We start from the raw sequence: 144,179 nt of genomic DNA on the forward strand, positions 1-144,179 counted from the left end.
CGCGGGGGCTTCTCGTCCAGGTAGTAGATGAGCGTCCGCTCCACCTGCAGGGGCTCGCCGCGCACGCGCAAGTCCAGGCCGCCGCGGCCGTGGAACAGCGACTCGCCCTTGACGTCCCTCTCGAAGTAGTAGGCGGCGTCGGCGATGTCCACGTCGCCGGGGGTCTTCTGCGACGCGTTCTGCCGCAGCTCGATCTGGATGGTGGGCTGCTCGTAGTGCACGGCCGCCAGGAACTTGGGGTGCAGCCGGTAGCGCTCCCGGAAGAGCCGCCGCAGCTCGGCGTCCAGGTCCGAGTGGTTGAAGGCGCGGGCGGCCGGGCGGTGGCGCAGGTCGATGAGGATGTGGTGGGTGCGCACCAGCTCGTCGCACTGTAAGCTCAGGTCGCCCTTGTCGGTGCGGCGCACGCCCACCGAGTTCACGCACCAGCACACCGACGTCCGGTTGCACTGGCGCGCCTTGAAGCGGCCCTCGTGGTCGCAGTCGGGGTCGTAGAGGCCGTCGTTGTCCACGAGCGCGTGCTCGCTGGGCCGCACCAGCGCGCGGCCGCTCTTGGGGGCGCTCACGCGCGCCTTGAGCAGCAGGCACTTGGAGGTCAGCGTGGAGCAGTCCACCGCGACGCCCGAGCCGAGCGCGCGGCACTGGCAGCGGCCGCCGGGGCCGTCGGGGCTGCACACGGTCATCTTGTTGGTGGGGCACGTGCAGTTGTTGTACTGCGCGGCCGTGTGGCTGCTCACCGCGGCCAGCACCAGCAGCAGCAGCGGCGGCGCGAGGCCCGGGCCCCGGGCCATGGTGGCGCGAAGGTGGCGCTGAGCGGACGCGGCGGGCGGACGCGGCGCGGGGCTCTGCGGGGCTCTGCGGGGCTCGGCGGGGCTCTGCGGCGCTCGGGCTCCGGCGTCTGGAGCAGTCTGCGGGCGTCTGGAGCAGTCTGCGGGCGTCTGCCGCCCGGCCGCTCCCTCCCGCTCTTATACTCCGCTCGACCTGCCCGGCTGGTTCGGCCGCCGACTTACCCGCTGGTATTTGGGTGACACATCCCGCCCCCCCTGTCGTCCCACGGAAGGCCCAGCCAGCCCTGCGCCGCCCGCGATAGGATCAGGGCAGGAGAAGCTGCTCCCGCCTCCTCCGGACCGAAAGCCCGGGAGAGGAAAACCGATACTCACCTGCGGGCTGCGGGGGACCCGCCCCCAGCCCGCCCGGCCCCACCCGGGGAGGGACCCGCCCTCGGCGCGGCCTTTCGCTCAGGACCTGGGGCTTCCCACAGCCCCGGGCGCAAGGAATCTAAAGAGTTTCGTTGAAAAGTTCGGCCCCTCGACAGTCGCGCTCTCCCCTACTCGGGACCCCTTCCTTTTCGTTCTCCCTTTTCCACCCCTCTCCCTCCCTCTTTCCCCGTTCTCATAATAGGACACATTGATACTGTTTACAGTGCACAAACAGTATCTCATCCTCACGCCAGTCCTGACAGGTACTGGCTGTCAGACCCATTTTACAGGTGATGCTGATGAGGCTTAGAGACCTGAAGTCACCCAGCCATCAATCGCCTCAGACTCCTGCGAGTGGTCTTTGGAACCGTGGCTGGCTGTTGTGAGACCTTAAATAAATGTTTGTGGAAACCAAGTGGTGCAGAATCCTAGGGGGAGTTAGGGTGCAGTTCTGTGACTCAACACATCACGGCTAAAATCCAGGTGTCCTGGCGTCCAATGTATTAAAAGTTCGGCTAAACACTGATTTTCTCTGCACTCACACACACATAATATTTATGTGTGCACTAGGTATAGAGAGACAAAAAAGAAAACGTTCTTAAAGAGCCAGCAAGATTATAAGGAGTTTTTTGTGCAATTTGGTTCTAAAAGAGCAAATCACTGCTTTTTGTTTTCTGTATCCCACACAAGTAGCTGAGCCACTGCAAATAATGAAAGAACGGAGGCTGTGAGAAATTGCTTGTCTGCCCCTGTGTGGCTGCTTTCATGGGACAGAGGGGCTGCAATCTCTTTGAATCATTGAGAAAGTCCAGAGTTTCAAAGCTGTGGTAAAATTAACAATAATTAGCAAGCTATAATTATTCCCAGGTCCTCCCGTCAAAAGCACATTTTATATATTCAGCATTTAATGCACCGCCAGGGGTGCAAGGGTGTAGTTAGCAGATGAAAGCCAGCCAGGCCTCTGTCCCATTAATTTTCAAGCAATTCCCGAGGCAGGTAGATGGAAATATATTATTCTGCCTTTACAGATAGAGGAAGTGGAGACATCTGAGGGACGATTTCTTACTCACAAATTCCAGGAGTCATGAGAATACTTCTCCGTGCTCCAGCCTCACTGTCTCTGGTCAGGTCTTCCTTGGACAAACAGCCTCGTCAGGATCCGGTTTCTTTGCCCTTCTTCAACACCAGTCCACCCGCCTTCAAGTAGGCTTTCTAGATCACAAACCTGTGCCCTTCTCCTCTCCGCTAAGAACCTTCCAAACCTGGAGTGAGGGGGTGCTCTTGGCTCTCAGAATAAAATTTATACTTCTTAAATTAGTATTTAAGATCATTCCTATGTGACCTTATAGGCAAGCTACTTATCTGTGTCTTAGTTTCCTCATCTGTAAAATGGGAATAATAAAAGTACCTATCTTACAAGATGGGTGTGAGAATTAATGTAGATAAACGGCTTTGAAGAGTATCCCTTCTAACGGTATCTGCATACAGTAAGCAACAGAAAGGTATTAACTGCTGTCATCATTGTCATCACCATCATCATCACCATCTTGCTCCTGCCAACTTTTCCAGCCTTCCTCATGTTTTCAAATCTTCGCAAAGTCATCTACCTGGAATCCTTTCTGTATCTAGTGCATAGCTGTGTTTTTCTACTTAGTTCTTGGGTCATCTCCAGGAAGCCTTCCCTGATAAGGTCTTCCCATATGCACTCAGGGATATGTCTCTTCTCTATGCTTTTGTTTTCCCATACATACTAAGATGTCAACATTAACGTTTCTGGGCTTTTGTCCTCCCATCTGTAAAATGGGTATAATAGAGTCTATTTCATGGGTTATTTTAAGAATCAAATAGAAATAGATGGGATCGTAGATGCTAAAGCTTTGGAAACTCTGAGAAGCTGTATAAATGTTAGATTGCATTTTTATACTTAAAACATCTCTCCTGTCTTCTTACTTTCCAGCTATTGACTGGTAGCCACAATCCTCCGTAATTGGCAGAGTCACCTGCTTGTCATTCCACTGGGTTCCAGGCAGGCAAGAGGAAAGCTGACAAAAGAGGGTTCTCAGGACTGAGGAATGTGTGTGATGGTGCCATAGACTGCTTAGCTAGGACAGACCCAGACGGTTGTGCATTAGTGGGGCTAGTGCTCTGAAGTCTCCAAATGTCTGTCTCTTCCAATTACATTAGGTGCTGGGGGGATGGGAATAGAAGTAGCCCAACCTCAGTACTCTACACGGAAGACGGAGTTAGCCAAAGATGACCTCTCCTTCCTCCCACCCTCACTTCCTGAAATTCTGTGGTTCTGCCAGGCTTTTCCCAGTAGTCACACAAACACCACAATGAGTTCATTAAGTAAACACAGTCTCAGTTCTGATTCTCTCTTTTCCCTTCATCCGTTTCCTGCCTAGTTCTACAAAATATCTATCACATATCAGCCTTATCTTTTTATGTTTTTTTAAATTTTAATTTAAAAATATTTAATACAAATATTCCATCAACTCGGGCTTGCAAAGTGTTCGCAAGGGACGGGAACCACATCTGAGCAATGTAGCCCCAGCACCAGCATATATTAGGCACCAAGTAATGTTTGTTGGATTAACTGACATTGAGCTGTGTCCAGAATGCTATAGCATCAATATACTGTCCCAGGAGTCATCATGTTTCAGCACGCCTTTCCTGGTCTAAATCTACCCTAGCCATGAATCTCTATCTCTACCATAAGCCACCTTCCAGACACCTCAATTCAAGAAACTCTGGGTAATGATGGACTTAGTGTGACTTTTGCTTTTATGCATGATTCTAAACTTTTATCAGCCTTGTGCCTGTAAGGAGAAGGGGTGTGATCTGATGAGCCCAACAGCAGCCTGGAATTCTGTAGGCAAGCATGTAGCGTAGTTTAAAGAAAATGGATTTGGGGTCTAGTGAGAGTTAGGCTCAAATTCTGACTTCACACCACTCACTTCTGTGTAGTTTCCAGCAAGTTATTTCCCCACTCTGACCCTCAGTTTCCTAATTATAAAACAAGGGTAATAATGCCTACATTGCCCAATGTCTATGAATAGAATGATTTCCCACCTTATTATTAAGAACACATGTGTCCCCCATTGAACTTTTATGCTTCAGCTATTTTTGTACTCTGTTTTATAAACTCTTGGTGATTATCTGATTCTCTTTGGTGTAAGACCAATATCAACATGTGAGTTTTATGTAATATTAAAGGGTATGATATATAAAAACAAAACACAAAAATAAAACTGTGTTTGATTACTTAAAAAAAAAAATAACACTTACTACCCAGAATTATTTTAATGATTCAAGATAAAGAATTTAAAATAGCCAACACAGTGTTTGGCAAGTAGTAAGTAAAATAATCTTAGCTATTATTATCAGCCATCTTAGGAATGTGAGCATGGTTTGAGATCATTAAAGGGTTCTGCACAAGGCCTGTAATTATGGGGACTACTGAAAATCAAGTCCAAGGAGCTGGGTGCTAGGTTGGAGAGCTGCCTGAGAGCTCCCACCATCCCCTGACCTTCCGGATGCAGGAATATATAGAATAGCTAGATGCAGATAGTGCTTTAGTATATTTGCTTCCATTATCTGCTGGAATCCTACAGCACCCCTGGGGGCTAGGCAGGGAAGATATTATTATCCCTATTTTACAGATGTGGAAACAAAGGTCTTGAAAGAGGGAGAGAAGGACTTGCCCATGGTCACATGCTTATAAGTGGTGAGGCCAGACGTAGAATCTAGGTCTCCTGACCACAAATGTATACAGAAATTAACAAAGATGAAACTAACAAAGGGATGAAAGAGGTTACAGTCTCATCTCGTGTTTCTTGGATATTCTTTTTCTTTCTTTTACTTGTATAAATATTTTTAGAAAGTTCTGGTTTCATGAAAAATGATCAAATGGCTAATTGTGTCAGGCACAACTGTGAGCCTACACCTGAAAACCTTAGGACTTATGTCATTACCTGCCAATGCCTCCTACTTTGGAGTAGCAGTCGTCCCTGTCATCTCTGCTCTGCTACAAAGAAACAGCCTGCGTTTGAATTGTGCACTGCCAGATATTAGCCACAGACCTTGGGCAGGTTCTTCCCTTTGGTTTCCTTTTGTCCAAAATAAGGATCATACCTTGTAGAGAGGTTGTGAGGATCCAGTGGCATAGTGTCTGTGAGGCTGCCCAATGCCCAGCTGGGAGGGGTCTTCACTCTTTTTGCTGGCCTGACCACCATCAGCATTGTCCTCCAAAAGGAGCACTTTTTGAGATAGTGGGCAGTCAGGGTTTCCCGTCCTCCTCAGAGGGAGCCTGGAGTCCTAGGGAGAGCAGGTGGCTTTTCAGCCACATATGGCAAATGCAGAGGGAAAAGCCAGCCATGGTGATAGCGAGGGTTAGAGGAAGGGGGCCCCAAGAAACGGAACATAGCAAGACTAGGAAGTCAGCCCAGGGGCTGGGGAACACGTGTGGGAAGAATGGAATAGGAAAGGGACACACAACTGTGTCTTCAGTGTTTCATTTCTTTAAAAATGTGACTCAAGTATAGCAAAATATAAGGACTCAAACGAGCCAGGGGATGGGTACTGTCTGTATTTTCTGCTTTACTTAAAATGTTCATAATAAAAAAGATATTGAAGTCGGGTCAATCCCTAAAAGTAAGTTTTGAGGAAGTTTTTGGGGGTAAAGTTTCTGTTTTTGCTGCTTCTTGTCTTTTTCTCTATTTCCATATTTTCTGTGATTAATAGAAACTGCCATTTATTGATCACCACATTATAAATTCCCTATAATTCCCCCAGCAACTCTACAGAATAATTATTCTTGTCTCCATCCTCCTGATAGAGGTTAAGTTCACACAGAAACCAGGCCAGGAGGGATTTGAACCCAGGTCTGGTGATAGGAACATTTCTCCATAACATAGAGTGGTCTCGGACGTTAGGGTGGTAAAGTAGGTGTGGTCTGGGTCCTGGCTGACTAGGGAGTGTTGGATCTTTTCACTTTTATGACAAGACATTTCTCTGTTCTTGTTCATTGGGGTGGGGCCTCACTCGGGTTTTTAGGAGAGGTTGGCTGTGACATCCATGGTTCTGCTGGGTTTTTGTACTTCAACCAGATTTGAAAAGTGATGCCAATTTCACCTTGAAAGTGTGTGTCATGGTTTCATTTCGGTATCTCTGTCCATGATGTCCTCGTCACGAATTGCAAACCAGGAATGCCTCCCTTCTCATTCCCATCTACTCCTCTTTCTCAGGTTAGCTGGCTTCCTTTCCAAGGGTTTACACCTGGGGGGAAGCCTTTAAAACCCCCCAAAACTTAGTGCTTATTTCGCAGTTAATCTCACTGGGCCCAGCAGTTTCCGGAGAGATTTGGCAACAAATGAAGAGGGATTGGGAAACCTTGCCCCTGCGTTCCTGAGGCAGCCTCGTTGCTGGAACCCCACACTGGTGAGTCACGGAGCTTCCTTTCCCAGAGCTGGCCCGGTGGTGTGTGATGCCCCGCTAAGGGGGAGTGGAGGTGCTGGCTGCTTCTAACCACTTCCAGCTGTTCTGGAAGAAAGGGCAGGTGTCAGGGGTCTCAAATGTGCTGCTGCCACCCCAGATTAGCCTGCCTTTCTGGGCAGCCCTGATCCAAGTGATGCACCTTAGAAGGGATCTTGGAGGGTGTGTAATCTAGTCTCCCACCCAGAGAGGGGATTCTCAGAATCCTAAACAGATACTTCCACGTCACTTGTGGTGATAAAACATCAAGACAGTCCATTCCAGTCCCAAGCAGCTTTACTAGAAAGTACATCATAATATTTAAGGAAATTCAGTGCCTCTGTAATTTTTACAAACTGATCTAAATTTCTACTCTTTGGAGCAAGAAAGAGTAAGTGATTTTTCCCTTTCACTGGTTGGTTCCTCAGGAATCTGAAACCAGCTCCTCTGTCCCCCCTCCTGCTCTCTCCTGCCTCTTCCATGCCTTTGTCTGGGTGAAGCATCGCGATCCCATCCTCCTCCAGTCCCAGCCTCACCCTAGGTTGTGGCCGGGTGTTGTCTCCACCAGTGGCCCAGTCCAGCAAGTAAAGTCACGTGATTAGGCAGCCTCGGGAGATTCCAGCAGAAAGTTCTGGGGAAGCCGTGGAGCAGGCTTCACTCCTGTTGTCTTGCGTCTCTACTCCCCTGCCTAGGAACAAAGGAGCAACCCAAACTACCGCTTACCTGTCTATTAGTGTTCTCTGTACCACCACAACTAGCTAATTTTTAAAAATATTTTGTAGAGATGGGGTCTCACTATGTTGCCCAGGCTGGTCTCGAACTCCTGGCCTCAAGCGATCCTCCCACCTTGGCCTCCCAAAGTCCAGGGGTTATAGGCGTGAGCCACTGCACCTGACAATGCAATTTATTGAGAGCCTATTATAGGCTGGTGGATCAACACGTGTTACCTGTATCCTTACAACATCCGAAGGGAGTAGGTTTTGTTATTCTCACTTTACAAATAAGGAAACTCAGGCAGAAGGGTGCTTGTCCAAAGATATACAGATAGTAGTAAGTGGCATAGCTGGAACTCACTTTCATTTTTGTCCCATTCTGAGGCTCTTTCTGTGATACCATGTGAATTTCCTGAACCCAAATGTTTAAAACTCCAGCGCCCTGGTGCAGAAGTTCACTAGCGTACAAGTTCAAACCACATTCTGACCTCTCTTTTTTCTGCTGAATCAGAACATCAAAAATAGCCTCTCAAATGAATCCAAGTAATGATAAGGCTATGATTTTATCCTGCCACTTACAGGTTCACTGTCTGACACCGTGGTTGAGCCTAACCCTTTTGGGAAAACACACAAGGGATTATGGGCACTGTGCAGATGAATCAACACAGCCTAGTGTGGGTGAGCTTCTCGTCCAAAGCAAGAGAGCAGGACAGAACCTTCCGGTCTCCGCGGCAGGAGATGCTTTCCCCAGCTCTGTGCTGCCCTTCCCACAGGCACAAATACCTGCGGCGTCTCCCCTGCCGGGTTTTGCCCTTCCACTCCTCCCTGCTCCTCCTGCCTCAGTTTGCTGTCCCTCTTGGGACACCCCGGTCGCATTGGTGGGTGCTGAGTGTGCCAAGGGCCGGCCTCTACTCCTACTCCCAGCGGTTATGAGTCACAAGACTCACACCGGGCAGGGATGGAAGTAGAGGCTGAGAGCAGTGGGCGAGAGCAGTTCAGAAGCCTGGGAAGAATGAGGCAAGGGAAGAAGAGGGGACTTCATTGTTCTCTAACTCTGGGATGTGTGGGCCAGAGAACGGGGGCCCTGTTGTTCCACTGGCCATAGCAGGATGCAAGAAAGTCCCTGTTTTTCCTCTGGCCTCAGTGGGATGCAAGACACTGGACTCATTTCTTTGAATTCATGTGAGAAATCCTGGGTCTGTTAGCTGAACTTCAGCTACACTCTGCCAAACCATGACTGATGGAAAATGAAATCCGCCCTCCAAAGCTGCTCCAAGATCATGGGAGGCTGACAAGTTCAAGACACTAGAAACCAGCAGAAGTAAATTGCTCATCAGCCCCAACCTCCTTTCCCTGGCCGCACTACTAAATGTTCATACATCCGTTCAGCCACCTACTCATCCAGCCAGGCAGCCAGCCAGGCTTCCTCCAGCGACTGCCTGCCAGGTGCCAGGCCTGTCCTGGGCCGAGCGAGCACAAAGGCACATCACACCCAACCCCTGACTCTGAGGACCTCCTCATAGTGCACACAGCAGCCACCACCTGCTGGGGGCTTCCCACATGTTTGTTGAATGAATAACATAGAAGCGTGTGAATAATTATAATAAAGAGCTATAAACCACACTTCCTGTCCTCCCCACTAATGCAGATGGTTTACCGAGAGTCGCAGAATACATCGGTAGAAAAACCTAACTGGCTCTTAAGCTTGTCTGGGTTTTCTTATTTCTTTTCAGTGATGAGTGGGTAGAGTTATGGAGATGGGGGGAACACAACCCAATAGATACCACTGGGCATTTATTAGTAAAAAAGACAACTGAAAGAAATAGCAGGTGGATAGAAAAGACAAAGAGGTAACATGCGAAGGGAAAAAACACAAATAAATAACATTGAAGAAAGTCAGAGCTGGAGATGACCTTCCAAGAAAGCTAGTCCAGTAGATCTAATCTGTTTTGAGTCACAGAATCCATTTCTAAGGAAAGTGAAAGATTCTCTCCTCAAATAAATGCAACTGGGCGCAAACACACTGTATTATTTACAGTTTCTCGTGGGAGTATCACAGACTCCCTAAAGTTTATTCATTTCAAGGACCCTTCCACCTTCAACTTGGAATTGCTGGTGGAGTTTATCACCTTCACCTCATTTAACAGGGACAGTGAAATGACTTGTTCAAGGTCCCATAGCGAGTTAATGAAAACATCAAGCAGTTTGGTCTTAAGGAACCCTTGAAACCAGCTACCTGAGTTCCAATCCCACCTTCCCCAGTTTTTAGCTATTAATATTTGACCTCCCCATGCCTCTATTTGCTCATCTGTCAGATGGGGATAATAATAATAACCCACTCCATACGGTTATTGTGAGGATTAGGAGTTAATCCATGTTAAAAATTTAGAGCAGGCATTAGTAAATTATTTTGTTAAAGGCTAGATACATAGTTTATGCTTTGTGGATTAAGAAGCACAATTGAAGATGATTATGGAGGTACCTATATAATTATTTAACAATGTAAAAAAACATTCTTAGCTCATGGACCATAAAAAAACAGGATTTGGCCAATGGTCTGTACTTTACTAACCCTTAGTTTAGAGTAGTATCTGGCACACAGTAAGCACTCAGTAAATGCTAGCTTCTGTTATCCAAACCAGGGCTCTTTCGACTACCGTGAACTGCTTATGCTCCAGGTAGCACAAATAACAACAGGAAACAAGGTGTTGGCTAGCCAACCTAGCCACTGCTAAAACATGAGTCAAGGTTCCCAAGATGTATACAGCCGCCCTGCCCCTCCCTGTGTCAGGACTTCCTGTCCACGTCCAGCTTGCTGAGGCCAAGCAGCCAAAGCTCTAATTATTTTCAGGGAGGCCTCAAGTTAGGTGCCAAGTCAAGGCAGGTGAGAGGAGCTGGGATGGTTTCTGGGCAGAGGTAGAGAGTCAGGAGAGAGGGGCCCACCTCCAGCTACCAGTGTTCCAGGCTCTGGAGTGCTGTGCCATCTTCCAGCTGTGGGGTGCTGGGAACATCCTACCTCTTGCACCTGTAGGAGGGATGTTCTTCCAGGTCAGCCACCTTCTGCCCACACCTACCCTACTCTAGAGCAGCCCCACCTAGGGCAGCTCCAGACACAAACTCAGCCACAGTTTGTGAGTTAGAAGGGACCACCTCATCTATTCCCAATGGGCACATTCACTGATAGGAAAACTAAGGTCTGGGGTGGGGGAAGTGACTTGCCTGAGATCACAAAGCAAGCATAGCCACCCTGGGATTAGAAACCTGGGCTCGTACCTTCCAAGCCAGTGCTGTTTCCCTGCCTGTGTTCGTGCACGTTTCTGTCTTTGGTACATGATGAAAATACCTGAGAAGTTGTCCCGTTTAGTTTCTTATGCTCATCAGGGTGCAGCTGGATTTGATCCTGATATGGCCTTTTGCAGATTGTATTTAAGTGTTTATCAACATTTTCTGAGCTCCTTCTGTGTGCCAGGCTCCGTGCTGGGAAAAATAAATGAAAAAAGAGCCAACATCTACTTTCAATGAGCTCAAATTACAGCTCGGTGTGGTTATTGTTTCTTATTGGTTGGTTTGTGCATTTGTTCATTCATTCGACATTATTGAGCACACACCCGTGTCAGGCTCTGCACTAGATGCTGGGAATACAGCATTAGTAAAGTCTCTCCTTTACGGAAGTCATGATCATGTGGAGGAGATACACAGTAAGCAAACACACAGACACAGTACTGTGCAGGTAGGTGTCTGACAACAGGTTCTGCAGACAAAAAAAAGAGAGAGAGAGAATACCCTAATTTGTAGCCTTGGATGATTTTCTTGGTGTAAATACTCTTCCTGTGGCCAATGTCAAGTTATCAACACAGCGTCCCAGAGTGCTGACTTGGGAGAGGTGTGCACAATTGGCTCTCCCAGCCCAGCACCTCGTAGACACTGCGCCTGATGACAGGTTCTTTGAGGGCAAAGAAGCAGGTTAAGGGGAGGGAGGGAGTGTGGGTGTGGTATTTCAGATTGGCTGGTCAGGCAGGCACTTCTGGGGAGGCGAGATTTGCACAGAAACATGAATGAAGTGAGGAGGCCAGGCATTCAGTGAATATTTAGGGAATGCACATCCCAGGCAGAGGGGACAGCATGTGCAAAGGCCCTGAGTCAGAACCGCACTTGGCCCACACGAGGAATGGCGAGAAGGCCAGTCTGCAGTGAGCATGGAATTTATGGGAGCACATGGAAGGGGACTTGAATCCAACACTCAGGTGAGGCAGTAGCGAGGGCAAGAGTTGCAACAGGCTGCAAGAGAAGATGATGTTTGAAGGGAACTTTAGAATATGGGGGCTGTCATCTGACTGCAGCTGCATGGGCCCCAAGGAAGAGCCACCCAGCTGAACCCAGTCAACACAGAACCATGAGCAGTAATCTTGTTGAAAGCCATTAAGATTTGGGATGGTTTATTAAACAACAATGGATAACCAGGACACATGATATTATCCCCATTTTAGATGTGGAACTGAGGCTCAGACGATCAGGAGAACTTGACTGAAGTCACATGGCTGATAAGTGGTAGAGCCAGAGCTAAAATCCAGGTGTGCTGACTTTTAGAACTGCTGTTTGGACTCTCTTGTGCTCTATCATTACCATCCCCTCCCATGCCCTGGGCCCAGGAAGGTCAGGGAAGGATGGAGCCAGCCATCTGAGTCTTTTTGCCAACCTAAAGGGGAGGTCCTTTCATGGCATTGGTAGGAGCCCAGTTCTCTGGGGTGGAGGTATGAGAAATGTGTCCCCAAAATTCTAATGCCCAGGAGGAGGCCCCTCCTAGTATGTCCCCATGTTCTCCCTCTCTCCATTCAAGCCCTGCTCTCCACCATCTGTCCCCTTGGGAATGAAGAAACTCACATGTACTCAGCATCATCTGGCTAGGCACTTCACCTGGTCTTAGCCCATACAATCCACACCACAAGCATCTCAAGTAGGTACTGCCATAACTGAAGGAAGAGGGAAGGAAAGGCCTTGCCCAGTCTCACACAGCCAGCAAGTTTCAGAGCCTGTATTCCAACCCAGGTTTGTCTATTCTACCATCTGTATTCCTTACACTGGAAACAGGGCTGATGTTACACACGACGGCATGGGCTTATCCAGGGGTCTGGGGAAGACGACCCTCATGGATATGGCCCCACAGATTCTGATACATGAACGGTGCTCAGTACATGCTAGGTCCCCTTCCCCTCCCCCCCATCCCTGCTGTATCCCAGAGAAGCTCACCACCTGCCAAAGGGCAAGGGAAGTCCTTGAAAAAATACAACTCAATGTTTTTTGAACTCTCTGTGGTCTAGTCTTATGGATTATCCAATTTAAGCCTCACAAATATCCTGTGAATTAGGGCTGTGATTAGGTCCACTTTACAGATGATGGAGTCAAGGCTCAGACAGAGAAGTGACTTGCCCAGTAAGGGATGGGCTCAGGATCCAAACCCCGGTGCTTTTGTCTCTGAAATTCATGCTTTCAAACAGCAAAGGCTGCCTCGGTGCCTGAACTTGGAGCTCACCTGCCAGGTGCATGCCTGGCAGCCGGCCTGATAGAGCAAGACTGGGCAGGCCGATTAATGAGGGCACTGACTTGGGGACAGAATGAGGTCACATTCCAGGGGGCTGAGGCAAGACCTTCCATGCATCACTTCAGAAGATTTGCTCTCTTGGAAAAATACTAGCAGGCTTGGATACTCATGCCAAATAAGAAAACTGGATACCCCAAAAGGATATGAGGACTGAGCAAAGTGTTCAACCTTCCAGGACCATAGGCCTAAAGGGGACCAATTGCTCAGCCATGAGCTGTCTCTCTCCAAGGAGTTGTTCATGTCTGCCCCCTTCCCATGTCTGCCCCCAAACTCTGGAGGATTCATTGGCCTTCCCTTCTGGCTTCCAGCCCTCTTTGTATATAGCTTAATTTCATATCACAGTGTTATGAATGAATTCATTGACTTTACAGATATTTTTTGAGCATCTACTTGACATCAGGCACTGTGCTAGGTGTAGTGGATATGGTATGTGTGTTGCCCCCTGGGACCTTACAGTCTAGTGAGGAAGTTATACATTAAACTAGAAATGAACATTATGGTAGGTAAAGTACAGGGTGCTACTATTTTTTTTTTTTTTTTTGAGACAGAGTCTCACTTTGTTGCTCAGGCTAGAGTGAGTGCCGTGGCGTCAGCCTAGCTCACAGCAACCTCAAACTCCTGGGCTCAAGCAATCCTGCTGCCTCAGCCTCCCAAGTAGCTGGGACTACAGGCATGCACCACCATGCCCAGCTAATATTTTCTATATATATTAGTTGGCCAATTAATTTCTTTCTATTTATAGTAGAGACAGGGGTCTCGCTCTTGCTCAGGCTCGTTTCGAACTCCTGACCTGACCTCCCAGAGTGCTAGGATTACAGGCATGAGCTACCGCACCCGGCCTGGGTGCTACTATTAATATGAGAACTGATGTTCTTCTTTTCTTCTTCCCTTCCTCCTACAAATACTTGCTAAGCACCTACTATATGCTAGGACCAGTGTGCTAGGGATAAAGCAGCGAATGATAGAGATGAGACCCCTGCCCTCTTGGAGCTTATAATTCAGTGAAGATTGGGGGATTGGACCCAGGGTAGGAACAACTTGTGAAGGAACTTGTGAGCCATACTGAAGAGTTTGAATTTCATCTGGTTAGTTAAAGAGAACCTCATATAGACTGAGGCAAGGGAATAGTCCGAGCAGATTTGTTTCAGAAAAATCACACTGGAAAACAATACGGGAGATGAGGGCAGCAGGCGAGACTGGAGGCAGGAAGATCGGATTGGAGGCTGCTGGGGTAGCGAGAGGGAAATGTGATGGTGCCCTAGACCGAGTGGGGCAATGAGCAGGGAAGGGAGCCCCACAGCTCACGCCTACAGCCTGCAGTGACAGTGCCACCCTGGACAGGATGGCGAGGCAGCATCTCTTCAAACTGAAATTTTAAAAGATATGCACCCATCTATTTAGTGGGCATGGAGAAAACAAATGATCTATTATTAAAAATTGCAGGCCGGGCGCGGTGGCTCACGCCTGTAATCCTAGCTCTCTGGGAGGCCGAGGCGGGCGGATCGCTCGAGGTCGGGAGTTCGAAACCAGCCTGAGCAAGAGTGAGACCCCGTCTCTACTATAAATAGAAAGAAACTAATTGGCCAACTAATATATATACAAAAAATTAGCCGGGCATGGTGGCTCATGCCTGTAGTCCCAGCTACTTGGGAGGCTGAGGCAGGAGGATTGCTTGAGCCCAGGAGTTTGAGGTTGCTGTGAGCTAGGCTGACGCCACGGCACTCACTCTAGCCTAGGCAACAAAGCAAGACTCTGTCTCAAAAAAAAAAAAAAAAAAAAAAAATTGCATGTCCATTGTTTTATGGTAATTATGTGTACTGAAGATAGCATTTCAAATCATTTGGGTTTGTCTTTTATTTCACAATTTCTCTGTCCTACACTTATATGTAGGGTGTGAACTGAGCCACCACGTGATGAGTTCAGTTACCCTGCTGGAAAGACCACATGGAGAGGGAGAGGGGTCCAGCTGAGCCCAGTCTCTAGCGGTCCCCACCAGGGTGCTGCCATGTGAGTGAGGACATCTTAGCATCCTCAGACCAGCCCTGCTGCCGGCTGAGTAACCCCCATCAAGGCCATAGGAAGCTGAAGTATTTCCACAGTGAACCCTGCCTGGATTCATGACCCTTACATTGTGACATATATTAATAGCAAAATGTTTGTATCCTCAAGCCACTTTTGTTGTTTGTTGTATAGCGATAGATAAGCAGGACAGCCTTATCTGTTGACACACAGGGGACATGGCAGTTGCTAAGGCCCTACACCATCTGGAAGTCTTGCCAGCTGTCCCCTACAGAGGCCACAGCACCGAGTGTCCAGCATCCATTCCACCCTGGCCAATGGGTCTAAGCCAACCATGGCAACACCACTCTCCCTGCCAGTGATTGCGCCAGGTTCTTGGGGAAGGCTCCAGGGGACCCTTGCCAATGCCCATTCATGGGTATCTGGCTTCTTTCTCTCCTTCGCTGGACGTGAAAGAAGACACACGTCCTGTCTGCCTTTGGCAGCCACCATCTGAACACAAGGACAACCAGACTTGGGAAGAGGCTGATGCTATTGAGGGCAGAGGGAGAGATGGAAAGAACCTAGGGCCACAGTGGCATCATCAAATCCCTGAATCAACCAGCCCTGCAGCCCACCCTACTGTTGGACAGCTGCTATGTGAACTGATTCATTTATTTCTAACCTAAGCTAGTCTGTGTAGGATTTGTTTGCTGCTCAAGGCAACATACTCAATGGTATAGTTCCTTTCTTAGAGATACGGACGTTTTGTTGTTAAATTCAATTTTTTCATTTCTAGCTTTTCCCGAAATCAACCTATGCTCACTTGCTGTAGTTAAAGCCCTGGAATGGGGAATGAGAGAAAAATAATTTTGATCCAGCTGTCGTTTAAACCATAAATTTGACTTGCTACATAAAATCCATGAAAGCAATGCCTCTAAACAGTAAAAGAGCGCTACCAATGAATATTAATAACGATAATTATAAGAAGGATAATGAATATCGTTGAGGAGTTACAATACACCAAGCATTGTCTTAAATACCATATGGATTACCTCATTTAATTCCCACAACAATTCCATGTGGTTAGAGATATTTTAATCTCATTTTGCAGAGTAGAAGCAGAGACAGGGAAAAATTAAGTTAATTTTTCTAGGTCACACAGCAGCAAGTGGTGGAATTGGAATTTCAGTTGAGAAGGTCTGACTCCAGAGCTCTACCTCTTAACAACTGTTCCAAGCCAAGAAAGTAGTAACAAAGAAAGTAGTAGCACGAACATAAAGAAATAAATGGTTTTATCAATTTGTAAGTAAGAAAGAAGGACTCATGGGTGAGGTGGATTTGGGAGTGAATGGATCACTCGTGGGGCACAAGTGGACCCTCAACATTTTACACACCCATGAACACTATTTATTGATGTTTTATAAATAGCTATATTACATATTTACATGTATATATAAATACACACATAGATATTATGGATTTCTTATTAATACTTCTTTTCTAGATGACCTTCCAAACTTTAGTTTTGCTGACCATGGTAGTGTATTATTTGGGTGGGGAGCAGGGAGTGTAACCCTAGATGACAAGTGTCAAAGCCAAGCGCCAAGCCCCTAGTGGATGGTTTTCCCTCCACCAGCCTCAGTTTCTCCCTCTGGCTTTGTTTCCTCTTGGCTGTCTCTGAACTCCCCGTGATAACACTTTCAATTGTAAAGTCACTTCACTGGGGCATGACATAAAGGGGCTGGAAATCCCAAAAGTTCTACATCTGTTTGAGGCAAGACCTTGGTCCCTGCAATGTCCCTGGTATTTCTGTTTAGAGGAAAGAACTGATTTTGTCTCTGATTTTGCCAGAGCCTGAGTATTACTGCACCATACATGCATCTGTCCTTTGTTCAGAGAAGTAAAGCTTTTCAGTATTATTGCTAAAGACTTCCACGCAGACCCAGTCCTCACAAACAAACAATTTGTCAGGTCAAATCCTTGGAGAAATGAGTCTGTATTCAAAACAGACTCCTCCAAGGGTTGCTCGGGAAAGGCTCCTTCTCTGAGATTCAGGATCGGCAGTGGCAACCTCTGAACAAAGGCGGTCCCTGCGTCTCTGAGTCTGGCGAGCATCTCCCTGATCTTATGAAGTGGCCAGGCATGCTCCAGCCTCCTCAGAGGCAAGTGCCCCAGGAAACAATGCTCCTTTTTTGAAACAGACACCCATGAGTGGGAAAGGCTGTTCCCTTGGAGAATATGATTCCGTTCAAGGCTGATGAAGAAAATTTGTTTTTTTAGAATGTGATGAATTTTTCTAGATGATACTGAGGTCTACCAGCAACTTAAGAGACCTAGCACATTTATACTTAGTGTACCCACTCCCTGCAAAACAACTCAAAGAGATCACAACCTCCTCCCAAGTCAGAGGAACTCTCTCCTTCAATGGATGTCTGTATTGCCCTATTTTAGGCTGTTCCCACAGTATTTGCCCTCATCCTCTCCTTTGTTCATTCATTTATTTCATCATTCAACTCATTCATCCATTTTACGTGAAGAAACTATAATGTGCCCGGCACTGGGCAAGCTATTGAGGATACGCGGGTGAACTAGATAGACCCAGCTCCTGCCATCACGGAGCTTAACAGAGAAGGCAGACACATTCTTGGAGGGTGTTGGTATAATAAGTAATAGAAAGTCACGGAGTAACATGGGCATTCTCAGGAAGGGCTACAGATGAGGACATCTAAATAGACTAGAGTTAGAGTCTTGCATCCTTAAGCAAGTGAGTTCTAACCCAAGACCCAAGGCTGAGCAGTACTGAGCTATGGGCAGAGGGAAAACAGAATGTCCCAGGCTGGCTGGTCCGATGGTAGTGGGTTATCAGAACTTATTCACATTAGTGTCACTAAAGTTGGTATTCAACCCCCCACTGCTAAATTTGACTGGCTTTAAAAAAAAAAAAAAAAAAAAAAGAATGTCCCAGGCTATGGCAAGTGTGGTCCATTGGCACTCAACATCTACTCCAACCTCCTTCTAGCGTGTTAGTCTAGAAAGCTAAAACCACGTTTCGTTTGCAGTATGGGCCCTCGATGTGATTAGCTCCATCAGTCAGATGCACTCCTGCAGGATTTGGAAGGTGGAAGCGATGAGGCGGCCTCACCTCCCTGCTTCTGTGGCTTCTGCTGGCCAGTAAGCACCCTGTGCAGGGAGGTCTGGCTTTCCTGAGGCACCTCTTGATGTTGGTGTCTTCCTGGTCATTCTAGCTTCTACACTGTGGCTATCTGCTGATTTGCGTGGTTTCCTGGCCCTGGCAGACAGCAGCTTCCCAATTTGACTGCAGCTCCTTTGAAGGCAGAAGAGGCAGAAGCCCCTGCAGTGGCCAGAGCTGCCTGCGGCTCTTTGTGGTTGTCTTAGAGTCTCATTTTCCAGGCTTGCCATTGCTTCTAAAGCCATGTCATACTCTGTAATAAATAAAACCCTTTCTGCTTAATCTAACTAGAGTATGTCCTGATTCCTGCCACTGAGCCTGAAACCACTTACAGACCATAGGAACCACATATGTGAATGCTCACTAGGAAGAAAGCTGGTCGCATTGCAAAGATGCCCAGTGTGTCTGGGGTAGAGCCATTCAAGGGAAGAAGGACTGCGGGGAACGAGAACGTGCTGGATCATGGAGTGCCTTGGGAATCAGGCTGAAGATCTCTACCGAAAAGGCAACTAAAGGGTTTCAAGCCATCTAGCCTCAGGATTGCATTTGTAGTTTTCAAACACATTGCCTACCAAGTGGAGAACAGATGGAAGGCCACAAGTGGACACCAGAAAACCAGTTGGAATCTAACGTGTTAGAACTGGATTCAGAATATGCCTCATACATCAATACTCGATTCTGTGCTGAAATACTAATTAAATTAAGAGATGCTTAAATTAATTTGTGTATGAATGAAATCTTTCTTACTCCCTCTTCTTTTTTTATTCCAAATACAGTGTGACCACTATTATGACTATCAGTATATAATATTTCTTGGTGACCTTATTGTGTCCTTCAAGCCAAGGTTGCAGTCCCTGTGAGGAGCCCCTCCCCATAGTTTGTTCATTCTCTCTCTCTCCCCACCCCCACCTCCCAGATATCCTCTATTACAGTAACTGCTCCCTCCCCTGCCCCTTCCTCCCTACAGTGCTAATGTCTCTTGAGCTGTAATTAGCTCTGGGGTTCTGTGCTATCCTTTTTTCCTTCAGTGGTTTCCCTATATCCCACCTAAATCTTTGCAAATAGTCCTTTTATTAGGCCCTTCTGAAAGTACCTACTTTGAGTGTGCCATCTGTTCCTGCTGGGACCCTGATGAACACACTGGGTCATCTGTCTTGTGGAATTTTCCACATTTTGGGCTTAGGTGGTTGTCTCTTTTGAGATACCATTGAACACATTCCTCCGCCCCTCATACTTCCTGTCAATTGGTAGTTAGACCTGGAGGCCTGATTAGATCATATCCAAAGTTTTTTGGGGGTGAGAGACAACAATATTTCATAGATGGCTTCTTTATACTTCCTATAGTATCTTATTAGAAGCCACATAAAATCTGGTTGTCCAATTTTCAGTGATGTTAAGGTCGATCTGTGGGTTCAGGTGTTTCAGCCTTATTGATCCATTATAAAGTTCCCTGTCAATTTTTCACCTAATGATTTTTTTTTTGCTGTCACTGATAGTTGTTGGCTAGATCCATTATTTCATTAAGGAGTTACTAAATGGTGATTTTCTAATTCTACCCTTCCTTCTGCACTTATTAGCTGGGATTCTTTGATAAAGAAGAACTTTCCCTCATCAACCAAGAAGCTTCTTTCAAGACCTTGTCTTTGGCTTGCTGTGCTTTCATTATCATGTGACTAGATATGAGCACTTCAGAATGCCTTTCTTCTATTGCTCCCTCACGTGTATGCTATTGTCATCATGTATTTTCATTCTGCATACCATTATTGTTTTCATTTCAGTGTTTCATTCCAAAGATCATTTAGACATCAGCGAAAAACATTACCCATAAATTAATCTTTTTCTTTGCTCTTCATTCTTTCCTGCCTCTCTGGGATCAGATTACCCTTTAGAACTTCCAGCCCTACATTTCCTGGCTACAGCAAGGACAAAGCCTATTTTCCCACGAAAGGGCCCAAAGACTCCCTCTACTCTCCTCATTCCTTTTCCTGCCTCTTTAGGGTCTTTATCCAAGTCATCCTGCAGGCGATTTCCCTCGCTCTCCCTTCTGTAACAGCCAGAGTGGGGGGAATCAAGGCTGGTATTTCCAGGCCATAGTAGGGTTCATTAAGTACTTCTATCTGTTTGCTTTGTTTGGACATTCTTCCCATCGGATTGTCTCTATACCTCAGTTTCAGACACAAGTCTCCGTGCCTTTGAGACGTGCATCATTTAGGACTTGTACATGCCTTGTATCAGTTAGGATCATAAACTGCAAATAAGTAAAAACTCAACCAAGTTTTATAGACAGAAGTAGCCTGCACACACACACACACACACACACACACACACACACACACACATATACAAGTCTAGAGTTGCTAGTTTCGTGGCTTAGGAATGTCAGGACCAAGGACTCCACAATTTTCCTGGCACCTTCCTCATGGCTGTAAGATGGCTAGTATTGCTCCAGCCACTTCATCTGCATTCCGGACAAGAAGGGTAAGGAAGAAAAATAGAGGAAGTGTCCCTACCTGTATCTAGCATATCAAACTGTGACAGAAATCCCCATTAATCGTTTGCTTATATCTCATTGGCCACAACTGTCAGATGGCTACCTTGGTCTGACTGAGGGGCTAGAATATGTCCTAGTTGTACACGTTGCTACTCTAAACAAAACTGCAGTTTTGGTAGGGGAACGTTGACTTTGGGTGGGCAACAGCAGAGTTTGCCCTCACCCTGCTGTTCCCTTGGCCTGAGATGCCCTCCTGCCCTCTCTGCCTACTGAAATCTCATTTGAATGTCACCTCTTCAAGGAAGTCTTTCCAGATTATCTCAGTAGGAATTTTCTTTTAATTCTCCAGTTTAATAAGCAATATCATGGTTGCCTAGTAACCGCCAGGTACTACTAAGGTGCTATGGATAGAGATAAATAAGATAGAGTTGCTGTCCTGACAGAACTCAGTTTACTTTAGGATTCTAAGAAACAGACTCAGATGATTGCTTAATGGTTACAGAGTTTCTGTTTGGGGTGATGAAAAAGTTTTGGAGACAGATTGTGGGGATGGTTGCACAACAGTGTGAGTGTACAGCTGACCCTTGAACAACATGGGTTTGAATTGTGTGGGTCCATTTACATGGGGACTCTTTACAACCAAACACAGATCGAAAACACAGTATTTGGGCCGGGCGCAGTGGCTCACGCCTGTAATCCTAGCACTCTGGGAGGCCGAGGCGGGCGGATTGCTCGAGGTCGGGAGTTTGAAACCAGCCTGAGCGAGACCCCGTCTCTACTAAAAATAGAAAGAAATTAATTGACCAACTAAAAATATATATACAAAAAATTAGCCGGGCATGGTGGTGCATGCCTGTAGTCCCAGCTACTCGGGAGGCTGAGGCAGGAGGATTGCTTAAGCCCAGGAGTTTGAGGTTGCTGTGAGCTAGGCTGACGCCATGGCACTCACTCTAGCCTGGGCAACAAAGTGAGACTCTGTCTCAAAAAAAAAAAAAGAAAAGAAAAGAAAACACAGTATTTGTGGGACGTGAAACCTGCGTATAAGGAGAGCCAACTTTGCATAGATGCAGGTTCTGCAGGGCTGGATGCAGGACTTGAGTATGTGCACAGTTTGGTATACACAGCGGGGGTTGGGGGGACCTGGAACCAGTCCCTCCACTGAATTGTACACTTCAAAGTGGTTCAACTGGCAAATTCTGTGTTATATATGTTTTATCATATACAGGCAAACCATACTCAGAAACCCAAACCACCCACACGGAGGCAAATACAAAGACAGAAGGAGGGCAGGGTGTTGGTGTGCACAGAAGGGCCATCCAGATGTCCCAGGCATTGGATCCTGGCTCTGCCACTGCTAGTTGAGTGTACTGGGAAGCAGATGCTGAGAGGCAGTTAGGACCAAGAGGAGTAGATTTGAGGAGCAAGGGCAGAGGATGTTGGACCGCAGAGCAGATAAAATAGACGAAGTCTCTGTCAGACTAAAGGGGAGCTCTGGAAGAAAGTGCCCACTCAAGGAATCCTACTTTGGATGGCTATGCCTAGTCCTTGCTCAGTCCTGGGCTGGAGTGAGCTGGGAAAGCTGAGGGAGGCCAGAAAGAAGAAGAACTGGAAGCTGTCAGCTCACTACCTCCTCACGGCTGGGCAAGGCATCCTTTCTTGCAGGCTCATAAATATGCCTCGCCTCTGTCTGCCACAGCCGCTGTTATCTCTGTGATCTTGTGGCATTTGAGCTTTCTGGGCATCAGTTTTTTCATTTGCAAAATAAGTATTATAATAATAATAGCAACTTCCTCTGGTTATTGAGACAATGAATGAACAGTGCTTAGAATACTGTCTGGTTAACAGTAGGTGCTCATTAAGTGTTGGCTACTAATATCAATATTGATGTACTCACATAGAATGTACAAATAAACACAAAAATGAATTATAAATGATACAGTACAATCAATATAAACAGAACCTCTGATATCTTCTGGACCTCAAGTGATTGTCTTTGGCATTCCATTTTTGGACATGTGGTTAGGGCAAGAAATGACAGTGACTGCAGCTAAGGTGGTGACTGTGATCTAGGAAGATGTGAACAGATGCAAAATGCATTTTGAAAATGTAGGACTTGCAATGGAGCAGTCATGGGGTGGGCGACTCCTAGGTTTCCAGCTTGATCAGTTGTGTGAAGGGTGCTGTCAATGACTTGAGAAAGACCAGGTGAGAAGGGGCAGAAGGGGGCCAGTCAAGGCTTTCATCTGAGCCCACAAAGCCTGGGATGTCCATGGGGCAGGCTGCGGAGAAGCCAAGGAGGCAGCTGGCTGTGAGAACTCAGAGATGCGGTTGGGTGGAAAACACAAGTTTGGGGGGTACTGTTAAATAAGGATGGTGTTTAAATCCATGAGAAAGGACAAGATCACTGGAGAGAGAAAAGAACCAGTCTCCTTCTTCCCCCTCGCCTTCCAAATCCAAGCAAGCCTTGGCTCTACCTCCCTGTCTTTGGACCAAAACCTTAATGTGATCGTGTCAATTCAATGCCTACCTCCTTAAAATCCTTCAATGGCTCAGGATAAATCACAACTTTCCCGGTGAGCGCTTTTTCTTGGCTAGGCCTTTCGTGTTCAGCCTCCAGCTTGCGTTTCTACTGATTCCTATACGATCTCTAGTGCGCACTTCCTAGGGAAGTCTTATCAAAGTGTCTGCAAGTCCTCAGTGCTCCCTGCTCTCTCATCCCTTCCCACCTCAGTGTCTTCGAGGAAACCTCAGGACTCCTTCATGGCCTGTAAGGCCCTGTCTGGACTTCCCCTGATTCTACTCCAACCTCATTGCCTACTTTCTTCCCCTCCTGCCCTGCTCAACCCGTGGACCTCCTGGATGTCCTTTTCTTTTAAGATTTTAAGAGCAGTTTTTGGTTCACAGCAAACCTGAGAGGAAGGTACAGAGCTTGCCACCACATGCACACAACCTTCTCCATTATCAACATTCCCCACCAGAGCGGTACATTTCTTACAATTGATAAACCTGCATTGACACATCATTCCCACCCCACATCTATAGTTTACATTAGGGTTCATTCTTGTTGTCCATTTTATAGCCTTGCACAAATGCATAGTGACATGTATCATGTATCCACCATTATAGTACCATACGGAATTTTTTTTTTTTTTTTTGAGACAGAGTCTCGCTTTGTTGTCCAGGCTAGAGTGAGTGCCGTGGCGTCAGCCTAGCTCACAGCAACCTCAAACTCCTGGGCTCAAGCGATCCTCCTGCCTCAGCCTCCTGAGTAGCTGGGACTACAGGCATGAGCCACCATGCCCAGCTAATTTTTTGTATATATATTAGTTGGCCAATTAATTTCTTTCTATTTATAGTAGAGACGGGGTCTCGCTCTTGCTCAGGCTGGTTTCGAACTCCTAACCTCGAGCAATCCGCCCGCCTCGGCCTCCCAGAGAGCTAGGATTACAGGCATGAGCCACCACGCCCGGCTAATACGGAATATTTTTTTATGCCCTAAGAATCCTCTGAGCTCCAACGTCCTGGCTGTTTCTTGAACTTGCCAAGGAATTTCCAGACTCAAGGCTTTTGCACTTGCTGCCTCCTCTGCCTTGCACGCTGTTCCTTTCAATGGTCACACGTCTCAGGCTCTCATTTCAAATGGATTGCCACTTAAATCTCACCACGTCAGAGTCCTCCCCTCTCCAGTCTGTGCAAAATAGCCTCTGTCCCCTTTCTCACCTTCTTCCCCTACTGCCTCTCTCTAGCTCCTTACTCAACTTTATATTTTCTTTATTGTGCTTATCCCTATCTGATATTATAGTACATATTTATTCTGTTGTTTGCTTACTATCTCTCTCCTCCTACTAGAATATAAATGCACAAAGGCAGAGATCTCTGTTTTGTTTACTGCTGTATCCCCACTGCTTAGATCAGTTTCTGTACTTATTAGGTGCCCAATAAATATTAGTTAAATGAATGGATGCATGAATGAACATAGGAATGCATGCCGTCATTGCTGACTGTCCCTTTCCACCTGGTTGACTCCTACTTATTCTAAAGACTCAGGTCAGGCACCAACTCCTCCAGCAAGTTCTCCCCGACTTTCCACCCAGGCTGGGCTGAGGACCCTTTGCTCTTCCTCTGGGCTCTCTCAGTCACCCGTGCTCGCCGCTACTGCCACACTTTTTACCTTGCACTAGGATTCCACCCCAATCTCTAAGCTGCTTTTCTTTTTCTTCTTTGAGACAGAGATTTGCTCTGTCACCCAGGCTAGAGTGCAGTGGCATCATCATAACTCACTGCAACCTCAAACTCCTGGCCTCAAGTGATCCTCCTGCCTCAGCCTCCTGAGTAGCTGGGATTATAGGCATGCACCACCACATGTGGCTAATTTTTTTTCTATTTTTGGTAGAGACAGGGTCTCACTCTTGCTCAAGCTGGTCTTGAACTTCTGAGCTCAAGCTATCCTCCCATCTTGGTCTCCCAGAGTGCTAGGATTACAGGCATGAGCCACCGCTCCTAACCCCTAAGCTTCTTGAGGGCAGAAAAATATTCTTTATCTCTCTCTCCAGCACCTGTCAGAAAGTAAGGGCTCAGTAAATACTTGTGAGATGAGTGAAAGAATGAATAAATGAAAGAATTATAGCAGAATTTAAAATTTGCAAACTCTGATGTGTAAAATGACACAATTTTTCTTGGGCAATAACTGACCCAATTTGCTGTTGTATCCCCATCCTTACTGATACAGGAAAATAATCCTTAAACTTGCCAATTAATAGCAACTCAGTTCATTTTGGATTCCTGTGGTCACTTTCTACCTAATTCAGTCATGCTGGGGTTGATCATTGATTTAAACTCAAGCCCTTTATCTGTACTGTTTCTCATGCAAAGGACTCCCTCCTTTGCTTCCCAAGATGATGTCTGGGTGCAGGTGTGAGTTTCTGCACCTCCACAGTCATGGAGGTGGCAGGGAAGAGACTACAGAAGGGGGAGGGACCCCCTGGTCCAAGAGTTCCCTTAGTTCTCAGTGAGCTCCAGGGGGCTGGCAGGTTTAGCTTCTCCCAGGGCACTCTGTGTGGATGTCTACTGAGGAGCTCATAACTCCCGTGGTCTTCTGTGTGTCATCCATCCTCCCATGGCCCCGATGCCAAAGGAGTCATCCCTCTCTGCTTTACCTTCCAGGTCCCTGCTCTCTCTGGCTTCAAGCTCCTCTCCTCAGCCCTGTAGCTTCCAGGAATGTTGTTTCTCTACCCAAAGCTAGTGCGCAGCCTCGGTGCCATGACCCCTAAGCATCCCCTTATTTTGTCCATGCTGGGTTGGACATGGTGCCATGCTGAACCTGGGACTCGGAGTTTTTCAGAGCTAGACTCTGAGAAGCCAGGACAGACTATTCTGCACCGTGATCCCCAAACCTTGCTCACAGCGCAGCTCCTGCTTCAGGGAGGTCAGCCCTTGGGTTGGGCTTCCTTCTTCCTCTGCCTCCACTGCCCTAAACCCTAGTGCTGGAACAGTGTTCATACTCATCCCTATATGGACATTTGTCCCTTAGTTTCTTGCCTTTCTTCTTGTGTACTCTCTAGACTTGTATGTTCCAGGTGGTTTCCTCTCTTATACTTGGGCAATAAGTAGCATGTGGTGCAAGAACGCTGAAGACTCGAAAGAAACTACTCTGGAGATAGTCTATTTGGCTGACAGATGGGGGGATAGGTGGGTGGATGGGTATGAGATGACTTGTCCCATACCATCAGGTTCTTATGTAAAGTTTTCAGGACTCCAAGCTAGATCTTCTAGCCAATCTTTCCATTATGTCTTTTAGATTGAAAATCCAGTTCCCCAACTTTCCAACTTTCCCAAATGCCATTCACCTTGGAAAGCTTTCTCAGAGGGTAATTATATGCCTTGAGAACTCTGAGCTGTTCAAATATGAGGACACATTTTTCAAGGAGCGCAGAGCAGTAATTTGCCTCGTGGGTTTCCCAATGCCCAGTGCTCTGTAGAGCCAGATAATTAAAGTTCATATTGCAATTATGAAAAATGACAAGGCAGTCATTTGATCAGATTTTGAATGTGGAATTCTAGTTTATTCCCTATATTTTTGCCCAAAATGTCTGGGAGAAGAATTTAGTCTCATGGTCTTTAAAGTAGAATTTATGGCTGGGCATGGTGGCTCACGCCTATGATCCCAAGACTTTGGGAGGCTGAGGCAGGAGAATCACTTGAGGCCAGCAGTCCAAGACTAGCCTGGGCAACATAGCAAGACCCCAAGAGCCCGTAACTACTAAAAAAAAAAAAAGCCGAGTGTGGTGGTGCATGCCTGTACTCCCAGCTACCTGGTAGGCTAAGACAGAAGGATCACTTGAACCCAGGAGTTCAAGGTGACAGTGAGCTATGATTGTACCACTGCAATCCAGCCTGGGCAATAGAGTGAAACCTTGTCACTTAAAAAAAAAGGGTGGCATTTGTTTTTATACTTAAGTCAATTCCCTCTCCCCTGAAATCCTGATGGCTGAAGCTAAACACCCAGGCAATACTTGGATGTCTACTCAGCATTTCAGACTTAACATGTCCAAAATGAACCCCAGATTTCCACCCCATCCCTATTCCTTCCCTCATCTTCTCTATTTAGCAATACATCCTTCCAAATCTTGGAATTGACTCTCCTCTTTTTCTCATACCTCACATTCACCCCATCAGCAAGTCCCATGACTTGTATCTCTGTAATATCTTCAGAACATGAGCTTCTCATCACCTCCAAAGCTACCACCTTTCCCCGCACCACCATCATCCTTGCCTGGACTATTTCAAAAGCCTCTAACAGGTTCCTCTGCTCCCACCCTTGCTTGCTGAATTAGTTAGTGTGTGTTTAGTTTAGTTACTCTAACAGAGACCCAAATAAACAGTGGCTTACACAGACAGGAATTTATTTCTCACTCATGTAGCAACCTGGGTGGAAGCAGTCCAGGCCCTGTGTGTCGGGCTCCCTGTCCCACTCCCTGGGGTGTTTCCCTTGCTCACACGACCTATTGCTCACCACTGAGAAGACATTTTGACCAACAGGAAGGAAGATAGGAGAAGAAGAGGGTGCATTCCTTTCCTTTAACTGCCTGGCCCATCATTTCCATTTCTCCGCCACTGGTCAGAATTTAGGCCATCAGCCACGCCCAGCTACCTGGAGGCTAGGAAAGGTGGGCTGCTTCGGGTAGGCAGGAGTCCAGCTAAAAATCATGGCTTTGCTGCTAAAGAAAAAGAGTTGAATGGACACTGGGGTCTCTGTCATACACATACCCCTATGGTCTGTTTTCCCTACAGCAAAGCGAATATCATATAGCAGAGATCAGGAAATGCCACTCAGCAAATGACACAATGGCACTTGATAAATATGTGTTTAGTGCCCCATTTAACAAATTCCAAGTCACAAGAGTGAGGCCTGGAATCATAGTCTGTACTCGCTGGAAGAGACCTCAGAGAATATTTAGCACATGGTTTTCAAAGCCATTTCAGGCCAAAAAAAAAAAAAAATCCGTGTATATATATTTAGAGAAAGTCTCATGAGGAAGCCTACTGGGTAAAATGGATAGAAATTCGGCTGCTCTGTTTGAAATCAGGGGCAACACAGGGATCCATTTGCTTTCCCTTTCCTACCTTAACCCAAACCTGGAGCAGATTCGGAGTGATGTTCCTAGAGCTTTTGGGACCACAGTTTGAAAACAACTGATTCCAGCAGGACATCTTCATTTTCCCCATGGGGAAAGTGAGGCCCAAGGAACAACGGGAATTGCTGCTTCCGGAGCTCAGTGCCTTAGGCGCTTGGGCTCACTTTCCCAAAGAGGGGATCCCAACCAGCGGCAGAAAGCCTGTCCCACAGCTGGCCACGGTCCCAGAGGCACCAGACCATGTGCCCACCAGAGGGGATCCCAGCAGATTGATTCTTGCAATAAGTTCATGCTCACTTTGAAAACAATATGCACTATACCCATGTTTCAGCCCCTCCAAACTGGAGGTGAGGTTTCCTTTTGGTGGGAAGGCGAAGGGAGGGGAGAATTGGGAGGAGCAATCCACTTGACCTAAACCAGCTGTGAAAACGTGGGCAAGTCTCTCGTTCACTTTGCTAATGATAATGATATCCGCCTTGAGGTTTGCTGTAAAGATGCAAAGGAGACTGGTCCGCAGAAACAATAGAGAGATGTTTAAGGATTGTTTCTGCCATGTGAGCAGCACTCTTGAGGGGCTCGCCAGCCAGGGGTGGAGACCTACAAGAAGAGCGCCAGGAATCCCAGGGTCCCGGCCAAGAACAGAGATGCAGTACATAAGTGCGACAGTCCCAGTGCTAAGGCGGTGAGGACAGGGACACACCTTCCCGCGGTGGGAAGAAACACCCCTGGGCTTTCCAAGGGTCTCCTGGAGAACATAGACACCAGGTAGGACAGGCCTCTAGCCCTGGGGATCTGGCTAAAACGCAGATTCTGGCCCAGAGGCCTGGGGCGGGGCCTGAGATTCCTCATTTTTTTTCAAACAACCTTCCTGGAGCTACTGAGGCTGCTGCTGCCCGGAACACTTCCGGTAAGGAGACTGCAGAGAAAGAGACCCCCTGGAGCGGGGCAGACCCGGCTGAATTCCAGCCTCTCCTCCTCCACCGGCCAGCCCTGGACCTCAGGCCGCCTCAGGCCCTTCCCCTTACTGTGGGCATCATCCTGTGAGCTCCGCACCCACGCTGCCCCCATCCAGGATCCGCCCGTCCCCGCGCGGGCCAGGAGCGGCCAGGGCTGGCGTGGAAGGGCCACCTGCGGAGAGCGTGGGCGGGATGAGTCTCCTGCTTTTTGTTCCTCCGGCCCCACTCAGTGCCGCCCACTGCCTGCCTGGTTTGTTCGTTTCTCCGTCTCCACTTCGCCTCTCTGAAAAACACCGGCAAGACTCGCCTTTCAGGTTTGAGGAGCGGATTAGGGCAGCGCTCAGGTGTTCTCGGAAGCCATTGGGCCCCGCCCCCAGCCGCCCCGCCCCCAGCCTGGGGCCTGCCCTCTGCTGCCCGTCACAGGACCCCGGGTCACCCCTCAGACCCCCCGCACCCCTTGCAGGCTCACACTCGGGCGAGGCTCGGGAGAGCAGCCTCGCTGGCCTAAACAGACACCGGCTAGGGACCAGACGAGACGTCTGTGTTGCGTCCTGCCTGAGACCTGAGCGGTCCCCTCACCGAATCCTTTATTAGCCCGGGGGGCAGACGCTTTGCTGTGGGCGAGCACACCGGCCTGTCTCTGGGCAGTCGCCCTCTGCCAGGCACCTGTTACTGCTTACCCTTGGCAGGTGAGAACCGAGAGATCCCGCCTCGGAGTCCCACAGCTGACCGGCGACAGGACCCGCACCAGATCTGGGAGATGCTATCTCTGTTCTAGAAATGCCGGTACAAGTATGTCCTGCGGTCTGGGGCGGTTTGCTCCTTTGCTTACCGGTTTTACCTGAATCAGGACTGGTAAGACGGAGGATAAGGCAGGCAAAGGGGAAATGGTTAAAAAGCAAGACTTTAAAGGACTGATCTTGGGTTGAATCGGGCCTGAGCTGCGTGACGTCGGCCAAGTCACCCCATCTCCAAAATGGAATAAAAACCACGACCTCCCTTATAGGGTTGTGGCGAGGACTAAACGTGTTCATGTACCTATTCCCGTGCCTGGCACACAAAAAGCACTTAAGTACATTTCAACTATAATTATCATTTCTCCCCGCCCCCATCCCTAGTTTGGGATCAACCATAATTATTAACAATACAACTAAGTCTAGGCTCTACCACGTCCTCGGATTGTGACATCCAGCCTCCAGAGAAGGAGGGCCTTGCACCTGCCACAACATTGAAGTTGGAAACGAATAGGATTTTCTGTTTTGGTGCATGTTTGAAAATGTCCATTAAAATATTTTAGAAAGTAAAAGCATGCCTTTTGGGAAAAAAAAGTCTTTTAAATAAATAAAATTGAGTTTTTAAAAACAATTAGACTGTACTATTAACTAAAAGTTGTTGAACATTAAGTACTCTGGCCAAGATGCCATTACGGGAGCCCCTCCCCAGCGGGAGAAGGATATCAAAATAGCACAGTTTGGAAGCAACTCTTAGAAAAAATAAAGTCATTTCATGTTTATCCCCAATTATTTGAGACTCCCCATAAGCCAGTTACAGATTGAGTTTCTATCCAATGAAAAATAAAGAAGCAAAGAAAAAACATGATAAATATAAATATAAAATAAGATGTCAAAAAGGAGTCCAAAAACCTCAGTATCCACAAGAAATGCAACTGATTTAAATCCCCTCTTAAAAGAAGTAACCCTTGGCGCAGTGACCATTCCCACTTTCTTAAAATGCTTTCTTTTTTTTTTTTTTTTTTTTTTTTTTGAGACAGAGTCTCGCTTTGTTGCCCAGGCTAGAGTGAGTGCCGTGGCGTCAGCCTAGCTCACAGCAACCTCAAACTACTGGGCTCAAGGGATCCTCCTGCCTCAGCCTCCCAAGTAGCTGGGACTACAGGCATGTGCCACCATGCCCGGCTAATTTTTTGTATATATTAGTTGGCCAATTAATTTCTTTCTATTTATAGTAGAGACGGGGTCTCGCTCTTGCTCAGGCTGGTTTCGAACTCCTGACCTCGAGCAATCCGCCCGCCTCGGCCTCCCAGAGAGCTAGGATTACAGGCGTGAGCCACCGCGCCCGGCCCTTAAAATGCTTTCTTCTCTTGGCTCTAGCTGCACACCCTCTCCTGGTTTTCTCTCACCTCATTGGCCACTCCTTCTCATTCCTTCTGGATGCTTCTGCTCTTCCGGTTCTCTGATTATTGTAGTCCTCCATGGCTGAATCCTCTCATATCTTCCCACATCCCATCCATATTGCTCTCCAGCCGCATGGCTTCAAATAACATCTGAAAACTCCAAATTCACATCTCCAGACCGTAGTTCTTCTTTGAGCTTCAGACTTATTTATCCAGCATTTTACTTGGTATCTTCACTTCATTATCTAATAAGCCTATCAAAATTGGTAGAAATAGAACTAACTCAAGAAAATTTGCACCCTGTCCCCATTTTCCCCAGGTCTTCCCTACCAAGTAGATGGCATCACATTTTCTTAATTGCTCAGGCCAAAAGCCCTGTAGTCATCCTTAATATCTCTCTTTTTCTCACTTTACACTCCTCTCCTGTGATTCCTCCCCTTGCTTAGCCTATTCCAGGCACACTGGGCTCTGTTTACTATTGCTAGAACACACCAAGGTAGTCTGCACCTCAGGGCCTTTGCACATATTTTTTTCCCCTCTGCTTAGAATGGTGTTCTGCCTGATCTCCACATAGCTCTCCCCCTTACCTCTTTAGATTCCTGCTAGAATAGTCCTCTTCAGAGGCCTCTTGCCTGACTCCCCTAAATAAAATAGAGCTCTGTCCCACGCCATTCTAACTTTATTTCTCTTAGTAGCACTTTCCACTACCTCAAATTATATTCATATGTATTTGTTAACCAGTTTTCCAGTCATCTTCCCCCAGCTACAATATAAGTTTCATAAAAGCAGGGACATTGTCTTGTTCACGACCACATCCCCAGTCACTAGAAAGATGCCTAGCACACAAAAGATACTTTATTAAGTGATTTTCAGATGGATGAATGAATGAATGGAAGGATGCCTATATTCATGAATGAAAGGAGGCAGACCTGTTAGTTGCCAGACAAATAGTCCAAGTGAGAAATAATGAGGGAGGGAACTAGATGTGATGGTTAATTTTATGTGACAACTTGGCTGGGCCACAGTGTCCAGGAATTTGGTTAAATATTATTCTGGTTGGTTCTGTGAGGGGGTTTTTAGATGAGATTTACATTTACATTGGTAGACTTTGAGTACAGTAGATTGGCCTCCATAATTTGGGGGAGCCTCATTCAACAGTTGAAGTCCTTAATAGAATGAAAGACTGACCTCCTCCAAGCAAGAGAAAATTCTGCCAGCAGACAGCCTTTGAACGTGATCTGAAATATGGATATTTCTTTGAGTCTTCGGTGTGCTGGTTCACCGTGCAGATTTTGAACTTTCCAGCCACCATAATCATATGAGTCAACTCCTTAACTAAATCTCTCTCTATGTATATACACATCCTCTTGGTTTTGTTTCTCTAGCAAGCCCTGACTAATATATTAGGTCAGTGTCATGGGGATGGGGAAGTGAGGGAAAATATGGGAAATTAAGAAGACTTGGGAGGAATCCTCAAATCAAGGTATCTGGCTTGGGAGACTGGGTGCTTGTTGGTGCCCTGCACCAAGACAAAAACCAGGTTTTCCCAGAAGCTGCCTTGCAGGCAGTTGGGTTAATTCATTTCCTTGTTTATATTAATATATTCATCTGGTCCAACCACCTCTTCCATAAATAAGGTTCCTGAGACCCAGGGAGATGTCGGGATTTTCACAGATTGCACAACAAGTTGCTTACATTTGAGAGTTCACTTACTTATATTTTCATTACATCTCTGCTAGGGAATCCAGTTTTCTTGATTTTGCTATTGCCTGTAATGATTGAGAGGGTTTTTTAATGCTTCAGCATGTGAAGGTCAGAGGTGGCAATCTGCCCAGACATCCTTCCGATTTCTGGTTGTAACCTTTCTTTGTTACTGTCCAGAGACGGAACTCTTGCCATCCTGTTTGGAATCGAGGCCAGCCTTTCTCCCTCAGGCTTTGCTGCTGCTGCTTGGGCTCAGTTTCTTCCCAGCGGCCGATGGGCTAGTGAGGCTATGGGTGTGTTCTGATGCGGATCTAAGTAATGATGGCCCAGAACTTGGGAAAAGCAAAAGGTGCGGTAAATTATTATTATTAGTCCTTCTTAAGAAGCACAAGGAAAGCGATCCAATCTCATTCGAGAAGTGTGGGCTGCACCAGGTAGATTATCAAAGGTGATGAGGCAAGCCCTACACAGAAGATCTTTAACAAGTGAAAATTCGAACATTTCTTTAATTTGCAGTTTATGAAGTGTTTTAAAATATATCGTGCATGGGAGCCTCACAGCTACACTTTGAGGCAGATATTTTTTTTTTTTTGAGACAGAGTCTCGCTTTGTTGTCCAGGCTAGAGTGAGTGCCGTGGCGTCAGCCTAGCTCACAGCAACCTCAAACTCCTGGGCTCAAGCAATCCTGCTGCCTCAGCCTCCTAAGTAGCTGGGACTACAGGCATGCGCCACTATGCCCGGCTAATTTTATATATATATATCAGTTGGCCAATTAATTTCTTTCTATTTATAGTAGAGACGGGGTCTCGCTCTTGCTCAGGCTGGTTTTGAACTCTTGACCTTGAGCAATCCGCCCGCCTCGGCCTCCCAAGAGCTAGGATTACAGGCGTGAGCCACAGCGCCCGGCCTGAGGCAGATATTGTTATTACTTCAAATTTACCAAAAAAGAAGCTGAGGATCAGAGCTATTAAGTGATTTTCTCAAATACCATACTTAGTAATTTACGGAGCAGAATTCAAACCCATGTCTTCTGGTTTCCAATCTCGGACACTTTTCTCTAGGCCAGTCTGTTCCAAACAGCAGAGCTGGGCTAGCTGAATAGGAATGAGTCACTTGAGTATGTTAAAAATACAGATTTCTGGGCCTACTCCCAAAAGGTTCTGATTCAATAGGCTTTGAAGCCCCCAAATCTATATGATTATAAAACACACTACCAAATCTCCTGTGCAGCCAGGATGCTAATTAAGGCCATGCTGTGCTGGATGTGAAATAGGCTGGTTATAAGAGCTATAGCAAGGGACAACATCCTAGGGAACAAAATTGACATAGTTTCTACCCTTATGGAACTTAGGTAAGATAAACATATACAATAATCATAAAAATAGATATTTCAAAATTGAAAAACATATGGAAGGAGTAAAAGGGGATGATTCGAAATTTAAAATATCTGATTTAGATAGGGGCAACAGGGAAATTCCTTTAAAAGATGACATTTAAGCAGAGACCTGAAAGGATGAGACAGGCTAGCTAGACCAGGGGGGAGGCTGGGATTGTTCAAGGCAGAGAGGAGAGTGTGTGCCATGGCCCGAGGTGGAAAAAATGCAGTGTGTTTCAGGAAGAAGTCGTATGTTGCTAAAGGCTGATCGCCAGAGAGGATGAGACAAAGCAATTATGGTAGGTGGAGGCCAGGAGACCCAGAGCCTATAGACCATGATGAGAGATTTAGATTTTTAAGTACAAAAGGAAGCAAATTGAGGATTTTATGTAGGGAAATGTCAATCAAATTTGCATTTTATAAAGATCTGGATGAAGGACCAGGATGGAAAGAAGGGGGAATAGGGAATTCATGGACGATTGTTAGGTGGTTATAGCAGAAATCCAGGTGGGAGACAGTGGTTTAGGCGAGTGTGGTTAAAGCAGCGGTAGAAGGAAGTGGATGGGTTCAAGTATTTTGCTGAGAGAATGGACATGGTTTGGGCAATAATGAAGAGGTGTTCTCACAAATGGTCCTGGGTTTCTGTTGTGAGTAATTGGAGTACTTGAGTATGTTAAGAGCCATTTGTCGAGCTGGCTCAATGTGGAGAAGGAGCTTATTTGGGGACATAAAAAGAATAAGAGTGTAGTTTCCAACATACCAAGTTTGAGATGTCTATTAGATATTCAAGCGGATGTGTCAGGTCTTGGCTGGATATAAAATTTTTGGAATTTTCAGCATAGAGGGGGCATTCATGGGACTTAATTGAGCCTATTGCTCTTTTCTTTTTGCTTATTTTCCCATTTTAGAATAGGAATGTCTGTTCTATGGCTGTTCCACCATTGTATTTTAGGTTTTGAAACTTGGCTGGGCATGGTGGTAGCCTACATGTGTAATCCCAGCACTTTGGGAGGCCAAGGTGGGAGGATCACTTGAGGCCAGGAGTTTGAGATCAACCTGGGCAACATATAATGACCCTGTCTCTACAAAAAATAATTTAAAAAACTTAGCTGCTAGTGGTGGTGCACACCTGTGGTCCTAGGTACTTCGGAGGCTGAGGCAAGATCACTTGAACCTGGGAGTAGCCATCTTCCTGTCACTTTTGGGGTGATTTTGTAAGCCAGTGGGACTGTGGAGGTGTGAGTTTTCTGCATAACTGCCTTCTAAGGTCCACTCATTCATTGGTGACAAGGGCTGCTTGACTTCCTGATCCCTGGGTGGTCACAGCCACAGGTTCCCAGTATCCAGAAGCAGCAGTGGTCATGCAGTGGTATTAATAAATTCTTAACTCCAGCAGGCTCTTGTGGTGAACTTGGAAATTCTAGTTCCCTCAGTTGGACAGTAAGAATCACCTGGTGGTCCTTCCTGGTGACCTTAACTGGAACCCAGATCTGTACCCTTTCCCAATGTTTTTGTAAGCATTCAATTTTTTTTATTTCATATTATGGGGGTACAAATATTATTAAGGTTACATACATTGCCCCCACCACCCCTCCCCCCACCGAGTCAGAGTGTAAGCATTCAATTGTTTGTATCAAATCCCCTCCTGCATGAAATACCTACAGTAGTTTCTGTTTCCCACATTGAAACTCTACTGAGATGATATCTGAGTAAGAATACTAACAATATCACTAACAATTATATTAACAATGACAAAAGCAACAATAAGAGTAGCTAACACCTATGAAATGCCTGTTCCATTCCAGGCACTGTTCTGTTTTGCATGTATTATCTCATTTAATCCTTGCAACGACTTTACAAGTTAGGTACTATTAGTAACCCCATTTACATATGAAGAAACTGAGACACAGGAAGATTTCTTTTTTTTTTTTTTTTATAGTAGAGACGGGGTCTCGCTCTTGTTCAGGCTGGTTTCGAACTCCTGACCTCGAGCAATCCGCCCGCCTCGGCCTCCCAGAGAGCTAGGATTACAGGCGTGAGCCACCACGCCCGGCCAACAGGAAGATTTCTTAAGGTCACACACCTAGCACTAGTAGAGGCAGATTAAGCCTGGGCGGTCCTAATATTGACACCAGACAATAACAGTGGCCAGGAAGGCGTGTTTCTTACAAGTCTTCTCTGTTTCTTTCGACAGGCCCAGGACTCCCTGCCCCTCACCATCTTTGGCATTCCAAAAGTGCTTTTTTACTTACTAGTAGAGAACCAATATGATCTGATGATAGAAAATACAATCCCATTTTTAGGGCTCAGATCCAGTCTCTTCTCAGAATCTATATTGCAAAACCACCCTAGAGAGGGCCTTCCCCAAATCAGGTCTATATCAGGCAATAGGAAAATGCATCTATTGACATTAGAAAGAAATCATCAGGCTTTTAAGTGCTCCAGAAAACTCCAGAAAGATAGGCCAGATCTGGACTTAACCTTGGAAGTCGGATCCATTTTTTTTTTTGAGACAGAGTCTCACTGTGTTGCCCAGGCTAGAGTGAGTGCCATGGCCTCAGCCTAGCTCACAGCAACCTCAAACTCCTGGGCTGAAGTGATCCTCCTGCCTCAGCCTCCTGAGTAGCTGGGACTACAGGCATGCGCCACCATGCCTGGCTGATTTTTTTCTATATATATTAGTTGGCTAATTAATTTCTTTCTATTTATAGTAGAGACAGGGTCTCGCTCTTGCTCAGGCTGGTTTCGAACTCCTGACCTCAAACAATCCGCCCGCCTCGGCCTCCCAGAGTGCTAGTATTACAGGCGTGAGCCACCGCGCCCGGCCAGGAAGTCAGATCCATTTGAGGGTAAATCCGGATGACACAGTTGTCTCAAGTGAAACGTGTTTCTTTCCCCTACTCCTCAGTCGTTACTCTAAGTCTTCAGGGGTGAAGATGATGTTGGCAATTTTAACCACTTTATTGGTCACAAATGTGCCTAGGTAAAGCAGGACTTTGGTTCTGCCTGGGTGGGCATCTCAAGAAACTTGAGAGGGCGTATCAGAAAGGTTGGTGGCAGGCTGCAGGGAAAGGTTTGGGTTGGGGCAGGGAATAGCACATGGACTTGCAGAGCGTCTCGTAGGTAGGTGCTATAACTGGGGTTTAAGGTGGGGTCTTATCCACGGGATGGTTATTAGGACTGAGGGGTGAGTCAGAGAGGAATCTGGCTGGGCTGGCTGGATGCTAAATGCTCCAGAGCCTAAGATGTCCTATGTCTCACGCCTTCCCCACTAAAGTCAAAACTAATCCCAGAATTTGGGGAAGGGCTGAGTCTCGGGAGGTAGGGAGAAGGTGTCAAGGGGCTCCAGGTTTCAAGGTCAGTGGGCACCTGGGACATTGGGTCAGGCCTTGATTACACTGCATGCCCACTTGGTCACTCTGGAAAACCAGTCTTTCCCCATGTATGTGTCCTATGGGCATAGCTTGAAGACGAGCCCTTCCCCTAAGAGTGGAGCAACTTCGCCATCTGGCTGGTCACCCTCAGGCCTGTTTCTGGTATATGACTCTGTATCTCTGCCAGTGACACCCTGTCCTGCCATCTCTCGGAGTCACTCCAGACCCTAGCCTGGCCCTCACACCTGCCTGCAGGCAATCTCCAGGGTCTTTCGAATTGACCTCCAAAATCTCCGTCTGTCTCCTCATTGTTTTTTTCTGATTACAAAAATTATGTGAATCAAAGGGAATTTAGAAAATATAGAAAAGGATGATGGACTTGGGTTAGAGATGAAGGACTGGGCATGCACAATGAACCCCCATAACCCCCCCAAAGCATCACTCAAGCACAGCAAGGTGGGGGGTCTCTGTTTTGAGAGATGTGACAATGACAGATCAACACGTGAGGAGAGGTCTGACTCAGCAGGCCTTCTCCATGGGGACATCAAGAAGTAACTGCAACATACCCCAATGCCCAGAAATCTGTAGCACCACGGCCAGCTGGAGTTGGGGATGAAGATGGGGCCAGAAGACGAGGACTGGCGCAGAGTGGATTAAGAGCAGCCCCCCTCCCCCTTCCTCTCTCCCCCACAGCAGCTGGTGGCTGCCTGGTTAGTCGCTGGAGGGAGAAGCAGAACCTTTCTGGACTAGGAGAAAAGTGGGAGAATTAAGTGAACGTTTACATGCTCAATTTTGACATCTCTCTGCCTTTCCTCTTACTCTCCTTCCCAGGGGTCTGGAAGCCAAGCTTAAAACTTCTGGCTGGGAGACTGGAAGGACATTGGAAATGATCAGAATCAGCCCCGAGGGCCACTGGGACTCACCAGGCCTCCTCCCTGCAGCCTCCCTACAGGTTCTGCCCCCCCACCTCCCTCTCTCTCCTCCTCTCTCCAGACATATCATATACCATTAAATTGACCATTTTAAAGTGTGGGTTTTTGGTATGTTCAGTGATTTTTAGTGTATTCACGAGGTTGTACAGCCGTCACCATTGCACTGTCTAATTCCAGAACCGTTTCATCACCCAGAAGGAAGCCCTGTGCCCTTTAGCAGACACCTCTTCTTCCCTCCTGCCTGCCCTAGACCCCGGCAACTCCTCATCCACTTTCTCTTTCTATGGATTTGCCTGTTCTGGACATTTGCTATAAATGGAACCACACAATATGTTGCCTTTTGTGTCTGCTTCCTCACTGAGCACAATGTTTTCCAGGTTTACCCACGGTCTAGCGTGTACCAGCGCGTCATTCTTTCTGTGGCTGAATAATATCCTGCCGTGAGGACGGACCACATTTTGTTTATCCATTCATCCGTTGTTAGCCAACTGGGTTGTTTTTACTTTTTGGTTATTACCTGTTTTATATGCTTGGTTTTGATGCAAGATTTCCTTTAAACAGAGTTTTTCTAGCTAAATAAAAGCCTGAACACTACCAGTGTAGGGGAACTCTTTCATTTTAGGATTTAAAGATGTCAGTTGTTGATTGCCTGAATCTCTTTTCATGAGGAAGGAACATGGATACACCCCTTTCCAAAAAGGCATCTGACACCCCCAGAAACCTGGCCCCACTACAGCGCCCTGTTCCATGCCTTGGCTTCTAGCAGCGCACAGTGCAGGCCGGCCTGGTAGGACACTTCCCTTCTGCTGCTGCTCCCCTAGTGCCTGTTCTCCCTTCCCTGCTGTCCAAATCCTGCTCTCCTTTTTACCAAGAAAGCTCTCGACCAGAAATCCAGGGCTCCTACTGCACGGTCCTGCCTGTCTGCAAGACCAAAAGCAACTGCATGCTACGTAGAGCCCTGCACGACCCACAGCTAGGTCCTGTGTCACGGACCGGGATGAAGGGCTGTCGCACACCTACACCATGCATAGGGCTTGGTGGAATCTTTTTCTTTTCCTTCCGCAGCAATGAAAAAAGACTCAGACCTTCAGAGGCCTGTTTTCTTGTGTTGTTACTTTGGTTTTAGTGGTGGTTCTCCCTCCTAAGAGGGCGACTCCATTCTGGGGTCTAGAAAGTCAGGTCTGCCCAGAGTGTGGCTTACTGTCCTCCACTGGCCCCGGGCAGGGCAGCCGGGCTGTGTAGACCCTGTGGGTGCAAAGGAAGCAACTTTCCTGGGCATCTTTCCAAGTGGAGAAAGGACCTGGGTGTGCGCAGGAGCCTGAGCTGTCTCTCCCTGCTGCCCTGAGCCGCCAGGCCCGAGGGTGATGCCCCTCATCCCCGTTTGCCTGGCAGAGAAGCAGCACTTACCCGAGAACGCAACGTTCTTCCCACTGCCTGCCCTCGCACCACCAAGGCACCTTTTTCATCTTAAAACGGATGCTACCTCATTGCCTGGTTTTCCATGTTGAGTTGCTTTCTCTATGTATAAATCCCACAGAAAAGAACACAAGGTGCCACAAGAAAATGTGTGAGCAGCCTCCACCCCTCCAGCCCAGCTCACAGTGATAAAAATAGGATGTAAAGCCTCATAATTACCCAAGTTTTGTTGTACTTTTGATCGGAAAATGCAATTATGTTTATAGTGTTATAATCTCACCTGCCTTTGTGTTTTTGAGGAAATTGCATGAGAATACATCTTCTGGAACGAGCAGCCCTTGCTAATCAGTTGATTCATGTCTCCTGAAGCGTTCATCGCACTTAAGCTAATGAGGCGATGCTGCTTCTCCGGGGCTCTCAGCTCCCACCCTGACTCTGGGGCTCGTTTTTTCAGAACAAACAGTCCTGCTTCGGCTCTTTTCTACTCCTCGTGGAAGGAAACAGGAAAATCTGGCATCTGAGTGTAATAGAATTGATTTTGTCCCCCCAAAGATCTGTCTCCTGTTCTTTCTGTTTTTGTTCACTCATTCAATTATTTATTCATTCATTAAACTGCTTGTAAGTGCCTTCTTATTCTATGCGAAGTATTATATTAGGCAGTGAGGATAGGAAGTTTGAAAAGGCAATGTCTGTGCCCTTCGGAAGCTCACAGTCTAGTCGGGGCAGCAGCAAAGAGACAAGTAGAAGCCAGTGTGGGGCGACAAGAGAGGTGAGAACAGGGTGTTATGGGGGCCCCTTAACACAGGATCTCACACAGTCTGGAGTGAGGAATGGAGATTCAAGGCAGGCTTCTAGGTGGAAGCAATGTTTGAGCTGAATTTTGATGAAGGTTGTATAGAAAGAAGAAAATGATGGGACCAGGGAGGTGTGTGGCCCAAGCAGGGGGAGAGGCATGCATGAGCATGCAAGGGTGGAACTGCCTTTGTTTGGACTCACTAAATAGTTCAGAAGGACTAGGTCAACGAGCACAGGCACACACGTGTCTGTGAGTATCAGAAGATGGAGAGAGTAGCAAGAAGTGAGACTAGACAGGTGGAGAAGGCCACATCCTAAGAGTCTTCTCTGCTTCCCTGTTGGACGTGGTGTGGAAAGCTTGGTGAGCCATCCAAAAGTTTTAAGCACAGAAGTGACATGCTCAGATTTGTGTTTCGTGAAAAACAAAGGAAAACAAAACAGAAAAACCCTCTGGCTGCGTGTAGAGGATGGAGGAGGACCAACTGGAGGCAGGGAGTGTAATTACTTTTGAAAATACAAGAGGTTCTTATGAATTAATTTCCCCGAGACTTGGCTATAATGGGGGAAAATAGAGAACCATGTCTGAGCAAAACTTCTTTGTGTAAGGTCCCTTGCTTCTATTGTCTAGGCAACAGACAACCCCTTGGCCTCATTTGTCACGTATGGGTAACATGTGGCACTATCAATGCGTGCAGGATTGCCATGAGGAGTGATCCAGGAGCACTGCCCAGGGAATGGGCACCTTGACTTCCCAATCTGGCCTTGACTGAGTCTGTGACTTGCACAAGTCACTTCTCATCTCTAGGTGTCAGTTCTCCCATCTAAAAGTGAGGAGATTGAACTACTGAATTGTCCCTGAGGTTTCTTTTAGATCTGAAATCAAGAACAATACTTAGTGAGCTGGCTTTAGAGTCCTATGAATCGGTTTGAATTCTGTATCTGCCACTTCTGGCTGCATGAACTTGGATAAGTTCCTTAAACACTCTAATGGTAAGTTTAAAATGAGGGCAATGAAACTTTTCTTACAAGTTTGCTCTGGAAATTTAATGCAATACTCTTTGTTATGTAAGGTGGTTAGCACTGTATCTATGTATAAATGGACGGATGCTACTATTATAAAACACCTTCAACAATGAAGATGGCTAACCTGGAGAGACCACGAAACAAACTCACCCCCAGATCACGCAGTGTCAAGGAACTAGACAAGTGAAGGTATTACAGTGTTTACAAATTCTGCCACAAGTACAATCTTCTCTGACTCAGGCCAAGCACCATCACAGGGCTGAAGTGGTGATGCTGATACACTGTGACAGATCGCCCTCTAGTGGCCTGGACGTTAATATTTTTATTAAGGTTATTGGAGAACCAATGTGGCTGTGTGGATGTGTAAAGCAAACATTGAAGATTTGGGGGCTCGTTAATCTTGGATAAAGTTAATAAAGCTAATCTTAGATAAAACTGGTAAAGTTCCATTAATTATACCAGTTCTCATAGTAATTCGTTAGTCAACTTTTCCATAAAAGTCATATTCCGGACATTTGTAAGAAAGATCTTACAGTTCTAAGAGAAAATTACATTTTAAATTAAAACATAAATTACATTGAACATTCGAATTACACATAAAATATTCAGAATAGTTCTTTATGCTATGAAATTGAAAATAATTTGGAATAACTCAAAAGGACAGTGCAGGAGCACTTGGGATGGGTTGTAGAACTGGGGGCTTTCCAGAGGTGACCTTGCTACAAACTAGGCTGTGTGACTTTGGGCAAATGTCTTCATTTCTGTGGATCTGTTTCTTATTAAAATATAGAACTGTAAGCCTGAACATCTCTAAGGTCATTTGTAGCTCTAACAGTCTTTGAATTAAGGGACATAAGTTATCCATTTTCATTTAATATTAGTGCTCTGGCTTCAAAGAAATTTGATGTCAACTTTCCTTCATGAACTTGGGGTCTCAAGCACAGTAGTTTAAAGGCCATTTAAAGATGAGTTCATAATATTTTATAAAATCAGCCCATCAGTAGCAGAGGCAGCTAGTCACTAGCAAACAATTAGCTCCCCTCCACAGTGTAGAATTTTGTGGAGAAGTAGCTGTCCAATCAGGACTCCACTGAGCAGCTCCCTTTCCATCTGAGTGGGATCATATGACTACCAGTAGGGCTTACCAACTAATGGAAGCAAAAATGATATTATTTCCAAGCCAAAGTATTTCTAAAGTAGTTAAGTATCAGGTTTGTGATCCTCCATTCTTCCTCTTTGTCCTCAAATGGATGACACAAGAAAGGAACTGGAGTACCTGAATTGCCTATTGAAGAAACACCCTCCAATCACTAATACCTGCATTGACTTTAGTGTGAGTGAAGGCACTGAGAACAATGGGGTGGTTTGTCAGCTAATCTATGGCATTGCATAAAAGCAAACTGATCTCTTAATGAGGAGGTGAGGAGGGAGGGAGGGAGTGAGGTGGCAGGAGTGGAGGTAGAGAGAAAAGAGAAACCAAAATAGAGGAAAAATTAGTCCAGTCATTGTTTGTTTTGTGATTAGGAAAACAGTTTTGTTCTGGAAAAGGTCTTGTCAAAAGATTTTGTTCCGTTCTGTTAACAAAGGGAGTCTGATGTAGACAATCTCCTAGTTATCAGTGGGTATAGAGGGTACATTTACTGCCAAGTTATATCAGGTGTATTGGAACAAAAGCAGAAAGCTCAATAATCACTGATTGATAACAGAAAAGTTAATGTGCTTTCTGAAACTTTCCACTTCTTCTGCATTGTGACCTTGTTAAAGGGTATAAGACGGGAGGAGAATCACTGATTATAACCAGGGACAGGTATTAGACTTATTAACTGATGTCTTATTTTTAATAGGAAAAATATGAAAGACAAACCAAGTATTCTATTAATATTTAGCTATCTCAAATTGCTGACACTATTTTAAGCTAGCATTATATGGGAAGATAATTGAAAATCGGTTATATACAAAAACATCTGTAAGAATAAGAAAAACGATTACAATACAAATAGAATTACAGGGCAATGCTGGCCTTGAAGCTATAGGCTGAATACAATGCTGGCTACAATCAGAACATTAAACAAATTGGCAAGAATCCATAACAACTCCTTAGGGGAATGTACTTCCAATGAAGTAAATGCCTCACAGATTTCACTGTACTTTCCCACCTAAATTATCATTTAGGTGCCTGAGTTCAAACTGGTTCTATAAACAAGATGAACATGCCTGTACTAGAAAAATAAGCTTATAGGAATTAAAAAATTTTCTGCAGATCCTAACAAAACTTAAAGGGTACATAGCTCTTGATATAGCAATTAAACTTTTAGTAATCTATTCTGAGAAGTATGAAGTGTGCAAAAAAATTATAGAAAAATGGAAACAAGCTAAAGTTCAACTGAAAACTGATCAAATCAATTAAGGCAAATCTGTACTGCAGAATACTATTTACTCTTGCAAAGAAAGATCTTTACACACTAACATGGAAAGATATCCTCAGTGACAGAAGTATAGAGGTTGAAGATAAATAGTATGATTCTGTTGTTTTTTTACTTATAAATTTTGTATATACTAGAAAAAAAGACTGGAAAGCTAAAGATTAATGATAACACTGATTTTAAGGTGAGATTTTTCACTTTATACCTTCTGTAAGAGGTTGACTGAATGTGTGTTGCTTTTTAAATTAACATCTTCATGTACTCTATCCTCTGACCAAAACTCCTACCAGTCTCTAAATATTTTGCATTCCTTACCTCCACTAAGTGCTAAGGTCACTTCTCTCTGGAACATCTTCCCCAAATGCCATTCAACCAATCTAGCCAGGTGGCCCCTTCCAAGAAATTGATCTCAATGCTTGCATTCCAGATAGTTTTCTCATTTGTCTAACCATCCATTACCCTCAAAGATTACCTAGGCATTTATAATCAATTCCAGACTGTATCTTAGTGTCATAGCTATTCGTGTTGGGTTTTATCTGTTTCCTCACTTATTTGACAATTAGTTTCTTGTGGGAAGAAACCAAGATTTACTCTTTTTGTTCCCTACAGATGTGTTCCCCAAACCCCGGGCCACGGACCAGTACAAGTCAGTGGCCTCTTATGAATCAGGCTGCACAGCAGGTGGAGGAGCGAGCCAGCAAAGCAAAGCTTCATCAGTATTTATAGCCACTCCTCATCGCTGGCATCACTGCCTGAGCTCAGCTTCCTGTCAGATTAGCCAAGGCATTAGATTCTCATAGTAGCACAAACCCTATTGGTAAAACTGCACACTCGAAGGATCTAGGTTGTGCTTGAATCATCCCCATCCTGAAACCAATTGGCCACTGCCCCTGCGGAAAATTGTCTTCTACGAAAATGATCCCTCATGCCAAAAAGGTTGGGGACCACTGCCCTACAGTGCTCAATATAACAGATGCTCAACAAATGTTTGCTAAATTAATGTGGCACTTTTATTTTTTGCAATTCAATGTGTATATTAGTAACAATTTAGAAAGAATCCAAATGGTCACTTTATTTTCAAATTTTTATTTATATGGAAACTCTAGCATGTTTTACCTTAATTTTTATAAGATAAAAATCCCAAAGCTTAAAATCAGATATTTTATAACATGTAACAATTAAGTATGGAGGAGAGTTCAATCATTTTTGAGGAATATCTTTCATAATTCTAAAAACATAGATATTTACAATATTCTTTAATATAGTTATATACAACATAGCATATTTAAATGTACAAAAGTGTTTAAATCATTATATTTTATTACAGAACATTCCAAAATTCAAACTAATGAAGAAAGTCCACAAACACTGATAACATTTGTCAAAACGCAGCAAGTTTATCAATAACCATGCAAACTAGTAACTAGTAACTAGTCTAGTAAACTTACACATAACACATAATTTACATGTCAAATCCACAAATTCAAAGATATATGATTGATCTATTAAAATCATGCTAGAATCTAAATACTATTTTATAATTCATAGGTTTAAACAAGTATTTTGTGGTAATCCACGAAACAGGAACACAAACTATGAAAACATATTTAACAGACTTAATTCTTAAGAGACTATCCTTACTAACAAACCTCAAAGATAGCAAATCAGGCATTTTTTCCCTGAAATTAAAGTTCTTATGAATAAATTCATAAATACCAAAGGGAGAAAAAACAATCCCTATATTATTAATTTATTTTACCTTCTCAAACTTAGTTCAACATAGAGCCCTTGGCATGATCACAGCTTCTCTGGGATATTTTTATTTTCTCCTGATTTAGTGGGTAAAACATATTAATTCCTTCTCTTGTTCCAGGAAGGACTTAAGGTGGCTTAGAAGATAAATTCAGAATATACCAGAAAGCACAATTACAGGTTAAATTAAAAGAAAAAAAATAAAGAAAACAGAGGCTGTGAGAACAGCAAACATAAAACCATTTAAGAAAAGGTTAGGAAATAATATTCTTAAGTATATTACATTTTTCTCCCACAGTGATTTTCTGGAAATACTGAAAAATATATTAATTTGTAAGAAAACTATTAAAAGTACTGGTAAACTAGAGATATACATCAAATTTGTTAAATTTTTTATTAACCCTGATGAAGTAGATGATTATAAAAATGCGTGTGCTTTTCTTTGTGCTTGTGTAAGAAGTTTTCTTAAATGCCACGATGTGTGGCTCTGGATTTAGTCTCTAGCTATTAGTAGGGGAGAATATAGGTGAAAAAAAAAATAAAATTTGAGAACTCTAAATTAATTTCTACTTAGAATTCTATGGTTATCAACTGGTGCCTCTTGCTGACTTGCAGGTTGGTGGCTTCAATTCAGACGGTCAGGTGTAATACGGCTCTTCTGTTGGCATAGGACAGAGCCTCAATCCTAGGGTGTCCTGACTCTATCAGTTCCTCCAGGTCGTCTGGCTCAACTTGTCAGACTCAGCAGGTGAAATAGGAAGAAGGTAAAATAAAAAGAGCACAAGGCCTGCTCAGGCTAGCATGTAGAGACTGCTTCCCAGAGAGCTGCAAAGGCTGACTATACCTATAGTCTGCATGTCACGCACCTCACCCCACTCCTGGGGATGGAGAAGTTATGGAGAGAGGTTGACAGCAGCATTTACCAGTTTCAGGGAAATATAAATGGGTATCTTCATCTCTATTCCATAGACCCAGCTTTCAATAAATGATAGGATGAATGATCCTATACCTATATCCTGAGAGGTTAAGAATTAGAGGGATTGAGGATAAAGGAAGTGGTTTGAAGAAAGGCAGTAGGATGTTCCCCTTAGAAGTGTGGCATAAGTTTTAAAACTATCAATAAAGGACCAGGACAAAAATATCTATATGAAGATGAAAATTAACCACTGCCTCCTACCTTTTTTTGAGGGGGAAAGGTCCCAACCAATTCTCCTGAGTTTTGGTCAGGTCAGGAAAGAATGAAGTTCATGTCTTAGATGTGTAACAGTGGGAACTGCAGGACTCTTGGATGGAATGGCAAAGGATACCCTAGGGTTTGTGACAGTGGGGGCTGAAAGAGAAGTGACTGCTGTTTTTCCTGTGATACCCTCTGGAATATAGGCAGGGCCCAAGGCACAGTGCCTCGGGCCCACAGTATATTTTAGAGACCCACAAAAATATTTTAATTTATTTTATCCTCATAAGAAGAAAGTGAACTTTTAGATTGAACAAAAACATTTTAATCTAAAAAATTAATAAATTGATTTTATACAAATCCAATTGTAAAATGTAGTTTTAAATTCTGTACAGAATTAGGTGTACAAGAAGGCAAAAAGTACCGAGAGCCCATGAAAATCCTAATGCAGCTCTAAATGCAGAGTCAAGTCAATTATAGGAAAGGAAACTGAGGATCATTTTAAAAGGATTAGAGAAGAATGGTTCAAGGCTAAAATAATGGAGAGGGAAAGAGAGTCTGATCTTGCTTCACTGATTTTTCTGTTTATTTTATTTATTTATTTTTGAGACAGAGTCTTGCTTTGTTGCCCTGGGTTGAGTATAGTGGCATCATCATAACTCACTGCAACTTCAAACTCCTGGGCTCAAACAATTCTCCTGCCTCAGCCTCCCAAGTAGCTGCAACTACAGGTGTGCACCATGATGCCCTGGCTAATTTTTCTATTTTTAGTAGAGACAAGGTCTCGTTCTTGCTCAGGCTGGTCTCAAACTCCTGACCTCAAGCCATCCTCTCACCTTCCAGAGTGCTAGGATTTCAGGTGTGAGCCACCATACCCGGCTCTGATTTTTCTGTTTTTGAATGCTACTTTGTAATTAGATTTTTTTTTTTTTTTTTTTTGAGACAGAGTCTCATTTTATTGCCCAGGCTAGAGTGAGTGACATGGCATCAGCCTAGCTCACAGCAACCTCAAACTCCTGGGCTCAAGCAATCCTGTTGCCTCAGTCTCCCGAGTAGCTGGGACTATTGGCATGCACCATCATGCCCGGCTAATTTTTTCTATATATATTAGCTGGCCAATTAATTTCTTTCTATTTATAGTAGAGATGGGGTCTCGCTCTTGCTCAGGCTGGTTTCGAACTCCTGACCTCGAGCAATTGCCCACCTCGGTCTCCCAGAGTTCTAGGATTACAGGCGTGAGCCACCGCGTCTGGCCTGGAATTAGATTTTTAAAGAAAGCTAAGTCTGATATTATGGAAGTACTAGTGTCAATTCCCACTAGACAAGCCAGAAAAAAAAAAAAATTTAAGCTCATTATTTTATAGCCATTGTGCAAAAATACAAACAGAATCAGGATGAAAAGACTTGGATATTTTTAAGTCCTTTCTCCATTTCCTGTAAACATTATTACAGGTAGGTTTTCCTTTGAGACTCTGCCTCCTGAACTTCCAGTATTATACCTCCACTCAGTTCAAGAATTCATCTGTGCTTCTCCAAGGACCTGGCTCCAATCACCCTCAGTAATCTAAGGTTGGCAGTGCCAGGAATGTGGGCACTACAGTTGCAAAAATATTTTAAGAATATGACAAAAGAAAAGGAAAGCAAGAAGAATGAATGGGGCAGGAGGGGAAAAAAATAAAAATGATGCTGTCAAAATAAATGGGAAAGGATTTACACTAATATATTAACCATAGTTTTCTGGATAGTAAGATTTAGATATTTGTACTTCATACTTCTCTATGTTTTTAAATATATCTTATAAGATAAATGTACTCTATAATCAGAAAAAAATACTCAGTAAACATTTGAAAAATTGTGCTCTCAAGGCCCTAAACTGAGAATTATCATTTTTGAGTTTCTCACAGTATGGCTTAGGTTAGCAAATACGGTTAACCATTGACATGCAGAAAGACCCAGAATTGAGAACAGAACTTTTAACAATTTCATTATTTTCATCATGTTATAGGGAAATGTCAATCAAGAAAGCTAATAAATACCACTTTCTAGCATCTGTTTCCCAATGCACAATGAAGAAACAGGTCAAAAGGAAGAAGAGTACAAAGGAATGAATTACTGCTTTTCACAGAATCAGACCTGAGCTTGGAAGGGAATACTAAGTCATAAAATTTACACCTTTGAATTACTACTTTAAAAAAGTTAAATCTCTGATTTATTCAAGCTTTATTGTAATTTGCCTCTTTCTCCTAATAGTAAGTAGTGGGGAAAAAAATCCAGTTCAAGGGTTATGATTACCTATGTTCCAGTTAAATGAAGTTTTATCACACACACTGATCTAAATGGACATACAGTTGAAGCTAATTATTTTATGTATGTGAAATCCATAAAAAACATTTCTGATATCTGAGAAAATGGCCTATCTTGTAATACTGTTGCTATAAAATAAAATGGAAACAAGTTATCTATGACTAAAAACTGGTAATTTGAGTCTCTTCTTTAGGTCTCTCCTCTGTTAAGATTTTCTCCCCATGCCTATTGGCCCTCTATAGCATATCATTAAATTTATTAATCAGTAGTTCTCAGCCACATTGATTTATCTCAGTGATCACTCATCCATATCTCATTTGCAACCATAAACAAATCTCATCAGAACATATGAAGAGAGTGGAAGTGCTTGTTTTTTTCCATTAAATTTCTATTTAAAATTTTTTTTTAGAATCAGAGTTCTGTTGCCCAGGCTGGAGTACAGTAATAATCATAGCTCACTGTAACCTTGAACTACTGGGCTTAAGCGATTCTCCTGCCTCAGACTCCTGCTTAGCTGGGACTACAGGCATGTACCACCATGCCTGGCTAATTTTTTAAAAAAATTTTTGTAGAGATGGAGTCTCTCTATGTTGCGTAGGCTGGTCTCTAACTCCTGGCCTCAAGCAATCCTCCTGCCTCAACCTCCCAAAGTCTTGGGGATTACAGGCATGAGCCACTGCACCTGGCCAGAAGTGCTTTTAAATGAGATATGAATATCAAAGTGGAACATAAGAAATGGCTAGTTCAGAGAAGAAATAAGACTTAGAGATATATTCTACTTGTCAAGCTGAATACAAAAGTAAAGCAGACCACCCTCCTAAGTTTCACAGCAATGCTTAATAAAGGACTGGAACACTGCAGCAGACCCTGGTTCACAGAACACTCTGATAATATGAAAACAAGTCCACATGTCTTCCCTTTCACAAGATTTACGTGTGGCAAAGCCTGGATTTTGTGAACTAGAGAAAAAAAAATACCAAAGCTGTGCCACTGTTAACTAAATTACAATAATTTCAAGGTTCTAACTTTGAAAGCAGGATCTATTATGTCAAGATTAAAATGTCTTACTTTAAAATAATCACATTAACAATTCCTTTGTATAGTTTTCTTCAGGTACTCCATTCACTTGCTTGCTTTTATAATTAGAAAGGAATAAATTTTCTATTTGAGTCAAGAATTCTTCAGCAATGAAGCAATTGGTCACTTTGCTCAGAGTTTTCCTCAGACACTCCAAAAGCTAGTTGAAAAGAAAAGTTTTATATTTAAGTACATAAAAAGTATAATAGGGTTTGCATTACCATCATTACTTTATCCCTTTCGAAACCCCACATGTCCTAATGCTCAAGTGAAAAACACTCTCCATAAAGGTGGCTGAAAATTAACTTGTTCAATAATCATACAACTAGAATGCAGGAAACCACTGCTGAGGAACACAGTTTAGTTCTTTTGTCATTTTACATAAGACAAATTGAGATTGTATATATGATGCTTTCTACTTTGGGAAAATTTGTGACTTTATGCCTTTTTAAAGTAGTTACACTTACAGAGCAAAATAATACTATATATACAAAAAAATCTACATACATACAAATACAGGACTCTACCATTTCAAATTAGCATGCCAAGAGTCTTTTCTTAGAAGTGTGCATATAATCTTTTTAGCAGCACACACAAAAAAGTGGATGTAACAGAAAGGAGTAAAAAATATTAAAAAGAAATCTAATATGTTTAAACTTTCTATTCCTAAATTGCTACAAAAAAAGACAAAGGTTGCCAGTCTACTAGTCTTAACTCATTATAGAAGCAAAAATAAAAGTGAAATAAAAGAATTCAAAACTCTTATTTCCTATTAAAAAGTTAAATAAAACCATTTAAATTTAATTGTTACATTTATACTATCATTCTTAAAAATAATTAATTGTTAAGGTTGAGATGGAAACATGGTACTTTTGAATAAAATGAGAAAAATGTTCTCTATTGTGTACAATAATAATCTGCTAAGAAATTTATCAGCCAACACTGACAAATTTATTCGAAAATAGTATTTTTTCTATGTGCAAGCTTGGGCAACAAAATACATTACTAATTATCTCCTAGAAATTAATTTGAGAAAGGAAAAAGCAATAAAAGAAATATACAGAAAATTATCCACAAAGCATTAGGCATCATGGGAAAACACATCAAAATGAATAGCTTTAGAATCTGTGAACAATGGATCCAATTAAAATGAAGGCAGCTTACTTTCTGCAAACAAGTCAGGTCAGAATCCCGGCGAAAGATTTTATCCATGGGGACCCTGCTGTAGGAAGAAATATGAAAGCAAACTGATGAAACAAACTAATCAGTTTTGTAATAAACTATCACTGAGGCCATACATCACAATTTATATTTAACTTGGGTTTTCTATGAAACATAATTTAATGAGAAACACTGCAGATGTGCAACCATCTCAAACCCAGCACATACCTAAGGGACAGCCTGTATTTTTCTATTATCCATCTTGTCTTTTCAAACACTAATTCCCACTGAGGTTCTTCTAACATCTGTTGTACTTCAAATTTGTAAGGTAAGCCTAGAAAAGCATAAAAAAAAAAGCACATTTTCATCAACTATTTCTTAAATCTCCAATCTCCTTTTAATTATACTTAAAATTCCCTTCAGCGTTTTTACAACTACAACTTGGCAGACCAGCTGAAGAGCACTTTAAACATAGAGGGCATTCATTAAATATTTATTGCCTGACTGTACTTGGCCTACCAAGCGTATTAATGCCAAGCTATTAATAATAATAAAGAAAAGTAAAAGTGCCATTTGTGTGAGAATTCTATGCAAGGCACTGAGAGGTAGGATGATCACATATTTACCACCCAAACCAAGAGACTTTTTCAGAGAAACGTAGCAATATTAATAATTATGCCAGAACCACAGGCTTAAATTGGGACTGTAATAGGCAAACCAAGACATATTATAATACCATCGTCCTAGTGATAAGGTTATTTTGGGCTTTGCTTTTTTAAATAAAACACAGGTTATTAAGCTTACAACAATCCCATAAGGTAGGCAGCATGATTCCTATTTTACAGATGAGAAAACTGAAGCTGAGACAGGTTAAATAATGTGCTCAGGTTGGCAGAGTGGCAGAGCTTGGATGTTAAATACTGGCAGGTCTGCCTGACTTCTGAGCTCATACTCATTCCACCTTCCTAGAGGGGCTAATCTAAGACTAGACAGGAAATAAGATTAACAGGGGAGGTGGCAACTGCACTTGAGTCAAAGCTGTCATGCTAAATTCTAGAGGAATGGAGTCCAAGGAGTAGGCATCATACATATAGCTGGAAAGGAAAAAATATCAATCAATCCGCCATCTTAAAAATTTCTCACTTATCCTTCAAGACCTCCAGGTAAATGTATCTCTAGTATTAAGGAAAAGCTCAACTGATTCATTACCAAAGGCCAATCATAATAAGATAATGTGTGCCAGGCTTTAGGTGCTTTACATATGTAAAATCACTTATTAATAAACAAAGTAGCTACCATTATTGTCCTAATTTTTTTTTTTTTAAATTAAGACCCCAAGTCACAGAAAGGTTAGCCTTTTCATGATCATAAGAGAAGAGGTAGAGGCAGGATTTGAGCCTAGGCAGTCTGGTTTGAGAGTCTGTCCTCTTAACTTTTACAATTGGTTTTTTGCCATACTAAGGCTTTTCAATAAAAAAATGCCAGCAAATCAGAAGGCATAGGTAAAAAAAGGGGGGAACCATAGTATATTTCCTCACAATGAAACAAAGCATAGGTTAGTTGTTGTCAATAAGCTCTAAAAAGGCATTTTTGTTTTTTTCATATTTTCAGGTGTTTGGGAGGCAAAGAGACAGCAATCCTGATGATGACTGATATTTTTTATTTCATTTCTCAATTCTCCTCCCTCTCCTCCAAAAGCTTACGAAGAGTGACACATTATATAGTATAAGGGATATACTAAGCAAACTCCTTTTGGTGATAAAATTCACTTACTTGACATGTTTTGATTACTTTCTAAGCACAGATACCAGCTATAATCATAACTACATGTTGAAAACCTATTATTTGCTAAACACTTTACACATATTACTGACAGTCCTTATAACTACCCACCCTGTAAGCAAGGTATTTAATATAATTTTTTCTCATTTTACAGATGTAGCAAAGGAGAATGAGAGAGTAACCTACCCAAGGTAATAACCAATAAACGTGTTATAGCTAGGATCTGAATCCAATTGAGTGACTTCTACTCTTAATGAAAGTTGAAAATAGAAACAAAGCAAAGAAAATAATGCATTTCCAGTCTGTGCTGATGAAAAAACACGGAAAAACACACACACACACAAACTACATATACAGCTCTCTTTGGTATGATTAAGAATACTTCTCTAAGTTAAAAAAAAGGCACTAACGTCAGTAAAAGTTTCCTTTTATACAAAATATTTTTATTCACTAAAGTATCAGAAGAAAACTAATTATTAAGTATACTTCCTGCATGTACAGAAAACACAGAAAACATATTTTAAAGATAAGACCTGAATTAAAAGTACTGTAGTACAAGGTATACCATGGCTTCTAATAAACCTAAATCTTGTACCCGAGGATTTCTATAAGGAGCAAAGGACTAAGGATTGAGATCTAATACACAGTGTTAACAGTAGACAAGTCATTTATAAGGCAGCTCTGTTCCACAGTTTTCTGCAATGACGGTAACACAGAACATCTTGCGCTGCTGTCCAATGGTAGTTCGTGTGAGCATCGTGTATGGTTCCCTCCAATCCTTTCAAGTGGTTCTTTCCCCTACCTGGGCTAGTTTCTTCACATGCATGTGCTGGTATATATTTTGCTAAATACTCGAGGGGTAACTTCTATACATCTCTGGAGTTTGCTCTCCACTATTCAGCTTTCTGTTCTCCGGGAGTCTGTTCTGTAGATTTAGCTGCCTCCATCTCCTCAGAGAGTCTGCCAAGCTTTGGGTGAGTTTATTCTCCTTGTGTCTTACCTGGAAACTCCCTTCAGTCAGTAAGCTAGGGAAATTTTGGCTCACTTCATTCATTTCCCATCTCTTGGCAATCACATTCCTTTGCTGCCTGATGCTGTGTCCTAAATACCATGATTTTATATATTTTGTCCAGTATTTTGGTTGTTTCAGACAGGTCTTTATTACTTCATTTTGGCCAGAAGTGGAATTCCACAAACTACATTTTAAATGTCATATAATTCTAATGAATTTAAACTTAAAGTCGAATCAGAGTAGAGGCTCACTACCAAAATCTAGCAGACTGTGAGATTAAGAAATGATTTCAAGTAAGAACAAGTTAATTGTGATTCTTCTTTCTGTAAAATTATACAATGTCAAAGAATAATGTATATTATATGCTATGGTCAAAATGTACATTCTGGACTAAAGCTAATGCCAATTTTATCCATTCAATAAAAACTCACAGAGTGTTAACCACCTCCTAGATGCAAGGTGATACTGAGAACACAAAGACAAGTAAGACCAAAATATAGTTCCTGCTCTTTAGGTGCTCAGTTTAACACAACTTGCTAAGTACACAAATTACATTAAAAGACAAAAGCAACTATGAAGGAAGAAAAACAATATTGCATATGCACAAAGAACTGAGTAACTAATAAATACTATCAGGGTAGTACTGGGAAGTCTTTACCAAATAGAAGGCATCCAAGTGAGATCATTAATAATGAAGAAAAATTAATTATTAAACAAACATTCATTTAGTACCTACTTTATACCAGACCTTGTGCTAGAAACAGGATAGAAAAACAAATATAACATAGTATCTACCCACAAAGAGCTCACGCATCTGATGGGCAGGAGTATAATGTGGTAACTGCAGTGACAGTGTCTGAAGAGTACCTGAACTAGAGCAGTGGTAGTAAGGATAGAGGAGAGAATAAATATCCTACAGATGCTTATTGTTTCCTCCAATCATTTCCTTTCTATCCACCTCCCTTCCTTTTCCTAGCTGGCTATACTAATACCCTATCTAGCCAGAAATGATTGGAGCGCAAGTGGATATAAACTTCAGAGCAACCAAGTCAGATGATGGGCTATGCCAACCAAACTCTTTTTTGAAGTAGAATGGGAACTAAGAGATATAAAAATAGAGTTAATTAATAATGATTTTAAAGTGGGAAGTGATGGAGAGCTGGTGGTCATTTTTTGTTTTCATTTGTATGCCATCACAAAGAAAGCCAGTCTGTGTTTTAAAAAATTTTCATGAGAAAAGAGACTGTTCTGTTTATTGTAGTGCCTAGCATATACACTGCTTGGCCATAACTTTTCTCCATGTTTTAATTCTTTTGCCCAGTGGCCATGAGAACACAGTGGAGACCTGAATATAGCAGGATATTATGAAAGGGAAGAGGGTGGCTGCACTAGGTGACAACCAAACAGAAATTCCTTAGTTGAGGGTATAAACTTTTCCATTAAAAACTTGTGAATATTGTAAATTCTTTGACTTGTAAAACTCAAAGAAATGAGGGCAGAAGTAGGATGAAGTTATTTTTGTTGAAAACTTACGATAGGAGCCATCTGGGCTAATTTCCTCACTTATAACCAGGCAGGTAATCTGAGAATATGGTAAGGGATTGTTTCGATTATAGGGACTAATAATCATTCCAATGAACTTTGCACCTCCTCTGGAGAAGTAACTCTACAATTACAAGAAAAGTATAATTAGTTTCAACTCTATAAATTTAAAAGTCAGTATTTACCATACTAACATTTTAGACATCTAATGGGGAAAAGCGAAACAAACAGGTACATTAAAAACTTCATATCCTAACAACAACTGAAGGAAATGCCTTCTATATTCATTTCACACTGTAAATTTTCCAGGCCAATGTGCTCAACCCTATGACCTGTAAAAAAAAATCATGTGGCCTGCAAAACCTACACTTGCCGTGAATATATTTACTAATCATATTTACTATTCTACAGCTGTATTACTTATCAATATAGTAATAATGTACAAATAGCTGCCTATAGCAAAAACATTCATGTATCAAACATAAAATTACAGAATAAAAGAAAACTTTGTTTTTTTCAGAGATGAAAAATATATTATGTTTCTGATTATTTCAATTATCCCTAGTCCTTTTGCTGGTCTTTCTCATCAATTTTTCAAGGCTCTGAGAGTATTTGAAAATAGAGTTAGTTAATAATGACCTTAAACTAGGTCACTATTCTTGCAATCAGGGGAAAAAAAAAAAAACAAGTTCTTACAAAACCCCATATATAAAGAATATCAGAAATGCAATACTAAAAATGTTAAAAGTTTTTTATTTAATAGAAAGCAATGGGGGTGGAGCAGATGTGCAATCACTTATAGAATAAACATACCTGATATTTGGCTTGTGTATCAATATCTCGTAAAGAAGGATTAGGATCAAACGCAGGATGAGAATGATACCATCCAATAACACTGTAGCCTCTAACAGCCAAGGTTTCTGAGGCCTGTGTCTGTGATACGGGATCCATTTCGCACTGTAGTCCTGTACTCAGACTGTTACACGGTTCTGCTGCACAGACCTAAGGAGGATTGATTCCCATATGATTATACTAAAATCTTGTTAATTATATTACTTTAATGTTTCAATTCTTTCATACACAGAAACAGAAATTTATCAAGGCCAAGACTTCCATTTGACTATATCGTAGGCAGCCTGTAACTTGCAAATGACTTATACTCCAAAAGTATGATTGTATGCTAGGAACTTAGCATGCCTTTTTCTACCCAAACACGGTCATAATAACTGTTAGTTTTCCAGGTCAGCTCACATAACCTGTACAAAGGCATTCTTTCAATGACTCCTATTACTTATGACAGTAAATGCAACAGAATGATATATACCAACTTTCAACTACAAGTGTTAGTACATAGTTCTGGCCTCTTAGGAGGTGTCGCTTTTTGTTGGTAAAGGTAATGAGGAGCCACGGGCTGGCAGTGTTCTCTCTTGGTGGTAAAAAGAAACATGTGCTCAGTAAATGGAATTTTAAGTCACTTCTGGGAATTTATAACTTGCTACATTTGCATATTCTCACACATATCATAAGGAAAGTCTATATTTTAATTATACTAACTGAATTTTATAAAGATATTTGGTATGAAAGCAGGACTAAATAAAAAACATTTTTTTTAAAGAGAACTTACTTCAACTATTTTATCAACTTCTGAGTATCTTCCTCCTAACAGACCAATCACTTCTGCCATAGAAACATGAGCATGCTAAAAGAAATACAAGACACACTTAGCCCAAATGCACAAACTCACCTGATAAAAAAACAAAATACAACTCACTTATAATAGGACAGTCATTGACAAGTATGGTAATTATGCTTCTCTAAAATAATGTAGCAGAGGAGAAAAACTAGATGCTAAGATTTCAGGTCTATCTTCACTGCTGGCTGAGAAGCTTTCAACAGAACACTACACTCCCAGACTCTACCTTTTCACTCACAAACTGAAACCACCAAGTGTTCTCCCTGTTCAAGAGAGGTATAAGGATATAAAGCAAAAATCACTGAGTCCCTCTACAGAACACATCGCAAAGGAACACAAAACTGTTGGAGGTACTGGAAATTTAGTGCAAACAAGGAATCTCCTAATTACAGGACTTGGGCTTTGTTTCGGTGATCTAAAAGGCAGCAGACACAAGATATTAGGAAATGAAAATAAGGTTAATGCTGATAAACAGTCTGCAAAAACTCACATTAATTTATTTTCTCTAAAATATGGAAACATGCAATTGTTTGGCTTTTCTCCAAAAGAAAAGACTTATTTTTAGATTCCTTGTAAAAGAGGATATATTAAGATCCAAAATACACGTCTTCCATACTGCCTTATGCCTGCAATAAAAATACACAAGAATAGAAATCAGAATAACTAAGTAAACACAATAGATTATCCTTACCAAATCCATTATTAAAAGTGCTTCTGAAGCCACTTTCACCTGAAATGGCTCCTGAAATAAAAATAAAGATTTTATTCTCCCCAAATGAAATGTCCACTTTTCTCCTTTACCCCACCAAACTTAGCATTAATCAAGGCTCAGAGCAAAATGGACTTTTTAGAAAAATTACCATTCAAAACCCCAGAAGGGAGAAATTCTCTCTCATTTTCCATCTGTATCACTCATCTGACCCTTAATATTCCTGGCCTTGTCCAACCTTTTCACACACACACACACACACACACACACACACACACACACACACACACACATCTTGCACATATAGAAATAAATATTTCCTGTCTGACAGGGATGGGCACTTTTTATGGTCATTCATTAATACATAAATAATACCTGCTTTTCTTCACTGAAAAAATTACAAGGTATCAGCTGGAAGGGATCAAATGAGCTAAAAAAGAAAAAAAATCATTTTTAATATAATCTCAACAAGATTAAGAAAATAACATTTATTTATTCACAAATTTGAAAACATGTATCAATAATCTAAACCCAAATTGTTTGAATGAGAAAAACATTAAACTAAGACAATTTCTTAGGACATACCATCAACCCCTTCAAATGAAGCATTGTTTTTACAAAACAAAACAAAACAAACTAGGAACTTTGAGGCAAAGTTATTCTGTTGTCTCAATTTCCTTTAACACCCAAAGAGAACACTATAAACCACCAAGTGTATGTTCTATACTCGAGGTCCCCAACTCCCAGCCCACAGACCAGGTTCTACTCTGTGGCTTGTTGGGAACCAGGCTGAACAGCAGGAGGTGAGCAAAGGTGAGTCAGTGAAGTTTCATCAAATGTTCCCCATCACTTGCATCCCATCACTGCCTGAGCTCCACCTCTGCCCCTCCAACCTTCCATGGAAAAATTGTCTTCCATGAAACCGGTCCCTGATGCCAAAAAAACTGGGGACTGCTGTTCTTACACTAAAAGCAGATTTCAAAAAGTTCAATGAAGATATAACTAATTCCCTGACATAAGACCTGAAAGAAAGTTCAAGAAAGATGGAAGTTTTTTAAAAACACAGAAGTAAGTACAATAATGTGCCCACTACACAGTAGGGACTCAATATTTTTTTGAATGAATGAACAACAAACAGTTCTGCTGAAGAAATTAATGTATTAGAAAGTCCTATGATAAACTCTTATTTTAAAACGAAAAAGTAAAAAGAGATGAAAAGGAGAGAACCTAGCAAGGCTAGATACAAAAGTATGTGTAAAATCTGAGAGAAAAGTTCAAAAGTCTTTGACCAGTAAAGAATCAAGGCTTGAGAAATGTATTAAGAACAATAAAAAGGTTTTGTTCGGCTATGTTCAGGAAAGAAAAACACATAGGAATATGTTCATGTTAACACAACTGGAAAAGAGCAGGATAATTCAGTTCCCATTCAACCAAAGAGACTGTTAGTGCCGAGAAAACAGATACTTTGTTATGCTTAATACTGTATCCCAAGTGCCCAAGAATATTGCCTGACATATATTAAATATAGTAGGTATTCAAAAATATTCATTAAATAAAGAAGACCTATAAAGTAGAAAGTGCTTAATCAACACAAATAAAAAGAAACTAAAGACCCAGATAAATGAGAATATAAAGAGCAGGAGAACATCCCAGAGGACTTAAGAAACATGAAGTGTTGTCAATGTTTGTTGAGGAGCTACAGGGAATGGAAAATTAAAGGATGAGAAAGAGGCAATATTGGGCTTACTAACAATTAGTACCACCCAAAGTGAGAATCAAGTTATTTCATGAGATTACCTGTCCATGTCTAGAGTTGAATGACTACCAAATGACCAACATGTTGTAAATATGTTGTAGCCTATGTTCACTGAATCTGAACAAATTTAAAACGTTTATTCAAGGATTCCCAAATTGATAATCAGTGAAATAAAAAATTTCAAAAAATTTAGTAGTATTTTTTAACTTAATATGAATATTATAACATAGCTATTGAGTATTTTTTCCATACACTTTCTAACCATGTGATAAGTTGAAAAAAAATCATACTTATATAACAGAACACTACACCTTTTTGTTGGTCTTGGGACTTTTAAAGATTTAACAGGTCTGCATTTTTCCTCTTCTCTTCTTTTTGCCAACTCCTCAGCAGAGAGATGCTAAAACAAAACACCAATTGATCAAAGAGTCTATCAACTACTGAGGCAGAATTAATAAAAAATATTAATAAAAATAGTTCTTTAAAAATAAATTTAGGGGCAAGCGAAAACAAGACAGACTAAATTATACAGACGTGTTTTCTTTTTGCTAATAGAAATGCTAAATATTTGTTTAAAATTGTTTCAAAAGGTAGACTTGCCCATTTCAGTCAATGGTACTAGTCACCCAGACTTGAAAATCTCAGAATCACCAGTCTTTTCTCTTATTTCCCATTGCTACTCACCAAAGTCTACTGTGTTGAGTTTTCTTTTACAACTGAGAGGCAATGCAAAGTAATGACTAAGAATACAGATTCTGGAGATGGAATGCCTAGTTTTGCTATTTACTAGCTGGGTGACCTTAGGCAAGTTCTAAAGCTTTCATGTTTCAGTTGCCTCATCTTTAAAAATAATAACAAAAATAGTAATAACAATGTCATGTTGTTATTGTGAAGATTAAATGGGTTAGTGTTTACAAAATACTGACAATAGTGTCTAACACATAGTAAGCCCTTATAAGTGTTCATAAAACAAAGTAAATCTCTATTCATTCCCTTTCTATTAACAACCCTACACTCTAGCCCAAATGAACTATGCACCTCTTTCAGAATATATCTGGCATTTTCCCATGTTTGCACCTTTGCTTATGCCACTTCCTCAGCCTGGAATGCTTTCATCTACTTTTCGAGATTCTTCTACTGATCCTTCAGATCAAACATCACATCTTCTAGGCCAGGCAAGGTGGCTCATGCCTGTAGTCTCAGCACTTTGGGAGGCCGAGGTGGGAGGATCACTTCACCTCAGTTCAAGATCAGCCTGAGCAAGAGCGAGACCCTGTCTCTACTAAAAATAGAAAAAATTAGCCAGGCATAAAGGTGCAAGCCTATAGTCCCAGCTACTCAGAAGGCTGAGGGAGGAGGATCGCTTGAGCCCAGGAGTTTGAGGTTGCAGTAAGCTACAGTGATGCCACTGCACTCTAGCCAAGGTGCAGGGCTTTGCCTCAAAAAAAACCAAAAAAACAAAAAAACAAAAGACAAAACCACACACACAAAAAAACACAAAAAATACAACCATCACATGTTCTGTGAAACCGTCCCTGATCAAACCCCTTGGGAGAACCTTATTCATTCCTGTAACTAACCTTATGGAACTTACCATAGGTTTTGTTTTTCCTACTAGAAATTTAAGTCCTTTATGGGAAGGAACCATGAATTACTATTAATAATTACTATCCTTATAATAGTGCTTAAGGGGTTGGGGGTAGGATATGGGAAGGATGAAAGATCAACAACTATCATTTATTGAGCATGCAAGGCTTATTGAGTACTTAGGACCTTTATATACTTTATCTCATTTACTTCTTACAATAATCCTTTAAGGCAGGTATTATTACCCACATTTCATAAATTAAAAAATATGAAATTCAGTGAGGCTAAGTAATTGCTCAAGATAACAAAGCCCAAATGTACACATTCCCATTCTTCCATTCTAGTACAACTTGTTTACAAACAAATTTATATATTTAGAACACATATGTGCATGTGTGTGTATATATACACGTACATAAACACATTCACTGTCTATGTTTCCTCTTAGGACCATAGTTTTTAATAGTAGAAATAACATTTCAATGTTTGTAATTCAATTTATGTCCAGTGCTTAGAACAATATTTTAATTTGTATATCAGAACATCATTCAATAAATGTTTAATGAAATGAATTGAATATACCAATTTCTTGGCACCCTGGCATATACTGAGCTAGAGATAAGAATGTGGAGACAGAATGAAAGTCTGGAAATGAGTTTAAACTCCTAGTTAACTATACCACCAATGCCTTCTATTTTGCTGTTTATTGGTGACTTCTAGACAAATTAACATGGGATTGAAGATACACATGTTAACATATGAAATAAGTGCAATTATATGACATTGAGATGTATAAAAATACATTTACAAAACAGTTTTCATGAATGAGCCATTTGAAAAGTTAAAGTTACCTCAAACGTTTGTCCTTCTAAGTCCCTTGCATCACACCAATTTCCCCATGGGTCTCGGACCCTACGTCTCCTTGTGCGCTGTTATAACATTAAAGTAAAGCAAAAGGTAACAAGATTAACATGAAGAAATCACAGCACATTAATACACAAAACAAAAATGACGGCCAGGCACCTGTAATCTTAGGACTCCGAGAGGCCAAGGCAAGAGGATAGCTTGAGGTTAGGAGTTTGAGATCAGCCTGAACAAGAGTAAGACCCTGTCTCTATAAAAAAAAAAGAAAAATTAGCTGGGAGTGGTGGCACGCACTTATAGTCCTAGCTATAGGACTGGGAGGCTGAGGCAGGATCGCTTGAGCCCAGGAGTTTGAGACTGTAGTGAATTATGATGATGCCACTGCACTCTAGCTGGGGTGACAGCAAGACTGTCTATAAAAAAAAAAAAAGATAAAAAAGACAATTATCTGAGATCAATGTATCCATTTACACAGTATAATCTCTAATCAGCAATGTCTAACTAAATTTTATTAATTTATGTTCAACAGTTTAGCATTTTGCTTAGAAATAGATCAGTGATGTTGAGCTAAGGGCGGGAGCAACAGCAGCAGGTGGGAAGGGTGTAGGCTGGGTGGCGGCAAAGGAAGGCTGTCCAAAAAATAAAAATCAGTGATTATTTTCTATATTTTACTTGCATTTCTTCTTAAATTTACATTTCCTTTCATTGTTTAGGAGCTAAAACACTAGAACAAAAATATTTTTAAGACCAAAAAGAACTACCAAGAAAATGGCTTCCCTTTCAACTACCTGAAGAAAATTTTTAAGAATATGTAAGAGATATAATATTAAAAAATAGAAGCAAAATAATCACATCTCAGCTTTAGAAAGGAGATAGCCTAGTCAATATAAATAATGAAAAATTACAAAGTTAGTTGACTATATTACAAATGTCCAGTTTTGTAAATCTCAACAGTAAGGCCTTTAAAATGGACTAGTTGCCAAAGGACAGTGTGTGCCTAGCAGCATCTCCAGCAACTCTACTTGAAAATATCCACCCCCCCCCCTTTTTTTTGAGACAGAGTCTCACTGTCACCCAGGCTAGAGTGCCCTGGCGTCAGCCTAGCTCACGACAACCTCACACTCCTGGGTTCAGGCAATCGTTCTGCCTCAGCCTCCTGAGTAGCTGGGACTACAGGCATGCACCACTATGCCTGGCTAATTTTTTTCTATATATTTTTAGTTGGCCAATTAATTTCTTTCTATTTTTAGTAGAGATGGGAGTCTCGCTCTTGCTCAGGCTGGTCGAACTCCTGACCTTGAGTGATCTGCCCACCTCAGCCTCTCAGAGTGCTAGGATTACATGCATGAGCCACCTCGCCCAGCTGAAAACATCTTTTCTTAAAGGTAGTAAATCTGGGTAGAAACAATTTACAGTCTAAACACTCTGAGAAAATTAGCTACTCGATCATCTAGACTTTCTTTTCATTTATCTTACATATTACTAATTTATTAGTAAAATGAACAGGATCATATTACAACTCTGCCTTATAGGAGAACTGTTGGATTATTTATATTTAAAATAATTTTTATGAATTTAAAAATATTATAAAACTCATTACCTACAAGAATTAAAAATAAGAGCTAGTTATTCTAAAAAGCTGATTCTTAAGGTAATAAGCATTTTAAAAGAACAAAAGTAACTAAAAGAAAAGAGAACCAAACTGTATAGTTTTAAAAGACACATTAAATTTATAAATCAAAACCAAGCGGCCCAAGACCACTTCAGCAAAATATTATGTTTCCGTATGTTTGCCAGTGAATTACAAGGGTTTTTTAGTTTGCTTTTTTCCTTACAAACCAACATGAAATTGAATGGAAGTCAGAAAAGTGAATGGCTATGGTGAAATCCAAGAGAAAACATGTTTTTCTACTACATGGGCCATTTGTTAAACAGCTAAAGAGAAGTAGGTATGCTTCACTAAACAGAGTAAGGAGCAATATGGACAGATCACTGAGTGAGAGAGATGACAGTTTACCATAGACTGCAGACGCTGGGCAAGTTGGTATGCTTCCACTGCATCTTTTCTGTCTCTGATTCGTACTTTATCAACAGGTTGTGGCCTATTATATACAGCTTGTTCTATTGGAATTCAGGAAAGAAAACAAAAAAATCAAACACCACATCTATTATTTTATGAACCTCATTTGTTAAATAGGAAGACACATCTACACTGACCATAGCTGATCTTCTGTGACTCTATCTTATTCCACAATCATATATTTGATATACTACTCACCAGTTCTCAAATAAAAGTAATATAATTATTACAAGAAAATTATCAATAAAATGAAATATTTAGGAAATGGGTAATTTGTGTAATTTCTGATTAAATGACTGCTAGGCCTACTTTGCTAATTTTGGCAGTCTAATATGGAAAACATGACTACATTTTTCTTTTTGTGGTGGAGGAAGCTAAAATGCCTTAGTTTTCCTGAAAAGCTAGTCTCTATATACATGGCTTTGGGCAAACGAAGACACTGAAATGAAGGACTGACCCCTCCCCTCCCAGGCAGACTGTAAATTTTATCTATTTCTACATAAAACAAAATCATATCTGATTAAAATTTTCTGGTTAGCTGTCTCACTTTCATAGTAGACAAAGAATACAGAATATACTTTTTAAACCATGGGTTTACAAGGTTCTAATTATCTTATTTTGTAACTATATGAATGGCTATTAGCTTTCTTTAAAAAGTATGTGTCATGTTAATTCAATAAAAGAGTAGAATACATTTTAAAATATACATATTCATCAACTTTAAATTTGAAAAAAAAAGGGTAAAAGAAATTGTCTTCTATGAAAAATATTTTGGCGTTTTTATTACATTTAACTGTAGAGGCTTGTAATTATTTCTTTTATTTAAACATTACTAGACAGTATTTCTTGCATGAATACAGTATTTGCAAAGTAAATGGGCTATTACTAGAGTTTTCATAAAATAATTTTACCTGCCAAAGAATTATATTCTTAAACTATTTTTATTACCTAAAATTACACCCTAAGTTTTCATTGTAGGTCAAAGGGAAACAGAAAGATTTCTGTTTAATCAACAGAAATCTGTTTGATAGCAAAATCTTAATTAACATATTTATTCCATAATATTACAGCATCTTTCTGAATTCTATGTACCTAAATTTAATTGGATTCTAACCATCATAGAAATGAGTAGGTGCTGTAAGGATAGAAAATGTTAGGTAGGAGATGTTGAGTATTTATTTTTACCACATCCAAAATTGATTGCTCCTATCAATTCGAGGTATGTATGAATCCGTCCGATACAATTAACATCCCCACAGTTCTTCAGGCCAGGGCGTACTGAGGTCTTATTTAAGTATTTCGGTTTGCATATCTCCCTAATTAAGAGATGGAAGTACAATTATTTTGGATAAATAAAAACATGAAAAAGATTTCTGGGGATAACTTTTAAAATTTGAAATATCTTAAAATTTTACCCCTTTCAATGTGTAAATGTATCATAAACACAATACTAATACACAATACCCAAGTGTACTTTTTTCTGGAATATTTTTAAAGAATAATATACTTATAAGTATAGTGTAATTTTTACTAGTATTTCTTCCTCAGTGTTAAAGTCTATAGATTCCAGTTATTTCAGAACTTTGAAGTTAGAAGTTTATTTATACATAAGTCCAAATTAAATCTTTAAATAAAAAGGGCACTTTGATAATATATTGAAAGGATTTACTATTAGACTTTTCCAATTTTAAATATATTACTTATGTTTATCTACTCTTAATCGAACAATATCTTTTAATTATCAGCTATACTGTAAATGCTTAAAAGTTTTATATTTGTTTTTAATCATATGCCAGCCAATCAATATTAAGTGCTTACTCTCAGTGGAAAACAGAAAGACATTATAGGGGATTCCAAAGGAATCAAGAAATTTCCTAAAACTATTATGAAAGGAATAAAAGGCTTATATAATAAAACACATATTTACTGAATATAGTTAATGTACCATGCTAGATAGCACCATATAAAATTTAAGAGTAATAGAGAACTTAGTAGAAACCAATTACTGAGTGCTTATGCCAAATGATATACTGTGAATTGCACATCCTCAATCTTCACAATCCTAGAAAGTAGACTTTATTATTCCCATTTTAGAAATGAGGAAACAAGAGGGTCAGAGTGATTACAGCATTTCTTTGTGCTTATAGAATCAGGATTCAAGAATAGATATTATAAACTGGGTATTCAGCTATGTTATATAACATGGGTATTTCTTATTCAATCATTATTTTATTCCACAAATATTTGTGTTCTATGCACCAGGCATTGTTCTAGGCACTAGGGATATAGAGATGAACAATATAAAGTTCCTGACCTCACAGATCTTACATTCTAATCCAGGAACTATCAATAAACCAATGAACAATATATATTACATTGTCAGGTAACAATAGTGCTAGGAAGAAAAAGTAAAAAAAATAAGGGCATAAAGTGAGACAAACAGCCACAGACCATTTTTAGATAGATAGGCTGCTCTAAGCAGAAGGTAAAAAGTAATTTGTGATGTGAGAGAGTATCATATAGCTTCCACAGAAAACTTGAGATTTCAGTATGCCTTGAAAGAAAAGGAAACAAATTGCAAAAATGAAGGTAAGAAAGCAGGAAAGAGCATGGTTATCAAAAACTGAATTGACTTAATTGAAGATTAATTGAGTAATTGAAGATTACCCAAATCAAAACAGAACTCAGGCCGGGCGCGGTGGCTCACGCCTGTAATCCTAGCACTCTGGGAGGCCGAGGTGGGCGGATTGCTCAAGGTCAGGAGTTCGAAACCAGCCTGAGCAAGACCGAGACCCCGTCTCTACTATAAATAGAAAGAAATTAATTGGCCAACTAATATATATATAGAAAAAACTAGCTGGGCATGGTGGCGCATGCCTGTAGTCCCAGCTACTCGGGAGGCTGAGGCAGTAGGATCACTTGAACCCAGGAGTTTGAGGTTGCTGTGAGCTAGGCTGATGCCATGGCACTCATTCTAGCCTGGGCAAAGTGAGACACTGTCTCAAAAAAAAAAACACAAAAAACAAAAAAACAGAACTCAGTAATCTAGCACAGTGCTGAACAAATGGTAAGAACTCTAAAAAATGTCTATTCACGAAACAGTGATGATTCATATGTTCAGTCTTCTTCCCCTAACAAATAGAGTGCCTATATTCCAAGTACTGTTCTAGAATACTTAGAGATTGAACAACAAACAAGACAAAAGGCTGTATCAAATGTTGGCCTCCCAGAGAGGCCTCCCTGGACCACCTGACCAAAGAGGCACCTGCACCCCCACCTCCCCACCCCTACCCCGTGTACTGAGGACAGTTCCGTGACCATTCTGTTGACCAGCTTATTTATGTTTGCTGTATGTCCCTCTCCAGTGCCTGGAGCTGTGCCCCACACTCAAGACAAATGAGAATGAATGAATAAAGGAGGCTGAGGCTGAGATGTGGGTTGTAAAGCCTTCTCAGCTCTGTTAGGGGATGGGGACAGTGAGGTGGGAAAACTGCCTTGGCCAGAATGCCTAGACTGGTCTGCAGGGACTCTCTCCATCTCCCTGGGCCTCAGTGCTCTCCTCTATAAAGTCGGGGTGGGGGCTGCCCACATGCTGCTTACGTTATCATGGGTGTTGAGGGCAGAGAAGACAATACACAAATAAAATTGTTATATATTTTTTTCCAGCCCAGGTTCTGACCCCCCAAAATGTAAAAATTTTTGGTAGTAATAAGTTCTATGAATAAAATAAAATACAGGGTAAGAGAAAGACAGAATTAGAGGGGGAAGATATGTGAGGTATTTTAGATACGGTGGTCAGAGAAGCCTCTTCTTTCCTTAGCAAATGTGAATGAGACAAGGTAGCAAGACTTGCCAAAATATTGGGGGGGGGGGGCGGGCGGGGAAGAGCATTCAAGGCAAAGTGAAAAGTCAGGGTCAAGGCCCTGAATTGGAAATGTGAAAATAAGTCAAGACTGGAGACTCTGAAATCACCTTCACCCAGTATGGACTGAAACAAATTTCTTACCCTCTGTGAACCTCATTTTTCTCATCTATAAAATGAAGACAACTCCTCCAAAAAAACCCCCCCAAAGTGAGGACAAGGTTGTCTAGACGATTGGAAATGACTCAAATACGATATGTGGCATGTGGTAGGCATTCAATAATGGTACTACTATTTTAATAAAAATATTCCCTTAAACAGGGAGTCAATTGTATCTGCTTTCATGAAAATGATATTTTATCTATGAACAAATATGGCAGGCCTCTTTTTATTTTAAAACTTTAACTCTTCCTTCTATTTTTTTTAACACCACCTCCAGTGGTGTTAACCACTCTCTCTTCTATTTCTGAAGAGATGTTAAGTTCCTGTTCAAACATTTCTTTTTGTTTTGATACAGTTCTGCTAAATCACATTGAAACAGCAATACCTAACTAGTTTCATGAACCAAGGCAAATGATGTAGGAAATACTGCCATACAATTTATAGTATCTATATAATTTATTCTGTCTCATTTATAATCCAAAATTCAAAGTAACAAATAGAATTGATTAAAGTAACATTAAGTATATGCTGACCATTCATATAAACATTTTGTGTTAGTTATTATTTCAAGATCCTTCAACTTTAGCCATTCCTCCTTTTATTTCCCAAAAGTAGATAGTGATAGAGATCTAATTTAATTAGCATTATTTAATAGTGTACTGGATTAGGAAACATGGAGTATCAAAAAGAGTGATTTATAGACTCAAGACTTGGACTGAAGTCCTTCATGTGTCAGCAGCTGGTTATATAATCAAAGGCAGGTCCCTAAACCTCTCCTGATCTCAGAATCATTTTCTGCCAAATAGAGATAATACCACCTTCCTATTTCACAAGACTGTTGTAAGGAATTAAATGAGATGATACAGGAAAGCTTTCTCAAAACTGTAAAGCACTATGTAAATTTCAGGAGTTGTTCCTTTTAAGTATTCTTTACTATAACGCCACCCTGACCCAAAAGGTATACTCCAAGGAACTGGGAAACTCTCTATAAAGATGGTCTTACATAATTAAATAGCTTCTGAAACAATAATAGCAATTATGAATGTTTAATGATGGCTAAATTATTAAGAAAAATTCAAATTACTTGCAGAATATTTAGGCAAGGTGGGAAATTTTTTGGTTTGATCCCTACTCCCCACTAAAAAATTCAAATAAAAGGTACTGACAATTCAGAGGATAAAATTCACACATCAGAAAATTCCTGCATCCTGATGAAACTGGATGAAAGAATCATTAGCACATTATGCCACAAGTTCAAAATTAAAAACATTTAAGATAGCTATTTAAGAGAAGAGTTTCTGCAATCTAGCCACATTTTATGGTGTTATTCCTGTCACCAATTTTTTTTCTTTGTACTCAAAGTACATGATAAACCTGAAAGAAATTTTCCCTTTTCCAGTGCAGAAGTGTTCTCTATTTATATCTTCCTAACTTTGTCCTGAGAAATTGCTCCACAAAGCAATCATCTATCACTTTTTCCCCAGGCCCAAACACTCTAATGGACAGATGGGTTATGATAGTTATAGTCGACAATGTTTACCAAATCTTTCAAAAAAGTTTCACTATGAGAAATTTTAAATCTTGCCTACTGAAATGTTAATATACGTGAAAGCTCTCTTGATTCACTAAGCAAAATTCTAAATTCTGCATAGGCCTCATTAAAATACTTCAGAGAATCAGGTTTTTAAAACAGCATTTAAAATATAATTCTTTCTTACCATTGATCCAAAATGTAATTTCTGATTTTCAAATAGCGTTCTGGTGTTTTAGCTTGGCGTCCCTCAAAAAACTCAGGAATTGCTTGTTTTTCTTCTTCTTGAATGATATTTCTATCTATTTCTACTTCTTGTTCTGGTGCCTTAAGCTCTTCTTCCTCATGGCTTTCCTCCACCAATTGGCAAGAAGAATGAAAAAGCATTTCATTATCACTCAAATCTTTCTGAATTTCACAAGGCTCTGGAGAAGGCGATTGCCTGGCATCATCTATTATTCCACTTTCATCATGCTTGTTACAGTTTTTGATCAGTTTATTATATTCCTGATCATTTAATTCAACCGATTTTTTGTCACTGTTGTTCTGTTTTTCAGTCCACAATGTAATTTCTGAGTTTGAAAGCTTTTCAATTTCATCTTGCTTTACATTCTGAAGAAAGTGCCTGGAAGATTTTGAAAAGGGAACTTCCTGGCTGTCAGAAGCAACGAATTCTCCTTGATTGGTTCCATGCAGTTTACTATTAGGAATGTCTAATAAGAGATCACTGCTAGAATTCTTTTGGGATGTTTCAGAAGACAACTCATCCACTTCATCTGTTATGTCTACTTCCTCATCATCAGATAACTTTTCAATTTTTACAGCATTCAAGTTGGGATCAGCACGTCCCCTTAAACATAATGGTGTCCACACCTTTGTCCCTTTACTTTCATTTTTAACCTGGGGATTACTGCTGTTCTTCTGATTTGGTGTTTCTTTCTCTGGACCCCATTTTACCTTATTAAAAATCAGAATAAAACCCCAATATTAACATTTTAAAATTTAATCACTGGTACAAAAAATAAAATAAATACAATGTTATTAAACTGAGTACATGTTAATGGTATATTACACAGTATATTACAATGTGTTTTTCTTAAAAGGGTTTACGACTGCATTTTAAATGTAAAGGATCACCATTTTAAATTTCTATAAATAAGCATGACCTATATATAACTGCTACTTATTTTTCAATGTTAAAGTAGGGATCTGGCTCAGATTAACCATAGAGAATGAACCAATAACTATCAGAGTAAGGTATTCTGTAAGATATTGAAATATTTATAAAGGCTTATTTCTCAGAATGTCAGATACCTCAGCTGATCATTTCCTATAATGCTAAAATAAGTCTTAACTTGAGTATAACTTTACTCAGTAAACTAAAACCATTTTTCATTTAAATACAGGGAGAATAGAAACAAATTGTTTTTACACAGGTTCATTTAATACAGTTCCAATTTTATAGAGCTTATATTTCAAGCCATGATATCTGGCAATGTAACAAGGAAAAGATAATCAAAGTCAATGACCAAATATAACTTTAAATAAAATCTTTATATACAAAGTTTTTGAAAAGTCCTATGAATAACTGACATATCAAAGGGATATGACAGCTCTTGGAAAGAGATTTATAGAACCTGTGCCACAATAGAATCCCAGGACCATATATTTGAGGTTAACTGGCTTACAATGTAGAGAATGAAAGGGTAGCAGAAGGAAAAGAGAGATTTAGAAATACAGCCTAAGGCCAGGCGCCCTGGCTCTCGCCTGTAATCCTAGCACTCTAGGAGGCTGAGGTGGGTGGATTGCTCAAGGTCAGGATTTCAAGACCAGCCTGCCCAAGAGCAAGGCCCCCTCTCTACTATAAATAGGAAGAAATTAATTGGCTAACTAAAAAATATATATATATAAAAATTAGCTGGGCATGGTGGCACATGCTTGTAGTCCCAGCTACTTGGGAGGCTGAGGCAGGAGGATCGCTTGAGCCCAGGAGTTTGAGGTTGCTGTGAGCTGAGCTGATGCCATGGCACTCCAGCCAGGGCAACAGAAGTGAGACTCTGTCTCAAAAAAAAAAAAAAAAATACAGCCTGAAATAGCCTTTAACAACCTTGCTATTTATTTGAAGTCTCCTGTTTTCAATCTTAAAAAATGCAGATGAAATTTTGTATTAGATTTCATAATACACTAATGTCTGTTATTATCTTAAAATGTATTCCTTCTACCCCAGGTCTTTGAGTAAAACGTATACTCCAGGATATACCGCATGTTCCAGCTTGATAAGCACAAGAATAAGAATAACCAAGTTAAGCTTTATTCTGTTCCTTAATACCTCATCCTTGGTGAGCTGCCTTGAAAATGCTTTTGTCTGGTTAAGAGAGAGAGATGATGATTGATGTATGATGAGTTCATTCCATTAGTTATCACCTATGGCCAGCTAACACTAAGACAAATCTTGTATATGGGGTAGGGCCCATTATTATATTAAAAGAAAACACCAAATTTCATCTAAGATACTTCCAAATTTTATATAGTTATGTTCCTAGAGCTTAAACAGAATATATACAAAAATTCTAAATATCAATACTAGGTGGTTGACTACAGTACAAATTACTTGAAAGATTAAAAACTAGACTATAACTACACTTTTCTTAATATTGCAACTTACTAAAATTTCAGACAATTCTTCATAACAATTGTAAAAATTTCATTGCTCTTAAACATGATAGTATTTATGTCCCCTAAGCTCTAGTAATTCTTAGAAGTTTCTATCATGCAAATATTTTAAAAAGAAAAGATATTTTCCAGAGGAAACAATGAGACCTCTAAGATTTTCTCTTTGGAATACAATTTGTTTTTTATAGGATGTTTTTGAGTAATTAATATTTTGTCCCATTTAACTTTATGATATTAAGCACAATAACATGATACCCATTTAATAGCAACACTCACAACACTGAACAAATGCTCTGATATTTTGAAAGATAAACCATTTGTATAGTTCTACTCAGGTATAAGATACTTTCACTAACAAACTTTAATACCAGAATTAAAGAAATATTTCTGCTCTAATTTTGTTTATTCTAAATTTCTGCTCTAAATTTTGTTTATTCACAATTTTTTAGCATTATTAACTATGATATTTATATTGTGCTTACCTTATTTTTAAAATACTGTCTGGCATAACTCTTCACTTGTAAAACAGTGCGACTTCCAATTAGCTTTGCAATTTTGGTCCACCTTCGACCAAATTTAGTCTGTTATCAAAATGGGGAAAAATGCTTTTGATTAATTTACTTATGAATATTCTAAGCAAGTGCCACATTAAAAAAAAAAAAACCCTCAAAAATCCTCCATCTTTACTTATTGTCTAAAGAACACAATGAAGTCTTATATATAGACTGCTCTTAAAATCAAAGCCCATATTCTTTTTTCAGAACCCAGACTACCAAAAACTGATTGAAGTGATTTTATAAATTACTTAAAAAAATAGCCATCTACTGGCCGGGCGCTGTGGCTCACGCCTGTAATCCTAGCTCTTGGGAGGCCGAGGCGGGCAGGTCAGGAGTTCAAAACCAGCCTGAGCTAGAGCGAGACCCCGTCTCTACTATAAATAGAAAGAAATTAATTGGCCAACTGATATATATATAAAAAATTAGCCGGGCATGGTGGCGCATGCCTGTAGTCCCAGCTACTCGGGAGGCTGAGGCAGAAGGATCACTCAAGCCCAGGAGTTTGAGGTTGCTGTGAGTTAGGCTGACGCCACGGCACTCACTCTAGCCTGGACAACAAAGTGAGACTCTGTCGCAAAAAAAAAAAAAAAAAAAAAAAATAGCCATCTAGATGAAGATTACTTCTATTACCTAACTACATGAACTCATATTGCACATTATGATGTTCCAAATCTACGATAACTTTTTCAAAGAAATAAGTGTCAGAAAGGGAGGCAGGTTACATTTTCCATTTCTATGATCAACTGAACATGTTCCACACTAATTTCAAAATATATATAGTTTTTACCAAGATTCCGTATTTTGCAATACTCATTAGGTGTCTCATAGCAGAGACTTTTGCCCTATAGGGATGTCACAGTGAAATGACCTAAAAGATTGAATCACAAACAAGGCTGACCTGCAACTAATGCCTCCCGACACCTCTCTGGCATCAAAGGCAGTGTATCTCCTAACACTGAAGCTGTGGAGGGAAAAAACTGAGAACTTCAGGGAACTTCCGTGTGTTCTAAAGTATAGAAAGGAACACACGTAATTTGAAAGCTAAAAGGAATTTGTAAGTATCAAGTATATCATTTAATACATAAATCCTTTTTATAATAACCCCAACACAAGAGACTCTGTATTTGCCAAGGTAGTTCAACAATTCCAATTTTTTAGAATTCTTAAAACTATGAAAAACAAAAAACTAGCCACAACTGAGGAAAGCTGATCCCAAGGTCAGATTTAGAGGCCAGGTAGTCATGACTTATGGTAGCAAATCATTTTCAAAGATCTGACTCAAATGATAAACCTTAATTTATATACTTATTTCTGATATTCATTAGAAAATATGATATATTGACAATGTCTTAAAACTCAAAGTACTCCTAGGAAAATTATTATTATATAAATTATTTAACATATTGACTGCCACGCTAGAAAAAAATTTTTTTCATTGGAACCATGATGTTTTCCTATGAAAATAGAATGAAAAACTTGGAAAACAAAATGATCCTTTCTAATTTAATAAAAAATGTGTTATTATTTTGTATTATTTTCTGTGCATGAATTACATGCAACTTGAAAAATAGCTCTCACACTCCCAAGGTGAAGAGACATGTGAGTTACATATGCCTCCTGAGGCCCCAGGCTCAAAACTAGAGTGAGTTAAATACAATTTACATGGCAGTTAATGTGTTACGATTGCTCTTAGCACCTATTTGAGATCAACTTACAGAAGAACTAGTTATCTCTATTGCAGGATAAAGACAAATAACAGGATAAAGACAAATAAGTAACTGGTAGTATGGAGCACTTCTGGAGACAGGAGAGATCTGGATAAAGTGTGATTAATCGGATAGTAGGGGCTTGGGCACTAAGAAAATTGAGGAGGGGACACTAACAAGAGGAGCAAAGAAGGTAGGCACAGTGGTGCATGCCTCTAGTCCCGACTATTCAGGGGGCTGAGGGAGGAGGATTGCTTGAGCCCAGGAGTTCAAATTCAGCCTGGGCAATATAGTGAGACCCATCTCTAAAAAAATAATAAATAAGTCAAGGAGCAAAGAAAACATTTCACCAATTTCAAAATAGAGCAAAGGACAGTCGTATGCTTAAGAAAGGAAAGGAAAAAAAATCTTCCTTCATCATTCAGTACCACACAATTCTCTTCAAGCCTGAGAGAATTCAGTCTATAAGTAAATTGTATCAATGGTTTAAAAGGGCTGGGAATACAACCAATAACTCCATGCTTTTTGTATGGAAAAACATTCAAAGTTTAAGGTTTTCTTACTGTAGATAGATTTCTACATAGCTTTATATAAATAAATATACATCTGCTTATATATGGACAAAATATCTCTGGAAACACAAAGAAGCAATGACACTAGTTACCGAAGGCAAAGAGAACCGAAGGCAGAGAAGAGAGTGAGAAGAATGCTTAACACCCTATAACTTTAGGAACCTTTTGAAGCAAGCAAATGTAATCTCAATAACTAACACCAGTTTCAACAATAACAACCTAAAAAGGAACCTTAAGTCCATATCTCATTTACATATGTATTCATATGCATATCTGCTCTGTGATAAGCAAAATACCAAAGTTGTCAGCAATCTTTGGTAAATGACTACTTAAAGTTGGATTATATAAATGATAATCATGCAACAGACTGAAATACCAATATACAAAACATCATCAGTATAGGAAAAAACCTCGAAGAGATAAAACCTCATGAGTTTATATATATAGGTAAGAACATCATAGAGTATACAAATGTCATAGTCTTGACTAACTAGAAAAATACAAAAACATTTCATTTATCATCTGTAGAAATGTTAACAATGATATTTCAATTAGCATCCATGAATCTTACATAAATACAAATATTCTATATGTATAATGTATAAATATCCATAATTTCAAAATTAATTTGAATACTGGGTAATATGTACCTTAAAGGAAAAGATATAACCTAATCTTGACAGTAAAAAAAAATTCTGAATATTTTATTAAAAGTTTCTTCATATTAAAGAGTATTTTCAGAATTAGGAATTGGCTCATATATTTTTTTCCATTACATAACTTATGGACATTTAAACAGATCTCAGTATAACAGATATTCACACAAAAGAAATGTTTCTGGTCTTCATTTATATCATCTGAAATATTTAGACTGTGTACATAATGCCAAAATCTGAATAAAAACTCAGCTGATCACCAAGACAGTTTCAAATATACAGTTTTTGTTTCATTTTGAGAAAAACAGACTACTAAATAAGTTTGCCTCTTAATATAGGTAGTTAGTGTCATGTGTACAGATACAGCTCAATTTCTTGGACTTTATTAATAACAAGTGTGAAAATTATAGACTCAAATCTATTTTAGTATTTTAGTACCTTAAATATAAGTAGTACAAGAAAAAGGAATTTTCTTGTACTACACTACAAATATCATTATAGAAAAACTAAAGGTGTTATAATTGTAATTAAAAAGAAAATTCTGGTCTCTATAAGTTAATTTAACCTTATAACTCTATCAATATTTGCTTCTAGAATCATTTTACTATAAATTAAAAATTGCTCTATTTACCAGCCCTTGTTCAAACAGCTCTTTTTCTTCTATCGTCCACTTTACTGAGTAACTGGCTGGTTTTGTAGGAGAGTGTACCCTGAAGGAAAAAAAGGAATTGCAAAAAAATTTCTAAAATGGAACATTCCATATTTATATGACTAAAGGTTATATAGATAGCCATGGGCCAAATGCAATACTTTGAGTCTAAGAATTAAAAAAACAAAGAAGAAAAAAAGAAGAAGGCTGCAGCCTCTACCTGGGGGAGAGATTTACCCTGTCACGTCTCTCTAGCTCAGGATGATAGGAGCCCCAAAAGACATAATCCTTGGGTCTGAGTGAGGGTAACACTAAAAGACATCAAAGGAAGTCAATGTGATAATAAATAAATAGGCTCCCTTAGACTGGATACAAAGCAGCAGGCATTAATACATTCCCAAATCCTAAAAGGCATGTAAGAGTTTCAGTTGGTTCCAGAATTATTATCTCTTTGGTTCTTTCATGCAAATCTATGTAAATACTTAGCCAGAAAAGAACTCAAGAAACTAAAGCATTATATTTATTGCTTTTAAAATTCATTATGTCAAGAAATTAAAAACAGTGATGAAGCTCACTAATTTAAGCAAGCCATTAATTCTTCCATTAATTTCATTTTCTTGTTTATTCAGCAAAATACAAAAACAAAGGCTACTCAGTGCTTAAGCTCTCAAGCAATTGCAAATATGTAAATCTACCCTTTAAAGGATCATAAACTTTCACGTTTATAGATGCTAAATAAAGTCAAAGTTTTTTCAATTATAGCAAAAGAATATTTTTTAAAATAGTTAATTTCTCTAATTTTTGAAAGTCACAAACTCAAAGGAAATTTTTTTTTGAAAATAACTCAAAATTAACTGACAGAGCAATAGAAATCAAGTCAATTTCTAATAGATAGCAGCTTAACATTTTTCCCATAAATCCCCAGGAAACCATCTTTTCTATAATCTGATGGAATTGCTTACGTAGGGCCATAAAAGGAATTGTGGCAAGTAAATATCATCATATTATAAGCATTCCAACATTCATACCAAAAACCTTTTTTTAATATTTACTTTATGTTTTTGTATAACCCAAGGTCAAGAGGGATTTTCCACAGGCCAACTACAATTTTAAAAAAATTCTCTCATAATTTTTAACTAATCATAAGGGTTTTAAAAATATAAAACATAAGTACATACATGATTTTTGCTGTTTTCTGCAGACTGCACCACATGAAAAAAGAAAATAAGGAAGCATATGAAGTTTCTAAAAATACAGTCTAGACTTTTCAAAGTATTATAAATTGATGTTACCTCTTCATGTATTTTTTATCATCTTCCTTTTGATCAAGCCAGAATTTTTCCGGTAGTGATTTTTTTGATAAATAATACCTATGTAATGATTAAGGAAACTTTAAGCAATATTAAAGTCATATAATTTTTATGTAACTTATACAAAGTAGGCACTCATGAAAGTCATACTTGAATTCAAGTTAAACCAACTCCTCTCAAAGCCCTTTCCAGGTCTGCAAAAATTACATTAAACATGCTTACACCTCACAGGGTTGTTATGTGGATTAATTACATGTGAAATCAAATAACACAGTACTTGTACAAAATGTGTGCTACATAAATGCTAGTTTCCCCTTACCTTCCCTGTTAAAAGTGGCTAACAGAAGATCTAGCCTCACATATGAAGAATGTAATAGATGAATCTGATTGGTAATCCAAGGCAATTTGAGAGTATTTGTTTCCTTATTTCTAAGGTAATAGAGAAGAGTTCAGAGATCTTCTATATCCTAATAAAAATGGCAAAAAGATCGAATTGACCAGGGAGCCTCCCTTTCAAAAGATCTTAAAACTAGCTTAATGAAATACTGTTAGATTAGTCTGAAATATTCTTCATTTAACAAATACGTATTGACTGTATATTGTATGTCAAGTACTATAGTAGGTACTAGGTGCAGAGGACAAAGATATAAGAAAATATTATTCCTATCCTCTAAATGCTTACATATAACTTTTACTCTCATTATTTGTTTCCATATTTAGAAGCAAACCAGTGACTACTTAAGTGTTCATTCATCTAGAACTGCACAGTGGCCACTAACCACTAATGACTCTTGAAACATGGTTTTATGAACTGAAATGTACTATAAATATAAAACACACTGGATTCAAAGACTTAGTACAAAACACAGTATATAAAATATTAATGTTTTATATCAATTAAATATTAAAATGATATTTAAAATATATTGGGTTAAAAAAATAATATATACTAAAATTAATTTCATCTTTGGTTTTAAATGAGGCTACTAGAAAATTTCAAATTATATGTGACTCTGATTGAAAAGCAATAATCTAGGCTACAATTGCAATGTTTGGGGAGAGTGAGCAAATAAGAAAATGGGATTAACCTATGATAATTAAAGGTATAGAAACATAACAAATCCATGAAATGCAGATGAAAGAGTTAAAAATAAACCACTACTTATTAGACCATTATTAATAACCTTTATAAATAATAAAATCAGAAGTTAAAGCCTCTCACTTATGTACAAGAAAACTGAGCCATAGATAAGGATCCACATCTTTTGAAGAAAAAAAATCTTCATTCTAAAGTATTTGTTTGTGCTTTTTACTTAGATTCCTCCCACATAACACCTGTAAATTATAAAGTGAGAAGAACTTTTACATGTTCTAATCCTGTGTCCCTGGACAAATTAACATCTCTGGATTTCAGCTTACATAACTGTGAAAATGGAAGCTTGGAGTTAAGGTTCTAAATGACTTAAGTATTCTATCATTTATACTCAATATTCAGATATCCTAGAGTTGGCTGACAACACATACTCAAAAATACTGAATCAGACCTCAGACTTAATAGTAAAACAGAACATGAGGAATAAAATGCTGCTTTTTGCACATATAGATAACATGATATTATATAATAGCAGTCTGGGGCCAAATAAAACCAATCTAGTAAACAGTGGCCTTTTGTAACTTTTGCATTTATAGATTTTTATCCCTGAAACCTTTACTTTCCTAATAATCATTAAAGGATACTCTTCTTCCAACAACATTTTCTCGATGACAGCTCTGTTTTCTTCACTGATGGTGCTATCCAGAGTCCAAGGCTATTAAAAAAGAGAATGTATTTTTCTTTTTACTTACTGCTTTTTGAAATTAGCTTCTAAGTTTCATTAAATAAAAATAAACAGAAATATGACTACAAATAATAAAAGCTATCATTTACTAAGCACATAGACATATCTTTGATTCTCACGATAACACTGAGATAGGCAGTAATACTTCACAGATGTATCAGCAACACTGCTAGCATTGTAAGTGGAAGAGCAGAGACCTTACACTCAAGTCTGTTGGATTCCAAGGCTCATGCTCTTACCCATGATGAGGTAGTAATGGCCATCATGTACACGGAACTATTTATTAGGCATGCGACATTTTGCTAGACACTCTACCTATTTCTAAAACTGACTTTTTCCCCCTCAGTCACAATCTCCATGAATGATCATACACATTTTCAACTCTCAAACTTAAAAATGTTCAGCTCATATCTCTTCTCCAAGCTCTAGACCATTATATCCAACTGCCCACTCAAGATTTCTACATGGATATTTAATTGGCTTCTCAAACTTAACATATTCAAAATAGAACTCATCATCACATATGTCCACCTGCTTCTTCCCATCTTTCCAACTTTATAAAAAGGCACTAGTAGGCCGGGCGCTGTGGCTCACGCCTGTAATCCTAGCTCTTGGGAGGCCGAGGCGGGCGGATTGCTCAAGGTCAGGAGTTCAAAACCAGCCTGAGCAAGAGCGAGACCCCGTCTCTACTATAAATAGAAAGAAATTAATTGGCCAACTGATATATATATATATAAAAAAAAAAATTAGCCGGGCATGGTGGCGCATGCCTGTAGTCCCAGCTACCCGGGAGGCTGAGGCAGAAGGATCACTTGAGCCCAGGAGTTTGAGGTTGCTGTGAGCTAGGCTGACGCCACGGCACTCACTCTAGCCTGGACAACAAAGCGAGACTCTGTCTCAAAAAAAAAAAAAAAGGCACTAGTAGTCACTAAATTGTTCCATGTAGAAATCCAAAAACTATTGTGGATTCTTCACTTTTCCCTCAATCCTCATATCCAATATATCAACCAGTTCTACCTCCAAAATATAATTTAAACCTGTCCACTCTCTCTTCTGCTACCACCTCAGGTCAAGACCTCATCAACAAATCTTGCTTCAATTACTGCAAATGTTTCCAAACTGGGTCCTTTGATTCTACTCTTGCTTCCCCACAATCTAATCTTCACCACAGCACTCAAAATGAATTTTATAAAAATGAATTTACTAATCTGTATAAAACGTTTCAGTGATGTCCCCGTTTGCTTATATTATAAAATTTAAATCCTTTAGCATAATCTGACCCTCAAGCCCTGTATGACAGAGCTCCAGCTTGCCTCTCCAACCTTGTCACATGTTGTCACTCCTTCCTTCCCCACCACATTCTAGACACTGGCCTTCAACCAGTGTTGAAGCTTTTACATGTGTAGTTCCTTCTGCTTAGAATTTATTTTCTCAACTCTTCAGGTATGTACCTTTTCTTTCCATTACTTTTCAATGTAAATCTCACCTCCTCAGAGTTTCCCTGACAACTTTATCTAAAGTAGGCTCCCTGCCACCCTCAGTCAGCATCTTGCTTATTTCCTTCATAATCTGTAATTATTTTGTCTTCTTATCACCAGACTCCTCTTTAGAATATAAGGTCCTTAAGAGCAGGACCATGTCTATCTTCATCATATATAGTTATATCCTCCAAATCTTACCTAGAGACTGGCATACAATAAGTACTCAATAAATAGCCGATTAATGAAGAAATGAACCCTGTTATAATCCCCATTTTTTTTTTAGATGAAGAAACTGAGGCTTGCAAATTTGAGAGGTGGTAGAGTACGGATTTGTACCTAAATCTAGCTGGCTCGAAAGTTCTACATAGTTGTTTCCCATTTTTCAAAGTGAAAAGAAGAAAGAGGTTTCTATTTTTAAGGTAAGAAAGATATTTCAACTTATGATATTTGTCATTTTTGAGAACTGGCATTAAGTTTTTTAAAAAAAGGCACTCTGGGCAGTAAGTAACAGCTTAATACACCTGATATTTTCATAAAATACTTACAATAAGGTCATTTTCAGTTCTCCACGATGAATCAAGGTAGTGATCTTGTTGTAAAACTGATGCTATATTTTCATCACTTCTGAAATAATTAAGAAAATGAGTATATAAGTGATATCATACCAGTTAATGGATGTAAACTCACATAACCCAGTGGAGACTGGCAGGTCATAGGTGTTAAGCAAATATTTAGTTCCCTTCACCCCTTAACAGATTTAAATTTAACATTGTATTTAACCATGCCTTTTTAGCCTGTGAAATATATAGTGGCTTTAAGCTACCCTAGCCCCACTGCTAAACATCAAGTCTGACTATTCACTTTTGTTTCTAAAGAATAAACAATTTCTTGAGGAAAAACATACCCTAAAGCAGCAACCACAACATGCTCTATGACCATGAACCAGCACTTTAGTTTCTGCTGACAAGTACCAGCACATGTACACAGAAATTGAACTTCACAATGAAATCTTTAAGCTATGTATAAATCATAAAAACCACCATAAACAGTAGCGCCCTCCCCAAAATGAAAAAAATAAAACTAGATGGAAGAACAAAAAAACCAAAAAATATTCAAAGAAGGAAAGTACAGTGAAAAGACAAGAAAAAAAGTGATGTTTTAATAACAACTCATATAATTAAAAAAATTAAAAATAAAGCCTCCTTTATTTGGGGGCTTTTTTATATCCATGAGGGAATCAAACTTTGTTCATTCTCCCACTCTTTTCATTGAACTACTAAGAACTCTTTAAAGTTACATTGTTCACCTCATATTTGAAAAGGCTGAGGAATTAAGTTTTGGGGGGGCCCAATCTACAACAGTATTAAATTTAATATTTTGCTTTTTGTATGTCTTGAAGTTATGGCTTCCTAGTTAAGTTATTAACTTTTTCCAGACCTAGTCTAATGGTAAGAATTTTGTTCCTCTAAGACCACAAAAATCTATCAACACATTTGAATCTTTTATTAGTTGTACAATGGTTATAATAAATTGTGGAGCTAATGAGCAATTCTCTACAATAAACTAAAAGCAATGATTTCTCTCAATTGTTGATGGCAAATAGGCTTAAACTCAAATATCAACTCTGATCTGGAAGAAGTTACCAGGAGGAATAAATAAAGGATTCTGAGGCTTGTATCAGTAAAAGGAAACCTTTACTCAAATAACTAGCTCTACCAAAACTTGAGGAAATGGGACTACTATCACTTCAAGTTCATTGCAGAAATCTTTTCACATAGTATTCCTTAATAAGGATCAGCAAATCTGAGCCTGCCCTTTTTTTTCCCCACAACACACATTCAATCTATTGCCAATTCTGTTGTTTCTCCTTTCTTCAAATCCAGTCCTTCCACAATACCCATACCACCACTGAGGTCCTGTAGTTTCAGACCTTATAATTTTCCTGTTATAAGTAAAAGACATAAAGCTGACAAGCCATTCACCTTCCATCCTTTTTCTTTCTCCATTTACCTCCATCTGACATATAAAAGTTTACTGTCTGTCTCAAGCAACAAGAAAGCCCTAGAGAGCAGGAACTTCATTTTGATAACTGCTATATACTCAGGGTTTGGCATGTAGCAGGTACACAGTATTTGTTGAATGAACAAGGGAGATAAGCCATGGATTACACAGGTCTCTAGTAGTTAAGGAATGAGGATTTTATCATAAAACCAATTGAGGAGTGAAGGGAATAACATGATCAGATTTGGAAAGACTATTCTAACTTAAGAAAATAGAAGGGGGGGTCAAGGAAGCAAGGAGCAGTTAAGAGGGAGCAATTATAAAAATACAAGGTCAGGAGTTTGAAACCAGCCTGAGCAAGAGTGAGACCCCGTCTCTACTATAAATAGAAAGAAATTAATTGGCCAACTAATATATATATATATATATATATATAAATTAGCCGGGCATGTTGGTGCATGCCTGTAGTCCCAGCTACTCGGGAAGCTGAGGCAGAAGGATTGCTTGAGCCCAGGAGTTTGAGGTTGCTGTGAGCTAAGCGTATGCCACGGCACTCACTCCAGCCTTGGCAACAAAGCGAGACTCTGTCTCAAAAAAAAAAAACAAAAAAACCAGAGAAAGGTGACAGTAATTTATATCCGGGGAACAAGCTGTGTGAACAGGTAGAAGTGAATACATTTAAGAAGACATATAGACACAATCAAAAGGCCTGTAATAACTGATAGGATGGGGAAATGGAAGGAGGGAGCAAAGGAAAAGGCATGAAGTTTAGGTCTGTGTTTTGGGTGACTGGAAGGATGCCAGTGCCATTTATTGAATTAGGGGACACTGGAAAGGCAAGTGGGGAAAGTTTATAAGCTGATATTAAGGTGCTTAGGAGGCATCCAAGTGCAGATAGAGTCAAAGAATGGGATAAAAGAATCTGATGCTCAGAAGAGAGATTTGAGTTGGTGACAGATTTAGGCAACATCAGCAGGTATTTGGTTAAATTTAAGAAACTGCCATTTCCTGGGCAGGTCAAAAATTGTCAAATAGTGGCAAAATTTCACATAGTTCAACCTAACGGATAGAAAATGGTATTACCAAGGACTGTGTAGTCAGTGATTATAAGTCCCATAATAAAACCCCTTGCAACACAATGACTAAGAACAAGCAGAAGAAAAGGAGGATGAGAAGGAATGGTAGTAGAGGGAAACCAAAAAGTTTCAAAGCCACCTTCTAACTTTGGCATGTAGCACTTAGCAAATTCAAAAAGTGTTTTAAATTAATCCACAAGGGTTCAACAGATGCTATCATCAGGTATAACTACATACTTCAGGAGCTATTCCATATGAATGGAGACCAACACCAGGGGGTACCATGCACCAGAATGTAATGTTAATGATGCTCCTTGGAGTAATATAAGACAATGGCTCTGACCACCAAGAACCAATAACCTTTGTAATCCTATTTGTATGAGAGTAAGCACAAGTGCCACCAGTAGACCTAAAGTTCAAGCAAAACAGGAAGAAAGAGGAAAGAAAGAAAAAGAGAAAGGGAGGAAAAATTAAACACAATCAGAAAAATTAAGATAAACCTATGGAAGAGGCATACAGCCAATGTCCTCAGATGATCTTTATTTAGTATTTCCAAGGCCAACTCATTTCTTTCTGGACTGCAGGTAAGTCTCCCTGCCCACATATCATGAAAATTAAATTAAATCAAACATGCAAAAGCACTTGGTCAAGATTTTAAACACTACATGAATGTGAACGATTGTTATTAAAGGCTCCCTATTCATCTGCATAGCTTTGGACTGTTTTGTCTAAAGATTTGAGGAAGAATGAGTACATGAGTTTAATTACCTCTCACATTTTTATGGTGCTTAATGTTCACTAGAAACTTTTAAACACTATTTTAGCGTTTCGTGGGCAGGATTGGTAATCTTCTCCCCGGTTCACAGAGGCCCAACTATTATGTTGAACTACATGAAATCACCACTTCATAGATCAAAAATGGTCTAATATTGGCAATTTCATATGGTTCAACCTAACAGAGTTCTAAAGAAGGTGTTCACAGTTAAAACAACATTGTTGGCTGCATTTAGAACCCAGGCTGTCTGATTCCTGGACACTCTCAGCCTTTTCCATGACTAGGAGACTTGTTTCTCTCTCAGAAAGCAAGGAGTCAAAGGGTTCTCTTTCAAACCTGTTCTGCAGGAATCGATAAATTGTGATCCGTCACTGGATCCTCACAGTACCATCCCTCAAGGTAACGGGATAGTAAAGAACACGACATTTACAGGGCATCCACCATATGCTAAAGCACATCCCATAATTATTTCACTTGATGCTCACAAACTTATGATTCTCAGTTTACACGTGAGCGGTCTGAAGCTCAGACTAGTTAAGTGTCTTGTCCAAGGTCACACTGCTAGTAACTGCTAGGAACAACAAACGCAGAAGGAAAACCAGAACTGCCCAACTCTAAAATCTGGCACTTTTCCTTTAAGTCAAGCTGCCACTCAGAAAGTTTTTCACAACTACCCCTGTGTAAAAGAAGGGATGAAACGACTTGCCCAAGGTCACGCAGCTTACAGGAGATGGAACAAGGATCCCTGAGCTCAGGTCTTGTCCGTAGTTGCCCGTGTTCTGGTTATGGTCGGGGAGATTCTGAGGTGGAGGGAATGGAAGTTGGAATCTAATTGCTGGAGCAAGTGCAATGTGCTAGGCGAAATTAGCGCCTTCACAGCATCCGGGTAAAAGGTGAAAACGAATCTTCAGTACCTGAGCTCCTAGCACCCGCCCGCTGGGCTCAGGACAAGCCGGCCGGCGGCGGCGCGGCGCCTCCCAGGCCAACAAGAGACTGGCCCAGCGGATAGACTTCTGCTCCCTGTTCTCAGCCGGACCTGAGGCCTTTCCAAAGCCCTCTCTTCGCATCTGCGGCCCCTCCCGCCCCGGCGAGACCCAGTCTTTAAGCCTCACCCTAGCTGTGCCGCCGCGGCCACCACGTCCCCTTCGATATCCACATCCGCCTCTTCAGCCGCCATGATGGGACCTGACCCTGTCAGTCTTCTCGAGAGATCACGCGAGAGGTGGCAGACCCGGGGCGGTGCCAATACGTCATGGGGCGGGGTTGCAGCCTTGTCCAGCCCCTCCCGTGCCGGGAGGCGGAGCTTCCAGAGGAAAGGCGACCCCAGCGCCCTGGGGCTTGGTCCGTTCGCATTTGTTGGCAGGTACGGACCCTGGAAAGTAGCCTGGGACTGAGGTTTTGAGAGCTTATGGTCTTGGACAAATTCTTTGGCACCTCGCCGATATCATTTGTAAAATGGGGAGAGCAGAATAAATCTTTCTGGACTGATGAAAAAGTCAGCCAGAACTGCTTTGTGAACTGTGAAGGTGGCAACCAAGTGGGCTCCTTACCTGCCGCTCTTTATTTAATAGTCTCTCTCCCTGTGGCTCCTTCTGTCTCTCTCTTCCTCTCTTGTTTTTTTTAAAGAAAAGGGTGTCGTTCAGCATTTTACTTAAGTGCTAAACGACTTTTAAAAAAACAATTTCAACAAATATTTAAGAATATAACTTAATGACTGTGTAATTTATTTTGTAGAGATCTTTATAATTTAAAGGTCACTCTCATGACCATTAATCCTTACAATCACCCTGTGGGATAGGCAGGGCTGGTATCATTAATTATATTTTACAGATGAGGAAACTGAGGCTTAGAAAGCTGAAATGACGGCTCAAGGACAGACTGCCCAAGGCAAGGCAGGCTAGGGTGAGGTGTAGAGACCCGGTCTCCCAGGGGCCGGAAGGGGCCCAGATGCAAGGAGAGGGCCCTGGAAAGGCCATAGGTCCGGCAAGGGACAAGAGACAGAAGTCTGTCCTCTAGGCCAGGATCTCTTGTCCGAGACCTTGGGCTTCAAAGACAGAGCTAGGAACAGAAGGCAGGCCTTGTTGACTCTTTACTGAGTGATCGCCGTGCACAAATCACATCATTAGGAAATGCAGAGGATAAACACCATTTCTGTCAATGAATTTATGGCTTCTTAGGAAAGCAGGTATTGCTCTTATACATTCCTCTACCTTACCATCTATCACTCACATCATTGTAATTATTTGTTCACTTGTCTGCCTCCCCCACTGAACAGTGAATTCCTTAAGGACAAAGACTTTGTCTGCTAGTCCTTACACCACAAAAACATTCAGTATGGTGTCTGACACATAGTTGGTGCTCAGTAAATACTGAACAGATGAATGAATCCATCAATTAATAAAATTAGCTCACTGCCCTCACTATTCTCAATTTGTCCTGACTCACTTATGCCTGTTCTCAGGTCATAAGATGAATTGCACTATGAATGTGACAGCAGAAGATGTAGAGAAAGATTTGTTAAGAGGAGGAGCCCAATGCTCAGAAACTGAACACTGTGAGGGGCCCATTCTCAGGCCACCCTGGGGGTACTGCTTCTGTTGTCAAAGGGCTTATCTAATGACTCAACCCAATGGTAACACCATACCTGGCACAGAGTAGGCATTTGAAGATGTCTGTTGAACTGAATGAATTTAGAGCAAGGTTTGGGTTTTCTTAAAAACATATCCATGGACTAGGTAGTCAAAAGAAATGTAGAATGCATATGCCTTTCACTGATCCTTACCTAGCAGGCAGGGATAGGGACCCTGGCTGGACCGTCTGGATATACATTACACCAAATGAGAATGGTGCCTCCTAGAGCATAATGCAGAGTCCCATGTGAACACGATCTCTGGCAACACTGAACCAAAGGCTTTTCTGGTCCAGTGCCAGATATCAGTAGGCATTAAAATACATGTGGAAGTAAAAAGGTCTGCACAGAATTCTAATGTGCCCAAGCCATCTCAAGGCCTCCCTCAACAGAGACACTAGTTTAAAGCCTCTCTAAACACGCTCTGGGCTAGTTGACTTTATGTGAAACTAGCTCCATAAGGATCTATGTCTAACCTCACCCATGGGAATGGTGCTATAACTTCCAATGCAGGTGAACTCCAGAGGCCTGCTCTGCAATTAAAATTCCCTATTCTAGAGGCCTGCAATTCTGGAACTTGTTGGAAGACCCATATTCTCACAAAGTAATTTGAAAGGACAATTCAGAATTTAGGATTAATGTTTCACAAGTACTTGTTGTGCTCCTACTATGCTTGGTACTAAGGAAATGGCACTGAATAAAATTGATTCAATCTCTGCCTTCATAAAGTCCACCAAACATGCAATTTCAGGAACATGTAATAAGCTCCATGATGGAAGATTACAGGTTGTTGTAGGATCACAGAGGAGGGGCACTTAACCCAGAATGAACCCTCTCTTGTACTGTACTTCTGAGGATGATATTGGTCATTCAAAATTTGAAAGCAATGCTCTAGACCCTGGGCAATACAAAACAGAAAACCGTCCCTCTAACTTAAAGAAAGAATCAATGGAAAAAGATTAGAGGGAATAGTGCAATGCCAGTACTCACGTAGAGCCAGGAATAGTGAGAGTCTGTTACCACTGGCCAGACTGAAAAACCTCATTATTCATGAAGCATCAGGTAGACGATCTACACCTTAGATTAGCCAAAAGGCCAGAAATGATAGGGTAGACAATCTGAAGGGTATTGCCAAAGTAGTGGAGAATGATTAGCTCTGGGTAGAACACCACTCTGGTACTGCCTAACAAATCTTAAAGAAAAGACCTGAGAAGATCAAAATGTTCCCAGGTAACTTAACTGCATCCACCCAACCACAAAAAAAGGCTCAAGAATATTTACAGAAATACAAAAATATCCAGCATCAAAGGCATCCAATTGCCAGGTATGCAAAGAAGTGGGAAAATACCCATAATAAGGAAAAATAAATCCATTGAAACCCACCTAATACTGACATAGATGTTAGAATTGCCACACTAGGATGTTAAAACAGTTATTTTAACTGTATTCTATATGTTCAAAAAGTTAAATAGAGATATGGAAAATATAAAAAGAATAAAATTGAACTTCTAGAGATGAAAACTACAATGCCCGAGATGAAAAATACACTGAATGGGATTAGTGGCATATTAGATATTTTGGAAGAAAGGGTTAGTTAACTTCAACACATAACAAAAGAAACCATCCAAAATGAAACATACGGAAAAGTAAAAAATTTTAAAAATAAACAGAGACACAGAGCCGTAGGGCAACTTCAAGCTTCCTAGTGTATGTGAAATTGCAGTATCTGAAAAGCAGGGGATGGGGTGGGAGTCAGGAAAAATATTCAAAGAAATAATGACTGAAAAACTTCCCAAATTTGAGGAAAGCTATGAACTCACAGATCCAAGAACCTTGAGGAACTCCAAGCAGAAGAAACATAGAGAAACATAGAGAAAACTATACTAAAGCTCATTATAATCAATTTACTCAAAACCAGTGATAAAGAGGAAATTTTACCAGAGAAAAAATGCATGTTACCTACAGAGGGAAAAAGATAAGAATGACAGCAAATTTCTTCTTGAGAACAATGAAAGGAAAAAGAGAGCAAAGCAAAATCTTAAAGTACCAAAAGGAAAAAAATCAATCCATTTATAATTCTGTATCTTTGAAATTGTCTTTCAGAAGTAGAGGCAGAATAAAGACTTTTTAAAGATGTGCAAAGTCAGAAAGAATTCATTATCAACCTACCTATACTACAAGAAACGTTAAAGGATATCTTTCAGGCAGAAGGAAATGATATAAGATGGAAAACTCAATCTACATAAAAGAATGAAGAGAACAGGGAATGATAACTATATGGGTTCATATATGAGATTTTTTCTTATTTAAATCTCTTTAAAAGAGAATACTGTTTAAACAAAAATCATAACAATGTAGTGTGATATTTATAACATATATATCTATGTAGGTATATAGATATAGATAAAAAATATATGACAACAATAATGTAAAGTCTAGGAAGGAAGAAATGCCAGTACAATATTGTAAAGTTTGTATACTATACTATAAGTGGTATAATATCACTCGAATATGCTGTTACTGTGGTATGTTAAAAATCTATAGTATGAACCCTAACACAATCACTAAAATAACAAAACAAAGTTTGAATTTTAACAATAAAAATGTGTTAATATATTACTTGCGATGCTTTTTTAAAAAAGAAATAAAATGGGGGAGGGATTACTAACTTGTTAAAGAACACAGAACTAGAAATTATTGGAGCAGGAATTTAAACCAAAGCCAACTTCAAAGCTAATGTTATTTTTCTCATACCAAACTGTCTTTCTGATGTGTGGACCCATACACACATACAGATGTTTTCAGTTCTTGGGGCTATAGAGAGTTGACCCTCAAGGACTTGTGAATAGAGAATATCAGATTGTCTTCAGCATTAAATGGTGAAATCTCCTAATCAGAGCAGAGATATCTAGGAATGGAAGGACATTCAGGCCCAAAGGAATTCACACATCTAAGTTCACAATGGTAAATGCTGTCATTGCCTTTCCAAGCAATGTCCAAGGAGAGCAAAGCTGGAGTGTTGCAGGTTCCTGGTTCTGGTTTGAAGGAAGATTCTAATATTTTCCATCCCATTAGCTAGATCACCTATACTACAACAAGATAAGCTCCATGAAAGGACAGGATGTGTTTTGTTTGTATGTTACTTTATTCCTGTTGCCAATATATGGCAGTGCTAGCTGAAATAGCAGGCACTCAATAAATATTTTTTGGATAAATGGTCCCAAAAGGCCATGACTAATGGGCATGAAGCCATTACAATGGAAACAAGCCTAACTCTGCTTGTTCTGACTCCACACTCAGAAAGCAACCTTCTTCCGATTTTGTGATTTTTTTTTCCCCCCACAAAACAAGAGGATGGACAGTTCACACTGATGTGAGTTTTGTAGACGTGGCAGTTAACAATTGTAAATGCAAGGAACGATTTGACAATCTAGTGACCACATCAATCTTGACAGCCTTTTGGGTAGTGTGAGTCAACCTCCTGGGCTCTGTCGGGACAAGCCAGTCTGCAGGCTTTATTATGTTTAAAAAAATTATTTATGATCTGGATATTAGATGCTATAGGGAATTCATCTTAGTTTTCATAGGTATAACGGTGTTATGGTTAGCTAGGAGAATGGAGAATCTCCTTATGAAATGCATGCCAGGCTATTTAGTTAGGGTTGAAGCTGTCACGATGCCTGTAACATACTTCCAAATTGTTCAGCAAATGTGTGTGCATGTATGCACACAAAGATAGAGAAAGAAATAAAACAAATATGGAAAAAATGTTAAAAAAATAAAAAAATTATTATTGATACATAATATTTATACACGTTTGTGGGATACATATGATGTCCTAGAATATCCATCACCCATGTATTTATCATTTCTGTATGCTGAGAACATTGCAAGTCTTCTCTTCTTCCATCTATTTTGAAATATATGATACATTATTGTTAACTGTAATCACCCTACTGTGCTATTGAACATTATAACTTATGCCTTATATCTAACTGTATGTTTGTACCCACTCCCTATCTCTTGTCATCCCCTGCTCCTCCCATCTGTAGGCTTTTTAAATGTGCTGCCGACAGCCTTCCTGCTGTCATACCTCATCACATCATTTTTTATTTATTTTGTACAATGAACTAAGGGCCAAATGATCAAACCCAAGTGAGGTGTCTTTATAATTTCATATTATGTTAAAAGGAAAGTTTTTAGATGATCATACATTTATATTTTTCTCATCAAAATGTACTTTTTTTAATCCTAGTCCCTTAAAATGGAATTATATATTTAAAAATACATACCACTTATATAGGAAAGAATATTTTTATTCATTATGGTACTCCACTTTCCTGTAAACTGAATTAATGTCAAAGTAATTTTAAACTGGAAGAAGAGGATGAGTTATGGACAGAAAGGGTGGGTCAAGGCTAATATGACCACCTGTCATACCCTAGACACTGTGTAAGGAAGAATCTCCTTTGGACCTCTCAAGAATCCTGCCAAGTAAGCATTATCACCTCCATTTTAGAGGCAAGGAAATCAAAATTCAGAGAGTTTTTATTACATAGCTATGAGTAATATCTCATTATATAGCTAATGAGCTGGGATTCTAACCCAAGTCTTTCTGACCCTATACTTACTCTATTATATTTTCATATTACAATGGAAAGAATAGGGTATTTTGCAATACTATGTGAGCTGGTATTTTCTCATTTGGTTTAAGAATAAATAACAAGTAGGCAATTTTCTGATTTCATAAAGGTGCTTAAGTCTAGAAATAAACAGAAAGTGTATTTTGAAGGTTAGAACTTTGTCTTGGGTTTACAAATTCCTTTTCTGCCCCCATCAATATATTTTATTTCCTTTGTTGGTCCTAAAACAAAATTAGCAGGTGTCATACCTGAAAATCCTCATGAAAGTTGTTAGAGGAACATGCAGTCTGTCTCGTATTTCAACTACATTGTGTCTGAATCCATAGAGGGGAAGCAGTTTATTCATTTCTTGTTTTCCTCCATTTCTAATGAAAAAAGATCACCACATTTTTATTGAAAAAGCAAAGTATAATTGCAATATTAAGCCATAAAAAGCTGGCATGCTAGCATTCATGCTAATTAGCTCAGATTTGTAACATGCTTTAAAAGCAGGAAGTGTCATACAACTGCTCCTAATGTTATTATTATGTTATGATCCAAACTGTCAGCTTAATGATTGCCAGAGATTCAAAAGAGTTCCCATTTTACAAATACAATAGCCAGTGGGCAGGAAGGAAAACCACTTTATCTACATAGAGGTGAGATAATAGATGAATGCAGACATAGCCTTATGGGCTACACTTGGCAGGTATTGGATATGGCTTGAATTGTTCCAGGAAAGCAAGCTGCATTTTATTTTATTTTCCCTCCCCAATTCCCTGAAATCACATAAGGTAGCTACTGAAAAAGCTGTTCTCAATATGTTGTAGGGAAAGTCTGCCAATGCACTTCTTACATTTTAATTACAGTAATGCTACATCCATCTGACATTATTCAGAAGGGAAAGAAAGGATGCCAGCATTAATGAGCTCCTACTGTGTGCCAGGCATTTTACATACATTATTTCTTTATAGCCAGACAGCAGTGCTTTGAAGTAGGAATTGTTATTTCCATTTACAGATGTGGTAACCGAGGCTCAGAATAGTTAAGCAATTTACCCAAGGAAATATAACTTGTCATCTTTTCATTTACGTCATGCTGTCTTATTGGGTACCAACAGCATCATTCAGACTTACATCATTCCTTCTCAGCAACCCCCAGTGGAAGGATTATACCTTTTTCAATAGCTCCAGGTGGATGGGTGTGGTTGATCAGGCCTGGGTCACATGCCATCCCTGATGCCAGGAAGACTTAGCATATCAGGACCACATGGAATAAGGACTTGTAGCTCCCTAAGCAAAATAAAGGTACTATTTTGGGAGAGGGGAGAAAAGATCCTGGGGAGGCAAAACAACAGATGCCCACTGTAGTATTCCGTGCTGGAAGTCCCCTCCATTCCCCAAGTCTCTCATACAATGTGTTACCCACCACAGACTCATGTTAGTGTCACGTTGGGCAAATTGCTCAACCTCTTTAGACTCACAATGGTTAAATGACCTATGAAATAATCTCTTCCAGGGGTTAAGTTCTTTGATCAGGTTCTTATTTATCTTACATTTATCGAACATTGTTATAGGCAAAACAGAGGGATGGGAGGGTTGGAGTTTACATGGGTTTGTGTGTGGTTGGCTCGTTAAAGTGTGGACCACCATCCAAATATTCCCTCTGCTTAGAATCCATACTTCTTTCCCCACTCCCAGCCCACCCATATTCTCAGGGGGCCTCTGGCTTCCTCCATCCTTCTAAAAAGGCCAATTCTGACTCAGCTCTGGCCTACTTTTGCCATTCTGGATCTTTGGCTCAGAGTTTCCAGATCTTTTGATTTTTCTTTTAAGAGAAGTCAGAAATGAAGATTAATTTCTGAAAACCAATTCAAATTTTTGAAAAACACTATTGAATCAAACAAACACTTCCGTGAGTTATATCTGACCTATGGTTTGTAACTGTTGGCCTACATCCTTTTCTTATACTACATGTAGTGCTGCTGTATTCTTATTTACTGACATGTCTGTCCGTCCCACTGTTAATGAGCTTCTCAAGGGAAGGGAACATACCTCTGTTCTTTGTATCCACAGCATGTGGCACAACACATAGTAGGCACCTAATAGTTGTTTGTTGAGAGAATGAATGAATCACCTGGAAAGAATGAGGCCAGGATTTTTAAAATTGAAAACAGAAAACTTATTTTATAAACACACAACTAATGAATACTTTAAAGGAGAAAAATATAGTAGGATAAGATTTTAAAAGCAATTGACAGCTCACACACATTAGGATGGCTACTATAAAAACAAAAACAAAAACAAAAACAACCCCCCCCCCAGAAAATAGCAAGTGTTGTATAGGCTGTTGTAGAGAACAAATTGGAACCCTTGTGCATTGTTGTGGGAATGTAAAATAGTGCAGCCGCTATGGAAAATATATGGTGTTTCCTCAAAAAAGCTAAAAAATAGAATTACCATATGATCCAGCAGTTCCACTTCTGGATATATATTCAAAAGAATTGAAAGGAACTCAGAACATTATTTCCACAGCACTCTTCATACTAGCATTATTCACAATAGCCAAAAGGTAGAAGCAACCCAATTGTCTATTAATGGATGAATGGATAAACAAAATGTGGCTTAATATACAGTGGGATATTACTCAGTCTTAGAAGGAAAGGGAATTCTGACAGATGCTACATGAACAAACCTGAGTACATTGGGCTAAGTGAGGTAGTCAATCACGAAAGGACAAATGCTGTGTGATTCCACTTAAATGAGGTACATAGTGTTCTCAAGTTCCTAGAGACAGAAAATAGAATTACCGTGACCTGGGGGAGAGAGGAATGGGGAGTTAGTGTTTAATGGGTACAGAGTTTCAGCTTTATAAGATGGAAAGTGTTCTGTGGATGGTGGTGATGGCAGCACAACAATGTGAACATAGCAGAACTGTATACTTAAAAAGGAATACGGTGGTACATTTTATGCTATGTATATTTTACCACAATTTAAAAACTGAAAAGTAAAAATAAAAATAAGAAATTGAAGCATGATTTTGACAAAAAATACAAAACCTGATAGAGAAGAGAAAAATCGTAAACCTAAGTAGAGTCCCAAAGTCCCTTGCTATTACTGAGAGGTTCTAGTTCCTATTTATCTAGAGTTTCTACTTCTGGGAGGTGGTGGGGAAATGATGGGAGGCAGAAGGTAAATAACTAAATGTAGGAAAATTGCTCATTCTGTATTGGTTCTAAAGGACTTTTAAAGACCAAATGTAAGCCTCTGTTGACCCCCATTTCTATAGCTCATGCATGATGGAATACATGCACACACAAATAAGAAGGTTTGTGAGGAAAAAACAGAGTCCAGCGGCCCTCTCTTATTGTCTAGGTAGCTCCCTTTCTGCATGAAAAGTCAGCTTTGGTGTTGTCTCCTCTCTTAATGTCTTCCTAACCACCCACATCCCTCCCTCCTCTGTGGCCCTACAGCCACTGTGCATGCTTGTGTCAGCGTGCATAGAGTCCATGACTCTGAACTATAGTTGTCTGTGGTCCTGCCTGTGTCCACACTAGCCTGGGAGCTCCTTGAGGACAAGGACTGTCTAAGTCATTCATGCCTGGCCCTTAGCAGGTGCCAGTCAGCATTTGGGGAATGCATGAATGGCATGTCATCCCCATTATTATCGCATTGTTACCTCCAGAGCTCCGAGATATTCAATTCAAGTCAGTAAGTGTTTGCTGAGCACCAGCTGTGTGCCAGACACTGTTCCGGATGCTTGGGATATGCCAATGAAAATAAAAATGACAGAGTTCCCTTCCCAGATGGAACTCACATCCTAGAAGATGGGGAAAGAAAATAATAAGTAGGCATAAAAAACGAATTATATATTTGTTAGAGGTGATTGAGTGCTAGGGAAAAAGAAAAAGTGGAGCAGGCTGAGGAGGGCAGGAGTTTGCCGTGACGAGGGGTTGCACATTCTAAATAGGGGGTTTGGGGCAGGCCTTATTGGAAAGGTAGCATCACGACAGAGTCTTGAAAAGGTAAGGGAGTTTGCCAGGCTGATTTGGGAGAAAGAGTTCCAGGAGAAAGGAATAGTTGGTGCAAATGTTGCCGGCTGGAATGTGCCTGGTGGAGGCCAGGGAGGTGCAGGGAAGTGTGCAGTGGGGAGGGCATGGGGGAAAGGGCCAGACAGGCAACCGGCCATCTGTTGTAGGGCTTTACTGTCATAGTAGGGCTTCACATTAGCTTTTGTACTGAGTGAATCAGGGAGTCATTGCAGGGATCCAGTGAGATTGAAGATAGATTTTAGCAATGTGAGTTCACTGAAATTTACTTAGAATCACTGTATATGTGGGATGGTCAAAATTATGGTACATGTAACTTTTGGGGGGGGGAAGTGTGGTGTCTTGAGAAAAAAATTACACCACCTGTAAGTGCTAATTTTGTTAAAACAATTTATTTTTTCCATGATCGTGGATTATCACCTCTTTGTCTACATCAACTTTGTTTTCAATCGCTTGACTTATTTCCCCTGTTTTTGCACTGCATTTCTTTCCATCATAAGGTTGCATTTGAAAATCAATTATCTGCTTGAGAAATAGACTGGCTGCCATAACATTACCCATTAATTTAAAATGTGTGTTTTTACTCCATTGTTACCCTAAGACTATATGCTGTGTGTTAGTTGCTGTGCTGGGTACAATAGCCACTGAAGGGAATAAGATCTTTTTATTTAGGGGGGGGCGGTTGGAGTGACCCTTCCACCATTTTTATTTTTATTTCAGAATACTGTAGGGGTACAAACATTTTGGTTACATATGATGCCTTAGCCTCACCCAAGCCAGGGCTACAAGTGTGCCCTTCCCCCATACTGTACTCTCCACATCCCTTTGTTGTGAGTTTACCCACCCCCACAACCCCCTCCCACCTAACTGGCACCCAGTGAATATTACTACCATGTGAGCACCTTAGTGTTGGTCAGTTAGTATCAACATGCAAGTACATGTGGTGCTTGTTTTTCCATTTTTGTGATACCTCACTTCTAAGGATGGGCTCAAGCTCTATCCAGGATAATATAAGAGGTGCTAGTTCACCATTGTTTTTTGTAGTTGAGTAGTATTCAGTGGTATACATATACCACATTTTATTAATCCACTCATGTATTGATGGGCACCTGGGTTGTTTCTACATCTTTGCAATTTTGAATTGTGCTACCATAAACATTCGAGTAGAGATGTCTTTATTACAGAATGTCTTTTTTTCCTTTGGGTAGATGCCTAGTAGTGGGATTACTGGATCAAATGTTATTTCTATATTTAGCTCTTTGAGATATCTCCAAATTACATTCCACAGGGGTTATACTAATTTGCAGTCTCACCAACAGTGTAAGAGTGTTTCAATCTCTCCACATCCATGCCAGCATTTGTTGTTTTGGGACTTTTTCATAAAGGCCATTCTCACTGGAGATAAGTGATATCTCATTGTGGTTTTGATTTGCTTTTCCCTGCTGATTGAAGATGTTGATCATTTTTTCATTATTTCAACAAATAATGGCCATTAACGATCTTCTTTTGAAAAGTTTCTGTTCATGTCCTTTGCCCAGTTACTGATGGGGTTGTTTGATTTTTTCTTGTTAATTTTCTTAAGTTCTATATAGATTCTTGTTATCAGCCCTTTTTTTTTTTTTTTTTTTTTTTTTTTTTTGAGACAGAGTCTCGCTTTGTTGCCCAGGCTAGAGTGAGTGCCGTGGCGTCAGCTTAGCTCACAGCAACCTCAAACTCCTGGGCTCGAGTGATCCTTCTGCCTCAGCCTCCCGGGTAGCTGGGACTACAGGCATGCGCCACCATGCCCGGCTAATTTTTTTATATATATATCAGTTGGCCAATTAATTTCTTTCTATTTATAGTAGAGACGGGGTCTCGCTCTTGCTCAGGCTGGTTTTGAACTCCTGACCTTGAGCAATCCGCCCGCCTCGGCCTCCCAAGAGCTAGGATTACAGGCGTGAGCCACAGCGCCCGGCCAGCAGCCCTTTTTTGAATGTTCAGCATGCAAATATTTTCTCCCATTCTGTAGGTTGTCTATTTGCTCTAATAGTAGTTTCCTTGGCTGTGCAGAAGCTTTTTAATTTGATTAGGTCCCATTTATTTATTTTTGTTGCTGCTGTGATTGCTTTGGGGGTCTTCTTCATAAATTCTTTGCCTAGATAGATGTCTATAAGCATTTTCCCAACATTTTCTTCTAGAATTCTTAAGGTTTCACACCTTAGATTAAAGTCTGTTATCCGTCTTGAGTTGATTTTTGTGAGAGATGAGAGGTGGGGATCCAGTTTCAATCTTCCGTATATGGTTATCCAGTTTTCCCAGCACCATTTATTGAATAGAGATTCTTTATCCAGTGTATATTTTTGTCTGCTTTGTCAAAGATCTTGTCAACACTATTCAGAATTTCGTACTCAGTACAATAATCATTACAAAGCAACAGGACAAATGCTATGAAACAGTGGTCTGTGCCTGGAACCATGGAGGTCTTAGAGGGCCTGGTTAACTCTGCATGTTAGGAAAGTCACCTCTTTTGCACTGCTTTTCATCATCTCAGCCCACCTTTTACTCTAGCTATTGCCATGACAACCAACTTTGCACAAGTGGAAACTGACAGCACTGTGCATCTCTCACATTCTGCAACCGGGTGTCTCAGACTCATGCACAACCTGGAAAAGCAAGGACGTTAACATTCCATGAGGCAGCTGTGATGGATGGGGAGCAGAAACTGGTGAATAAATGCTCTCTCCTCCATCTCACGAGAAACACTTCGGAAGTGTATCCTACAGAGATCCTCAAATGGTCCCTGTACGATGGGGCCCCAGTGGCCCACAGATGGGAATAATGCAGTAATTTGCTTTTATTAATATAGTGACTTTCTCCCCTTCACTGTTTCATTGTTCCTGTCCTCCTTCACAAGCCATGGGATCATTGTCTCAGGCTCTGCTATCCTGGGGAAGTCCAAGTTAAGACAGTAATGATAAACCTGGATTTGGAAAGCCGAGCCTGAGTTATGCAAGTGGAAAGGTAAGGAAGGAATATTCAAGGCAAAGGGAGAATCATGGGCATGAACAGTGCAAGGCATGTTGAGGGCTTGGCAGTCATCTGCTATGGCTGAATCAAGGGGTATATGGAAGGCCTAAGAAGGAGAAAATTACTGGTGGGAGGGTTTGTTGATTGAGAAATACCTATCAGTTATACTGAGCCTAGAATATTGAAAAAATATTTACCCAAAGTTTTTTTGTTGTTTAGTTTTCATCTCAAGCTTCTACATTGTCCTAATCTCTGGGAAATCAGTGGCCCATGGATTGAACAATGACTTTGAGCCATGTAATCCAAACAAAATTGAGTTCTTGAGTGAAGGATCAGATTCCAGAAAATAAAACTTCTCATAGTGTGCATATTATTTGCAGGTGAGTAAAATAAATTTACTACCATCTTACTAAGACTGAAAGACAGGGATCCTGAAAATCTCAAGGAAATAAAGGAAATTAAATGGAAATGAATTGTATAATATTCATTATTATCAGTTAAAGTTGTAAAAACGGCAGTAGATTTTCATTGTTTTCTTATTACAAACAAAAAATTTTGTAAGTGCTTTTGTGCAATCATTCCTTCATTATGTTATTTACTTGTTAGAACTTAAGTTCTTCAACTACAAATATTCTTCCAAGGAGGGGTGGTGGTACTTTCAGGTTTGAAGAGGAATCTTGAAACCTCTTTATTTTAGGCCTGTGTTCTGTCTTATGTAATAACTACCATATTTCATCAAATCTAAATGTTGTTGTAATGGAAAGTAAGTTACTCTACTATTTTATGTGCTGCTAAAAAAGAAAAAGCTCTGTGATTACATTTCTTTTCTTTTTTTTTTTTTTTAAGACAGAGTCTCACTTTGTTACCCAGGCTAGAGTGCTGTGGCGTCAGCCTAGCTCACAGCAACCTCAAACTCCTGGGCTCAAGCAATCCTCCTGCCTCAGCCTCCCGAGTACCTGGGACTACAGGCATGCGCCACCATGCCCGGCTAATTTTTTCTATATATTTTTAGTTGGCCAATTAATTTCTTTCTCTTTTTAGTAGAGACGGGGTCTCGCTCTTGCTCAGGCTGGTTTTGAACTCCTGACCTTGAGCAATCCGCCCACCTCGGCCTCCCAGAGTGCTAGGAGTACAGGCGTGAGCCACCAAAAGCGCCCGGCCTACTGATTACATTTTGACATAGGGTCAATTGTAAAATGTATCCTGATTTTAGAGATGTGAGAAAATATGGAGCTTAAAGTTGATGACTGCAGTTCTATTTCCCCCACCTAATTGTGAGTTCTGAAAGGCAGGGATCTGACTCATTCAATTTGGACTCTTTCTAATACTTGGTAAAATTCCTGGTATGTATATGGTTCATATGTATTTAACAAATATTTATTGAATTTAGCTGAACAGGTCTCTATCTTTACCCATTTTGATATAGCTCCTAATGGGATAATGAAACCAATCTACTAATAGGCAGTAACAACCAAAATCTTATATTACCATCTTTTTGTTTATACAGACTAGAAAACTTAAAGTGTGGTAGATCTCCCACAATGTGTTTTATCCATGTTGGTCTTCATGCCATGGATTGTATTCTATCACATTTATATGAAAACCAATAACCCCTTTTAAAAAGTCATTGTTTAGGTAAATGTGGTAGTAAAAACAATTTTGAAAGTATAGATACTGTGTTAATTATTTACATATGAGGGTGTATTTGGATGGCCACATGCTGTCCTGGACTATTCTAACCCTTTGAAAGGATTTACTTTGGGAAAAAAAATTGGACATCAAGGAGTTATTCATATACATTTTCTGTGGTTTTCATTTAAGACGGGAAGGGCTTTTTCAAGGTTTTCCACGCTTTTATTTGATTTAATTTCATGCTCACTGAAGCCCATTTCCATCACAGTCACTGACACCTTGAACTTGCTGTCATTTTACTCCTTTAAGCAGCCCAGATGATATTCAGTAAGATTCTTGGCTTCTAAGCTCCATGTCTTGGAAACAGACCTCACTGCATCAGTGAAGATTCCAGGGCATTCTTCTCACTGATCCGACTAAGCCTTTGAAAATATACTATGACCACTAGGATTTTTCAGCCATAGTCTGGACCTGGCATAAAAAACCAGAGACCTTGGAAGGCTCCAACGCCCAGAGTGCAGTGGTTAGTCACACCTCATTAGCCTCAGAGCTGGGGCTACCTTCCCCCTTTTCCCTGGGGCCTCTGCATCTTCCCATCAGCCTGGGGCCGAGGCTGCCTGGGCCGTGGGAAGGCAGCACAGCACCATCTGGGTAGCTTCCCTGCGGGAAAGTGTAGACCCACACCCACCCTTATCCTGACTCCATTGCAGGGACTGCATCTTGATTTCCATTTGATTTATTCATGGCTTCTTCTAACTTCAGAGCTTAGGTGGATTCTCAGAACGGAAAAGGCAATGTTTGCTGGAGAGAACAGTGAGTGGTGGAGTGGACGGTGCATAGGCAGGGGTTCTGGCCTTGCCATTTTTGAGTGGTGAGCCTGGGGAAGGTCTGGTCCTCACTGAGCCTCAGTGCCACCATCTGGGGTGGTGGTAGGGATTTCTGCCTCAGGAGGTTGTTGGAAGGATGACATGACATGAAACAAAATGAAATTAAGATAACATAAGTGGAAAGGCCTCACCCAGGGTCTGGCATGTGGTAGGCACTTAACCAATGTCACTGCCTTGGGCAATAGTCTTTCTCAGCTGTTCTCTGTGCACATTGCATCTGGCTTTGGCCTCAACATGTATTGTAAGTCAGTGTTCAAAACAGCCCCTCCCTCAAGTGAGAGCCAGCTCTGCCTGTGAGTTGTGTCTAAGGTCACAGGGACATGCTTATGCTGTCTGGCCCACGGAGGAGGGCTCTGTAATTTCTGGCCATCACGGTCCTTTTCTGTCAGCCTCAGCCTGAGATGAATGTCACGCTTTTGCCTCTCACTCTATATCTGAAATCATCTGGCCCCGCCCACATCCTCCCCTGCTAAATGAGTAGAGCAGACAGACTAAAGCTGCACAATGATTTAAAAAAGAAAGTAAAACCAAACAACAACTTGGGTCTAATCATTTCCCTTCAGATTGTGCAAGCAAGAAGGTTTAAAATCACACAAGAACTATTTGAGGGAAAAGAAAAACCACTCATTTCTGCTCCCAACAAACACAAGCAGCTAATGCTTTGCTCGTCTGGGTTTCTTACATGATCTGCATTTAGAGAAGTGTCTGTGACCCGGGGAGAGTATCAGTGTCAGGAATGTTCCAGTGGTAAAGAGACTTGAAGCAGCTCTGGAGTTCAAATGGCCGAGAGCTCCAATGCCTGCTCTGGTGTGTTCTTGCCTCTGGAGAGAGGCCACCCTTCGAGAACCCCTATGGTTAGGCTGCTACACCCCAAGGACACTGGGTGGAGGAAATCCTTGTGTGCACTTGTTTCCTTCCCTTCAGACAAGATAGCCCAGAAGAATGGCAGGCTCTCTGCTTACTGCTTCTTTTCTTCTTTCTTTATTTCCCTTTAGCTTTCTTTTCTACTTCCTCTTTCTCCTCCCTCCCCTCATTTTAAGTAAAATAAGAAGCAAAGTGTTAACTCAGAGGACATGGCTATTTGTCATCATCACTTACAAACTGTGACCTGGATCAAATCACTTAACTCTGTTGAACCTTTCTTTTTAACATCTTGAAAAGGGGGAACCATACTTTTCACTTACATTTGTTAACTCATTGATTCATCAAATGACGCCTTTGGATGCCAGGCCCTGATCTGAAGAAACAAGGGCTGTGGATACAAAGATGATTAAAATATGGTCCTTACCTGATGGGTGGTCACAGAAGAGTGGAAAAATAACACTTAATCCCCAGTGGTGTTTCGAGAATTAAATACAATAATGCAGTTAAATTAAAATAGTCCACTTGGGTTGACCTACACCATCAGATTGCAAAATAAATTCCTGATGGAGCTGATGAGATGAAGAACACCATGTGGCCATCATTTTAGGTATGACGAACGTTTGACTTCTCTTACAAAGATCTAAAGAAAATGAGTTAAATATGGCCAGGGTGTCTTTCTCATGTAACAAGCCATGCATTTGAGAGCAGGGCTAGCGTTCTTCCATGGGTCACTTAGTGGCTCCCTAAGGGGTTGCCCTCCTTGGCATGATCCAGGGTGGCTACCAGCGTTACACCTGAATGCCAGCCAGCAAGACAGAGGTAAGAGGGGAAGTGGAGGGCATGCTTCGTCCCTTTGAGAAGTTGCCCATCTCCTTCTCCTTGTCTCTCATGAGCCCAAATTAAGAATTAGGTGACTCCACCCAGCTTCCGGGAGACTGGGAAATGAAGTCTTTATCCTGGGCGTTCTATTACACCCACATCCAATCTGTCAAAGATGCATCCAGAATGCAGCCCCTTCTCACAGCCCTTACTCATTTCACCATGGTCCAAGCCACTGTCATTTGCCTCCAGACCACTGCAGTAGCCACCTAACTGGCTTCCCTGCTTTAACTCTTGCCATCCCCTGGAATCTTTGCTCAGCACAGCTTACAGAACAATCCTTTTAGAATGCAAGCACGATTTTTTTAACTCCTCTGCCTAGACTCCTCCACTGGCCTGTGCCTTTGCCATCCGTGGCCTCCTCCCTCGCTCATTCCACTCCAGCCATGCTTGCTCACTTGCTGGTCTCAGGATGGCAGAGATGCTCTTGGGTAGGGCTTTTTCTGGCTGTTCCTTCAGCCTGAAAGACTGTCCATCAGATATTCACCAAGCCGACACTTGGAGGAAGAGCAGGAACTAGCCATAGCAAGACGATGGAGCCAGGGCAGGGACAAGATAGGCAGCACAGGGAGACAATTCCAGGATGGTGGAGGGTGAGGGCCCCAGGGCAGGCAGGAACCAGAAGCTGGTCACTGAGGCAAAAATGAGATGAACAAGGTGGAGAGTTCTGTAAGATGGGGCCAAGAGGTAGGCTGAGGCCACATCACAAGGGCCCTTGGAAGCCCTTCTGGACTTCCATTAAAAGAGAGGACTTTTATTCTGAGGGCAGTGGAAAGCAATTTGGTTTTTAAGCAGGAAGATGGCATGATCAAGTGTACCTTTTGAAAAGATCACTTTGGGTATTGGATGGTTAATGGACTGCGGTGTGTATGTGTGTTTGTGTGTGTGTGTTTTGGGGGGACTGTCATGAAAGCAGGGGTCCAGATGAGAAACAATAGTGTTTGGACATGGGTAGTGGCAATGGAGAGAAGTAGATAAAATTGAGATGTATTTTGGAGGTATAATCCACGGGCTTTGGTGACAGATTGGTTGTGGGGGTGAGGAAGAGGGAGGCAACAAGAATAACTCCTAGGTTTTTGGCTGAAGCAATGCGTGGGCTGCAGGTGCCGTCTGCTGCGGTGGGGAAGACTGGAGCAGGAGGAAGTGAGGAAGAGGCCCCCGGTCAGAGGCGGCCTGGCCCGCCGCAAGGTGCTGCTTGGATTGGGTGTTGGTGACTTTTCCTGTGGTCATTAGACACCGATAAACCTTGAACACGCTGGACAAGCAATTTGTTGCAGCCCATCAAAATACCTTTTCTGTGGCAGCAAAGTAAGGACAACAGCCTATTTGCTCTGTCTTTCTCTGCGGATAGTGTGGTGGCAGTAAATTCTCTCAGAGCAAGAACACAGCCTCAGCCAAGAGCTGTGCCATGCTGCGATCACGGTGTCGCTGGCGGCACTTGCTCCTGGAGGCGTATGCAAGGAACAGTCAGGGTGCCCCTTGTCGGAAAGTTCCAGAAAGGCAACATCATGTGGGGCAGTGGACTAGTTGCTCGTTGTGGTCCTACAAACCTTGGGGTTCTGTGATTCAACAGTTCAGCCAGTGAAAATGTGTTATAGAAAGAAAACAAAAGCTGGAAAGGGTGAAAGAGGGTGACTTGGATGAAACAAGTCACTAAGTGTCCTGTAAGTGTCCGGTTCCTGTCCTCAGAGTGAGACTTTCCTCCCTCAGGCAGCCTGAACTTTCGAGCCACCCCCGTAGGCTCATTGTCTTCCCGTCAGTATCAAAATGTGCACGCACAAATTTGAAGGCTAAAATTTTGTGGCAGTGTAACATTTTTTGGAGTGTACATTTGGGATTAGGGCAGGGGAGAATATGACGTTTATTGCTTTTTGCACTTAAAAAAAAACATGAATTGTAGATTCAGACAGACTGAAGTTTGAATTCCACTCTGCCATGTACCAGCTGTGTGATCATTAACAAATTACTCAGCCTCTCTGGGTCTTACATTTCCCATATGTAAAATATAGGAATTTACAGCTCCTGCCCCATAGGATTACTGCGAGGACCAGTTGAGATCCTGGATCCTGGCGTGGAGTAAGTGGCCAGTAAATGTTAGCTACTATTAGCTGTTTTAAAAACATTTTAAAACATAGAAGTTTAAAGAAGTATCCGCATCACTCAAAGAGAACAGAATTAACATTTTTAGCCTTTTTTAGATGTATTTTTCATTTTGCACATTTGTGTTGCATAGTTGTGATTATATTGGATTTTGTATCCGGCTGTTATATTCAGCTCAGGATACCACAGACTTAAACAACAGAGATTTATTTATCACAGTTCTGGAGGCTGGGAAGTCCAAGACCAAGGTGCTATGTGATCTGTGTCTGGTGAGGGCCTGTTTCTTGGTTCATAGATGGTGCCTTCTTGCTCTGTCCTTCATATGACCTTTCCTCAGTATGTTCCATGGACAGATTTCTCTCTCTCTTACTCTTCTTATAAGGGTACTAATCCCAACACAGGGGTCCTACTTTCATGACCTAATATGAACCTAATCATCTTCCAAAAGCCCTACTTCCTGACACTGTCACACTGGAGGTTAGGGCTTGAACGTATAGATGTTAGGGGGATGCAAACATTCAGTCCATAACACCTGTTTTTTGTCTTTTAATATTATTAGGCCATCATCATTTTCCCTATTTTTTTGTTATTGTTTCCCTAATAAAGGTCTTATATTTTAATTATAATTTTATTAAGATATAATTCACATGCCCTAAAATTCATAGTTTATGATATATAATTCAGTTTTTATCATATTTATAGAGTGTATAATCATCACCATTATCTAATTTTTAAATGTTGTCTTTACCCCAAAAAGAAATCCCCTCAGCAGTCATTCCCCATTTCTCCCCTCCTCCCAGCCTCTGGCAACCACTGATTGACTTTCTGTCTCTATAGATTTTCCTATGCTGGATAGTTGGTATAAGTGGGATTATACAACAGGCTGTCCTTTGTGAGTAACTTCTGTCACTTAGTATAAGGTTTTCAAGGTTCATCCATGTTGTAGCATGTAGTATCTCATTCCTTTTCATGGTCAAATATTACAATATTCAATTTTATTACATTTTGTTTATTCATTCTTCAGTTGAATGATTGGATTGCTTCCATGTTTCTTGTATTATGAATAATGCTATGAATATCTGTGTACATGTTTCTCCCTATTATTTTAAACTCTGCATAAATATATTTTTTCATGGTTGCATACTCAGGGACAGTACAAACTAGAATTTACCTAATGGCTCCTGTATTGTTGAATATTTATGTCATTTCCAGTGTTTTTTCTTCTCTGTTTTAAACACTGCTTTGGTGAACATTTAAAGTCTACGTTAAAGGTAATTGCTCTGTGGTTAGACTGGCATATATGATGCTCATATTATTATATCCATTTCATTTGCTTCATCCTGGAACTGATCTTGCTAATAGCATTTAACTTTTCTGCTGTGCAGCCATCCTAGTTCTGATGACCAATTGTAGAGCTCCTTGCAAAAGTGATTTGCACTTTATAAACTGAACTTTTTCTTGACCTGGCTCACTAGTGGTTACCCATCCATGTCTGCTATTCTGGCAGAGCCGATTGTCACAGTCTATCTCCTTGGTCACAACAACCCAAATCAGGTCAATGAGAGTCTTTCTCTAGGACTTTTTCAGTTTTCTCTGGGAAAGGAGCCCCTCGATCTCTGGTCATGAGGTTGCCAGAACTTGGGTGCACACACAGGATGCTGATCAGGAAGAGTGAAGTCATCACACAGAGAAGCTGGGATGACAGACAGCACTGATGGGATCGCAGTCTGTGGCTCCAGTTGTCCCTGACATCAGATGCACCCCTGTCCTTTCTGTAGTTTGGCCAGCAATCCCCACTCCTAGCTTTTTGGCTTAATCCACTTCAAGTAGGATTTCTGAGCAGAATCCTGACTTATAACTTACCTAAAGTGCTGATAGCAGCCTCATTTCTCAGTAGCATCCAGATCAAATGTCAAATGACCATGCCTACAATCAGCAGCAAAATGTTAGGTGTGGAGTTACTCTTTCTATAGATATTTTTCTGTGTGTTACAGGGTAGAGAGAAGATAGAATTGGACCCATACAGACCCGTCTTCATATCTTGTTTCTGCTATTTCCTGGCTGTGGGACCTTAGGTAAGTTACTTAACCTGGATGGGCTTTAACTTCCTTTTCTGTAAAACACAGATGATAGGCCCCTTCACAGGGTTTTTGCAGGGATTAACTAAGATAATGTATATTGCAATAACTAATTCATTTTACTAGATATTTATTCATTTATTTATATGCTCTGGACCTAGCACAAGCCCTGGCTCAGAGAAGACCCCCAATAAAGACTCACTGAATGAAAGACTGGGTGAATGCATGAATAAATGAAATAAAATCATCATGAAGAATAGGCAAAAAAAAAAAAAAAAAGCCATATTTGTGACCTTAACAGAATTTCCATTCTCCTCCTTTGTCCTGAGCAGAAAGAAGGATTGGATGCAGTAAAACAGTAACTGAAAAAATAATAAAGGCACAAAAGAATTCAATAAAGCAGATGCACATTGTTAGCCTCATGGTGACTGAGGAAATTAGAGATTGCGTTTGAGTCTTGCAGAGGATGTGATGGCAGTCTCTGGGGCTTTGTTTATCAACTTGGCTTTCGTGGAAAGTTTTTGTCTTGCTCTTTGCAAGAAATAATGTAAGCAATCCATCAAAAGAGTCAAGAGAAAACCAGCAAACTTACTAACCATGATTATAATTGGTTTAGCTCATTTGTAACTTTGGGGAAATTAAACACGTTATTAGCAATATGGGCAAGAATTGCATAGAAGCAAGAACATAGGACAAATTAGGAGTCTGCCTAATACCCAACCATTTATTCTGCTATTGTCAGAGCTATAAGGGAGCTGGGCGTCTCTCTAAAGTGCCAATCCAGATACTACCTGCTGTTGGTTCTGAACCAATTGAGGCAAAGAGAAGGTGATCGATGTATCAGATCAGGACTGGAGAAAGTAGCCTAGACCCAAAGCAAAATTGGCTTCTTCATACTTACCCACCCAATCACAGGCAGGATCGGCTAGGCAAGCAGCCCTCCCCCAAGAAAAAGCCAGTCCCCTTGCAGAGTAGAAGGAGAAGGCTATAGATCATGGAATGGGAAGAAACAGCCATGTGGGAACAGCAGTCTTGACTACTTAACCTTGGCTGATACAGGATTGTAAACTAATGGAGGTTAAACTATTGCCAAGCCACCAATCACTGATAAGTTAGTAAGGGGTAGAAAGACCAAAAATTTTACCCTAGCAGAATGCTCTGGCTATCTCTGGCTACTTAACATATCATTCCAAAACATACATAGTGGTGTACATGTGAAATAATCTTCTCTTACTGTTCTGTTTAGCTGAGTGGTTCTCACTGAGGGTCTTTCACATAGTTATAGTCAGAGATGGTGGCTGGCTCTGGAATCTTCTGAAGACTTTTTCACTCACTTCTAGCACCCAGGCTGAGATGACTGGTCTATGTGGGGACTGACTGAGCATCTCTTCTCCCATTGGCCTCTCTAGTTTTCTAGCTTGGTCTTCCTCACAATTTTTTACATTTTTTTTAATTTATCTACTATGCACTGATACTTTGTAGAATATACTAAAACCGTTGTGGTAAAGCGTGATTGCTACAAAGGTTTCTAAAAGGTGGCTCTCACTTTCTGTAGTTAACTGATAAAGGACTGGTAACAGTTTGTAGACCAGTGTGGGCCTCAGATCCCACTTTGGGTAGCATGGCAGTAGACAAATGAATGTTCGCAACAACCCTACCAGGTAGGTATTTTGAAGTCCCCATATTCTCTTTGAGGAAATCCAGGCACTGAGAAATTAGATAACTTGCCCCAAACTCAAATTCAAACCCTGGCACTTTGGCACATCACCAGTGCCAGACTTCACAGATCTATGTGTCACAGATACAGAATAAGACTCAGTACCCCCAAGGCATTGGTAAAATGTTTATAACTGAGTAAAAATTTAGGGGTGAGGCTATCATAACACTAAAATTGCCCCTGGCTCCCAAATCCCCCCTCCAGTAAGCTTTTCAGAAATTCTCTTGTTTTACCTCAACATGAATAGCACACGTCCTAGAAATATCCAAATCTCCGACTCTTCATTCTGACTCCTAGCCAGGCCAACTTTTGAAAAGGCCTGGGGGACGAGAAAAATGACGCTCCTCATTCCCAAGTTCAACATATTTTTGAGCAAGATTTGTGCCCTTTCTGAAGGAGCGTGGAGGGGCCGTGAGAAATTAATTGGCACATCTGTTCTCATGAATGCTCGTGAGCAGCCTGTGATCACAAACAACTCATTAAGGGGCATCATCAGTCTCTATGAGAGGTACCACCCCCACACCATTTGTGGACTGCATACTCTGGCGTGTGATTCACCTTTTAGCATGAGTGACTGTTGACTCACGGCTTCAGAGAGCTTCCTATTGAGCCAGCATTTGCCCTAAAGCCTTGGAAAGAGAACAAAACAACTTTTGAAGGAAATGAACACCATCCCCTTGTCAACTGTGGGACTGTTACAGCTGGAAATGGGCCTCACTTCTCACCGGCAATAGTACCCAAGTTCCTGTGGGCTCCCAGGTCTCTGACCTGCCATGCTGGATGGGCAGCTTCCTTCCTGAGTCTTTCCAGCAGTTCTGCTCAGGGGATCTGACAGCCAATTATTCAGGAGTGACATGTATTGAGCACTTACACTTACTATATTATGCCAGGCACTATGCAAAATAATCTATATATACACTATTTTCTTTTATTCTCAAAACAAACATAATATGAGGGAGATGCTGTCATGATTTCCACTTTACAATTGATTTAAATTGAGGCAGAGAGTGGTTAAGAACTTGTCAAAAGTCAGAGAGCTGCGAAGTGGAAGAGCCAAGGCATTTGACTTCAGAGTGTTTGCTCTCAAGTGCTGAGCCTTAGCAAGCATTTGGTGGCAAGGTGGGGCCTCCTAAATCCATGGGAGCATTCTTCTACAGGTATTGAACACCTGCTTTGGCCTCGGTCCTAGGCTACAGTGCAGAGATGTGATGCAAAGAGTATGGCATCATACCCGGTCCAGGGTTCTTGGCCTGTCATCATCTTGTGATGGGGGTTTGATATCTTCTTACAGAGTTTGGAGGAGGATCCAAGGAAATAATGTATGAAAAGCACCTCACAAAGCCTGATCCATGGTAGATACTGAATGCGGGTTATTCACCATCTGTTCCCCAAATACACATGAAAAACTCAAGGAATGTATAGCTTCATGAAGGCGTACAATGAACATGTAATTAGAACTCTAATGCAAGCATGGTAAGTTTTAACATGGTGCAAACGAGAATTGTGATAACACTTTTTTATTTTTAGAACTCTTAAGAATTCTAAAAAATGTATGTCTCACCTAATTTAGCCCTAACAATTCTATGAATTTGATATGATTTTCCCCACTTAATAGGTAAGGAAATTCTGTATGCCTAGTACTGAGGAAGGGAACACAGTCTGTGAAAGGTAGCGTTTACTGAGGTATGATTATAGACACTATTTACTGAGCATCTGCTGTGTGCCAGGCATATTTTATATATACACACACATATATACACATATATAAAATATTAATATGTTCTATTGAGGTCTTACAATGGATATTACTGTTCACAAGTTATACTGAAGAAACTGAAACTGAGATAGTTTACGAAATTTACTTAAAGACTGAAATCTAGTATGTCTCAAAAATTACTTTTTAGTAGAGGATGGTCTTGCTGATGCTGAGTTTGCAATGTGAAAACTGTATTGTATATAAATAGGTTTGGTATCCCCTTGAAGTTTGTTTCACAGTGCTTATAATTTCATGCCTTTTAGGTACATTTTATTTTGTTCAAGCTTCTGTATGTATAATGAGAAAAGTACAATTCAGGTATTTCTGTGTTTCTTCTGGAAAACAGGCTTGAGAGTGAAGGTGGCAGCTGAATGTATCCGTGAATTCAAAGGCCAAGGTATTGACAATGGGTGGAAAGAAACATCATGAGCCTGGTGGGTCAACCAGATGGTCTCAGGCACAAGGTGAGGGTGCAGGTTTGGTGGGAGGATGAGGGCTTCCACCCTTCCAGTTGGCTCCCCACTGTCTTGCCATAGTTGCCTCACTGAGCTACAAATAACAGAGTGTGAATGATGGGAGTTCTCAAGTTTCCCTGCCCAGCTTTGGCCAACCAAACTACAGACCCCTCCAGCACAGCAATGCCCAAGCTTAGGGAACATGACTGACCCAGTTGAAATCCAGAAACAGGATGAAGTTAAAGTTCTGGTACATCCATAGCTGAGATTTTGTGTCATCAGATACATTTACTATTCAACTCATGGCCAGGTTGTCACATGGGCAGCAGTTTAAGATACTCAATAAAGCCAAGTATAAAGCTTGGTGCTGTCACCAGGTTGATCTGCCTGAATAAATGTGGCTCATGGAAAATGAACTATGGAAAATGATGGCTTTGGTCAGTTTTTCTTTCTTGTTTTACTTACCACCCAGTGAAACAAAAGTGTAAGAGAAAGAGCTTCTGGGATAGCTTCTCACTATATGTATGAGAGCCTGAGTGTGAACACAGGTCTATGCTACTGTAATGCCCATGTCCATTTTACATAGCTACACTCTTCTCTGACTATGTGAGTGTGTCAGAACTGAGTTATGACAAGTGATTGGATGGGCTGAGAGGCAAAGGATACAGTGAGCAGAAGAAACAGCACATGTATGACAAGGCCCTGAATTGTTGCTGGAGTATCAAGATGAGATACGTTTGCACAGATCATGTAAGGGAGGGCTTCTCATAGAAGCATCTGAATGCTTTGAGATATGTAACTCATCATTTGTTCATTTGGGGGGGTAATTCAACAGTTATTTATTGAGTGCCTTTTGTATGCTGGGTAACATTATAAAATTAGAATTAGAAATCACTAGAAACCTTTATCAAAATATCACTGCTTCTTATATCTAGAACTTACTTGTCTCCTTTAAAATAAACATGTCTATACAATTTTGTCTAGTTGGCAAAACTAGCAGCAAATGTTCCCTTAGCTGGCCTTTGAGTGAAATAAACGATGACTATTTGTAATAAATTAAGAAGCAAGCACAAGGGAGAGTAAAGACAAGCAGAGAGACATTACAGGGTCTTTGGACTGGGGGAGATCTTGTCTGTCATATGATTCAGCCTCTGTATTCTGCTGAATTCCAGAAGTGAAGCGAACCTCCCAAGCTCTCTCAGTTACCTGTCTTGGCTCCTTTCATTTTATCTTCCCTACCGGGTCTTCCGTCAATGTCTCATCGTTTTTCACTTGGATTATTACAACAGCCTTCTATCATATCTCCCCGCCTCTACACAGCAGCACAGGGATCATTTAGAAAAGCAATTTCTTTATTTTACTTTGCTCCTCAAAGCCATTCAATGTCTCCACAATGCCTTGGGCCGTGCTTCTCAGACTGTGGCGTGTGCCTGGGTCCCAGACAGTACTCAAAGCCATAGGATAAACATACTATCACTTTAGAATGCTAGTTTTTCTTGATGGCTGGTAATGAAAAACATTATTTTATATTAAAACAAATGAATATATATTATAGCCAAGATGAAAAATTTGCATGAGTTGAAAGATTTCAAAAAATTCTCTTAGTTGTAAGCAGTTGATGCCAGACCTTGGGGAATGCAAATTTATTCTTTTTTTTCGTTAGAGATTATTTCCATGGGAAAAATTTATAATGTTCTGGACCATAGGATAAATTTCAAGTTACATGCCAGTTTCTGCAGGATCTGTTCATGCCTGACTTGCCACTCTCTTCTCTTTAACGGTTCCCTTGAAACTCGCTTCTACTCGCCTACCTTCCCATTCCACTTGAAATAATAGCAATTGGAGCCTCTGGGGTTTAGTCAAAAGCAAAAGCCAAAAAAAAAAAAAAGCAAAAGCCACTGTAGGTATCTCAAACGGGAATGAATTTTATACAGGAAATTAGAAGATTGCAAAGCTGTTGGAAGAACCAGGAAAACAAAGGCTAGGGGAACCACTGCCAGTGTTCAGGAAATGAGGAAGTGCAGCAACGGCAGGAAGCTCCGCTAGCTAGGGCTCTAGGCTGTCTGCAGCAGCAAAGTGAGCAATTTGCAAGAGGATGTCTGCAAATTGCAGTCAAAGGGAAAAATCTTATGCCTGCCACCTGCCCCAAACCAAAATAATGGCTTTTGCTTCTCTTCTGCCTTTAAAATATTGCATGTATACTTCTAATCCAGAAACTCTTGTGTTATGGGCTGAACTGTGTCCCCCCCAAATTCATATGTTTAGCTCTAACTCCCAGTACTTCAGAATGTGACTGTAGTATTTGGAGATAGGGCCTTTAAAGAGACATTAAAGTAGAATGAGGTTATGTGGGTGGACACTAATCCAATCTAACTGGTATTCTTATAAAAAGAGGAGATTAGAATACAGGCACAGAGGGAAGCCAAGTGAAGACATGAAGACAAGGTGGCCATCCACAAGCCCAGGAGAGAGGCTTCAGAAGAAACCAATGCTGCCAACACCTTGATCTTGGATTTCTAGCCTCTAGAACTGTGAGCAAATAAATTTCTATTGTTAAAGCTACCCGATCTCTGGGACTTTGTTATGGCAGCCCTAGCAAACTAATACATTCTGGGAATAGGGATTTTGCAGGAGATAGCTGCTAGGCTTCCAATACCCTTGTTACAAAGGGGAACATAGAAGGGCAGAAATGGTACTGAATGGCCAAGAGACAATCTGGCACTGCTGCCCTTGGCTGAACTCATGCTAAGACCCAGTCATGGAGCTAAGCACGTTGCACATGTTATCTCATTTAATTTAATCCTCATATCATCCACTAATAGTGGGAACCTGGATCTGACCACTGAGGTGGATCTCTTAGTACACTATCTGGTTGCATATGCACTTTCCTCTCTGGTCCACCCAGGGGGCATTTACTGGTACTTTGCCCACTCCCCACCCAACACTAATCCCCCCGCCCCATAGAGCACACCATTTCCTCCTGTATTCCCCAGAACCCATAGCCTATATGGACTTCTTATCCCAGTTCCTGTGCAGATTCTGTGCACTTTTACATCAATGTGTTTGTCATCTTCACTAAACTCTAGGTTTCTAAAGACCAGGGACCACATCTTGTTTGGTTTTGCATTTCTAGAGCCCAATTCAGTGCCTGATGATATGGTTTTTATTCAAGATGTGTTAGAAGAAGGTGGGAGGGGGGATTAGAACCGAGGACTAGACCACAGTGCTTTCCCTGCACCACAGTGCCATAATCCTGTAAGAACAATGCTAACTAATCCAGAAAGGACAGGAAAGAGGAATGCTTTTACATACATGCATGATGCACGCATGCGTGACTTTTCTAGCCCTGATGCTAGACCCTTTCCCTTATAGAAATTGGCCAGCAGTGTGGTCACTCACTAACCTTCTAAGTAGCTAATCAAGTGTCTCATTTGCTCAGTTGACAGAGAGATAAGAGAGAAGCGCGGTGGGTCAGAGAAGAGGGACCTGAGAGAGCTGAGAGGGAGGCCTCACAAAGCAGATGACATTTGTTTGAGCTTGATCTTAAAGCATGAGCCAGTGTGCTAGGGTGGGTGGGGGGTTATGGATATTCCAGAAAGGGGAACAGCATGGGCCATGTCAAGAGACTTTGGCTTGTTCAGTAAAGAGTAAGTAGTTAGGGGTGTGTGTGTGTTGTGTGTACGTGCGTGTGCGTGCGGTGGGGGGTGTGGGAGTGTGCTGATAGGAATCGAAAAACCACAACAAACATTCTTATGTACAAGTATTTTTTCATATTTCAGATAGTCAGAGAATGTTTAGATCTGGGAACTCTTTATAACATCAAAAATTGGAAATGGCCAATGCTAGGAGAATGGACATATAAACTACGGTGTATTTCCTCAATATGATATTATATAATAACATAAGCATGCAACTCAATATAGGATTACAAATAAAAGCTTATAATAGCTTTTAAAGAAAAACTTCTTTTGAATAATCCTAAGTGAAACAGCATGATTTGGTGTGATCCTATGTACTTAAAAAATAAAATCAAATCTTAAACGGGAAGGAAGGAAGTACTGTAGGCAGCGGTTATCGTTGGGTGATTTCCCTCTCTCACTCCTATTGCTTATTTTTTGCTCCTATTTTATTGATAATCAAGATGAATTTATTTTATAATGCACTTTTGAAAAATTCATGTCCTATATTAAAGATTTTTGCTACCAATTTCTTTCCTGTTCTGTGTTTAAGGGACACTGCACAGAAGAATTTTTTGTGAGCAGAAGAGAAAGGACCACAGTATCACTGGACCACCAAGACGACAGAGCTTAAGAAAGGAGGCCCAGACTAAGAGGTGTCAGGTCCTTGTTCTTCATTCCAGAGTGAAAGGACGAGTGGCTGCCTTAGAGGCCTTCCCAGAGCAGTCTGGGCTCAGTCAGTGCATCCATGGTGTCTAGGAACTAAGAAGGCCAAATCCCACTCCAAGCCAACCCCACATCCAATCCCTTCTACAACCTCCCAGTGGCCTTCTAGACTCATCTACGATGTTCTCAGCAATAAGTAGTCCTCACATTTGAGCCAGCCCCTCCAGTTTAAGATTTCTACCCAATTCTACTTTCTGCGTAGCCCTGGTTCTGTTATATGGGTTCACCCAGAGCAAGGCTAATTCTCCACATGACAACCCCCTATTATCCTTTGATCATGTCTAGATTAGGTTTCATGAGACCAGACATTAATGTCTGTTTCGCTATATCCTCAGCACATGTTACAGTGCCACACACAGAGGAAGCACTCGGCAAATGTAGAATGAATGAACAATAAAGGAATGAATACATGAATGTGCTCCTTAAGCATTCTCTTCTCCAGGCCCGATATCCCCAGTTCCTTCAACAATTCCTCTTGGATGTGGTTCCTGGACCCCTCACCTCTTGTTTTTGAATATCGTTTAGCATGTCACTGTTCTTATAAAAATGTGAGCTTAGGAGTCTGCACAATAGTTCTGGCATGGTGAGGATGGTGCACCATTCATGGAGCCATAACTTCTCTTTTTTAGAACAATCTATTTTTATAATGCAACTCAAGATCTTAATTGCTATTGACAAAGTCACTAATGTTCAAAAAAGATGGACTACATTTTTAGGGTTTGGGGCCACTGTTACCAACTCCATCAGGACTGTGGCCCCTCTTTTGACCATTCCAGATATTGCTCAATGTAGTGGACAAGGCACAGGATGAGTCGTCAGAATACCTGGGCTGTGAGCATTGGGTTGGTGGTAGTAGCTAACACAGAGTAAGTACTAGGCTCACTCTGGGCCATGCATTGTGCTAAGTGTCTTGCAAATATATTCCCATTTAATTCTTGTTGCAAATGTAGATACTGTTTTTATCCATGTTTTACAAATTGGGAAATTGAAGTTTAAAGAGCCTAAGCAACTTACCTAAGCTTGTCTCTGTCATTTAATTGTGAAGGAATCTCCATCTGGTCACTCAAACTCCTAGGACCTTATTGTGTTTATCTGTCAAAGGAAGATAATAATAATACCTGCTTTGGAGAGTTGTTACTGGGGAGATCTATTAAAAGAATGCAGTGAAAGTAACCATTAAAACTTATAAGCTTGCAATACATTATTATAAAGGTTCTTATTTTATAGGACACAGTCTGGAGACATAGACTTCAATTTCCTCTCCTGGTCTGCCCATTCCAGATTGCCGTCAGTCGACGTAACAAATGTTTTCTTCCTTTCTCTAATCCTGGACTTTTTTTTGATAGATTAAGAGTAATTGCTCCCAAATGGATACATGAAAGCCCAATTTCTGCCTAGCATACATCAAACCATTCATAAATATGCATTTCTATTTTATTTATTATTCTTCATTAAATCTATTTCAAGGGAAAACAAACAAATCCACTCTTTCCAATATTAAATTATCTCAGTGCCAAAGGTGGCTGCCTGCACCACTCTTCCAGCAGAGGGCACTGTTTCTCCATAAAGCGGGTGGGCCTTAGCTTTCAACGTGGGATCATCAAGAGTTTTGGAGAGGGGTTCATTTTCACAGGGACCCGCGAAATAAATGCATAACAAAGTCCCAGGAATTAATAATGAGGATTGTGCCATTTGGGTTGATTCCCTTTTCAGTTAGAACAGAAATGCCAGTGTTTGCCTTCTACAATATGAGGTCAGATATCCCCTCTTTTAGAAATCACAGAATGCAAGTGTTGGGGCCTTATAGACCATTTAGCCCACAGATCAAACAGCAGCAGCCGTTTCATTCAGTCCGCATTCATGTTTTGTTTGTTTTGCACAAGTTTATTACTATCATTAACTAACAGGTTAACCAGGAGATTGCACATAAAATAGAGATACTTTAGAGTTTCTTGAAAAACAAACCAGATGCTCTCACAATGCTGAGCCCACACACCTCTACGGTGACAACAGGCAGGAATTCAGTAAGTTCCCACCCTTTCGGACAGGGCCTGTGCTTGCTAGTTGCCCACAGTCCCCAGCCTGCCCCATTAGTGTACATCAGCTGCCAGGACCTAAGAGCACTGGAGCTAATGGCTTATAGATTCCGGACCAACCTCTTCATGTTACAGATGAGGACACTGGAGGCCAGAAATAGAAAGGGACTTGCTGAAGGTCACGCCACAAGTGAGGCGCTGAGTCCAGGCTAGATCCCAGCCTCCCAGTTCACTGGGTCATGTCCTTTTCCTGCCACTGGGTTTTCTCAGAAATGAGGATTTTGGTCCTGACTGCTGCCCAGGCCTCAGTCAGGAAGCTTCAGTCCTTTCCCCTCTCTCCCAGGAGGCCCATGTTCCCAGGCAGGTGGGAGGGGATGCGGGGAGGTCCCAGACAGAGTGAGATGCTGGGAGAGGCTTTCAGGGGAAGAAAGAGAGAGGAGGGGAGGGAGGGGTGAGGAGAGGAGGCCTTCTGCTCGTCCTTCAACGCCCCTGCTCTCCAAGGCCCAGTTTTGCTTCTCAGACTCCTGATTTCTTTGCCTGACAACAGGACCTGGAGAGCATGGAGTCAGACTTAGTTTCTTACCATTTCTGTCATTTCCTCTGTAATATGGGAACATTATTACTTTGTGGAGATTGTTTGAAAATGTTCTGTTCTATGAGCAAAGCATCTGTGATTCATTCAATTACTGACTGCCTACTGGACGTCATGTCAGGGGCACAGCTACGCCTGGAACATGGGAGTCTTCAGTAAGTGGTAGCAGTTAATGGGGAGAAGAAGGAGACAGGCTCCTTGTTACCCTGTTGTCTCCATGCCTTTGGCCTCCACCCTTCTACCTTGCAACAGCTCTCCTCCTAAACCAGTGGTTCTTACCTTGGCTGCACATTGAAATATCCTGGGGAGCTTTTAAATATCTTAATGCCCAGGCTGCCCCCCAGATCAAGTAAATCAGAATTTCTAGGGGTGAGATCTGGACATCAGTGCTGTTTAAAGTAACCCACATGGGCAGCATAGGAGAGAACCACTGCCCTAAATCCTCTCCACATCCTGCCATGGCCCCAAGCCTGTTCCTTACCTAAAAACCACCTTGGCCACACACTTCCTTTGCTGCAGCCCCGCCCCTGCCCTTGGACTCCAGACATATTAATTAAACCCCTCTAAGCCTCAGCTTTCTCATCAGGAGAAGAGGGGTAGAGAGGAGACAGTTGCTAACCTACCAGCATCAATTACCTCCTTTTTTCCTTCCAAGCAAAAGGCAGATTTTGGAAGCCAACTACCTCCAGCGGTTGGCTCAAGGGTTACTCAATCAATCTCTCATTTTGCCAGTGATCGGTTTGGGAATAAGACTGTGAACTCAACTCTGTTATGTAAAACGTGGGGGTGGGGGGCCCTCTAGGAAGAGTTTTCTGGCTCCTGAGAAAGAACAAGAACATTTTGTGGCGTCTTGATTTGATTGTGGAACTGCTGCCTCCATCTTGTGCCCAGCCTGAGGAGGAAGGCAACACAGGCATAACATTTAAAGAAGAATGTTGGTTCACTGGAGTTTTTAGAAGAGTTAAGTCACAAGGATATGAGTAGAGGAGAACTAACTGAGTCCCTATCATGTGCCAAACCCTCTATTAAGTCCAGTATAATATATGACAGTTCACTTAATTTTGACAACTGTCTGGCTTTATAAAGTGATCAGCCTATTGAATTAGACTCGGTTGATTTGAATTTTTGCTTCAACATTTAGGCAAATGCTTTTATCTCTTTAAACCTCAGTTTTGTCATCTATGAAATAGGAATTATAGACACTATATATCATGGGGTTGTTAGAAGTAGTAAATAAAATAAGGGATGAAAATAATCTAGTGCTGTCATTAGGACTCAAAAACCAGGTGTTACATATTTTTATCAACTCTGTAAGACAGGTTATTAGTACTATTGTTATTGTACTTTTACATACGAATAAAACGAGAATTGCAAAACCCAAGTGAATTTGCCTAAGAGCTCACAGTGTGTAAGTGGAAGAGCTGAGATTTAAACTCAAGAATTCTTACTCAGAATCTACTGCTCGTGCTTTTCCTCTCTCCCACTTGCCGTATTCAGTTGAAGAAATCCCAACATTCTCCTGTAGCAAATAGTGGATTGAGAGTTCTTCCACAAACAGAGGTTTGCAAGCAAACCAGGAGAAAAGGAGAAGCTGGGTCGGAGGCATGAGTATGACTCAGTAGCTGTGAAAGGCGAGGAACCCCTTTTAGCAGGATGTATGTTAGGGTGGAAACTAACAGAAGACGCTCATAGGACCCACCATAGACTCTCAAGGTTCAAAGAACCTTTAGAGATTGTATAACCCAACCCTATCCCATGCTGAAATTCCTACTTGCTTACTTGCCTATTCCTTGAGATGGGGGCTTTCAACTTTCCAGTGTGAGGCAGTTCTGGTTGTTAACAAGTTCTACCATTTGCTGAGATGACATTTGTCTCCCTTGCACTTCTATCCATTGGTTCTAACTGAAGCCTCCAGAGGAAGAGAGAACAACATGGTAGGCAGCCCTTTGGAAGCATGGCGTTGACACCACCTGTGCATCTTCTCCTTCTCACCTCCAAGCTCCTGCCTATCTCAGCTTTCTGGACTGATCCTCAAACAATACAGTCTCTTCCACTTACACACTGTGAGAGCTTAGGCAAGTTCACTTGGGTTTTGCAATTCTCATTCTATTCCAGTTCCACCACCGTCTTGACCTCACTTTTGGTATGAAGAGACAGAAATTGAATCACCACTTATGAAAGGATTTTCTAACAATTGGAGCAGTTCCGCAATGGATTTAGGGATCAGTTTGAAACATTATTGTTATATATTAATTATACCTAAAAAAAAAAAAACCAAAACAAACAGTTGTGGGGGAAAAGCTATCACCTAAAGTGGTCAGCATCTGTGGTTTTTGTTTGTCCAACATACATTTCATTTCCTTTGGGGCTAAGATTAAAACTCACTTGGGAGAGCAAACAAGGTAAGTCTTTGGATGTCATCTGGCTGAGACAGTTAGCAAGGCTCCCTACTCTCCCCTAGCCATGAGCAGAACCATGGCCCTCCTTGGGCTGACCCTATCTAACCTTCTTAATTGGATGGGAATCAGGGTGGGTGGTTTGAGCTCACTGGCTGTCACAGGGTGCCTGGATCAGCCGGTGTGTAGTTCCTGAGGGACCCTGGAGTACTCGCTTCCTCTTCCTGTCTTTCTAAGCTTGGCTTTCAGCTTTCCTTTTGAATTTCCCCATATTTTCCCAACAAACTTCCTTTTTGGTATATGCTTGTCAGATATAATTTCTGTTTCTTGTAGCTAAAACTCTTGATTTATTTGGTAACAAAATAAAGAACAAATAACATTATGGAGCATTAATAAAATAGACTCAAAACACATATAAACAGAAAAATAAATATAGAATTTACTTTACTCTGTTATTACATTCATTGCATGTTATATTTATTTTGTGTTATATACATATGAATATTTTTAATAGTGTTTCTAAAAATTAAGTTTTCATTATGAAATAGCATGTGCTCATTCCAGAAAATTTGGAAAATACAGAAAGCGATATATTACATATATAAAATTATTACTTGAGTGCCAAGAGTCTGAGTCTATGCCTAGGGCAGAATTTATGCCACTCCATACTAGCCTGGCTTCTTGGTTACCTTTTGGTCTGTTTTTATTTCACTGGGAATTTGGGCCAGTGCTTATTTTCACAGCCAAGTTAATTAATGAGAAAATCCTCAGACTTTCCATTTATCACGTCCAAACACCCACTTTTGATGAGTCAGTTGCCATTTGAACAATATAGGATAATTTTCAAATTCATTAAAACAAGACAACAATACAGCCTATTTCTTACTCAAGTTATCTCCAAGGGACTCTGACTTCATTAATCTTTAGACCTCCACTCTTGAACATTAAGGACAAGGGGGAAAGGACATTAATCATGTTTCTCCAGGGGAGGAGAGACAGGCCTCTGTGTGAATGAGTGGTTTGTCAGTCATAGACAAGTGCTGGGGTAATTGGGACTATGTATCCTGCTTGGAGTCTTTCTGAAAAAAATTATTTTTTTTTTTGCCACTAGACAATCAAGTCACCATATGCATATATTTATTGGATTCCTATTATATGCTATGAGTACTTAGGGGAATGTGAAATATGAACAACTATGGGTTCTATCTTCTATTCTCCCTACTTATTCCAAGTAGCGAGGAAAGACAGATTTGTTAGGAAATAAAGAAGTACAGAGATAATATTGTGTTGTTTATTAAGTATAAAGCAGCTGCTGTTTTTTCTCTGAACACAGTATAAAACCAAGGTTGTTGGCTTTTGTACTTTATTCTGCTTCTGCAAAGATGTGTTAGTATCTGCCATACACAAGGCATTTTAACACATATCTCCTCTTTTGATGCTCACGCTACCCAGCCAAGGAGGTGCTCTCATTTCCATCCTATTGGTGAGGGTGTGGAGGTCACGTAGCAGTAAGTCCCCTCCCTTCTTTCTTCGTTTGCTCTTCCTGGTTTTTCTTGTGCACTACTCTGGCCTTATCACCACTGTGCTGAGCTGCCCTACACCGCTCTCTTAGCCTTCTCTCCCTCTGCTGAACTTGAGAGTCATAACCAAGCAACAGTAGACAATTCCACCTAGATTTCCTGCAGGCGTGTGAAACTCAATATGCCTTAGACCAAAGCCATCTTGCTTCCTCCTCCAAGCCTGTTGCTCTTGTTTAATTTCAAATAGTGCCCTCCACTGACATCCTAGCCTCCATCCTGAGAACCAGCCTGGATGCCTCCCTCTCCAGTAGACTCCCCTCCCATTCAATCAGCCATCATTTCTGCTTCCTCCATGTGCCTCAAAACTGTCCCCTTCTCTCCTTCTCCCTGCCCAGACTCTCACCTTTTTTCTGCTATTTACTCCATCAGCCTTTCTCTTCTCCAATATCCACTCCTCTCCAATCCATCCTCCAGGCTACAGCCAAAGGGATCCTCTATAAATGCAAATATGATCATTCTATTCACCTGGTTTAAAACATTCAATGGCTTCCCAGTGCCCTGGGTATAAAAACCAAACTTTTATCCATGACATATAAAGTTCTTTGGAATCTTTTTGCAGTCTACCTCTCACATTTTTGCTTTTGCTCTATTTTTTTTTTTTTTTCTGCCTGGAAGTTTTTTCATTTCTTTCATCACCTATCAAACTCCCATTCATCTGTCAAGATCCAGCTCAGGTGCCATCTCCCATAGGAAGCCTTCCCCAACCTCCAACATGGGAAAAATCTTGGGAGGGATGAGAATGAGCGCAGGGATTTATTTCCCTGATATCAGCCTTGTATGGTTACCCTGGTTTGGCTGTGACCCTCAACTGTCAGTCACTCTTCCTCTTAATGGTGATCTCAACACAACTGTTTTCTTCCAGGTTCCTGGAGCCAACTCCTTCCCTATTCTTTTGAATCTCCGGGTGGTAACAGCGCCCCTGCTGGTAGCCCTGTGTTCCTGCATAGCCCTGTGGGTCCTCTACATCCCAACCACAACCTTGTAAACATTCCCTTTGTAATAAACTCGCTTTGAATTACCCTAATTTGGGTGTCCCATCTGTTTCCTATCAGGGTTCTGATCCACCAATATTTTGCACATAGAACCGCATTTTCCTCTGTTACCACTTCAAAGCTACATTATCTTCATTTCTGATTGATCTTTCATCGACCTTAGTTTGTAACTTTTTAGCTTAAAGGTGGGAGCAAAACAATTTTTCTATCCTATTTGCCAAGAGAGTGAAAAAACTATAAAAATCCACTGCTTTTATTTTCAGGGTATAGCTCTTATCACAATAATCATAAAAAGCTATTTACAGGTCTATCTCTCCAATAGACTGTGCACCTCGAGGGCAGAAACTGGGTCTTCTTCACCCTAAAGCCCAGCCCTCTGCCTGGAATACAGTACACACTCAGTAAATACTCAATTAACGAACAAATTGCTAGTTATCTTTAAAAAACACTTATAGAATAAATGAATGAATAAACAGATGGGGGAAAGAGTTGATGCTCCAAATCTGAAAGTCTTAGGGTCCGTGGTTGTTAACAAGTGAGCCCCTTTTTTCTTTTGTCCCCATGCCAGGGACACTGAAGTGTTATTTTGGCAGAATTGGGAATTTTCTGAAAGGAGTTGAAAATATCTTTCCTTCCCAAAGCGCCTTAGTAACACACCCTTGGAGGATGAACCTGGCTGAAGCAGAACCACTAGCCAAGCTCTCACTCCCATCTCCTCTTTCACCCCCCTTCTCTCCCCCTTCAGATTTGACAACTCTGTAGGAAACCAATTTGCTGTTAATCACAAGGGAGTTTTATTTACTCTGTTGAAAGAATTGAAAAGCAGTCATTTTTATTAGTGCCACAGCTGGTTCTTCCATCATGGAAGAAATACAATTATGCGTCTTCCTATGGCTGAATGCAGACAGCTACAACCTCATTATTCATTCTGGTAGGAAGCAGGCCTTTATAATGAGCAGGGGAAAAAATCCGCCGAACTCTCATTTGTAAAGGGAACAAATCTTAGTTCCTGGAACGACATCGCCACTGTCACCATAGAAAAGAAGGCTTTTTATGTTTTTGGTTACATAATAGGGTGCGCTAGCTTTAGAGGCAGAACCAAAGGCAGTCATTATGGTGTAGTGGAAAGAGGTTAGGCATTGGCATCAGGCCAGCCTGGGTTCAAACCCCGGCCCTGTTTCTTATCAGCTGCGGGTAGGGGCACATTAGTTCTTCTAAGGCTCCATTTTCTTATTTGCAAATTGGAACTAGTAATAGACCAGCTTTTCCGGGTGGCAGCAAAGATTAGAAATTAAATTCCTACATGTGGCATCTAGCGCCCATGGTAACATGATCTGCCCCTGCCTACCTCTCTCTCCAGCTTCTCTCCCACCCTCGAAGCTGCCATTGCTGCCACAGCCATATTAACCTACTAACAGGTCCCTAGAACTTGCCATACTGCCCCATGCTCCCCTGACTTTACACATGTTGTCCCCTCTGCCTGAGTCACATCGTCTCCCCATTTTCCTTGTTCATCTGGAAAAGTTCTTTTCTTAAAGGTGACAATTTCTCTGCAAAGCTGTCCCCTTGGCTCCTCTCCTAGACAAGCACTGACACCCCCTCTGTTTCCATCACCATTTGGACATAGCCTGCTACAGGGAGTGGCCACACATTGCGATGGCCTTGTCTGCTTACATGTCTGTTCCAAGCATCAGTCTGTAAGCTCCTCAAAGAGTGAGCTCTGTGTGCCTTACTCCTGTATGCCCAGTGTTGACACAGTACTAGGCAGAATTGGTGGTGAACAAATGATTTACTGAATGGATGAATGAGTGAAGACTTAGGTAAAGCATCTATTGCTCTGTGTGGATGCAGCAGGCACTATTGATTGGTTAAACCATTCATTCTCAATCCTTGCCTTGCCAGCTCCCACCAAAGAGGCACCTCAGCTGTTAGGGAGATGGAGAGTCCTATGAGTTTTGGCCAATGAGTCATTGGAGGAAGTCTATTGAGGGGGCACTTGTGTTTCTGTTATTGGTCCTCAGATATCCTAACTGGATCTTGGTTCAGAATATTCAACCCTAAAAGTTGATCTACTTTGATCCAGCCTCATCCCTGGATACAATGAGTACAGTATGGCCTTTGGAGGCAGACAAATGAGAGTCTGAATTTAATCTCTATCCTTTCATTTCACACTACAGGAGGAGATATGGAATGATGGTTAAGAATATTGACCTGGGAGCAGGACTGCCCAGGCTCAAGTGCTGGCTCCATTTTGAAGTTGTTTGACCTTGGGCAAATGACCCAGTCTTCTAGTGTCTCTGTTGCTTCATCTGTAAAATCAGAATAGTAATAGTACCTGCCCCATAGGGTTGAATAGGCTAATGAATATAAAGTACTCAGAACAGAGTCTGACACATAGGTAGGGCTGTATTAGTGTCAGCGTTAATTTTGTTAATAGTACTAGTTGTGTAACCAGTGGCAATTTCCTCTGCTCCTTGAGTTTTGGTTTGCATATCTAAAAAATGGAGGTTAGAAGTGCCTACCTTGTAGGATTGTGGTGAGGATGTCAACGCATGTATGTGGAGGGTTGGGGATAGCACTGGCATGAGGCCATAACTGTGCAAAGAGGGAAGAAAGACTGTGACAAACCTTGGGACCTGCTATGCCTGAGAATGTCTGGACAGACTATGCTCTCACTTGGCTCCTAGTGTACCTCCCTCATCTTCTGCCATGACTGAAGACAGGTCCCTCCTCCTGGGCAAAGCCAATTGCTCCCCTGAGCTCTGGACCTCTTCTCTCCTGCCTTCTCAGGGGTCTTGTTCTACTGATTCGGCTCCTGTCCTTTCAGCCTTTTCCTCTCTACTTGCTCCGCCCCAGAGCATTCAAACAGGCTCCCATCTCTGCCACCTTAGAACAAATACCAGCTCTGAAAAAAAAAATCACCTTCAATCCCAACTCTCTCCCAGTCTCATTCTTTCTCTCTCAATCTTTCATAGCCAAACTCCTAGTGGTGTTTGTCTACACAACCTGTCTCTACTTCCTCACCTCCCACTCATTCCTCCTGATGGTGCAGTCTTTAAAAGATGGTTGAATGCTTGGAGTCTGGAAAAAGCAAGGTAAAAAGGGGAAGGGTTGCTTTCATCCTGAAAAGGGAGCCAACAGAGAAGGGACAGCGGGGAGGCCATAGAGTCCCCAAATGGAGACATTCCAGTGAACCAAGAATGGAGTTGCCCTGGCTCGAGCTGGCCCTCCTTGCCAGATGTGCAATCCAGGCTCATGGCACACTGGGCAAAACCTACGGTTCTCTAGTTCCTGGCACACACGTGCACACAGATCCCTCCCAAATTGTGAGCCCTTTCCTCTGGCAGCACCATCAGTAAGCCAGAGCCAATCCCTCTGTGTCCTCCCAACTGATAGCCTTTCTTGTGAAAAGGAGGGGCCCATGTCTTCTGCGAGGTCCAAGCAATGCTCAAAGAGAAGGTTGAGATGGGGAAATACATATGCATATGCGAAGTGTTAATTTTTTCCTGTGTTTTCCCTTTCTCCTGTTCGTAACTGTCCATAATGAGAAGAGGCTGGGGGCAGATGCTGTCAACCTCATTCTGATGTTGTCCGCCTGGGAAATCACCTAGGAACACCTGAAATGCCATACCCAATAGCCCCAAAAGATTGCAGGTGGTATTTGTGAAGCAGACACTACAAAGCTCTGCCACATCCAAGAGCTCATTTGATTTTCTTAACAGATATATGAAATAAGGGCCCTTGCCAACCCCATTTACAGATGATGAGACTGAGGCTCAAAGAGAAGCAAAGTCAGCAGCATCTATCATTTGCAGGGCCTGCCATGTGCCAGGCACTAACCTGGCTGAGCACTTGAAGACAATCCTCAGAGCCATAGCACTGTAAACAGGTGTTATTGCCCACCTTTTATAGATAAGGAGCACAGGATGTGGTAGCAGACAAGGCTGGCTCTGCTACTTACTAATTAGATGGGTGACCTTCTTAAGTTCTCTGGGCTTCAGTTTGCCATCTATAAAATATCAGGGCTAGATTGAATGGGCCGAAAGGTTCATTCCAACTGAACTCTCTTTGACCTAATCATTGCTAAGCATCGCCTCACAACTCCCAGCCTTTAGTGTCAGCTCTAGATGTTGGAGTAACAGAGAACAAGTTATTTCAGTTTTAGGAGTGGAAACAAAGTGGGTGGAGAAAGAACTGGATGGTCTGCAACAGCCATTCTGTTCCCTTCTCTCTAGGTTGTTCTTAGTGGGCCTTTTAGAAAACTTTTCAGAGTCTTCTAAATTAAAGCTGGAGATATTGGAATCAGATAGAAGACCCAGATCCAATATTGGTTGTAGCCTTTACTGGTCATGTGACCTTGAAAAGTTTATCAACATTTCTTAGCCTCAGTTTGCCCATCTGTAAAAGTGGGTGTTCGAAGTGTTGTTGAGAAGATTAAACAGGGAAGCATGTGTAAAACTGCCTGACACATAGTAGGTGCTCAATAAATAGTAGTGATCATTCCTTGTTTTTTAAAAAATTTGCTTAATCCATTACACGATAAAGTGACCCGTGGAAGACCCTCAGAAATATTCACAGGTTTCAAACTGGGGATTTGTAAGTATTGCCAAGTATCTACCCCTCCTTGCTACACACTTGTGCTCCTGTTAAAATATACTACTCTGCTTGAGGGTGTCCAGTCTTCTGTTGTGTTGCACAATTGCCCAAGCAGGCCTGGCGAAGGTAGGCGGAATCAGGGTGTGTTTTCAGCAACAAGTGAGCAGAGGAGCTGAGCGGGTGGTTCTGAGCAGGAGGCCCGGGGAGTGACAGCAGAGGGGGAGTGATGCCGGAGCGATAATATTAGAGTACACAGAATAACTCACAGCTGCCAGGTCACGCAACCTGAGAGCTGCTTCAGAACAGTCAACTCTTCCACGGGGTTGCTAAGAGACGGGAGGAGAGGTGGGGGGGAATTCATCCCGCTAACAAAAGGGAGGGGAGAAACAGGAACAGAAATGAACTTTAGATTTTGGAAATGATTGCATGGACTCCTGTTCTACGAACTCTAGTGACTTGGAAGACATTCCCCATGTGTTGAGTTCCTACTCTGTGCCACACGTGGTTCTAGGCCTGCGGAGACAGCAACGGACCATGTCCCTGCCCTAGGGAGCTTCTGTTGGATTCATTTGATAGTTGAGGGGACTGATTGGGGCCCTGAGAGGGCAGGAACCTGCCTATGATCACAAGGCGGCCTAGTGGCAAAGCGGATCTTTGAATCTGGGCCCCCTAAATCCTAGATCAGGACTTTTTCTATTTGCTACATTTTACAAAAGAGATTCATCTGCAGCAGACTTTTTTTTTTTTTTGAGACAGAGTCTCGCTTTGTTGCTCAGGCTAGAGTGAGTGCCGTGGCGTCAGCATAGCTCACAGCAACCTCAAACTCCTGGGCTTAAGCAGTCCTACTGCCTCAGCCTCCCGAGTAGTTGGGACTACAGGCACGTGCCACCATGCCCGGCTAATTTTTATATATATATATTAGTTGGCCAATTGATTTCTTTCTATTTTTTTTTTTTTATAGTAGAGATGGGGTCTCGCTCAGGCTGGTTTTGAACTCCTGACCTTGAGCAATCCGCTCGCCTCGGCCTCCCAGAGTGCTAGGATTACAAGCGTGAGCCACCGCGCCCGGCCAGCAGCAGACTTTAATGTTAGCTGAGACTTAAGGACCTCAGCTCGATAAATAAAGGTCCTTACTCTGGGGATTTCTGGAAATGAGTCCAAAAAATGATGTTTCTTTAATTTCAAGTGCTCCACTGAGAAGGTTTGTATTTATTCAGAGCTCCTGTCTTGCATATTACACCAGTTGGCTGAGACTGTGGAGTATGAATGGAGGTGGTAGGACCAAACTAGGGGGAAGATGTGAGTATCTCATAAGTGCTGAGGTCTAGAGATCTGGGCCCAGAACCAGTTTCTCCCCTTCCTACCTGTGACCTTCACCTCTCTTGGGCTCCAGCTTCCTACCTGTGCAATGAGAGATTGGATTAGAATGATCTCAGCACTCTTCTCCGGCTCTAAATTCTGTGATAAGTAACCCAATAATAATACCATGCAGCAAAAAAGAATCAAAGGACCAAAGATATAATTCCAGAAAGTAGCCATGGTTCAAAGATGAAAGCTCGAGCGTCAATCACCGCTTCTTCTGGCAGGGTGCCGCTGTCACAGGCGTCCCATTGTGCCTCCCGAGCAGCTGTTTCATATCTGTATCCCCTGGAGTGTCTGTGCTCCTGGAGGGCAGGCGCTGTGTCCTTCCTACTCACTGCCATGCGGCTGTTTTCGGAGGCCTTTCTTCCCCACCTAGACTACTCTGATGGCAGGGATGGCGCTGTACTTACCCTTCTGCCCTCGGGCCTGTCACTGAGTGGTCAGTAGATGTCTACAGAGTGAAGGAACCAATGGATAACGACTGAATGAGAAAACTGCGCCTTTATCAGGCCCTGATAAACTCGTCAAAGTGATCCCAGAATTGAATGCTGAGGCTAGGCTGCTTGTTAGTGATGTGCTCAGGATCACGCAGTTGGAAAGCGGCAAAGCTAGGCCTACTGCCCTCTCTCCTTTTCTCTCTTTTATCAAAATCCAACAAGGGTGTTTGGCTCCAAGTGTTAAACACAGGTGACTTTCCAAAAAATATTTCTCAGAATAAAATGAATTTGGAAATAGTTAAGACCACATGACATCGCCTTGGAGCCTGACAGATGTGGGTTCAAATCCTTTGGGGCCATGGACTATTGGTGTGATCCGTGGCAATGTTACCTCCCTGAAGTTCAGTTTCCTCATGTGTAAAGTGGAAGGAATAACATCTCCACCACCTCCCTGGCAGGCTGTCTCTGCAAGGTCATTTGAAGGCTTACGGTTAACCTAAATTAGAGGTAGGATGAGGGTTTCTAACACACTGACTCTCTCATTGTCCTGCTTGATGTGTTGCTTCACAGCAATTGATTCTTTTCCTTCTTAATCTCTTCTGAAATGCCACTGTTGGCTGAGATAATAAAAGGCCTTCTGTATGCACCGTGCGCATTCTCCACCAGACCTGCCGGTGTGTATTTTCCAGCCTGCCGAAGTAGCCCAGGCCCACTCGTTGCACACATCAGTCTGTGCTGGCGTGTGCTTTGCCCTTTCTGAGCTAAGGCTGGGTCCTTGTGGCTCTTCAAAACAGGAGTGCTGCCAGCACCACAGACCTTTCTAGGCACTGGCACGGGCTTCAGCCAACAGAGCCTGCACAGAGATGCTCGGAAAAGGCTTCCGGTGTGAGCTTGCTGTGAGTCACAGACAACCGTGGATACACTGGACAGGGAGCTGGCAGATGCCATCAGCATATGCCCCTTAGAAACTCCGGTTGTTTTGCGGCCTGGAGAGGAGCCCAGAGTTATAGGGCCTGAGGGGCAGCACCTCTGCTGTCTGCAAAGGAAGCCGTAGCCCCGTGAGCTTCACCACGTGCACAGTGGCTGCATACAGACCTGAATGCCCCTCTCATTACTCACCGGAAGTGAGCTTTGAACATTTCACACAGGAAGATGACTCGCTCCTCTAATAAGATCCAGAAAGCCTTTTCAAGGAAATGGTTAGAAGCGTTTAAATATTCTAATTCTTAGTCTGCGTTTCCTCTGTCCAATCCTTCAGCTTGAATGGGAGGCTTTATCTGCAAATTGGTCCAGTTGTAGCATCCCTTGAACACCTTGGTGGATTTTTTATTTGTACTTAGGCCGGTTACAACACTTCACCCACAATTCCGCTTCCTTTATGTCTCTGCGACACTGCTGTAGAGAGGACGGGTTTGTCACGGCAATGGGAAATAACACAAAGAACATGCTGCTTTTACAATTGGAAAGGCATACATGTAATAAAATAGAACAGCTGACATTTATCATGGGTCGGGCTTGAGCACAGGCGTTATGGGTCTCTAGCATGCCTGAGTGAGTGGGAGGACGAAACTGGGTGAAGGCAAGATGGAGACCAACATCTTGGTCCCGCTCAGGTCAGTTTAGGAGCAGGACAGTATAAGAGACCCAACATAGCAATGAAGGGAATGGGTTAATCTGGGTTCTCATTCTCAAAGGAAGATGTATCTGGAGTGGGAACTCCTGCTTGCATTCTCTGGAACCAAGCAGGGGTCTGTCACCTTTGGGGAAGATATGTCCATCTACAGCAGGTGTCCACCAGCAAGGACAGACTCTGGAACCCAGACCCCAGGGAAAGGGTCTAAGAAGAGTTAGTCATGGATCCAGGCCACCCACCAACGGGCTGTGCACAACAGCAGGCTCTGGGGTCAGGGAAGGGACACTTAGGAAGAAATTAGTCTTATGGGATTGGGGAAGGCAGCATGGTGTCATGGGGAGAGCATGACTTAGGACTTGGAGAGACATAGATTTTAATCCCAGTTTTGGTCCCTACTAGCTATGTGGTTGTGGGTAGGTCATTTTACTTCTTGGGGTCCATCTGCAAAATAATTCCTAGAGAAGCTGCAGAGTATCACAGTCAGATAAACTTGAGTTAGAAACCCTGGTCCATCATATATGAACTATAAATTACTTAACTTCTGTGCTTACCTCCTAGAAGACTTAGTTTCCTTGTGTATAAAAGGAAGGTGAGAGTCCTTATCTCATAGATCTGGTGTGAGGATTAATTGGAGCAATGCTAATGAAATACTTAGCATAAGGCTCAGAACACAGAATGCACTTCACAATGGAAGGTATTAGTTGGTCCTGGGATGTTGGGTCCTGCTCTGGTTGGCAGTGAGGGCCCAGGGAACATGTATTTGGGGTATGACGGCAGTTTAGGGGACACCCTAAAATTTCCCATAATTGTCCAGTTAGCACGATCTTGGTATCATGCACTAGGCTGTGCACTGTTTGGTCCTGGTTACGTTCCCAGATTCCAGGGCTGAGAATGTCTTCAAAGCCTCTAGATGGATGGGCTGAGGAGATGAAAGAGGCAACCTTGAGGTGAACTTTACTGGCTGGGCTCACCTCTAGGACTGGGGTCTGCAAACTGGGGGAGGAGGCAGGGCTGAGGCTGACAGCCTTATGGGTCAGAGGGCATCTTCCCAAACATGATTTCACTGAAGCTGATTCTGACAGGGCACATCACTAACATTCTCCCTAAATGAGGAGACAGAGGTTCCCTTAGTGGGAGTCAATGCTGGTACGGGGTCCTGAACTTGGGCGGGACTGCAAAGCCAGGCCCCACCCATGCCACCGCAAGGCTGTGGTGCCCGCGTCCAAGCCAGTAGCCAGCGAGGACTTGCTCCATGCCCAGCACGGTGGAGGGACTGGCAGTGTCAACCTGTTCCTGCCCTTATATGGGTTGTCATAATAGTCACTATCTATTGAGCAGTAGCTATGAGTGCTAACTGCTTTATATATGTGACCTTATTTTTTTCCACAGAAAAACATTATAAACAAGATTTATGGTGTCCATTTTATAGATGAGGAAAGGAAGGTTTAGCAAGGTTGGCCAAGGATATACAGCTAGAGGAAGAGCTGGGATTTAAGTCCCTTTGGCAGCACTCTTCTCATGCTTGATGTCATTTCATTTTCCTTCCTGCTATGGTCTATTACTCAGTTAGCTTAATCCTAATTATATAGAACCAATTATGAATTGTGCACAATAGGATTCTGGTATGAATTTCCCATCCTTCTTCCACTAAGCAACTGATGAAACCCCTAGTGGTTCGATGTGACTAATAGAATTGCTCCTGTTCTATTCTGATCTGAATTTCTACTTTGATATGAATAATTACAAAAAAACACTAATGACCAGGCTAGACACTGGGTTAATGGTGCCCCTCCTAAATGCTTCTGTGGCTGGGACTCCTTCTCTTGTTCTTTTTCTCCTTTTCCTTTGGAATAGTTGTTTATGTTTCTTGGCAATTTTTCTATTGAGTTATAAGAATACTTTATACATTAAGAAAGTTGGTACTATTTATTTGTTATGTATGTTAGAAATATTTCCCCCAGTTGGTCAATGGTCTATTGACTGCATATATGATATTTTTGGGTGGGTCATATGATAGTTTTTAATTATTTTTTAGGAAAGCCTTCTTACCCCAAAAGAAAAAGTCAACTATTTATGTATCTAAATCTTATGGGTCTTTCGCTTTACTTTCTATTCTCTTTCATTGAATTGTCTGTTTAAAATCTCCCAATTTCAAATTGTTGCAATATTTACAGCTTTATAATTTGAGTTAATATATGCCCTTTTTCAGCTTTTCTCTGATTTCTCTTGTATGTTTATTTTTTCATTTCTTTAAAAGTTATACAAATGATACAGCTTTGTTGTAGAAAAAGGAAATAATAGATAAGTAAAAAAAATTAAAAATGAATAAAAATAATTCCATCCAAATGTTACTGATATTAATATTCTTGGAGTACCTCATTCCAATCTTTTCCTATATGCAAACACACACACACATGCACCATTTTTCTAACAAAACTCAGATCATGCTATACCAGCAAATATCCTATCTGAAATCTGCATGCCCATTGCCTAATGATTATGCCCACTGCTTAATATACTATGTTTATTTAACTGTTACTTAATTGTTGACTATGCAAGTTATTTCTAATTATTCACCCAAGTTATTTATGCTTATTTCTGTCTGGGTGTGAATGAATCCTTTGCACATTCCTCTAGCAAGTTGATCAACATCTGGTCTGAGTTATTTTTTAACACCTTGGTGCTGGGTTTGTGATATCCACATTAGCTTACCGATGTCTACTTACCAATGTCAAAGACTCCTTCCTTCTCAAAAGTGCTATTTAGACTTGCTGCCCATATAAGGCAGACTATCTCACTGTGGAGGAAGTTGCCATTGTGGTTAAGAGCACAAGCTTTGGAATCAGATAGAACTGTGTGGATTGGGCCTAAACTCTGAGTCTGTTTCCTCATCTGTAAAATGTGGACACCAATACCCCTTCCTAGGGTTATGGTGAGGACTAAATGTGGTTATACCTGTAAAGGTCTCAGCCTTACGCCCAGCACATAGTAAGATGTTCAATAAATGATAACTAAACACACATTCTGCCCCTCTCCCTACTCAACCACAGCTGCCCTCTCTCACCTTACAGACTTTGTTGCTTGACGATCTGAGGGTGGGGCTGCTGAAAACCGAGTCATGTTTTAGGAAGCCCCTTTGTCCCAGAACTAAGGGCATTTGCCTCACCTGAGACTCTCAGAATCTGCAGACTCTCAGGCCCTATAAGCCAGACCTATTCAATCAGAACCTACATTTTCAAAAGATTCCCAGATGATTTTTATGCCAAGTAGAGTTGGAGAAGTTATTGGTCTAGGGGTATTCAGGGAGCTGCTGGTGGTTGTGTGTGGAGGATGGGAGTCTGGAAGCAGATGATATTTCTAGTCTGAAATTCTCTTTAGCATTTGCATTCTTTTTGTCTCAAATCCATCACTTAGCAGCAATATTCCCTTCGCAAAGCTCCCAGGTCTTTACCACCATGGTTGAGTAGGAGACAGTCCATCTTCAGAGTCAGACACACCTGGGCTTCAATCCCAGCTTTGTTAGCTGGAGAACAAATCATTTCAACTTTCTGAGCCCAGTTTCCTCACCTGTAAAATGTGAATGATACCCCTTTCTTGAGGTGTCATTAAGAAGAGAACCAATGATAAAGTATTTAAGGAGTCTGGTGCATCATAGGGGTACAAGGAGTGGTTTGACCCCAAAGACCTGAGTTTGGATCTCAGCTCCATGACTCCCTTGGCCAGTTACTTTCTTTCCTGGGACTCAAATTTTATCATCTGTAAGAAGGGCATGTAGACCAAATAACTCTTGAGGTCTTTCCCTCCTTTAAAACTAGATATCTCAAAGGCATATTTCAGTACAAATATTACAATTCTAATGGTAACTCATGGTCAGAGTAGAGTTGAGAGGTCATCCACTTGCCAAATTATCAAGCCAAATCATGTCTCTCCATCAGGAGACATGAAAAGAAGTTTGCATTTTTCTATGTATTAATGAATGTTTTCAACTTGGTAGAAAAAAGAGGCTCAGGGAAAATGTTGACAGTTATTAAATAGAGTTTCCATATAATAAGGGCATATACCAAGGTGACGTATGGTGGGTACTGAGAATTTCAAAGCTGGATTTTGAATAGGGACTGAATGGGGACATATCTGGCACTAGGAGTTCTCTGATTTGAATCAGAAAGCTGTCAATATCATCTGGACCTCAAAATCATGGTGGGGGAAAGGAAACAAAAACATAGCTTCTCACAATGGAGTCTTAATTAGTGATAGACAGTCAGTTTAAAGTAACTGAAAATGTCCTAAGTAATCCTTTTTGAAGGGAATGTAGACTCGGGAATATCTCCTGAAATACACTCAAACTCACAGTGTGTTCTCCTGAAAGAGAGGAAGCTAATTCAAGCGTTATTTATCATCCATTTGTGCATTCATTCATTCATTCGTTCAGTCTTAACTGAGCACCTACTATGAGATAGACATTATGCCAAATGTTGGAGGGTGGAAGGTCAGAGTAGAAATAAAGATAAATTAATTAATTGCAGTGTGATTTCAGAGATGAGAAAAACACCTAAATAACTCATGCAAGATGAAAGGTGTCATCAGAGGAGGACGGATGAAAGGCTTTAAACATTTAGGGGGCAGGGAGATTATTTCTGGAGACTGGTACACATTAGACATGGCTTCCCAGCTGATGTAATATCTAATTTTGACTTTGAATATTTGCATTTTATCTACTGATTCAACAAATATTTGCTAGGAACCAGTTAACCATGATGCCTCATAGAAGATGCATTCAGAGGTGGCTAGTTATGAGGAAGCTGTTTGCCAATTGCTAATTTCCTATGGTTTGCTCTTCTTCTTCTTCCTTTTATACCCCCAGTTTGAGGAAGTTAAACTTGCAGATCACTTGGGGGATTGTCAAAGAGTGGTTCCTGCTAGATATTGGTTTCTCCAAGCCAGGCAAACCTGCATTCATTCAGCATACGTTTATCAAGTCTGGACCATGTGCTAGACATTATGGTAGGAGCTGGAGATACAAAGATGAGGCCAGGCACTGTCTCATGCAACTTGCAGTCCGGTTGGAGATACAAGCAGTGTCAGCGATTTCACAAACACAGACAGAAATGTAACTCTGATGAGTGCCGCAAAGGGAAGAAGGCCCTTGCTGCTGAGGGAACTTATAAGGGGAGTCGGCCATGTCAGGGGGATCAGCAAAGGCTTCATTGAGATGTGATGTTTGACCCTTGACATACTCCAAGGACCACTGTTCTAGGTAGAGGAAAGAGCATGTGCACAGGCTACTCTCCAGGCGAGCTAGAGGAGCTTGAAAGAAGACAGATGAAAGGAAGATGATGCAAAATGAAGCTGGAAGAGCAGGAAGGGGCCTGATGGTACAGGAGGCCCACTCAAAAAATTCCGTCTTTATCCTCAGTCATGAGAAGCCACTGAACATTTTAAGCTGGGCAAAGAGATGGTCCTATTTACATTTTGCAAAGATCTTCCAATCTGCTAACTCTCAGTGTTAAATTATTAATAGTTGAGTTCCTATGTCTTCTGGCTGCAGTAAAGGGAATGAATACAAAGCAGGACAGAATAAAGGAGGGGGGAGGCTAGTTAGGAAGCTAGTGTGGAATTCAGAAGAAAGATGATGTTCTTTTGACTAGGTGATGCTGGGAAGCAATGGACAATCCAAGAGATAAATAGGAGCTAAATTAATAATACAAAGGGCTGAACATGGGAGGTAAGAAAGGTAAGAAAATATAAGAAAAGGTCAAATATATCTTTTAGGTTTGTCTCTGGTATGTATAATTGGATGGATGGAGTACTATTCACCAAAATGAATCACGAGTTGGCTTTGTTCTGGGGTTCCATGTACAGTTGTGTGAGTTGTGCATTATACCAGGGCATCTGGCTAAGTAGCAAAGGTAGAAGCTAAAAGTTAGCCCATGCTCTGCTTGCCAAGCCACCTGTCCTGATAAGGGGCCATGTCTACCTAGGTTGGAGGAGCACCTTCTTATAATTTGCAAAAAGGAGCTATCCATTTGGTTAGGTAAAACCAGTTACACCTTTTAGCCAGCATTGCGAGTATGCAGGCCGGCCCAGCTAGGGCGCTACAAGTGGCAGGTGGTGCGGGGGGGGGGGGGGGTGGGGGTGGCTGGAGGTGGTAAGGCCAGGACCAAGGTACCTGGATGGCAGAGGCAGGGGCTGGAGAAGGTGATGAGAAAACGAGAGTTCAGCAAATACCAGGCTCAGTTTATTTCTCCAGCAGCGGCTGTCTCTGGCCTTTCCTGGACTCTTGACCCACAGGGAGGGATCCTGCCTGTGGCTCACCCTTCCTGTTATTTTGGTTCTTTTGTTGGATGCCTCTGCTACAAATAGACATGGAAACCCAGACGTTCAGGGAGCAGAAGCACTTACAAAACCACCTAGCTCTATTTTCTCATTATATGGATGAGAACACTGAGGTCCAGGGAAATGAAATGCTTTGTCCCCAAGTCCCCATGCTGGGACAAGATCCTTAGTTGACTGACTCCCCACACCACATGGTCTTTCCTCTAATAAGAAACTGACTGAGCTTTCACTGGCAATGAGGCACACCCAAAAGATCACAGGCATTGGGTTACATTTACCTGAGTTTGGATCCCTGCTTGTCATTCTTTGCTGTGTGCTCTTGGGCAAGTTACTTAATCTCTCTGAACTTCACTTTCCCTACCTATAAGATGGAGATAAAAACACTCACATTGAAGGGGGACTCTAGGGATAAATGTAAAGCTTCTGGGACAGTGTCTGATAGTCACGAGCCATCAATCACCCCAACCACACCTCCATTTAGGTTGCCTTCACTAGCCCCTGTCTCTCCCCTACCCTCACTCTGTGCCTGAGAGTTTGACAGTGATTCTGCAGAAAATTTATTTCTTTGGAAGTTCTTTGTGCAGCACAACATAAATTCAGCATATCAAATAGACACAATATTAAGAAATGGCTCTACATTTCCCCCTAACCTTTCATGTAAGAGTCCAATCCCTAAGAAGCAAATGGTGATTGAACCCTCGCCCCCCAAATCAGCCCTCTATGTTACCCCCACGATGATGCTGCACAGATTTCAGGAAGCTTCGTGTGAAAATAATACCTAGCAACCAGAGGCAAAAGAAACTAGAGAGGTTTCTACAGAAAGCATAATATAAAAGCCAGTTTTGAAGAAGATGGGGGCTCAAAAAAAAAAAAAGAAAAGAAAAGCGATCACAGAAAGGGTTTTGTTTTTTCCTTTCCAAATGATTTTTGATGGCACATACTTACTTTCATTTGTTCCCTGACTTTGAGAGGCTGACAAATAGCAGTCTTATTTTGAATGTCTATTGTTACTCCTGAGGTTTTATGTAGAGTAGAAAAGATTGTTTTGAATGTTTCTCATGGACAAGTGGAAGCTGTACTCTCGCTACAAATGATTCATCTGGGAGAAATGATATATAAACAAGACTGCCTGCTTGGAAAGTGGGTGGGAGGGTGCGTTTTTTCAGAAGGGTTTTTCACCCTCCCCTGGCAGCTAATGATAAAAGCTAGCACTCAAAATAGCAGGGGTGTTATGGAATAGAAGCTTCAGAAAGTTTTTTACTCTTACATCTCATAGCCAGTATCAAACAAAATATTCCTTAAATTTCTGACTAAAGCCAGTTACTTTCTCATGGTGACGATGTATCAATTGATTCAATTATAAGCCTTGTCCTCTCAGTGTGGTGTGGCAGAAGAGCTTGGGCCCTGAAAGCTGACCCAGCTGAACATCTGGGGAAAGCCAGGTGCCCAGGGTGCAAAATTTAAGGAGCCACCTACCCTCAGAGTCATGTAAGTGCAGGCTCAGCACTTGCATAACCATGAAAGCTGGGGACTCCTTAAATTTTGCATTCTGGGTGCCCTTCTTGCCTCCCCCTAGTCTGGGCCCTGGAACTGAGTTAGACTCAGGGCTCCATCACTCATAGGTGGTATAACCTTAGGGAATCAGTTAGAATTAGGCTTGGCTATAACTGAAAAATCCTATTTTCCATTACATATAAATCTAGAGTAATACAGGACAGGGCTGGTATAAAGTCCTTGTTCCATAAAGTCACCAGATCCTGGGCTCCTTCCAGTGCACTGTTCTGCCATCCCTACAGTTTTGCCTTCATGATCCAAAATGGCAGCATCCGTGATCTACGATGGAGACATCCATGTTCCAGGCAGCAGGATGCAGGAAGGTGCATTAAGCATGTGAATATATTTATGATTTTAAAAACATCAATAAAATTGTAATTACAGAAATAAATGCAAATATGATTTCAAAAACCCAAACTATATATGGGCATGTGTGTGTGTATATATATAGATAGATTGTTAAATCACTTGTAATTGTTATTTCTGTCAATCCACTTCAAATTCTCAGCTTGAGCAAATTTGGGGATTGAACCAGAGTCTTGACCTCCACAACTGAAAGGGTTTCAGAAGGAAGCATGCTCACAGATTCTTGTGAAATGTTCATTAAGCCACAGGTCTGGAAATGGGAAAATTATCTACCAGAGTGGTAGACATCTGCAGTATTTGCCTGCCCAGCCTTCACTTCCCATTCTGGTAGGCACACCCCAAGTTTGCTTTGGGAAACTATCAAGTTCCTTTGCTTACAGAGTTGGTGGAAATGGTCAGTTGGGCTGTGTATGGGGAGAAGTAGAAATGTAATTAAAGTCAGGACAGCAGCTTCCCTCTCTCCCAAGAATTGGTCTCTTAACCACTTCGGAACTGTGCTCACCGGCCGCAAAACCTTGCCCACAGCCGGCACTCAGTCCGCACAATAGTCTGTGCTGTGCATTGACGACGAGTCCGTTTTGCTCTTGTGTGATGAGGAAAGCTTTAAAGCACTGAAAGCTTGTTTTACTTTACAGGCAGCTTTACTTGTGATGTAAATCAGAATAGGTAACATATACATATATGTTTTCATTACGTTATTTTTAAATGTTCACAATTTTATTTTGATAAATGAAAAATTAGAAAAGTCATATCACGGCTGTTGGCTGTGTGTGTTTATTTGTGGCTGCCGACTATAGTTGACGCTCAGCTGTGCACGTTCATCTGTGGCTGTCAACTATAGTCGATGCTTGTACTGAAGTGGTTAAGTAAAGAGAAAAAGCACATAAATAGGACCAGGGACACATGGGGTTCAGACAAAGTCCCTGAGCTGCTCTGGGCCCTGTCCTGTCTGAAGCTTGACTCTTCAGCTTTTCCTTTACATCTTTTTTTTTTTTTTTTTTTTTTTTAGACTAGTCAAGTGCAGTAGTGAGGAGGGGGGAAAGTAGTAGAACAAGGAGTTCAATCTGTAACTGACTGTGAACAATCACGTGAGATAACTCACTACCTTCGGACCAGCCTCCTTTACATCTTATTTGTGATGCTCCATATCCTTTCAGTAAACCTCTTCTATTTCAGTTAGCTAGAGTCTGTTTCTATGGTGGGCAACCAGGAACCCTAGCTGAGAGAAGTCGTTGTTCATTTCTCTACTGAAGGGTTTGAAATCATATAAGTTGGTCTCCTCCCTTATTAATTCTACTTGTTTTTTTTCTTCAGCACTTCCCAGATGAGGCCACTAATGACTCCACCCACAGGCTTAGCCCTGCTTTGTTTCTGAGCCAACTCTAAAGAAAGATATGAAGAACCTTGGGCTTCTATTGGGTAGATCTTAGAATTAAGTCATCCCTCTCATTTCTGGGTTTTAATGACTAACAGGCCTGGTTTTGTCCTTCAGAGCAAGTTGTGTGCAGGACACCAGAGAGGTCTCAGGGGCCAGGTTGAGGAATTACCTAGAAGGCACCATTCCAAGAAGGGAAGAGGCCTACGCATCATGTAGATGTCACAAAACAAGAGGACTTGCCTATCTTATTCCCTGCTGTGTCCTTGGTACTAAAGGCTCTGTCTGGCTCATGGGAAGCACTCAGGAAGTATGCTGAAACAAAGAAGGAAAAAGCAGTAGCAGCAAGAAGGACTGAGATTTGTGGTGGCAGAAACCAAGTGAAGAGGTGAGGTGCTCTTGCAGAGATGGAAAGAGAGGTCAGTGAGTAGGAAAGGGGAGTATGTGAAGTTGAGAGAGAAGAAAGGTTGGCTTCTTGAAGGTGCCAGCCACAGCAGGCATGGGGATGATTTCTGGCCGTCCACAATCTTCTCTTCTGTTATCTTCTTTGCTAATTGCATCTCTTAACCAGAGTCAACCCCAGGAAGACCTATTCTGCCACATTCTGCCTCTTTGCCCTCCTCTTCTCCATGATGGTTTGGCCCCGCCCACCAGAATGAGATTCTGCCTTGGGCCTTCTTGGGTGGGTGCTTTTTCCCCCATCCTAATCCTGTCCCCATCTCCAACCCAGGGCCTAGGGCTCTCATTCTCTGCTCTGCTTTTCCAAGTCCTCCCAAAACCAGAGACTTGCTCCATTTTCCTGACAGGTTCCTGAAGTGCTGCCACCAAAGTCTGACTCCCTAAATGATGTCTTGGTTAATAAAAACAATAATGACAATATCTAACATTATTGAGCACTTACAAAGGTCAGGGCATCTTGGGCAGTGCTCTCTACTGTTGTAGAGTGCTCACCACAAACCCATGAATAGAATTTAACTATTTTGGCATGGACTGCTGATTAGTTGCCTACTCAGCGTTCATTTTCCCATTCAAAAATGTTAAAGACTACATTTCCCAGCCTTCCTTGCAACTAAGAGTAGCCAAAGAATATAAATGCAAGTTGCTTGGCGAGCTTTGGAGAAAGCTCTTTAATGCTGGCAGGGTGCTTTTTATTGCCTTGGAATTTTGGCTGGAATGTGGACATGATAGCTGGAGGGTACCTTGTAACCACAAGAGACTTTAGGATGGAAGCCACATGCAAAGAATGGTGGAGCAGGAACAAAGGAGAGCCTATGCTCGCTGACTGTGGAGCTGCCACACTGCCTTCCTCCAGACACATTTTACAACAGGGGAAATAAATCTCTAACTCTTTAAAGCCACTAAAAGAGTTATTTGGCTGTTCTATTTTATCCAACAGAATCTAATCCTGATTGAGCTAGTTATTACCCAGTGGGGCAGATATATTTTGTGCTCCCCACATTTCCCAGTCTCCCTTGCAGTGGAGTTGGGCCATATGTTTCATTCTGACCAAGGGGCTCCAAGCAGAAATGACACAAATCGCTTCTGTGCTGAGGCTCTTAAGAGCCAGTGTTCCTTCTCCAGCTGTCTCTTCCCTGCCACAGTAAGATGGGAAGCCATATGATGAGATGGTAGTGTCACAAGGTAGAATAAAATGAGATCCTCAAGTTGCTGGGTGTAGAAGGACTCCATTGACCTACCTTTGGGTAAGACTTTGGGTGAGTGAGAAATTAACTTTCGTTTTTCTAAGTTATTGAGATTTCAGAATGTATTTGTTACCACAGCACAGATTAACCCATTCTGACTAATATACCCCATTCTATAGATGAAGAGATTGAGTCTCTCAGCATTTAAGTAACTTGCCCCAGTTAAAGGGCTACCAAGTGACCAAGACTATCCGACTCACAATAGCCAAGCTATGGTCTCCACCTCTTCCCTAGATGCCTTGGCCACCACTTGGCATTCCTGATCCTGCTGGCTCCCCCATCATTTGCTTCTGCCCAGGTCCTTCCTTACTTTCCCTCTGCATTTCTCTTTGGCATGCATAGACGAGAATGCCATATGCCCAAGCCTTAAGCTATGACACC

The 144,179-nt window shown here is 41.4% G+C and overlaps 2 protein-coding genes and 1 long non-coding RNA gene across 6 annotated transcripts in view; 1 reads left to right on the forward strand and 2 right to left on the reverse strand.

Annotated features, from left to right (window-relative positions):
• Nucleotides 1-1,008, reverse strand: part of TACSTD2 (tumor associated calcium signal transducer 2) — a 1,927-nt gene extending 919 nt beyond the window's left edge. Inside the window, exon 1 of the mRNA XM_012785125.3 lies at nucleotides 1-1,008. This exon is cut by the window's left edge and continues 919 nt beyond it. Within this exon, the coding sequence (XP_012640579.1) occupies nucleotides 1-788 (788 nt within the window). The 5' untranslated portion in view covers nucleotides 789-1,008.
• A 44,715-nt stretch (nucleotides 1,009-45,723) lies between these two features.
• MYSM1 (Myb like, SWIRM and MPN domains 1) lies at nucleotides 45,724-86,981 on the reverse strand. 4 transcript variants are annotated; one of them, XM_020289089.2, is made up of 20 exons: nucleotides 86,880-86,981; nucleotides 82,461-82,539; nucleotides 80,334-80,404; nucleotides 78,579-78,656; nucleotides 78,465-78,488; nucleotides 77,269-77,347; nucleotides 73,629-73,727; nucleotides 70,661-71,430; nucleotides 66,104-66,234; nucleotides 64,856-64,959; nucleotides 62,826-62,903; nucleotides 60,699-60,787; nucleotides 59,007-59,061; nucleotides 58,614-58,664; nucleotides 57,854-57,928; nucleotides 57,043-57,231; nucleotides 56,221-56,353; nucleotides 52,122-52,227; nucleotides 51,897-51,951; nucleotides 45,724-50,892 (listed from the first exon to the last, which is right to left on the reverse strand). In XM_020289089.2, exons 1-20 carry the CDS (start codon nucleotides 86,942-86,944, stop codon nucleotides 50,734-50,736), a joined length of 2,490 nt encoding a protein of 829 aa, XP_020144678.2. In that variant the 5' UTR covers nucleotides 86,945-86,981; the 3' UTR covers nucleotides 45,724-50,733. The 4 variants fall into 4 exon arrangements, 2 of the variants coding, with proteins under 2 accessions (XP_020144678.2, XP_012640581.2); XM_012785127.3 differs by having other exon boundaries at nucleotides 51,897-51,954; XR_002224527.2 differs by lacking the exons at nucleotides 45,724-50,892; nucleotides 56,221-56,353 and having other exon boundaries at nucleotides 51,897-51,954.
• On the forward strand, nucleotides 82,252-112,438 carry LOC105882584 (uncharacterized). Its single transcript, XR_012915744.1, has 3 exons — nucleotides 82,252-82,334; nucleotides 108,429-108,509; nucleotides 112,332-112,438. It is a non-coding gene; the product is annotated as an uncharacterized LOC105882584 (long non-coding RNA).
• Nucleotides 112,439-144,179: the final 31,741 nt, after the last annotated feature.

The sequence above is a fragment of the Microcebus murinus genome, chromosome 2 (assembly GCF_040939455.1).
Source record: "Microcebus murinus isolate Inina chromosome 2, M.murinus_Inina_mat1.0, whole genome shotgun sequence".
Taxonomy (NCBI): domain Eukaryota; kingdom Metazoa; phylum Chordata; class Mammalia; order Primates; family Cheirogaleidae; genus Microcebus; species Microcebus murinus.

Bases quoted from the DNA above. Each gene is read 5' to 3' on its own strand.
- MYSM1 (XM_012785127.3), bottom strand. From the start codon at position 86,944: ATGGCGGCTGAAGAGGCGGATGTGGATATCGAAGGGGACGTGGTGGCC. The intron at 71,431-73,628 runs GTAAGCACAATA...ATTTTTAATAAG, and splicing joins GACAGTATTTTAAAAATAAG to GTAAAATGGGGTCCAGAGAA. The intron at 66,235-70,660 runs GTAAGAAAGAAT...TCTCTTAATTAG, and splicing joins AATTACATTTTGGATCAATG to GGAGATATGCAAACCGAAAT.